Source organism: Pseudophryne corroboree, chromosome 6, assembly GCF_028390025.1.
Source record: "Pseudophryne corroboree isolate aPseCor3 chromosome 6, aPseCor3.hap2, whole genome shotgun sequence".
NCBI lineage: Eukaryota > Metazoa > Chordata > Amphibia > Anura > Myobatrachidae > Pseudophryne > Pseudophryne corroboree.
The window spans coordinates 254729460-254873638 of NC_086449.1; the positions used below are offsets into that span (position 1 = coordinate 254729460).

Below are 144179 nucleotides of genomic sequence, written 5' to 3' on the forward strand. Positions count from 1 at the left end.
CACCAGCTGCAGCGCTGCCCACTGTAGTGTATAGCTGTAGTGTCGCAGGACCCATTTGCACACATGCAGATCGGGTCCTGCGTATGCGAAAAGTACTGACCAATAGTGCTTTGATTTGATGTTATATAAAAATAGTATATCTTAGAAATAAAGTGACTGAAGATCACGGACATAAATCCAGAATATGTGAACATTTTCCAACATAAATGAATTGTATTCTCAGGAAATAAAATAGTATTAATTAGTCACTCACAAACTCCTATATTCGGGAATCGGGATATACATCCATTCCCTTAGGTTTCTGCAGAGATATGTCTTGGCGTGGATTTCCCTCAGGTCTAATGTAAAGGACACTGACCAAAGTGCTGACCAACGGTACTTTGCACATCAGGGCGCAGTAACAACGGTTCTGAATGAGGTCCAATATTCTTGTTATTTTTTCCCATAATACATATGTTCCCGACATTGTATTAAATCACTACATCTCCCAATCTAACATAATGTACATTCAAGGCATGTTTTAGTTTTTACAGTGTAGGACATATGAATGAATATTCATGACTACTCTAAAGGGCCATACACACTAGAAGATATTTTTCAAAGATCTGAAAGATAACGAGGATTGTGAATGATATATCCTTCACATTGTCTAGTGTGTATGGCCCTCCAATCAACGATGCGCACACCCGTGCTCATTGATTGGAGTTTGGCGGTTGGCCGTGCTGCCTGCTCAATGTGAGCAATGTCACTTGTCACATGTGTGTACGGAGCCACGATGAGCGATGTGCACAATGTGACATTGCTCACCTCCCCTCCAGCGGCTACCTCTCTGGCAGCGGCTCCCTCTCCGGCAGTGGCTCCCTCCCCAGCAGCGGCTTCATTCTAGCTGAGCCGCTGAAGGGAGCCGATGCCACCAGTGTATATACATATATATATATATATATATATATATATATATATACACACACACACACACATATATATATATATATATATATATATATATAGTATTGAACCTACTACAATCAATTTTATATTAAGTTGGTGGCACAGTGGGTTTATATAACTTCATTGGTGGGGCAGCAGACGGAGATGCTGAGTGGTCAACGGCTCCCATCAGCTGCTCAGCTGGGTGCAGCACTCCTAGCGGCTTGAATAAAGGGCAACAGCAGGGCATGCGTGTAGACAACGTTTCAATGCCTTTATTGCGGCATAAAAGACCTGATGACAGTGCCGCAATAAAGGCATTGAAACGTTGTCTACACGCATGCCCTGCTGTTGTCCTTTATTCAAGCACCTAGGAGTGCCGCACCTTTGGGCTTGATGTGATTATTATTTGTGGAGGCACAGTAACGCGGTCTTAATGGGAGAGCCGGGCACTCTGGTCTGTATATGTGTATATATATATATATATATATATATATATAAAATTGAACCCATTATAATGAATTTTTTATGAAGTTGGTGGCACAGTGGAAATTGGTGGGGCAGTGGGTGAAAAAAAACTTCACTGGTTCCCCTTCTACAGCCCTGCCCATACACCCAGAAATGCCTCCCCAATATTAAAATATGTAAAAAAAAAAAGGTGCCAATTCCAAAGATATCTTTCATCTTTCAAATTGTATGAAAAATTGGTTAGTGTGTACACTCAATTTCGTTTGTCGGGACTCTGGGAAGTTCAAGGGAAATTGCCCATCATCCACATTGTTCATCTTTCACATTGATCATGTCTTATAGTGTGTAGGGCCCTTAATATTAACTTGTCAATTTATATCACTTCCCAAATGAAGCCCATGTGGGCTGTGATGTTCATGCCATCTACTAAACCCTTTGCTAAGTATTGGGTTGTGTATATGATCCAACTAATTATTAATAATATTTTATACAATTACCTCATTCTTGATAATTATACATTTTTTTAAAAAATAATCACAATCATTGAACTGAATTTCTACAATTTATGGGGCAATTGTATGAAGAGGTGATAACCCTTTTTTCTGTGGTTTTGCCAAAAAGGGGTAATTTGCTTTTCTCAAATGTATGAAGAGGCAGACTGCAGAAAATGTAGATTTCTCCAGGAGTGCCTCCGGCCTCTGCTTGTAATGCCACCGTCAGCGACATTACGATGGCGAAGTGTGATCGCCACTTACTTATTAACTAACACATAGCGCCATCTGAAGATGGTGCTGTGTGTTACTTACTGTACCAAACTCACTGCTGCTCCCAACATCTTTGCACACGTGAGACCCTATACATGCGCAGCATGCCTGCCGGGAGTCATTCCAGACTGCATCAGCACTAGGCATTTTATAAAGATGTACTGCTGATCCAGTATGCATGCTGACATTCCAGCGCCTGCAATCTGGGATCCACATGGATCCTATAACTACATCCCATGTGACAGACATTGGCTTCTTTGCTGTTGGGTACACATTTTAGGAAACATCAGGAAGATGCCTGTTTTCCAACATAGGGACATCCCAAAATGTTCTTCTTCCTACAGCTTCGGTATATAGTAGGTGGTGTAGCAAACTTCTGCAACAATAAATGCCGTGACCTCCATATGTGGGAGAAGAGGTGTCACACAGACGTCCTCTTATTCTCAGGTTGCTATATGCACTAAAATGTTATATATATATATATATATATATATATATATTATTCTTTCAATCTCCAAGGCCACCCTTTTGCTGTAGGCTACAAATTCCACTGAGCAGGATTATATTACCTCTCTAAAAAAAATATATATATATATATATATATATATATACACACACACACACACACACACACACACACACACACACACACACATATAATGATATGTAAGGAAATAGTATCTTACAAAACGAACATTTCCAAATTGATGTGTACTTGTGTATTAAAGAAGCATTAAAACATGACACAATTAGCCTCACATTTAACAGGCGTTTTGATGTTATAAAAAATACAATATCTAAGACATAAAGTGACTGAAGATCACGGACATAAATCCAGATTATGTGAACATTTTCCAACATAAATAAATTGTATTCTCAGTAAATAAAATAGTATTAATTAGTCACAAACTCCTATATTTGGGATATACATTGATCCCCTTAGGTTTCTGCATAGATTTGTCCTGGCCTGGATTTCCCTTAGAGCTAATGTAAAAAAAAACACTGGTCTACACTATAAACTTTGTTTATTATGGATTAAAATGTGATATTGTCATTGATCAGCTACACATGTTACAAAGATGCAGAGCTAATTGTTATAATACGGTTAGCTTTGAGGTGTCTAGCTGGAACTGACAGGGTTAATCTCTGAGTTGGTGGGGAAACATGTTGTAGGAGGGTGTAGGGACCATCCATTCTCACCCCAGCCAGTAATTGTCCAGTTCGCATTAGATTACTCTTTTAACTCTTTCATTGCCCTTTCCATCAGCTTTCAGAGCACATTGCACTCAGCTACACACTTAGAAGTATAACAATAATAACCCATATTTATTCTAATGCATTACAAGACTCTCTAAGAAAATGAAAGCAAATAGTTTTAAAGTATATTTTATTTGTAATGTTTACGAATGGGCATATATTAGTAGGTCAACATAAGAAGTGAATTGTAATATATCAAATAAACCACCAAGTAACTTCCACAGCCTAGAACGGACATAAATAATAACAAACATAAATGACACATATATCAATATATCAGACTAATGGCAAAAATAGTTAAATGTTATCAACTTAGCTTCTTTGGATTCTCTTGTAATGCTTAGGAAAAGCAGATCTCTGATGTACGTATGTGAGCTTGCTTTTACATTGAGAAGGAATGTTTTATATAGGCAAGCAATGAAGATACTGATCTGTTGACCAAAGGTTACTATGTGGTCTAGAAATTGAGGGACTGCAAATGATGCTTGTTCTCTTCATATGCACTTCAACAGGAAAGAGTTGCAGGATGAGCCCCGGGAGCAGTCACACAGCTTGCCAATTCTGGGACCTTGCTTCACTGCACATCTCTGTCCTATGTCACACTGAGAGAGGGATAAAGATACAACATAAAGGCTTCTTAATTATGCTCACAACAGCGATCGCCAAATGTAACCCCATAGATCATGCAAATGTTTTATGCCTACACGCCTTCAGCTATAGCATGTCAGCACCAGCAATGGTAAATGTATAAGCTCTACTCATTTCTGCATCCCTTCCACAAACGCTTAGTTTTCCGAAATCTTATCCTCAAAACCATTATTATATAAAGCACATTTTGACTATGATTTAAATGAGAGACTAAATGATGTGCATATTTAGTTAAAAATGAGTTAACAGATGTATTAAACAATACAGTATTACAATGGCTATAATATAGATTTATAGGTAGACAACTTGTGGCAATGCTGTGAAACTGGACATACAGTACTAACAATGCTCAGGCTTTAACTTGTAGGTCGGCAACAATTGGAGAATCATGGCTGATTAAGCCTGGCGGACTTTGGCAAAAAGTATTTCTTACAACAAACTTCATTATGTACTAGCGTTATACATGTGTTACATTGCAATGTCATTTTTACATGAAATACTAATGCAACAAGTATAACTACATTTATATCAGGTTAAACATAATGTACAGATCACAGCCACCATCAACCAACATTCCTAATTAATTAAATAAATGAATAAATGTTTATGGTTCTCACCAGTGGAATCTGGGCTCTCTTCTCATAGGCGGGGTACCTGTCCTGAAATTTTCCCAGGAGTTCCTCCATTGCCTCCACCTGACGGAACATATAGTACAAAGCAACTATAAGCCTAATTAAATATTTATTAAAACTAAATCGCATTAGGGGCCAAATGATTTCCACTACAGTATGTTAATTATAATAGTTTTCTTCTATAGGAAAAAAATGAAAATAGATTAAGCCTTTCAAGTAAACAGACTATGTGGAGATTATCAATATGGTTACTCAAAAATATCAACAATTTAAAAAAAGACAGACCAATTCCTTCTCAGAGGATGAAGGGGTTTTCTTGACATCGAAATCTTCTGAAGACATTTCCCTGGATGACTGTCCATGACAGAGGCAGGAGATGAGGACACTTGCGCAGAAGAGGCTTAGGAGGAATGAGCTGCTGTTCATGGTGCTAAAAGTCCTGGCAAGAAGCTCTGTCTCTGCTCTTCCTGGAGCTGCTGGGTGATGACTCTAGAGCCCAGGACATGTTGCTTTTAAACTCCCTGCCCCTCCCGCTCTGTGATCTCAGAACAATAGTGTGATTCGTTGTTTAACCACTGCTACAGTACATCCCAGCCCTCCAATGGGGCTCCCAGCAAGCGAGCCATATATATTCCTATGCCTGTACACTAGAGATGCACACACAGCTCCCACACAGCATGATGAGTTATCACAGTCATTCAGTCACAGTAACACATTACAAGTCAATAGCACTCAGGGAATCTTCTACAGAGCTCTCACCATGCAACCTGCTGCAACAGAGACTCTGTATAAAGAGTGCTGTGGGATGTAGCTGACCTTATAAGACACAACCAGCCCCATAAGCAAAAGAAAACATATTATATGGCATACAAATATTATTACATAGCTGCTTGTGGTTAACAAGCAAAACACCGACTTCATTATGCTGCACTGATCCTTCTGCATCTGTATGTATATGTTATAGTTAGCTAGGGGCTTTCCACTTGTTCTTACAATTCCCATCATAACCTACAGTATGTAGCAGAGATAATCAACTCATTGCTCCTGCCTGTGGGTTAATAATAATAATAATTAATAAAAAGATCATTTATATTCCTGATGATAAATAAAAATTCAATAAAAGTTTTCAAGTTATTATTGTTGGGCTCATACTGTCACTGCCAATGACAGCAGCCAGAGGTGTTATGGTCGCCGCCCCCAACGTCACCCGGATTATTCCACCGAGCGCGTGCCATCTCACAGCGGCACCATCTGACAAATAAATACTGTAAAATAAAGCTTGGAGCTCATCTACGCATGGCAGGATGTTGGCAGAGATCTGGAGGATTATCTGTGCTTCTGTCACTTGTATGGCCAGGGGGAGAAATCACAGCATTTTATGTTATCTCTCATTTTACAGCCAAGGCATAAACAAAACACATATATGAAGGGATTAGTTCTATTGATCCTTACTGTAACACAATATAATGCTATTACCAGGGGTGTAGCCAGTATTTTGTGGGCCTCATAGCAACATTTTGAAGGGACCCCCGTCCCAATGCTTCTAGAGAGACACTTCTCTGCAGCAGTTGTTAATGTTATGCTCTATAATAGTGCTCTAGTTTTATTTTCTAAACCATAGTAGAGCCTTATTTAATGTTATGCCCCATAGTAGTGTCCAAGTTTCTTTTATGAATCGCAGTAGTGCTTAGGTTCACCCTATGTTACATTTCAGAGCTGCCAGTACACATTATGCCGCACAGTACCCCCAATTCACATTATGATATACTGTATAGTGCTCCCTGTTCATATTGTGCCACATTACAATGTGCATATTACATAACATTAAAATGCCCTCCAATTCATTTTATACAGCACTACAATGAGCAGGTCCAGGGGCATACCTAGATATATTGCAGGCCCCAAGGAAAAAGTTTGAAAGGACCCCTACGTACCACCCAATGGAGAAAAATGTATATAACACATGTAACTGTGACATGGAAGGTGGTCCCTCTCAGCTCTCGGCCCCATAGCAGTTGCACTGCCTGCACCTATGGTAGCTACGACCTTGGGTATTACTGTATATTTAGCTAGACATATTATTATTATTTTTTTTTAAAGTTACTTTGTAAGTATTTATAGCTATGGTTAATTTTGTGTAGTCAGTGGCATATCTATAATGGGTGCAGGGTGTACAATGCACACCGCATATCCATGACTGCCTTACTTTACTCTCTGGAGTCCTGCGGCAAAAACATTCTTTCACACAGAGAAAGGACCCGGGTGAACCCGGCTTGTCCCAGCAAATTCCTGGGTCAAATTCCCTGTCTGAAAGGGGTTTAAAAATTCTATGTAACAGTGGTTTCCAAACTTTTTCAGTTCCTGGCACCCTTATTTTGTCTGAATATTTTTACGGCACCCCTAGGCCAAGGGGTAGATTCCCAGGGGTCTCTGTACTAAGACTTGGAGAGAGATAAAGACGTCAGGGACTGATCGGGATGGAAAACCAGCCTGAAAAATTTATGGAGCAGCCCTAATGGGGGTGCGGTCTGATGAGGGTGGGGTCTGTTGAGAGGGGCGGGATCCATCCCCAGTGCCTGATTGTACGTAATTGTTTCTTTTGCTGCAGACCAGGGGTGGATTGGGAAATTACAGTGGCCCTGTAAAATTTTGTAGAAGTTGCCCGATATGGGCAGCACAAGAGATATTACATACCGTGTAGCCATGGCAACAGCCCTGGATGGCAGAGTTGCTGCACTGCACAGATGGAATAAGATAATAAATAGGGACAATGCAGTGATATGAGTGCAATGGGCTGTCTTTCTTGTGTGGGGTGGGGCCACATGACAGCACACAAACAAGGCCCCATAGAAATGTCGGCCTGTCATGAATCTTCCTGGTAAGCCTTATGGCCAATCTGCCCCTGGTGGACGGAGCTAAAGTACCAACCAACCAGCTCCTACTTGTAATTTTTCAAACACAGCCTGTGACATGGCAGTAAGGATCGGATTGGCTGGTACTTTATCTCCGACCACTTTATCTCTAGGCAAAGTACGTTAACACCCCCAGTACCAGTAGTAGGCCTACGGGTTGAATTAATGAAACTAGGACCCCTTGCCCAGATGAAAGGGAGATGATGGAGGTACCAGAGGGGTCTGGGCCCATGCTAGAACTGCGTGGTTGTCTAGGCTGTGAGTTGGCTGGCAGACAGGAACACTCAGTTACACATTGTGACAGTCACAGTGTGACTAAACATAGGTTTAGTTCTTGCAGGGGGCCTGGGTCCACACCAAAACAGCATGGTCATTATGATTCATTATAAACCCATCGTCTGCGGGCCCCTTCATTGCGGCGGGTCCTGCTGCTATGCATCGTAGCTAGTTCTGCCCCATCCTGACTACAAAGGTTCTGGAGGAAGCAGCACACAGAAGTAGAGGGGTGGGGGGAGAATGGAATGGTAGGCGGGGCCGGAGCTGCCCTCTCTGTGTAAATGGCCACACACTATAGCTACTGTATGTCTAAAGCACTCTGCGGCCAGCTAAATAACTTGCTGTCCAGCACAAATCAATTTGGGAGTCATTACTGCACTAGGGGGTTGATGTCTTAAGCAGTAAAAAGAGTAGAGTAGTGGATCAGTGGAGAAGTTGCCTATACAACCAATCAGCTTTGAGGAGACATTTATCAACTACACGCTTTAAAATTATAGGTAGATGCTGATTGGTGGGCAACTTCTTCACTGTTCCACTTTGCCACTCTTTTTATTGCTTGATTCATCAACCCCTCCACAACTAGGCTGAGGTTCCCCTGTAAGTGCCCTGAGGCACCTCGTGGTGCTGCGGCACTCAGTTTGGGAATCATTGATTTATAACATAGATTTCCTTGTCTCTAACCCTCTACTGTGCAGGAGTTTACTGTGGAAGGTTACTGTGGAATAGGTCCTTCACACTAAGGATGTCACCACCACTGGGAAAAGTAAATTGCACCCCCTACTTCTGCCCACCAGACTACCCCCATTCATCGGTTAGTTAAACCAGCACTGCAGGATTCCTCTGATGGAAGTCAGTAGAGGTCTCTAGCAGGGTGGAAATGATTATTTTACATTGCACTGAAACTCAAGCTGTTCTGCTGCTAGATGTACATTTATTGTAAGACCCACTAGACCTATGTGTAGGATTACGGTGTTCACTGGGCAGTATTGGAATTCCAATTAATTCATGCTAATTTTATTTATTGTTATGCTTTGACTCTTTTACATTGGGAATTTAAAACTTAGAGTATATACTAAATGCATGAAATCAGTAATGAAATAGAGTTGCTGTTGTCTTGATTTATACTATAGGCATAGTCGTGTTATTTGTAGCGGAAGCCAAAGGAATGGATAATCAATGTTCTGTAGAAAGATCAGTGTTCTAAATCACAACTCCTTTTGCTATGTGATTTCGTAGAGTTCATTTTGAGCCACCTGCCAATGCGTAGTTTATTCATTAGCTATCCTGTGAGTGGTGACACTGGCTTTCTGTGAGTATTTATATATTGATTGTCCTTCAAATGAAGAGCTCTCTCTGGTCCTGTGTCTACCAGTTGAGATGGCTTGACTGCTCAGCACTGGGGTCATACATGCTGCTTCTCAGCATGATTTAAGGGGAAGATCTACTGCTACTGCAAAGCAGCAGGGATTACCCAAATCCCTTGTACATGTTAGGAAGTTGGGGCCAGTTTTAGGCAAATAGGGCTCTGTGTAGAAATCATTATGGAGCCCCAAACAAGAGTAGTGCTACACAGAACAAGGGGTTCACTACAATTTCACTTGAATTATTAAAAGCCATATTTCCCAGCCTATATCCCACTGACATTGCACAAACCACATACTCCCACCATTGCCCCCTTATTTTTAATATATATATTTCCTTTAACAATAATACCATAAAATGTCCCCATTTTGGCATGTGGCCTATCAACAGAAATCCTGACTGGCTTCTAGAATGTCAGTTTAAAAATAAATGCACTGAAAAAGAGACAAATCTAAGGCTACTTTCTCCTCTGCCCCCACCACACCAATGCACTCAGAGTATCATAAATAATAATGTTACAATCCTGTTTTTACTTTTGATGTAATATTACATTCTTTTACTATGTTATAATTTTATTGGAAATTGTAGGAAAAGTTAAACAAAACCACTATACCTGTAAATTTCCCTTAGTGCTACCCAAAGCTTACATTGCTGTAAGTTCACTGAAGCCTATTGCATATGCCAGGGGAGAAAATAATTGGGGAAAAATAAGATGTTTAGGAGTCTCTTTAGCTTGGAGACCCAGACAATTGCCAGTTCGTTCCTCATCAGTGGCGGACCTACTGTACATTTTTGGACTTCGCAACCAGCAACAATAGGGCAACATTCAACAAGGTCCAAAGGGCCTTACTGCCCTTACAAGAACCTCAAGGCCCAAATGATGGAGAATGAGGTGGTGAGGTGTCCTCAAAAATGGGCCATCAAGTAAGCCCCTTCCCACCAGCAATGAGATCTGGGTAACTGCTGTTATCTTCTTCAGTAGGGTTGTTCCATGGCAGATCACCACAATTTCTCATAAGTCCTAGAGGATGCTGGGGTCCACTTCATGACCATGGGGTATAGACGGTTCCGCAGGAGCCATGGGCACTCTTAAGACTTTTCAATGGGTGTGAACTGGCTCCTCCCTCTATGCCACTCCTCCAGACCTCAGTTTTAGAAATGTGCCCAGGCAGACTGGATGCACTCTATGGAGCTCTACTGAGTTTCTCTGAAAAGACATGGTAGGTTTTTTATTTTCAGGGAGAACTGCTGGAAACAGACTACCTGCTTCGTGGGACTGAGGGGGCAGAAGTAGGAACCAACTTCCTGAAGAGTTTCATGGCTCTGCTTCTGGCTGACAGGACACCATTAGCTCCTGAAGGGAACTGAACGCTAGCCGTGCCAAGATGCTTACTCCCAACAGCACGCCGTCACCCCCCTCACAGAGCCAGAAGTCAGAAGACAGGTGAGTAGAAGAAGACAGATCTTCTATCAAGAAAAGTGACGGCTGAGGTACAGCGTGGCTGGCGGGAGCGCAGCGCGCCATTGCTGCCCACACACACAGGCACTGCAGGGTGCAGGGCGCGGGGGGGGGGCGCACTGCGCAGCAAAAACACCTCTATAAACTGGCAAAAAGGGGGCATAAGATGCCCAGGCACAGCCCTACCCCTGCCAGTATAAATATTATAGTAATAGTTTCTGAGGTAAAAAGGGCGGAGCTTCTTCCTCAGGCAGCCAGCACACTGCTCAGTGCCATGTTCTCTCTCCTCAGGCTGCAGAGACATCGCTGGTCCTCCTTCACTTCTGACTAAAAGTATTCAGGGTGCAAAACAGGGGGGGCACAAGCGAATTTGGTGCTTTACAAGTGTGTTTTACTGTGTAAAAAGTGCTGCATGTCAGTGGGCATTCTGTGTTCACAGGCATTAGATACTGGCGCTGGGGTTGTGAACTGGCTGCTCCTAAACTGTGTCCCTCTGACAGATTTTACTGTGGGTCTGTCCCCTATAAGTCCCAGTGTGTCTGTGTGTGTGTGTTGTACACGTGTGTAAGACATGTCAGAGGCAGGGAGTTGCTCCCCGGAGGAAACCATTTTAGGGACACAGAAGTGTAATGTGGTGGTGCTGCCGGCACACCAAGAGCCTGCATGGGTGAAAGAAATACGTGATAATATGCATCATATCAATAGGAGATTAGATAAATCTGAATCCTATGCTGAGTGCTGGAGAAAATCTGTGGAGGATGTGATTTTTCAGGGCTCTGTTCTTCCATCCGCAGGCGACCCCTCTGGGTCACATAAGAGACCATTTGCGAATATTGTGAATACGGATACCGATACGGACACTGATTCTTGTGTCGACGATAGTGACTCCAGAGAAATAGATCATAAAGTGGCAAAAAATATACAATATATGATTGTGGCTATAAGGGAAGTTCTGGAAGTCACGGAAGCCACCCTTGTACCTCAGGAGAAGGCTTATTTCTATAAAGAAAAGAAATCTAAGGTCACTTTCCCTCCTTCCCACGAGCTTAATACACTCTTTGAAGGGATCCGGGGTAACCACGGATGCAAATCTCCGAGGCTGGGGAGCTGTCACTCAGGGAGAAAGCTTCCAGGGAAAATGGTCAAGTCAGGAAGTCTGCCTTCACATAAACGTGTTGGAATTGAGAGCCATTTACAACGGCCTTCAACAAGCGGTACATCTTCTTCAAGATCATCCCGTGCAGATCCAGTCGGACAATGTAACAGCAGTCGTGTACAAAAACAGGTAGGGCGGAATGAAAAGCAGAGCGGCAATGGCAGAGGTGACGAAGATCCTCATCTGGGCAGAAAAACATGTAAAGGCTCTGTCGGCAATTTTCATTCCGGGAGTAGACAACTGGGAAGCAGACTTCCTCAGCAGACACGATCTCCATCCAGGAGAGTGGGGCCTCCACCAAGAAGTCTTCGCAGAGGTGACAAGTCCTCAAGTAGACATGATGGCATCTCGTCTCAACAAGAAGAAATATTGTTCCAGGTCGAGAGACCCTCAAGCAATAGCAGTGGATGCGTTGGTGGCCCAGTGGGTGTTCAGGTCGGTGTATGTATTCCCTCCGCTGATCCCAAAAGTGCTCAGGATCATAAGAAGAACAAGAGTTTGAGCAATCTTCATTGCCCGAGACTGGCCAAGGAGGGCTTGGTACCCAGATCTTCAGGAGTTGCTCATAGAAGATCCTCGGCCTCTTCCTCTTCGCGAGGACCTGCTGCAGCAGGGGCCGTGCGTGTATCAAGACTTACCGTGGCTACGTTTGACAGCATGGCTGTTGAGCGCCGGATCCTAGCCCGAAAGGCTGTTCTCAAGGAAGTCATCCTCACCCTTATTCAGGCCAGGAAAGGAGTAACGTCAAAACATTACCACCGTATTTGGAGAAAATATGTGTCTTGGTGTGAATCCAAGAAGGCTCCTACGGAAGAGTTTCGGTTGGGACATTTTCTCAATTTTCTGCAGGCTGGTGTGGAGGCGGGCCTACAATTGGGATCAATCAAGGTCCAGATTTCGGCCTTGTCAGTGTTTTTCCAAAAACAATTGGCCTCTCTTCCAGAGGTTCAGACATTCATGAAAGGGGTTCTGCACATCCAGCCTCCATTTGTGCCTCCAGTGGCACCATGGGACCTTAATGTGGTGTTACAGTTTCTTCAATCAGATTGGTTTGAGCCTCTACAAGAGATAGAGTTGAAGTTTCTCACTTGGAAAGTGGTGATGCTTTTGGCATTGGCATCGGCGCGGTGGGTGTCTGAATTGGGGGCCTTGTCTCACAAGAGCCCTTACCTGATCTTCCATGAAGATAGGGCAGAGTTGAGGACTCGTCAACATTTTCTTCCGAAGGTGGTTTCATCTTTCCATATAAACCAACCTATTGTGGTGCCAGAAGTTACTGACACGTTCACTGAGTCAAAGTCTCTAGATGTGGTTAGGGCTTTGAAGATTTATGTTGCTAGAACAGCTCGAATATGGAAAACAGAGTCCTGTATGCTCCCAACAAGATTGGGTGTCCTGCTTCCAAGCAGACTATTGCGCGTTGGATCAGAAGTACGATTCAGCACGCTCATACTACGGCTGGATTGCCGTTACCGACGTCAGTGAAGGCCCATTCCACTAGGAAGGTGGGCTCATCCTAAGCGGCTGTCCGGGGGGTCTCGGCATTGCAACTTTGCCGAGCAGCTACTTGGTCAAGGTCAAACACATTTGCTAAATTCTACAAGTTTGACACCTTGGCCGATGAAGACCTCAAGTTCGGTCAATCGGTGCTGCAGGTTCATCCGCACTCTCCCACCCGTACTGGAGCTTTGGTATAAACCCCATGGTCATGAAGTGGACCCCAGCATCCTCTAGGACGTATGAGAAAACAGAATTTTGATACCTCCCGGTAAATCCTTTTCACCTAGTCCGTAGAGCAGGCATGTCCAAACTGCAGCCCTCCAGCTGTTGTGAAACTACACATCCCAGCATGCCCTGACACAGCTTTAGCATTCTCTGACAGCAAAACTGTGTCAGGGAATGCTGGGATATGTAGTTTCACAACACCTGGAGGGCCGCAGTTTGGACATGCCTGCCGTAGAGGATGCTGGGTGCCCGTCCCAGTGCGTACTTTACCTGCAGTTTTGTTATTAAAGTTACACAAGTTGTGTTATATTAGTTTCAGCATGTGGATTCGGCAGTGATGAGGCCGTTACATTGTGGTGCACCTCCTCCCCGTCTGCGGCCATCCTCATCATTCAGCAGCACTGAAGTCTGGTGGGGGGAGGAGCTGAGAGTAGAGAGGAGAGCGGCTCCTCCTCCACTCCACCCAGGCACTTCAATAACTTGCAGGGAGGTGACGCTCGAGAGGAGAGTTGCCCCTCCTTTCGCTCTGGCCGGGATTTACAGACTGGGAGCTGTGGCGACGGCACTGTCTGTTGCCGGCATACAATGAATCAGTGTGACTCATTGTTATGCCGGCGGTTATGGGCCTCTTCACTCCGGCTGGCTGTGGGCCTATTTTCAATGGGGGTCCTGGAGCTGCAGCTCCATCCGCCCATTGGCTGGTGTGTCAGGCAGTGCAAACTCCATGCCCCTTGCTCTCCCACCTATTCCTCCTGCCCATAGATACTGGCCTGGATGCCTGTCCCTCTGCATTGCTAGCCTGTGACCCCCCCTCTTTTCTATCCAGGTAGTTTCCAGTGCTTACTCTGCTACTCAACAGTGCACAAATACTCCAGCAATTGTCACAGATTTATTTGGTGTGCTAATACAGTCTCGGGGTCTTTCCATTCTTGAAGCAGTCTCTCATTTATGTCACACTGGTGCCATCTAGTGACTGGTTGTAATGACTTCACTCTACACGGCACGTCTGCCTTCGTATGATGCCCAGGTAGCAACGTTTTATTCTGGGGGAATGTGCTAACGTTGGCCCTGACTGCATGTTGCTCTAATCATGTAACACACATAGGTGTTTCCTTGGTGGTACCAAATTGCCTCATGGTGAGGGGAAAGAAAGGCTCACAAAGAGTGGGAAGTTCCTCGCAAAAGGGGAACTCTGCACACCTGGTGGGAACCCCATCCTCATCTGATATGAGACAGTTCCTACTCCCTCAGGGTTCTGCCCCCACGATGATACTGCTACACCCTCTTCCCCACGCCTTTCGCCTGTCTCGGATTTACCCGCTTGAGTCGGAGATCAGGTGGTAGACTCAAACATGACACCAGAGATAGCAGGTGTTTCACAGATCCTACACCTACTTCGTTCCATGCCGACAAAGCAAGATTTTGACCGTCTGGCGAGTAGACTCAGAGAAACAGTTAGTCCGGAGATTGCCGCTGTTCACTCTGAGGTATTTCACATTGGATCTCGACTCACTTCATTAGAAGGCTTCTCTTCTGGTTCAGCAGGCGTATGACCTCCAACAACTGCAGGGGCACCTTGACGACTAGAATAATTGCGGAAAGCGTAACAATCTACGGATTAGAGGAGTCTTGGAAGACATCCCACCCCAGGGACTTAACGATTTTCTTACAAGGGCCTTCAATGAGCTCCTGGGTCAGGACCCTTCTTCTGCAATCAAGTTTGACAGAGCTCAATGGGCCTTAAGGCCCAGGGGGGCTTCTTCTGACCTTACACTATTTCTCACACAAAAAGGATATTCTCCGCAAGGTTCGCAGTCTGGATGTCATAGAGATTGACGATCAACGCATCTAGATTTTCCAAGATCTCTCCTGGTTGACTCTTCAAAAGTGCAGGGCTCTGCAACCGCTTACCTCAGAACTCCACAAGACGGGAATTAAGTACAAATGGGGTTTTCCATTTAGTTTGCAAGTCTCGGATAATGGGAAGTTCTTCACACTTAAAGACTTGGCTGATCTGCCCACCTTCTGCCGAGCGCTTGGTATTCTGGAAGTCACCCTCCCGGATTGGCAGGAGCCCCTGGTTCGCTCTATCCCACCGGAACTTTCTCACCCCGACAATGACTGGCACCTTGTCCAGCGCAATCCAAAACCACCTAGGGAACAACGAATCCCTTCCATGCCGCCATCAAAGTGATGGTCTCCTAATGGATTACGAGATTTATTAAAGATGTCTTTGTTGTCCTGAGCTAACTATCATTGGACCGACATTGTTTCTTGCCGTGGTGTGCCTCGCTCTTTGGAGGCATATCCATGACAACTGGACTACTTTGGTTGGATGTTTCTTCGGACTATTTGGAGACGAAGAGTATTGATATCACTGCTTGTTCTTGTGTCCCCTTACTGTTACATGATTCAGCAGTTACTTCATTTCATGTTAAGTTATGCTAATTCAGATATTAGGGTTGGTGTCACCACCGACCCCCAGTTACCCCCTCACTGCTTTAGTTTTCTTGGTCTCCAACATGTCTCAAACATCCGAGCTCCTGAGTGGCGGTAATGTGCTGTACTTGTATTTTGCAGGTTGTTTCATACTTTGCTGAATATGCTAGATTTTTTTTAATGTTCTTATAAAATGTCCTCTCTGTTTCTGTTTTTTTTCCATTTCTTCTCTCTTCTTTTTCCCCTTCTTTGTGTGGTTCCTTGCTTTAGCGGAGTTGATGCCCTCCTCGAAGGCCTCCATATTGCTCCCTACAGAATAGACAATGGCAGTTGACTTCAGGGCTACGGCCATAAAATTTGTTTCCCTCAATGCAAAGGGCTTGAATGTCCCTGAGAAATGTTCTGGAGTGCTCAGAGACCTTTTTGCCTTCAGGGCTGATGTGGCGTTCCTCCAGGAGATGCACTTTAAATCCGGAGCTGCCCCTGCCCTTAAGGACCGCAACTACCCGTTCTCTTTTTACAATGATAATAGCAAATGCAAATCTCTGGGAGTTGCTATCCTATTACCCAAACGATTGCCATTTCAAGATATGACATCAATCGCCTAGGAAGAGGGCAGAACACTCCTAGTTAAATGTAAACTGTTTGATCAGATGTATACTTTTATAAATGTGTATGTTCCCAACCAATCACAACCTCAATTTCTGTTGAAAGTATTGAATCGGATTGCCCCACTGGTTGAGGGCATCCAGATTTTAGGTGGTGACCTAAACCGGTCTCTTCAGCCGGAGGTGGGTATCTCTGCTACACTGGCCAGGCCTTCATTAGCTTTGCATCGCAAAGTCCGCCGCACACTTCATGTACACCAGTTGGTCGACACGTGGTGACTCCAACATACAGGGGATAGGGACTATACGTTTTATTCTCGGCCACATGATATTTACTCCAGGCTAGATTATTTTTTACTACCCCATCGGTTTTTGCATTTAATCCGGGACACTGACATTGGGCTGATCGCCTGGTTTGACCACGCTCCCATTTCCCTGACTCTGGAGACGTCCTAACCATTTTAAACAATGTACTTGGTAATTGAATTAATTAATTTTAATGGACTCACGGTTCAAACCTCAATTGTCTGAGGCCATAGAGGACTATTTTGAACTCAATAAGGGGACGGACGTCTACGGAGTCACGGTGTTGGAGGCTCCAAGTGTGTCATGCGCGGGAAATTATTCAGTTAGGTTCCCTGAGGAAAAAGGAAAAATTGGGGAACAAAACTGCCCTGCTTCAGTGGCTGAAAGACCTGGAGACTGCGCATAAGATAAGGCTGTTCCCCCAAGTCCTAACCAAGTTGAACGAGATGAGGTTAGCCCTTATCGCTTTGCTTTTTGAAGATAACAAGAAGGATTATAGTCTATGCAGAAACCGATTCTTCCAATGGGGTAACAAACAGAGGAAGCTATTGGCTAGAGTGCTGCGTTCACAAAGAGCTACCCTATACATTCAAACGATAGCGGACGCGGAAGGGACTCGCCATACCCTTTCTAGAGATATAGCAGACACATTTCACTCTTACTACACTAAGCTATTAAATCTACAGCACACCAGGTCTCTCGAGACCCTACTGGCCACCAGAGACCTGGTGGATAAAATAGGATTTTAATTACCTACCAGTAAATCCTTTTCTCGTAGTCCGTAGAGGATACTGGGGTCCACATTAGTACCATGGGGTATAGACGGGGCCACTAGGAGCCAAGGGCACTTTAAGAAATCAATAGTGTGGGCTGGCTCCTCCCACTATGCCCCTCCTACCAGACTCAGTCTAGAAACTGTGCCCGAGGAGACGGACATACTTTGAGAGAAGGATTTAACTGAACAGTAGTGAGATTCGAATCAGCACACACAAACAAGAGGAAAGCCATGCTAACCAAACTTGAACAGGAACAGCAACGGCTGAACCAAAAACATTACTTAACCAAGTAACAGTGCAGAAAAATGAAGCACCAGGCAGGCGGGATCCGGTCTGAAGATCGACAGTGTCTAGGTAGACAATGTTTAGGTCAACCACTATAGGTCGACAGTCACTAGGTCGACATGGATGGAAGGTCGACAGGGTTTCTAGGTCGACATGTGCTAGGTCGACAGGTCTAAAGGTCGACATGAGTTTTTCACATTTTTTTTTTTTTTTTTTTTTCATACTTAACGATCCACGTGGACTACGATTGGAACGGTAAAGTGTGCCGAGCGAAGTGGTAGCGGAGCAAAGGCACCATGCCCGAAGCATGGCGAGCGAGGCGAGCCATGCGAGGGGATGCGGTGCACTAATTTGGGATCCCGGTCACTCTACGAAGAAAACGACACACAAAAAAAAAAATCCTCATGTCGACCTTTAGACCTGTCGACCTAGCGCATGTCGACCTAGAAACCCTGTCGACCTTCCATCCATGTCGACCTAGTGACTGTCGACCTATAGTGGTCGACCTAAACATTGTCGACCTAGACACTGTCGATAAAACGAACCACACCCCAGGCGGGCGCCCAGTATCCTCTACGGACTACGGGAAAAGGATTTACTGGTAGGTAATGAAAATCCTATTTTCTCTTTTACGTCCTAGAGGATGCTGGGGTCCACATTAGTACCATGGGGATGTACTAAAGCTCCCAAACCGGGTGGGAGAGTGCTGAGGTTCCTGCAGAACTGATTGACCAAACTGAAGGTCCACAGAGGCCAAAGTATCGAACTTGTAGAACTTAGCAAACGTGTTCGATCCTGATCAAGTAGCTGCACGGCAGAGCTGTAAAGCCAAGACACCCCGAGAAGCCGCCCTGGAAGAACCCACTGACCTAGTAGAGTGGGCCTGTACTTTAGGAACCGGCAATCCTGCCGATGAATAAGCCTGCTGGATAGTAAGCCTGATCCAGTGAGCGACTGCTTTGAAGCAGGACACCCAATTTTCTTGGGATCATAGCGAACAAACAGCGAGTCAGATTTTCTGTGACGAGCTGTCCTCTTCACGTAGATCCTCAAAGCCCACACAACATCCAGGGACTTTGAGGTAGCAGAGGTGTCAGTAAGCACCGGAACCACAATAGGTTGGTTGATATGAAACGCAGACACCACCTTAGGAAGAAATTGCTGACGAGTTCTGAGTACAGCTCTATCCTCGTGAAAAATCAAATAGGGGCTTTTGTGAGACAACGCCCCCAGTTCGGACACACGCCTTGCGGCAGCCAAGGCCAACAGTGTAACAGTCTTCCACGTAAGAAACTTAACGCCAACCTCCTTTAAAGGTTCAAACCAGTCTAACTGCAGAAACTGCAACACCATGTTCAGATCCTAAGGTGCCATGGGAGGCAAGAAGGGCAGTTGGATGTGCAGAACACCCTTCAAGAATGTCTAAAACTCAGGGAGGGAAGCCAATTGTTTCTGGAAGAAAATGGATAAGGCCGAAATCTGGACTTTCAAGGAGCCCAAATGAAGGCCCACATCCACACCTGACTGTAGAAAAAGGAGAAAACGTCCCAGTTGAAATTCCACTGCAGGAAATTTCCTGTTTTCACACCACGAGACATATTTTTCCAAATACGGTGGTAATGTTTAGACGTTACCCCTTTCCTAGCTTGGATCAGGGTTGGAATAGACTTGTCCGGAATGCCTTTCCGGGCTATAATCTGATGTTCAACTTCCATGCCATCAAACGTAGCCACGATAAATCTTGATAGATGAATGGCCCCTGTTGCAGAAGATCCTCTCGCAGAGGTAGAGGCCATGGGTCCTCCAGGAGCAACTCCAGTAGATATGCATACCAGGCCCTTCTTGGCCAATCTGGAGCAATGAGAAGTGCTTGAACTTTTACCTTTTTATTCTCTTGAGAATTCTTGGGATTAGTGGAAGAGGTGGGAACACGTAAACCATCTGGTAAACCCATGGAGTCACCAGAGCGTCCACCGCCACTGCTTGTGGGTCCCTCGACCTTGAACAATAGGGCTTTAGCATCTTGCTGGAATTCCCTACCGACTTGTTAAGGACTTGAGCACCTGCGGGTGAAGGCCCCACTCTCCTGGATGGAGGTAATTTCTGCTGAGGAAGTCCGCCTCCCAGTTGTCTACTCCCGGAATGAAGATTGCCGACAGCGCCACCACGTGTCTTTCTGCCCAGAGGAGAATTTTTGTTACCTCTGACATTGCAGCTCTGCTCTTCATACCACCCTGTTGGTTTATGTATGTTATGGCCGTCACATTGTCCAACTGAACCTGAATGGCTTGATCTTGAAGAAGATGGGATGCCTGTAGAAGGGCATTGTATATGGCCTTTAGTTCCAGAATGTTGATCGGAAGAATGGCTTCCTGACTTGATCATTTTCCTTGGAACTGTTCCCCCTGAGTGACTGCTCCCCAACCTCTGAGGCTTGCATCCATGGTTAGCATAATCCAATTTTGAATCCTGAACCATCGACCCTTGGTCAGGTGAGAAGTCTGGAGCCACCATAGAAGAGAAATCCTGGCTTTTGGCGACAGACATATCCTCTGGTGCATGTAAAGATGTGATCCGGACCATTTGTCCAACAGATCCAGCTGGAATGGCCTGGCATGAAAACTTCCATACTGCAGAGCCTCGTAAGAGGCTACAATTTTCCCCAGAAGGCAAATGCACAGATGCACCGATATCCGGGTTGGTTTTTGGACATCCCGCACCATTGACTGTATTACCAATACCTTTTCCAACAGAAGGAACACCTTTTGTTCCTCTGTATCCAGGATCATTCCTAGGAAAGGAAGCCTCTGTGTAGGTTCCAGGTGGGATTTTGGCAGGTTCAGAATCCACATGTGATCCTGGAGAAGTCTGGTTGAGAGGGCAATGCTGTCCAACAACCTCTCCTTGGAAGTCGCTTTTATCAGCAGGTCGTCCAGGTATTGTATGATGTTCACTCCCTGTTTGTGGAGGAGAAACATCATCTCTGCCATCACCTTGGTGAAAACTCTCGGTGCCGTGGAGAGGCCAAATGGCAGGGCCTGAAACTGGAAGTGACAGTCCTGCAGTGCAAACCTTAGATACGCCTGATGAAGCGGCCAAATCGGAATGTGAAGGTACGCATCCTTGATGCAGAGAGACACCAGGAATTCCCCCTCCTCCAGACCTGAGCTCACCGCTTTCAGAGACTCCATCTTGAACTTGAACACCTGTATATACGGGTTCAGTGACTTGAGGATTAAAATGGGCCTTACCGAACCGTCCATTTTCGGTACCACAAACAGGTTGGAATGAAAACCTTGATTTTGCAGGAGAAGAGGAACTGGAACAATGACCTGAGTCAGTACCAGTTTTTTAATTGCTGCTTGTAAGGTCGAACTGGCTTCTGGAGAAGCTGGAAAGACGGATTTGAAGAATCTGGGAGGTGGGAGTAACTGAAACTCCAGTCTGTATCCCTGTGCTATAAGATCTTTGACCCAGGAATCCCGGCATGACGTTGCCCAAATGTAACTGAATCAACGTAACCGGGCTTCCACCTGCCTGTCTTCCAGGCAGTGTGTTCCACTGTCATGCTGAAGACTTTGAGGAAGCAGACCCTGAGGCCTGTTCCTGAGAACCTGCAGCTGCGGGTTTTCTGGGTTTACGTCTATTACCTTTGAAGGCTGTAGAAGAACCCTTGGATTTGCCCTTGAATATAGCCGTCCGAAAGGACTGCAGCATTGGAGCAGAGTAGGCTTTCCTAGCCAGGGTAGCTGTAGAAGGAAGGTATGTAGACTTACCCACCGTAGCCTTGGATATTAGCTTATCCAGTTCATCCCCGAACAGGACCTCTCCTGTGAAAGGCAGATTTTCCACTCCTTTCCTGGAGTCCACATCCGCAGTCCACTGGCGTAGCCACAATCCCCTGCTGACACTGTCATGGCAGTGGTGTGTGCGTTGAGCACACCAATTTCTTTTATGGTTTCCACCCAGGGCTGTTTCTAGCCAATTTGGCTCCCAGTGTGAGATTTAAAAATGCGACCCCCCATGACATTAAAAAAAATGTGCCCCCCCCCACACCTAGATTTTTTAAAAAACTTGTGCGTGCACCCGGCAAAGGGGTGTGGCCTCATCTAAATGGGTGTGGCCTCATTTAAATGGGCATGGCCTCGTCTGAAAAGACTACCTCACAATCCAGTTTTTGACCCTGCTCCAACAGATCACGACCACAGGAAAAAAAAATTCTACCATATTAAGCCCCACACAGTAATGCCCCCTGCACCATATTATGCCACACACCGCAATGCCCTTGATACATTAAATCCCCACCACTATGGCAGGCAAGAGTCCCCATTTCACACATTACGGCAGGTGTCCCCATTTTACACATTGAGAGAGAGAGAGAGAGAGAGAGAATACTTACAGAGGCGATTACCGCTCTTCGGCCCGACTCACCAGTCGCTCCTCGCGCCGGCCTTTCCCTCTTCCTAACTTGGATCCCCCTCTGTACTCCGCTCGGGGGGGGGGGGGAGTTTCGCGGGGTGACGGGGTTGCGTCGTGACGTAACTACGCAACCGCATCATTCCGTGAAACTCCGCCCCACGAGCGGGTTACTCGGGGAGAACTAGGAGGGGGAAGCAGGGAGCCACAGTTAGTGCTGCGGCGGGCACCCAGTGCGGTTGCACTGCTCGCCTGCCCCAAGAAACGGCCCTGTTTCCACCATAAAGTTATCAGAGTCCTGGATATGCTGTAGGAGTAAAAGAATATCGTCCCTGGTTAAGGAATCTAAACCATCAATTAGGTTACCTGACCATTTAGCGATGGCCCTAGTGATCCATGCACAAGCAATAGTGGGTCTCTGGCCCACCCCTGCCGCCATGTATAAAGATTTGAGAGTGGATTTCTTTTTAGTATTAAAATAAGATTTCTCCTCTACCTCCTCTGTCCTGTGATGAATGTGCAGGACAGTTCTGATAGCCTCAATGAGGGCCTGAATCCCCTGTGACAGGACAGCATCCCCCCACTCGCATCCACTTCACCCCCCTCTGGATCTGATGTATCAGGATCAGTATCATCCTGTACGATTTGGGCCAGAGTACACTTTTGTGGGCAAATGGCGAGGGCTTGAGACGCAGGCATGTGAGCTTAATCTTTATTTATCAGATCATCCATAGACTGCTGTAAGAATTGCGTCTTCTCATTATGAGACAGTTTAGTAGAAATATTAGATATCATCCCTTTTATGGAAGCTAACCATAGGGGTTCAGCCCCACTGGACTGGGAGTGAGCACTATCCTGAGTACAGGGTAGTGAGTCTCCAGGGGATGAGAGACATTCCGCTGTATAAGAAACACAGTCCCTGGACATGATTGTGCAGGGACACCCACACACACAGACACCAGGTGAAAACACAGTATATGTAGGCAGGGTCTTCAGAGAGACACAGAAGTCAGAGCCAGCCACACAGTGCCCCTTTAACAAAAGTGAAACTTAGCTGGGTCGCAAGTTCTAACACCTCAGTAGTGCTTATAATCTTAACACTGCTCCCCCCATTCACTAAGACCCCCTGGTACCGCTGAGGAGATTTGGAGTCCTTGTGGAGGAGCTGCACTTCCCTGTGAATGCTGCCTGCATGAGCTACAGAGGGAAAATGGTGCCGGGGAGCTGTAGGATCCGCTCGGAGTGAAGCCCCGCCCCCTGTAATGGCACGCGGCTTCCCGCATTTATTATACTGGCCTGAGGTAATATAATGTCCAACCAAGGGTTAAAACCCCTGTTAGATAGTTGTGGCCAGTGTGGGTATCAATGGTGGCTCAGCACGCCCCTCACAGCGAGACACACTGCAGTGTGTGCCTTCTGAGCCCCCTGGAGTGCAGCCTGTACTCAGAGCTGCACTCCCACCCTTGTGCCGCCATTCCCGCCGGCGACCCGCTAACCGGGACGCTGGAGCTGTACTCACCACTCTTCTGTCTTCAGGCTCTGCTAGGGGGTGGCGGCGTGCTGCGGGAGGGTACGCTGCGCCGTGGTGTGGTTTGCGAATGCCTCCCTCAGGAGCTCAGTGTCCTGTCAGCAGAGAAACGGGACCATTAACTGTAAGGAAGTTGGGCTGTTCTCCCCCCCTAAGTCCCACGAAGCAGTCAGACTGCTGCCAAAACAGACCTGACTGAAAAAAAAACATTTAAAATAAAAGGTGAAAAACTCTTCAGGCGCTCTCCAAAGCGTGACCGGCTCCTCCGGGGACATTTTATAAACTGAGTCTGGTAGGAGGGGCATAGAGGGAGAAACCAGCCCACACTATTGATTTCTTAAAGTGTCCATGGCTCCTAGTGGACCTGTCTATACCCCATGGTACTAATGTGGACCCCAGTATCCTCTAGGACGCAAGAGAAATACCTCTGCGATTCTTGACTTCCAAGGTAGTTGGACGATGATAGTGCTTGGCTGGATTCCCCGTTCTCCCTTCAAGAATTAGAACAGGCCCTTAAAGAGACGCCTTCTGGGAAGAGTCCAGGCCCCTGACGGTTTTACTATTTCATATTACAAATCCTTTAAAGATTCTCTCTTGCCCAAAATGCTGAATGCTTTCAATGAAATTTCTGATAATTGTGTGTTTTCACCCCACACATTAAAGGCCTTCATTACGGTCATACCTAAGGAGGGTAAAGAACCGACACAATGTGCCAGTTACCGCCTGATATAACTCCTCAACACAGACATCAAACTGTTTGCCAAACGTATAGCAAACAGGTTGAAGTTGTTGCTCCCTAATGTTATTAATTCGGACTAGGTGGGATTTGTTCCTGGGAGGGAAGCTTGGGACAACACAACTAAAATCATTGATTTGATACATCTAGCTTCATTAGGCCGTGACCCAACAGTGGTGCTGTCTACCGATGCAGAGAAGGTGTTTGATAGAATTAGCTGGGTCTTCATGGAAGGGGTTTTGAGACATTTAGGACTAGGTGCCATTAGTCTTAGCCACATTCCAGCACTCTATAGCTCCCCTACAGCGAGGATCCAAATTAATGGGGCCTTATCTGCACCAGTTTTTTTTTTTTTTTTTTCAAAATGTTTTAATTATGATCTCTCACATTACAGAAATGAAAACATATCAATTCGAGACAAAGAATATTGAAATAGTATTGTATAACAGTTTGGATACAGGGTCAACCTGACAAAAAATAATAAGATACAGAATATTCAATCTCGTATTAGAACAAGGAGAGATCAAAACACATTTTCAAAATTTTCCTCAAATAAAACCTTTAAACATTCCAATAAAAAGAACGTATGTGTAACAGGTAATGGCGGAGAATGAAAAGAGTGGCCAAACTGTAAGAAGATAAAGAAAAAAGGTAAATAGAGTAATGGTTCTCCACCGGTATAGATACATCACATCAAAACCTCCAGATATAAACACAATAACTAAAATAAAATAAAATAAAACAGAAAATATGTAATGCCCGCTAGGAGTCACGGGCCGTCTATCCATTCACAGAGCTATCCCCAAATCCAGGGGACCAAATACCCAATCGACCCGGCAGACAACAGAATACAGAAAGAAGTGGAGAGAGAACTAAAAGAAGAAATAGGGAGATATAATATTCAAAGACCCAAGCGGTTTGGATGGTCTATAGTGCGGAGTAGATACCATGAAGTAGACTGGAAGCATTTTTGAATTGCCTGCTTAGTATTCATGGGAAGTGCCAAAATATAGTTATCCCAGCATTGGAACAGAATAGGGGTAAGCTTTTCCTTATGGATTGATGCCTCCAGCCAGTCCATGGTAAATAAAAAATAATAATCTAGAGGTCACCATTGAGAGAGTGGGGGCTGTGTTATGAATCCACTGCTGTAGAATTGTTTTCCTACTAGCCGCTGATAATATCATTAGAAGTTTTTTGTTGGTCCTTGGGATGGCTGTCTGATCTGCCAAATAGCCAAAACAGTGCCCAGGAAATAGTACAACGGAAAGATATGCCTAAGGTCGCAGTTCCATATCGATGTACCTTATGCCAAAACTGTTTTACCGAACCACAAAATCACAAAAACAATGCAGAAGATCCGCCCCATCCATTCAACATTTAGTACATCTCGTCTCTTCCGAAATGCTCATTAAAAATCGGTGTTTAGGTGAAATATAAGCTCTATGGAGCATTTTATAGGCCATTTCTTGGTACGAGCTAGCTGGAATAAGTTTCAGAGTTAACTGGAAATGGTCTAAGAGGGAGTCAGGGGTGACTGCGGAACAGTTCTGGAAGATCCGTGTCTGGATTTATTTCTATGCGGATACGTGCATATATGGTCGAGATAGAGTCGAATTCAGAGTGGAGAAGTGTGTCAAGGGGATTAAGAAAGTCCTAATCTGTCAATTTGGGCAAAACAGTTTTAAGATAGTGGATTGCCTGGAAGTAAGAAAACTCATGTTGGAGATGCAAGCCATATTTATCCCTCACCTGCGCAAAAGATAGTGGGAGGCGAGAGGCATTAAGCAGGCTACGCAAGTTACGGATACCAGAAGAATACCAGGCAGTAAAGGGCCTCAGAGCCCTCCCCTCCTGAAACTCCAGGTTCCCAACTAGAGGTAGCGAAAGTGAATAAAGATATTGAAGTTTAAGAGGTTTCCTCGCCATTCTCCACGCCTGTATAATAGGAAATAACAGCAAGTTATTAGTTATATTCAAGGCCAATTTGGAGGGTCTGGCATGGAGAAGATAGCTGAGGGATAAAGGAGTGCAGAATTGAGAATCCAGAATGGAATCCGTATAATAGTTATTATCGCCAAGCCAATCCATAGCAATGCGGAGAAGACAGGCAAGATTGTATTGTTTGATATTGGGTAGGGTGATTCCACCTCTAAGTACCGTTTGGGATAATTTTTTCATACTTATCCAGGGTCACTTGCCAGACCAGATGAACTTGGAGATAGAGGCATTCAGGGAGGACAAATCCGAATTGGACAATAATAAAGGAGTCATTTGTAAAATATAAAGAAGTTTTGGGAAGCAGGCCATTTTAAATAGGTTGCAGCATCCCAGCAAATTAAGGGGGAGGGACTGCCAAAGATCAAGCTCAGTTTTTATCTTGCGCAAGACCGGGGTAATATTGAGCCTATATAGATGGCAAGGATGAGAGGGGAGTGCGACACCTAGAAAGGTTACATGGGTAGTGGCCCATTTAAAGGGAAAAGTTTCTCCCCATCCCATTCTGACCTGTCCACACATGGCCAATGCCTCCGACTTCCCATAATTAATAGAAAATCCTGCGAAAGAGGAAAAGCGGTCAATCGTAGTAATCAACTGCAGAATCGAATGGTGAGGGTCAGACATAAAAAGGAGAAGATCATCAGCGAATGCCACCACTTTCAATTCTTGCATACCCACGGCAATGCCCCTATAGCCTCTATGTAACAGAATATATCGTATAAGGGGCTCTAACGCTAAATTAAAAAGAAGGGGAGATAAAGGGCACCCTTGTCTGGTGCCTCTTTCCAACATGAAGGAGGGGGACGCCACATTGTTAACTAAAACTTGCGCTACAGGGTTGGTGTATATGGTCTGCATATAACGTTGCCAAAACGTTGGTGGGCAAGTACTCTAGTCAAATGAGGCCAGGCGATCTTATCAAATGCCTTTTCTGCATCCAGATTTATGATAATGTTATTTTTGGCCTGAGAGAAGTGAGTGTAAGATATTGCAGCTAAGGCCGCCCTTATTCCCCGCGTGGATTGTCTACCCTTGACAAAACCCATCTGTGCAGGCGAAATCAGGCGGGGCAAGCAAGTCTGCAGCCTGTTAGCCATTATTTTAGTCAAGATTTTAAAATCCTGGTTGAGAAGTGAAATAGGGCGGTAAGATCCTACCTGGGTGGGATCCTTACCAGGTTTCGCAAGCACAATGAGCCTTGCCTCGTTAAAACGGAGGGGAGTCTCCCCTGTCGTAAGGACATGGTTATATAGCTTCGGAAGAACAGGGAGTATATCAGCGTCCAGCATCTTATAGAATTCGGCACTGAAGCCGTCAGGACCAGGGCTTTTTCCATTAGGGAGAGACCTAATGGTGGCTCGAACCTCATCATCGGTTATAGGAGCATCCAACAAGTCTCTCTCCTCTGATGTGAGCTCTGCCAATTGTGTTACATCTAAAAATGATTGTCCATCTATTTCATTATCAGTGCCTACAGTGTATAAAGACTTATAAATGCACATAAAAGCAGAACATATGTTATTGGGATCAGAAAGAATAGTCCCAGAACTGTGCAATAAATCGACCCATATTTTGTTCCGAGGCCCTCTGACTAGATTAGCCAGAAGTTTCCCTGACTTATCCCCCATCGATGAAACTTATTCCTGCCATAGTCATAGCTTATTTGGGCTTGTTCGGTAAGAATGGTATCATAAATTTGTTTTGCCATGAGGTACTTTTCCTTGTGAGCAGGACTATCGCGTTGTTTGTAAGTACGATAAGCAAGCGTGAGTGCCGCACTCAGTTCCTGCAATTTAGAATTAATCTTCTTACGCTTAGAATTGACATAAGAAATAATGTGCCCTCGAAGGACCGCTTTAGAGGCCCCCCAAAAAAGTGGAGTATTAGATTCTTGTTCCAAATTGTCAGTGACATAATTATACCAGGTGTGTTTAAGGTGTAGTAAGAAATCCTCATAATGTATGAGATACGCTGGGAACCTCCACCATTTGGAGACACATTGAGGTAAAGCTAAATGTAGGGACAAAGTTATGGGAGCATGGTCTGAAATAATTATATCCTTAATTGAAATGTGAGAAACCTTAAAGAAGAGGTGTTTAGATAAGAAAAGATAATCGATGCAAGAGTGAGTGGAGTGTGGATGTGAGTAAAAAGAGTAGTCTCGTTGGAGGGGGTGATGTATACACCAAGGGTCTAGTAAAGTAAGTTGAGAACAAAGAGAGGAGAGAAGATTAGGAGATGGTCCGGGTCTTCTAGTACTCACCCCCGACCTGTCCATGGATGGATCGACGACCGTGTTGAAATCTCCCCATAAAATCAAATTCTGACCACCCCAAGACAAAACTCTCTGGAGAATATCTGCAAAAAAGAGGTTGTTAGATCCGGTAGGTGCGTAAAGGTTCAAAAAGGTATATACCATATTATCAATAGAAACATCTAAGAGGATAAATCTACCCTCAGGGTCAATACATTTTTTAAGGATTGAATATTGGAGATTTCTATGAAAAAGAATAGCAACACCACTGGTTTTGTTGGCATAGGGAGCAGAGACACATTCTCCAATCCAAGGGGCTTTTAGGGAAACAGAGGACTCATGCACCCAATGTGTCTCCTGTAAAAACACAATGTGAGGGGACATACGGCAGGGCCGGATTAAGCCCTTGGGGGGCCCAGGGCACCCAAGACAGGTGGCCCCCCACCAGCAAACACCCCCTGCAGGGGCAAAAGCAGGATTCGGAAGGGGGTTTCCTTTGATGCACGCGTGTGTGTGTGTGTGTGTGTGTGTGTGTGTGTGTGTGTGTGTGTGTGTGTGTGTGTGTGTGTGTGTATATATATATATATATATATACACAATGGTCGTAGTGGAAATTTTTAAGTGGGGGTATGCAAAAGTCAAGGACACAATTATGTGTGCGCCTTCGGCGCGCGGTCACACAAAAGGGGGCATATCCAGTGTAGTAGAACCCCTTATACTATCTAGTACTGGTGCCCCTTTCACCTTATAGCACATGGTACGAGCCAAAATTCACATTATAGCACACGGTACGAGCCGAAATTCACATTATAGCACACAGTACGAGCCGAAATTCACATTATAGCACACGGTACAAGCTGAAATTCACATTATAGCACACGGTACGAGCCAAAATTCACATTGTAGCACAGTGAATGAGCCGAAATTCACATTATAGCACACTGAATGAGCTGAAATTCACATTGTAGCACACTGAATGAGCCGACATTCACATTGTAGCACACTGAATGAGCCAAAATTCACATTGTAGCACACTGAATGAGCCGAAATTCACATTGTAGGACACTGAATGAGCTGAACTTCACATTATAGCACAGGGTACGAGCCGAAATTCAGATTGTAGCACACTGAATGAGCCGAAATTCACATTGTAGCACACTGAATGAGCCGAAATTCACATTGTAGCACACTGAATGAGCCGAAATTCACATTGTAGCACACTGAATGAGCCGAAATTCACATTGTAGCACACTGAATGAGCCGAAATTCACATTGTAGCACACTGAATGAGCTGAAATTGTGACAGCAGGGACAGCCAGAGTGACGACAGGGAGAGAGAGAGTGACGAGAGGGAGAGCGAGAGAGTGACAACAGGGAGAGAGAGTGACAGCCGGGAGAGAGAGTGACAGTAGGGACAGGGATGGTAACGACAGGGAGAGAAGTGACAGCAGGGGAACATTACCTCATTTGCTGCGGGTGAGCGGCGGGTGTCTGGCGGCGGTGAGCGGCTGGTGGCTGGCTGCGGTGAGCGGCGTGCGGCTGTCGGCGGTGGGTGGCGGTGATCTAGTACAGCGCTCTATACAGCCGCCAGCCGCCGCGCAGGGTCGGGGAGCAACCTGAGCAGCAGGATGGCCACTTCCCTTGCCTCCTGCTGCACTTTAATTTCCTCATTTCCGGGTCAGTGGAAGAAGTGGCAGTATACCATACCGCCGTATACCGCCCCACTTCGACCACTGTTTATATATATATATATATATATATATATACTTCAAAAGTATGTCACTCAGCGGGCTTCTTAATCACATATCACAAACGCCAGCTAGTTCAGCAACGTTTTTTACCCTTTGTCAAACAGCACATATACGACGAAAGGGTAAATTAAACCCGAAATGTGATTAAGAAGTCCGCTGAGTGCCATACTTTTGGAGGTTTATATGTGAAGGCAGTGTAAAAAGCACCACGGCTGTAGATTAAGGAGAGGGAGTGCCGGCCAATCGATTTGTATATATATATATATATATATATATGTGAAAAAGTGGAGAATAGCGCCTAGGTGTATTCAGTAAGACCCCTATAAGCAAAGGGATAAAATGACTATATGGTCACACCTAACACACCTCACATATACGTAAGTGGCAGCTTTTAAACAGTATAAAGCTAAATATTAGAAAATGAAGTATAAAAAGCGCCTGGTAGTGTTGGTGACTCACTCCTCGTGAAAAAAATTGTGATAATAAAACAGATAAATTATAGTAAACTTAGCTGCGGGTATTTCTGGTAGATGACTCTTATAGACAGCACATGTAAAGGAGAGATAAAATAGACATAGTGTGTACTGTTTTTAAAAAACCACAGGTGTTTTTCTGTATATATAACATACAATTTATAGGAACTATGCAGGTTCCAATTTTAAAGGAGAAACTATGTTTAGTTAAAAACAATAGTTTAATAGACACACTCCTGCCAGAACATGCAGGTTACACATATAGATAAAATAGTACACAAATGTGTCCTTTGTATACACACATATACACATACACATTACATAGATCTCATACACCCACATACACACAAATACATAACATACACACACATAGAAAATATACACACATACATACTGTATACACTAATAGAACATATACACATACATACAGTATACATAGATAGAGCACAAACTGTGCACACACTTACACTGAAGACTGCCCTGAGGAAAGGGGTGAGGACTGAGGATGCCACAGCCAGGAGATATTGCTGGGAGCCAGGGATAAAGTTCACCATTAGGCCCCGCCTCCACGGCAAAAAATGCCGCGATTCGCGGGTCGGTGGGGAGGGGGCGGAGCCAATATATCCTGATTCTATAACAATTATCTCTTATTAGCTCCGCTCCCGAATCGCGGTATACAGCTACAAGGGGGCGGGGCTCCGAATGCCTGCCATAGGACCAGACAGCGGTCATTGAAAACAAAAAACATTTGGGCCACCTCCCTATTCTCTCCTCTCCCCCCCCCCCCCCCCCCCCCCAAGCCCAGCCCAGCACAAAGCCAGGCAACGGCAACAGGAGAAGTCGGGGTCAAGGCTCTACGCTGCAGCAGGGAGGAGAAGACTCCCGGCTGCTGGGGAGGGAGGATTCCGCTCTGCCAGCGGGTGTGTGATGTCCCGCTCGCGGCTGTTTCGTGTGGCTCCCTCCCCACTCCTCACGGGTCAGCGGCAGATACAGGGCAGAGGGGACAGCAGCACCGGAGCGGTGCAGAGCAGCTTCGGCTGGGGGGCCCCTTATGCCAGGGGGGCCCGGGGTACTGACCCCCTTGGCACCCCCCTTAATCCGGCTCTGACATACGGGAGAGATGACTGAGTACCTTCTTGCATTTGATGGGGCTGTTAAGACCCTCCACGTTCCAGGATATTATATTAAAATCAAAAAGTGGGGCGACTACCGGGCCAGAAGGTTGGAAAGTAGCATGGTCAGTCATACTATCCCACCCCCGTAGATGGAGAGTAGAATATCAAAATTTTATAGGTAAAACGGTCCTGTTTCAGTGAGCAAGGAGGGACCAACCTATGGAGGATCGAGACACAGCATCCCAGCAGGTAAAGAAAAACAAAAAACAAACAAACAAGAACATTAAACTAACAAACATGAAACAAGTAGAGGCATAGCCTCCGGCATACATAGATGGTATGCCAACATCATACCCTTAACACCGTGTGACCCGTAGGCGATAACAATTGAAAAGAAGAGTAAACTTTAAGTAGGATTTAACAGTCAAGTATCAAGATGAGCAAAATGGGCCTTCGCCGCCAATGGATCATCGAAGAAGAGCGGTTTTCCATTAACAAAAACTCGAAGGCGAGCTGGATACAGCAACGAGAACTTGACTTTGTCTTCAAATAACTGTTTGCATAGCAGAGCGAATTCTCTGCGTCTATTAGCGACATAAGCGGAAAAGTCCTGGAATATAAGTAATCTCTCTCCCTTGTAAAGAAGAGCTTCTGACTTCCGGTAGTGGTCTCAGAGCTTGGATTTATCCGCGTAATTGAAGATCCTCATAATAACAGGACGAGGGCGTCCGGCAGAGTCTTTACGTTCAGGTCCTATTCTATGAGCCCTTTCAATGGCTAATGGCGGTCCTTGAAGGCCCATATATAATTTTTCCGGTAACCAGGTAGAAAGAAGGTCTAGCAACGCATGGCCCTTCACCGACTCCGGAATGCCCACCACCCTCAGGTTGTTTCGACGGCTCCGTCATCGAGCTTATCAGTGAGGCAACTAATTTCCTTAGTTTGGGCCTCTATGGTGGTCTGTGCAGACTGTAGGTCGTCCTCCAACTTGGAAACCCTCTGCTCGACTTCATCCAAGCGGCTGAAGAGGCCCCAGCACCGCAGCAATGTCCGGTGGTTTCATTTTAGGCTGTTTAGTAACCATAGTGTTAGTACGTTTCCGTTGGGAATGAGAGCGGGTGGTGGAGCAGTCAGAATCGGAAGAATTTCTGCGGAAGGTGTCCTAACGTGCGCTCGGAGTAGGACCAGAGGAGGACATTGGCGTGGACACCAGGAACTTTTCCATGTGAGGTCATAAGAGACAAATATATATTGCAGGCAACAGTAGTGGGCGCAGAGAGTAGATTAGTAAGGGTCACACCAGTGAAAGGGATAAACTAGAGAGCTACATCACACAATGAGGTGAATAGACATGTCAAAGTTCCGTGTAGCAGAGGCGTGTAGAAGCAATGTGTCCGAGTAATACACGTTACATCTCGATGTAATAGAGCATTATAACAGGAAATGACGACAATGAGCAGGCCATTAAAATATACTGCAATAGACAAAAGCAACGCCTGCAGCGCCATCCGTGTAGCGGCGAACACCAAGCAGAGTGCAATTCAGACGACAAGCATTAGTGTCTCTGTGAACTGTAAGAGAAAGTGGGCGCTCTATAATGTGGATATCTTCAGGCCTCCACAGCGGCGTTGTATATACAGCAATGGGCTCCCAAGACAGAATGGCAGTGGGGCTATGCGACCGTAGCGAGGTGTCCGCGGCCTCAGGCCATAAGAACTAGCAGCAGGGTCATTGAGCAGTGAGGGGGAGGCATCCCACCCTCTTCTCAAGGTGCAGTGTAATGTCCTGGGCTAGCGGCCCACCTCCGGTGTCCAGGCACACACAGTTAAGCTGGCAGAGTGTGACAGAAATGGCCATCAGGCTGAGTAAATATGCAGCAGCTATCAGCTCCCTCTGGCTGACTAACACTATTAAGCTGCCAGTGAGGTATGCAAAGCCTGTCATGTATTGTATCTGACTACACCGAGGGTGCCATACCTGTGTGAGGCCAATGAAATGCGTCCGGAGGTCCAGCGGCTCAGTCATGAAGTCGAGGTCCCGGCTGCAATAGGGGGAGCAGGCCGCAATCCGCGGGAGCCTCCACGGCGCTCCCCGACTCCACAGCCTTACTCCGTCAGGAGAGCGCTCGATGTGTCGCGGGCCGGACGCAAGCAACTTCCGGTCCGGGCTTCGTAACAGCGCAAGGCCCCGGCTTTACTCCCGGCGCAGGCCGCAACCAGAACGGACCCATAAAAGGTCAGCCGGCTCTGCAGTGTGCACCAGAGGAGACCCACAGGTTCGTAGGGGTGGTGATGAGGCCCCAAAACCACCAATCGGGAGCCAAGGAGATCTGAAAAGATAGCGGCGGCCGGGAGCTATTGGAGAAGCACGTCCACCCCGGTTAACAGCTTGGCCACGCCCCCCATCTGCACCAGTTTCGATTAGGAATGGCACTAGACAGGGTTGTCCTCTCTCACCCCTTATTTTCACTCTATGCATGGAGGCTTTATCTGGTTCTATTAGATGCAATCCCGATATTTCTGGTCTTAAAGTGGATGGCAGAGAATATAAGCTTGCACTAGTTGCAGACGATCTGTTGGTTGTCCTATTGAATCCGATTGTCTCAATTCCCAACCTCATGGATGAATTTAGTAATTTTGGTTCCCTGTCTAATTTTAAAATTAATTTTTCTATGTCTATGTCAGTGAATGTGTCGGCTCCTTCTCGATCCCTGGAAGGTCTTAAGAAGTCTTTCCCATTTACCTGGCATCCCAATAGCTTTAAGTATTTGGGAATCACACTAAACACCGATCTCATGTGTCTTTTTGCCGAGAACTTCAAAAAATACTTACCACACTTTGCTCTGAATTTAGTGACTGGGGCAACAGAAGGCTCTCTTGTCTGGGAAGACTTAGTGTAATTAAGATGAATGTGCTGCCTAGGGTCTTGTATCTTCTCCAGACGCTCCCAGTTCATATTCCTAAGACCTGGTTCCGGGAGCTGCACAATGCGAATAGGGACTGGCCGCGTTTCAAACATGCTATACTTTTCCGCCGCAAACATATGGGAGGCCTTCTGTTGCTCCATTTCTCTTTGTACTATGATGCCATTGTCCTTAACAGGGTAATGGAATGGTCTTGAATGACTGACATTAAACAACGGGTGCTTATTGAGAACAACACCATAGCCTCACCAATAGGCCATTTCCCCTGGCGCTCAAGAATACCTGTTGTCTCCCATCCCACTGTTGGCCCTACTCGAACATGTTGGAGCAGATTAAGGGCCTTCCAGTACGTGTCTTCCAAGTTCTCCCCCCTGACCCCACTGTTTAATAATTCTAATTTTCCTCCTGGTGTCTCCGGTTGGGGGTTTGAGGCATTAGAATGTAAGCTCTCACGAGCAGGGCCCTCTTCCCTCATGTGCTTATCCTTTTCTTACTTTAATAATATTCAACTGCACCAAATCCAGCAGTCTTCTGCCACCTGATACTTATTCCAGTGTCATCTGCTGATGTAGCTATGTTTATTTACCCTGTACTTGTCCTATATTGTCATCAACTGTAAGTTGCTGTTTTCCTGCTTGATTATTTGTTTATGTACTCTGTAATTGGGCGCAGCGGAACACTTGTGGCGCCATATAAATAAAGGATAATAATAATAATGGACATTGAAAGGGGTGTCACGTGTCGGCCAGCTGGTGGAAGGTGGGAAGATGCTTCCTTTTTCTACCGTGCAGTTGAAGTGGAGTCTTCCGCCATCTGAGATTTAGAGGTACCTTCAGTTGAAGCACTCCGTAGCGTGGAGCAAAGTTAGCCCTGACAACACTAGACCCATGATAGTATTTGTGACCATGTGCCTGGATTCTGCCCGTCCAGGGCATTTCCTTTCAAAATGTTATAGACTCCTGATTGAAAATATGTTCCCGGCCCTTCCTAAATACACTAGAGATTGGGGACAGGACCTACAGATTGACTTAACAGAGGAGGACTGGACAAATAGTTTTCAGGCCACCTTTGTTAGCTCGACCAGCTACTCAGTGATTGAGACGCAATTTAAAGTTTTATCGTGTTGGTATAGACACCAAAAATGTTTCCTGGTGTACCAGATAAGTGTTGGCGATGCAACACCGAAACGAGCTCCCCAATTCATATCTGGTGGGATTGTCACTTACTTCGCCCCTTTTGTAATAAAGTAATTTTAATTTCTAAGTTATTTGTGGGAACTGAGGTTCCTTCTGAGCCCGCTTTCTGACTTCTTAACTTAGTTGCTGGCTCTCTGACAACACATAAAAAATACCTTTTAAAATTTCTCAATAGTGCAGCTAAAGCTGTGATCCCTGTTCATTGGCGTAGTATTGCCCCTCCCTCAGTTAAGGAGTGGTTTAATAGGATAGACATGTATATGTCAAAGGAGGTGATAATGCTAATTTAGATTACCTTATAACCTTCACTATATGGGTAAGAGACTCAGTACGCAATTGGCGTATGGGGTACCGTAAGGGTACGCGCTTAGCGTAGCATACGCTAAGCCGTGATCGAGACGCACATGCGGCACGCTCGCTCACAGCTTAATGCGTGGTGTCGAGCACGCTATAGGCGGGCGACTACCGTAATGCTACGCTACCAGCGTAGCGGACGCTCGAGACCACGAGGAGATCACGAGCGGCGCAGACGCTCACAAGATGACAATCAGTAAACCTTGAATGTAACACACAGAAAGGATACTCTTATACTGTAAACCTTGTACTGAAACACTGTAGCGATATAACGCTGCTTAACCTTGTTAACACTAAAGCTGTTTGAGCGATCGAGACGCTCCTATTACCCTCTGCAATGTAATGAACACACGATACCGTGCTAAGGTTCCAACACCTTTACTAGCAAGCTTTTAGTTATATCGAAAAGGGGTAAACAGTTTACAAGTCATACACTACATGCTAACATATAATTCTAACAGATTATCTAGACAGAAATATACAATAACGTTACAATCTTATACTAAACAGAGAGAGAGAGAATGAATGGCCAATACAAACAAAGAGCGAGATGATTACAGAGAATTACTTACACACACTGGGAATGATCGCTGCGCCAGTCCTGGTACCAGCTCCGAGTTAGTCAATATGAAAACCGTTTGTGGAGTGAGAGAGACTGAGCTGTCCAGGCTGGCTGATCTTATATACACTGCATACAGTATACTACAAAGGGACCTATAATCTCATTGTTCATTGGACACAGGAATGTCTCCTCGCATTATAACAAAAGGTCATAGGTTAGTTTGAACAGGTGGGCTGTGACTATTTCAAACAGCTCAGGTGGGAGGGAATCTCCGGATTCCCGCCGCATGGATAATGAACTGCAAATATAGGATATGTCCAGAAACTACTAATGGCCATAACTAAACGCAGGAGCGTTTAATCTTTACCTAACCAACACCGGATTGTTGCTATTAAAATACTCTTCGGTTAGGTACCAGACACAACTGTTCTACCTTAATCAGACCCTTTGTATCACGTAAAGAGGGATTCCCAAGTCCGTGAACAAGTCACATTAAACAAACTTACAGTTATCACTAAGGGGAACATTACCTATAAAACCTGCTATATGGATTTATTAAGGAGCGATTGAGTTGCCCGCTAGACGCACACAAACTCTACCGTAAATGCACATACCACGCGCCAATGCGCACGGCCGTAGGAGCTCCATTACGCAGCTGCGAGTATCCGCACGCACGGGAGAGAATGTGCACGTGCAGCAGGCACACGCATGAGGTGAATATATGGCAACGTGTAGCATGATATTTTTCTGACTTTGACAGTCCACCCTTTGGCAGTCATCATTAACTGCCACTTCCTAAAACAGTTCAAAAAGAGAAAAATATATGTCATGTGTAAATACATTTCTATGGTTGGGTAAGGGAGAAGAGGATCAGGTGGGAAAAAGGTATGACCTAGTGAGATAGTAGAAGCATGTGTGTATGAATCCATGTTTGAGGGGTCATGTATCATCGTGCCGTACGTGTTTTAAATCAAGCTTCGAGGTATTGCGAAGTATACATTTGAATTCCTTCTTATCCCGTATTACGGGTCTGTGGATGGGCTGTCAAACTTTACTGAGCTCTTTTCGGCTTTTGGTTGCAACAAAATGGGGGAGCACATTTTAGTTGATGATACATGAATGGGGGGATATGTGAGTGCTGATATCTGTGCCTATATTCCCTATCGACTATGTGTGTCATTACATGAAGGTTGTAGTGGTGAAGATAAGAAGCAATTATGGTAAATGCAGTCATAAACTATGTGAGTTTAATATACATTTGCTGATTGAGGTCTTGTCTGATGTCTTGTCTCGATGTACATGTTGACTGTAGTCTCCCGATGCTTTTGCTATAATTGCTGAGCAAAAAGCTTTCTCAATGTCCATAGACTTACAATCTTTAAAATATTGGGCTATCGTGAAAGTTAAAGTCACTAGGGAAAATGGGGGTCTATGGCATTGTCCATCAATGGTCTGTGTAAAAGGTTGTCAAATTCTTCTTCCAAGCGGATGTCTTTGTACCTTGGAGGAAAACAAAGGAGAAACGGGTGAAAGAAACGGACCGTGGAATCACATTTTCATCACAACATTGTCTCTATCGTTGGGTCATAAATCAATTTAGTCGTTGTTAGTACAGTGTCCTCGCTCCTTAGACTCATCACCCTGGTACTGTTTCTACGCTTCGCTAAAACCCGAACGCATCTAAATATCAGACCGACCAATATGATGACACCCAGAATACACAAAAGAAATTTCCCTACATCCATAATAATACCTTGGGCCCATTCTCCTAAACCAGAGAACCAATTTCGTGGGTTCAACCATGACACCCAACTGGTCAGCTCATTACCCACAGCAGCAAGGGTGAGATTGTGTTTCCTTCGGAACTCCCATTTTAATTGTAAAATGTCATCCATCTTTTGGTCTATGACCTCGACCGGGTCCTCAGTGCTGTTTGTAATATACGTGCAACACTTTATTCCATATTGAGTAGCCAAGGTGACACAATACCCGCCTGTCACTGCTGTGAGATAATTGAGAATCATCCTATGCTGAACCAGTTCTGTTTTGTAGGCTTGTAACTCTCTTCCAGTATACCTGAATGTGTCGTCATACATTTCACTGATATTGTCTAATAAATTAGCAAGCGCAGATATATATCTATAGTTTAACACTCCCCTGGCGGTACGAGTGATATCTAACGCGATTAGGAATTGAATCCCGGTGGATTCATGGATCAGGTCAGAGGCCGGATGCTCTGTTCTTTCTATCAGGTGCCGTTTAACGATGTGCTCGTAATGAGTGTGAGTATAAGGAGCTTGGGCACCACAGTGAATATCTTTAATTTTAGTGTGGGATACAGTCATTACCTCAGGCAGTACTTTTCCAATATAACATAACCCTTCTGAGTTTGGGGCAAGCCACTTATACGCCTTCCTCCCGCATATGAAATATGCATCATCGGGGAGAACATATGGGACAGAGTATGACATTACCATGTTACAAATTCTCCATGTGAACTCTCCTAACCCTAATTCTCCCATCTGTTTAGTACACGTATCAGTTTGTACGATCTGTGCACAGTATCCTGGTGATACTTCTCCAACTCGCATGATCCTACTTCCTAAGGTGTACCTATACCGAAAGAATTTCCTATGGTCGGCTATCTGGCGTATAAGTTCTGTTTCTATAGGCAATCTGTCGGCTCTATGTGAGAATGTCATGGTTTGATTACTCCATGACACTTCCCAATTTCCCGGCTTTCGGGGATTGGAAATGTTAAAGCATACTAAGGATCTATCCACATGATACTGGTGGAGCTTCAAACTAGGAGGACTAGAGATATTAAACCTCCTGTCCACCGGCCTCCCACCGCTTAGCTCAAGTACCTCTCCTACAGTTAAAGGGAATGGTACTAGTCCTGATTTGCTATGGCCTTGAGGTACTTGAGAGCATACCCAACAATCTGTCTGATTTAACACTTTACCCACTAAGGAGTGATAGTCACTCAATGGATGCCGGTCCATATGGATATTAAAACTGGATTGGCATTTCTTGATGCACCCATCCTCGACTATACTGTCACAGTGTTTACAGATGCAGTTCTCTTTAGCTAACAATCCTTCACAATGTCTATAAATAACATGGCTGCTAGATCGTTTTCCGTTACTCGCCTTTGCTCGGTGATTGTGTTTCTATTGGAAATTTACGCCTCCGTCTCTGTCATCAGAAACCCATTCCGGATCCTTTCTCGACCTCACTGGTACTCTCACCAAAACAGACTGCTCTGGTCAACATCATGGTTAACAGGAAAACACGGACTGCAGTCTCTTGGGGCGAGTCCATCTTACAGGAGGAGAAAGAGAAATTTGTAATGGGGGTACAAAAAATACTTTGAGGGGAAAGAAAAATGTTACGATGTCTTTTGTCCTCTAGTCTTGTTGTTCTTCTTGCTCTGCTGTCATCTCAAAGGTGCTGTCTCTCAGTCTTCCAAACGAACACTCCGGTGATACAATATTCCTTCCAAATCAGCGATCTCCCTGTAAGGAGCAAAAATCTTGCATTACCACTTGTCCAACTGATGTGTGACATACCACCTCCAAAACATGGGAAAGAAGAGAAGAGAGAGAAGGAAAAAAAAAAAAACGAGAGAGAGAACAATTCATCACATTTTACATTAAACAACAAACAAAAAAAAACATTGTCAGATCTTCTGTTCACCATCAGGCTGTCACACCTACATGTCCAATGGTATCTTTGCATAGTCTCTCCCACCAGTATTTCCATACTTCACCCTTTGTATCTGGCCAGGATACATCGATGCTGGTAGGTCATACAGGGGTTTGGTAGACTTCTGAAAAGGTCAGGTAGTCAGGTGATGTTGGAGCTGTTGTGGTGAACGTCAGAGATGGGGAAAAAGAAACATTTTACAGATACATTACAATTTTTTTTTACCTGGTCATTCCTGTGTCTTCAAGGAATGACCTCCCCATTTATTAACTGTTACCTCAGGCTTTCTATCAGTCCTAATGATCACCTTTCCTGATTGCAACTTATAGGTGTAACTCAAAATTTTACATATGTGGTACCTGATTACAATTTCATTTTTCATGTCGTAACTCTGCTCGTGTTCTTGTCTAGGGGGTCTGACTTTATGTGGGCTGTTACAGTTGCTGGCATGATGCCCTTCTCTTTTACAAAGATAACAAGCCCTGGGCTTCCTCCAAGTGCCAGTGACTTGAGGTCTTGGTTGATTTGATGCCTCCTCAAACGCTTGGATGCTCATCACCATCAACCGCTTTCCCTGTACTTCCCTGATTCCTTGGATACCATGGTTATGTTGTTGTCTTGGGGGTTGATATACCTTCTGTAAATTTCTTGATCTACAATCTCTTGCATAATGACCTTCCTTCTGGCAATTATAACACCTTATCACCTTGGACTTACCCACAGGGATCTGAGGCTCCTTACGTCTCTGTGTTTCCCTGTGCTTGCTGATGTTTTGCTCATGCCCAACAGCGGACTTTCTTAATGCAGCCACCGAGATATTTCTCCAGTTTGGGTTGGTGGTCTGTACCCTTGTTCTCAACACTTCCTTTAAACCATCCATTAACACAAATACTGCTACTTCTCTGTGCGGTGCACTTGTTTCGATGTTTTCTATACCTGTATACCTAGTCATGTCCTGCAATGCCCGTTGGAAATAATTAAAAGTACTTTCCCCTTCGTTTTGTCTTATGGAGAAGATTTTGTTCCACTCGACAATGGCTGGGAAATATACTTCTAACTGTCGGTTGATCTGCTTAATACATTCCTGATTGTGTTCCTCCGTACAAGGTACCTCCGCGTCTAATTTACAATCAGCAATAAATTTCGCAGGGTCAACACTGGAGGGCAAACCTGCCCTCAGCACTGTCCGCCAATCTTTGTTGGTGGGTTCTGTGGAGTTTCCTAGTTCTTTAATAAACCTTTGACATGCAACTAGATCTTTCCTAGGATCAGGAAATTCAGACATAATTGACCTTAATTCTGTCCGAGACCAGGGACGGCGCATTGCACTGTCCTTGACGGGAATGATTCCCTGAGCGTCAGTCTTCCCATTGGGGACTGTGATCACCCTGACAGGGTTAAATTCAATTACATCATCTTGTGTTGGTTCTACAATATGAGGTACATTTGTTTGTGCGTGATATATAACACCGTACGTACCTGTGGACACGACCTCACCTGACCCTCCGTTAGGGGGTTTGATTATTGCCTTTACCAATTTGGTCGCGTCCACCTGGATGTCTTGTAGGATGGCTGCGGGAAAAGGTGCCGACATCGTGCTGGGCTCACTTTCTTGCTGGTAATCCTGAGGGAAGTTTAACATGGGGTGCAACTTGCATGGGTTAATAGTTGTACATTTAACAGTATTACAATTATCATTGTTACATTTATTACACTTATCCTTATCATCTATAATACAGTTGCTAAGTGCATTTTTATCATTCACCAGTGTGCCATTCTCTGTAACCACCCTCTCTCTCGCTGCCACATTTTTCTTACCAAAGTGAGAGTCAGCTGTGTAAGCTAATTCTCCTTGTATTTCACCTTCCTGTTGCCATAACTGTAAATAATCATTATGTTTGATCCGTCTCTTTGCAGATTTAATGAGACATATCCTTCTTCTTAGATTTTGCAACACGTCTGGGCTAAAACTGCCTACCCGTGGGAACTTTTCCCCGTCATGCACAGTCATTCTTTCCCATTCATTGCACAATACCTTTGTGTGTGATCCATTTCGGACTTCCCGGTCTGTATCACACGTTATCCTTGCCGACTCTATTGGTCGGTTTACTAAGTCAACCCGAACCGAGGTTGATCGCCCCCTACCTGAACAACTGGCCCCCATCTTTGCAGGTGCTGCTTTCACTACCTCTGACCTTCAAATCAGGATTTTCAGCGAACCCTTACAAAAACCAAGATGTCCTGGGTAGGCCGGCGGCGGAAGTTTACCGAGTACTCCACTCACTCGCCCACGTCGACCAATACGCCCACACACTGCCTTAGCGCTGGCGTACTCAACCTAGGGCCCCTGCGACCTGAACCTCTATTTACTGGAACATGTGGGTGTGATCCGAAGAGCACTTAACCCTTTCCAGTAACTATTGGTTGTTGGATAGTTCCCGAGTGACCAGCGAACCTCCCTTAAAATAAAAAAATTACACAAATCACGTTAGAATGTACAAATAGCGTTTGTGACCCCTCTAGCGTACGCAAATGGTACTGGGTCAAGTTACTAACTAATGCACACAATTACGTGCGGTACAATCGTTCTGCACATAAGCAACTAATCTTATGTGCGGAGCGACCAGTGGAATCGAAAATTGTGGCTGCGAATTCCTTCAGCCAGAGCTTAATGGCCTATATGGGTATCGCACCAACCCTTTCTGGTGTTGTGCTCCTTTTATCTATAGCGGACTTCTTAGTCTGCTGTACCTAGACCTCCTGGTCTGTGACCTCCTGGACTGTGCTACAGCAGACCTCCTGGTCTGCTATACTCTAATGCTCTTTTTTTTTTTTTATGTTTAACAAGGGATGCCTCCCAAGCCACCATGCAGTCACTTACACGTATGTACCTCACGAGAACTCGATGATTTCCTGTGGTTCAACCCCAAAAATTTTAGAAACTTATATATATGTATACACACTCTTTCACCTCATATGCTCTTTACTTTTGTTTCTGCGCAGAAATCCCTTTCATTCAGTAACACAGTCTAGTCCAGATGAGTTGTAAATTAGAGAAGGATCTATTAGCTTAAAATTTTGGACACTGAGATCGATTTGCGCTATTATCGCGTTGCCTCCTTTTCGCCTATTTAAAATAATACTATCGTGTGATTTGTATTATGTGGGCGTACCCAGACGCTCCGTTACGTAATATACGCTCCGTGCGTCGGCCCTTGCGTCGCGTACACTAGTCCCGCCCTTTGTTAGAGACACATGTACGCAAGCCAGGTATATCCACAGAAATACAATTAACACGTTTATATCAATGTAAATGATCTTTAACTGTAATCATCTACTGAACACCACACCGAACTTCCTTGTATCTTAGGCAAGCCGTGCGCGTGTTTTACAAATTACTCCTTAACGTATTAATATTACTTTTAACTACCAATAGCAACAAATCTTTCTCAGCACGTTATCAATTGTGAAATGGCAAACAGGAAGGTGATATGTGAAAATACACAAATGAAAAGAGATACAGTTGTGTGCGTGCGTGTGTACGCAAAACAGAAATAAACAGTTTTAAAAAGACAATAGCGTATTGTTCTTACCTCCGGTTCCGGATTCCACCAGCACTCCTACAACGTAGCGAAACAGACGCTTATCTAGCCAGCACTACTGCCTTCCCGCCCTTGCTGGCAGATCACGTCTGCTTTCGTCAGTGTGGATATGTGGAGGACGGACGAGCCGCCAATTGATAATGCTGATTTAGATTACCTTATAACCTTCACTATATGGGTAAGAGACTCAGTACGCAATTGGCGTATGGGGTACCGTAAGGGTACGCGCTTAGCGTAGCATACGCTAAGCCGTGATCGAGACGCACATGCGGCACGCTCGCTCACAGCTTAATGCGTGGTGTCGAGCACGCTATAGGCGGGCGACTACCGTAATGCTACGCTACCAGCGTAGCGGACGCTCGAGACCACGAGGAGATCACAAGCGGCGCAGACGCTCACAAGATGACAATCAGTAAACCTTGAATGTAACACACAGAAAGGATACTCTTATACTGTAAACCTTGTACTGAAACACTGTAGCGATATAACGCTGCTTAACCTTGTTAACACTAAAGCTGTTTGAGCGATCGAGACGCTCCTATTACCCTCTGCAATGTAATGAACACACGATACCGTGCTAAGGTTCCAACACCTTTACTAACAAGCTTTTAGTTATATCGAAAAGGGGTAAACAGTTTACAAGTCATACACTACATGCTAACATATAATTCTAACAGATTATCTAGACAGAAATATACAATAATGTTACAATCTTATACTAAACAGAGAGAGAGAGAATGAATGGCCAATACAAACAAAGAGCGAGATGATTACAGAGAATTACTTACACACACTGGGAATGATCGCTGCGCCGGTCCTGGTACCAGCTCCGAGTTAGTCAATATGAAAACCGTTTGTGGAGTGAGAGAGACTGAGCTGTCCAGGCTGGCTGATCTTATATACACTGCATACAGTATACTACAAAGGGACCTATAATCTCATTGTTCATTGGACACAGGAATGTCTCCTCGCATTATAACAAAAGGTCATAGGTTAGTTTGAACAGGTGGGCTGTGACTATTTCAAACAGCTCAGGTGGGAGGGAATCTCCGGATTCCCGCCGCATGGATAATGAACTGCAAATATAGGATATGTCCAGAAACTACTAATGGCCATAACTAAACGCAGGAGCGTTTAATCTTTACCTAACCAACACCGGATTGTTGCTATTAAAATACTCTTCGGTTAGGTACCAGACACAACTGTTCTACCTTAATCAGACCCTTTGTACCACGTAAAGAGGGATTCCCAAGTCCGTGAACAAGTCACATTAAACAAACTTACAGTTATCACTAAGGGGAACATTACCTATAAAACCTGCTATATGGATTTATTAAGGAGCGATTGAGTCGCCCGCTAGACGCACACAAACTCTACCGTAAATGCACATACCACGCGCCAATGCGCACGGCCGTAGGAGCTCCATTACGCAGCTGCGAGTATCCGCACGCACGGGAGAGAATGTGCACGTGCAGCAGGCACGCGCATGAGGTGAATATATGGCAACGTGTAGCATGATATTTTTCTGACTTTGACAGAGGAAAAATATGTGACACCTGAAGCCAACATGGATTTACAGCTACTTGGTTTCCCTTGCTTGACTTTAAGGGCCTAATTCAGATCTGATCGTAGATGTGGTAAATTTAGCACATCTACGATCAGCTTCCCTGACATGCGGCGGGACGCCCAGCACAGGGCTAGTCTGCCCCGCATGTCTGGCTCTTCCCTGTCGCACAAGTACAAAAGCATCGCACAGTGGCGATGCTTTTGTACTTGACGAGTAGCTCCCTACCAGCGCAGCTCCTGGCAGGGAGCTACTTGTCGCTGTCTGGGTCGCAGCGGCTGCATGTGATGTCACGCAGCCACCGCGGCCTGCAGGCATGCCCAGACCGAGCCTCTAAAATGGCAGCCAAACTCCACCAGCCCGCCCACTCCCGCCCAGCAACCGTCTCTTCCTGTCAATCAGGCAGAGGCGATCGCAAGGCTGAGATGGCTGTCTGGTATGCGCCGGTGCACTGCAGCACCAGCGCATGCGCAGTTCAGACCTGATCGGCTGCTGTGCGAAAACGCACAGCAGCGATCAGGTCTGAATTAGGCCGGAAGTCCTCACAGAAATATTTATTGCACATGAACCGAGACCAAACTTCAAACATTAGGTCATACTTTTCGGATTTATTAGTTTAATGATGTTTTGAGGAAAATCTTCCCCCTGACGGTTTAAACAGCAATATGGAATACCACACAACCCTTTCTTCTTCTACCACCCTCTTGTTCTTCTTTCCTTTTCGTTTTTCTTTTTTGCTCTTCTTTCTTTTCCTTGTGTAAGTTAAATTTAATGTTGTTTAGGCAAGATTTGCTGTGTGATTGACAGACCGACTGTTTAATAACGGACAATGACTCTGGATATTGAACATTAACATATGTTTGATTTATTTTGGTCCAAAATTTGCTGATTCTTTCTTTCGTGAATTGTGTCCCCCTGTCTTGCCTACTTACATGTTTAAAATGTTTATTATGTTAAACTTTAATAAACACTTATTGCAAATAAAAAATAATAATAATGTTAATAAATAGATCCCTGTGTTTTTAAATCAGAGTATGAGAAACTGTGTAAGAATTAAGCACCTAATTCAGACCTGATTGCTGTTCTGCTAATTTTGCTGTCCTGCGATAAAATAGTCACCGTCCAAGGGGAGTGTAAATTCGCCCGTGCAAGTGTGCGATCGCATGTGTACGCTGGGCGAAAATGTCCCTCAGTCAGCGGACATCTGCAAATCCCTTTGCATCTCACTCACCATCTAACAATTTTTCCCCACTGTGTGCAGTGAGTGCGCAGCCCAGGACTAACGCCTACAGTGAAAAAAAGAACAGGCTAACCGGGGCCGGAGCTAGCGACGCACACGCTTGGGAACGCCTGCATTTTCCCTGACACTCCTAGAAACGGTCAGATACCATCCATAAATGCGCTCTTCATGTCAATCAGCTTGGGAATGGCTGTGTGATCAAGATTTTCAAACGAGCTTGTCGCTGTTTGGGGATGCCTGTTGTTGTTTGGCGATGCACGTGCGCATTGCGGTGCATATGCATGTGCAGTCAATCGATAATCACCCACTGTGCGAAAGCGCACAGCAGCGATCAGGTCTGAATCAGGCCCTAAGCTGGTCTTTGTAATGTTGTGAGAAGTTAAAACTTAGGCCCTCATTCCGAGTTGATCGCTAGCTGCTGTTGTTCGCTGCCTAGCGATCAGTTTAAAAAAACTGCGAAACTGCGCATGCATATGCACTGCAATGCACACGCGCGGTGTACAGGTACAAAGAGCATCGTGATTTTGCACAGGTTCTAGCGACGCTTTCAGTCGCACTGGCGGTCGCAAGGAGATTGACAGGAAGTGGGAGTTTCAGGGGGCAACTGACCGTTTTCTGGGAGTGTTTGGGAAAACGCAGGTGTGGCCGGGCGTTTGCTGGGCGGGTATCTGATGTCATTACCGTGTCATTCGTCGCAGCAATCATCGCACAGAATAAGTAACTACAGGGCTGGTCTTGTTCTGCACAAAATGTGTTTGCAGCCGCTCTGCTGCACAGGCGTTCGCACTCCTGCAAAGTGAAAATACAGTGAGGTGATACTTAAAGCATGAGATCTACCTAACACTAAAATATGTGGATCGACACAATTACTTAGCTGAGTAGAGATGTGTGTGTCTGAAGAATAGCCTCTTAGTGTCATGTGCGATGAGTAATCCAGATTGAAGCTGTGAGCAGCTGGACAAACTACTGTAATTGGCCATATTAACCAACATAGGTCAAAGCCTGGCTGGCTAAACTAAGCAACAGAGCAGCGGCACAAACACACGGCAGTTATTTCTGTTTAAAAATGTTTTACAAATTAGTAATGTATTAGCAATAAACCAATCAAACCAACTCACAAGTACTATGAAAAGAAAACAATCCAACACAGAAATTTCCTGAGAATTGTGTGTACAATATCATTGCTCTAAAGTAGTGATGAGCGGATTCGATTTTACTCGGTTTTACTCGGTTCTCAAAACAGAATCTTATTGGCTATCCAAAACACGTGACATCCGTGAGCCAATAAGATGCCGTTTTGAGTACCGAGTAAAACCGAGTAAAACCGAATCCGCTCATCACTACTCTAAAGTAGTTACCAAACAGCAAAGAAAAAAACACCAAAACTATGTGTAAAATAGCAGCAACAGACATTGATGCCCCTTACATAAGTGCACATGCCCTCAGCACATGCCTATTCTCAGTGACCGGTCTGTACCTCCCTCCTGGGGGCCCTGGGTCACTGATGACTGGCATAGTACAGTGCAGAATACATTGGTACACACAGTTAAAAATTGACCAGGTTACAGTGCTCGTCGGATACAGTGCGGGTCAGACACAGTGCGGGTTACAGTGCAGGTTGGATACAAAAAGTGGGTCAAATACAATGCAGTGTAGGTGAAATTCATTGCGGGTTGTATATAATGCAGATCACATACAGTGTGGGTTGGATACAGTGTCGGTCGGATACAGTGCAGGTCAGAGTGTGGGTTGGATACAGTGTAGGCTACGGTGCAGGTTGGATACAGTGCGTGCCGCATACAGTGAGGGTTGGCTACAGTGCAAGGTCAGATACAGTGCGCGTCGGATTCAGACGAGATACAGTGCAGGTCAGATACAGTACGGGTCGAATACACTGTGAGTTGTATATATTGTGGGTCAGATACAGCATGGGCTAGAAAAGTGCAGGTTGCAGTGTGGGTCAAATACAGTGTGGGTTGGATACAGCGCAGGTCGGATACAGTGTGGGTTGGCTACAGTTCGGGTCAAATACAATGCAGGTCAGATACATTGCGGGTTTCAGTGTAGGTCAAATACAATGTGGGTCGGACACAGTGTGGGTTAGATACAGCACAGGTTACAGTGCAGGTCGGATATAGTGCAGGTTAGATACACCAATAGTGCACTTACTGTGACAGAGGGTCCTCAGTGCGGGGTTGTCAGCGGTGTCCTCAGTGTGGTGGTGCCAGCAGGTGTCCTTACAGCGGTAGTGTCAGCAGTGCAGAGGTGTCAGCGGTGTCCTCAGTGTGGTAGTGTCGGCAATGCAGGGGTGCCAATGACATCCTCAGTGGGGTGGTGCCAGCAGTGTCGGCAGTGCAGAGGTACCAGTGGTGTCCTCAGTTTGGTGGTGCCCGCAGCGTCGGCAGTGCAGGGGAGCCAGCAGTGTCCTCAGTGCGGTGGTGCCGGCAGTATCGGCAGTGCAGCGGTGTCAGTGGTGTCCTCCATGTGGTAGAGCCGACATTGTCGCAGTGCAGGGATGGCAGCGGTGTCATCAATGAGGTGGTGCCGGCAGTGTCGGCAGTGCAGGGGTGCGAGCATTGTCTTCAGTGCGGTGGTTCTGAAAGTGTCGGCAGTGGAGGGGTGTCAGCGGTGTCCTCAGTGCGATGGTGCCAGCAGTGTCGGCAGTGCAGTGGTGCCAGCGGTGTCATTAGAGCAGTAGTGCCGGCAGTGCAGAGGTGTCAGCAGTGTCCTCAGTGTGGTAGTGTCAGCAATGCAGGTGTGCCAACGGTGTCCTCAGTGTGGTGGTGCTGGCAGTGTCGGCAGTGCAGGGGAGCCAGTGTTCTCAGTGCGGTGGTGCCGGCAATGTCGGCAGTGCATGGGTGCCAGTGGTGTCCTCAATGCGGTGGTACCGGCAGTGTCGCAGTGCAGGGGTGTCAGCGGTGTCCTTAATGCGGTAGTGCCAGCAGTTTCAGTTGTGCCAGCGGTGTCCCAAGTGCGGTAGTGCTAGCAGTGTTCACAGTGCGGGTGGCACTGTCGGCAGTGTGGGCAGCAGTGCTCTCTCAGTCAATCAGCGGTCTTCCATAGGTTACTATGGAAGGTTACTATGGAGACTGGCGTCCAAGCCAAAACCTCTTGACAGCGAGATCTTGTGGTTTTGCCTCGACTGGGGATCCAACTCAGGCACGTTTAACCAAGCCTAACTCGGATTTGGGCCCGGATCCCCAAGTTCGGGCGGATTCGGCTCATCCCTAGTAAGTATGTTTTTTTTTTTTGGAGGGGGGGGGGTTTGGGGGGGGGGGGGGGGGGTTACTTTATTTTTGTTTTTACCAGCGATCAGCCTGTGTGTCCATCGGACACACATATCTGATCACACTGGCTGGTCCCTGCACATCTTTCTCTGGCAGGGGGCAGAGAAAGCTGGGCAAAAGGCTGCATATCGCAGTGCTGCCCTGTGATTTCGCCAGCCTGATCTGCCGAAATTATCACAGTGCTCATTTTATTTTTTTAAACTTTCACTTTTTTTTTTTTTACATTCGACTCAGATCGCATTTCCCATTCTAAGTATGGGAATTGCGATGTGGGTTACTAAAAAAAAATGAATTAAAGTGTTTGGAGCAGTTTTTCATTAAGTGATACTAAAATAATGGCCCTCATTCCGAGTTGTTCGCTCGCAAGGCGAATGTAGCAGAGTTACACACGCTAAGCCGCCGCCTACTGGGAGTGAATCTTAGCTTCTTAAAATTGCGACCGACGTACGCGCAATATTGCGATTACAAACGAGTTAGCAGTTTCTGAGTAGCTTCAGACTTACTCTGCCTGTGCGATCAGTTCAGTGCTTTTCGTTCCTGGCTGACGTCATAAACACACCCAGCGTTCGCCCAGGCACTCCCACCGTTTCTCCGGCCACTCCTGCGTTTTTTCCGGAAACGGTAGCGTTTCCAGCCACACGCCCCTAAAACGCCGTGCATCCGCCCAGTAACACCCATTTCCTGTCAATCACAATGCGAACGTCGGAGCGATGAAAATGCCGTGAGTAAACTTACTTTCTTCATAGTAAAGTTACTTGGCGCAGTCGCAGTGCGAACATTGCGCATGCGCACTAAGAGAATTCTCACTGCGATGCGATGAAAAACTCCGAGCGAACAACTCGGAATGAGGGCCAATGTTAATAAATAGGCTCCTATGTTTTTAAATCAGAGTATGAGAAACTGTAAGAATTAAGCGCCTAATTCAGACCTGATCGCTCTCCTACTAATTTTGCTGTCCTGCAATAAGATAGTCACCGCCCAAGGGGAGTGTAAATTTGCCCGTGCAAGTGTGCGATCGCATGTGTACACTGGGCGAAAATGTCCCTCAGTCAGCGGACATCTGCAAATCCTTTTGTACATCACTCACCATCTAATAATTTTTCCACTGTGCGCAGTGTGCGCACAGCCTAGGACTCACACCTACAATGCAAAAAGAACAGGCTGATCAGGGGCGCAGTTGACACCCTCCTAGTAAACGCTTGGGAATGCCTGCATTTTCCCTGACACTCCCAGAAACGGTCATTCACCACCCACAAATGCCATCTTCATGTCAATCAGCTTGCGATTGGCTGTGTGATCAAAATTTTCGCACCCGCTTGTCGCTGTTTGCTGATGCCTGTTGTTGTTTGGCGATGCGCATTCACGTTGCGGTGTATACGCATGCACAGTCAATCGATAATCACCCGCTGTGCGAAAAACGAACAGCAGCGATCAGGTCTGAATCAGGCCCTAAGCTGGTCTTTATAGTGTTGTGAGAAGTTACAACTAAGGGGCCGATACAGACCTGACCACTAGGCTGCGTTTTCTCACAGCCTGCGATCAGATATGAACTGCGCATGCGTATGCACCGCAATGCTCATGTGCACCAAATCAGTTTGTGCAGCTCTGCTACACATTTGCACAGCTAAAATACACTCCCCCTGTAGGCTGCGACTATCTGATCGCAGGACAGCAAAAATCGCTGCCTAGCAATTAGGTCTGAATTACCCCCTTAGGTAGGTGATACTTAAAGCATGAGATCTATCTAACACTACTTACTTGGCTGAGTAGAAATATGTGTGTCTGAAGAATGGCCTATTAGTACCATGGGCCTAATTCAGACCTGATCGCTAGCAGGCGATTTTTGCACTGTTGCGAAAAGATAGTCGCCGCCTACAGGGGCAGTGTATTTTAGCCGTGCGAAGAGTAATCCAAGATTTAAGCTGTGAGCAGCTGGACAAACTACTGTAATTGGCCATATTGACTGGCTGGAAAGTTATCACCAGGCCCGCCATCAAGAAGGGACGGTGGGTACTCCAGTCCCGGGCCCGGAAGATGGGGCCCGAGCAACGGCAGGCAGCCACGGAGGGACAGAGCCGTGGTCATATTCTTACTTGACAGAGCCGGCCGTAAGCCAATCGGAACTCACGGACCGGTAGCTAATCAGGAGCTGCCACTTGGCATCTCCTGTTTGGCTTCCGGTCCGTGAGCTCCGATTGGCTCACGGCTGGGACTCTGTAGTAAGAATATGACCGCGGCTCTGTCTCTCCGTGGCTGCCTGCCAATGCTCAGGCGGGCAGCTGACCTGGCCCCCTGATCCTGACTGCAACCACCCGGGCCCCCTGACAAGGTTAAGTGTGAGGAATGAAGTAGGGGTTGAGACAGTGTGTGTGGTGGTGGTGGTGGGGCCCTGCCTTGCGAGGGTCAGTCCCGGGCCCCATCATTATTTCTGATGGCACTCCTGGTTATCACTAGAAGAAAATGAATGCATTTGTTTTTAGGAAATCTTATTTAGGGTGATAGGTGGCCCAAGTGGGAGGTGGCCCTAGCTGTTAGTCAGGAAAGCAAGCAGCACTAGCTGGAAGGGGCTATGCAAATTATAATTATTTTCTATAAGACAGAAATCTCACAGTGTATTGCTTAACGTATTTGTGTTCAGTCTGGGGCTAATTCTAAGGGCCTACTTCACCCCTGATCGTAGCATCAAAATTGTTCTCTAATGGGCAAAACCATAGGGGTGATTCAGACCTGATCGCTGGGCTGCTATCTTTGCTGTCCTGCATTCAGATAGTCCCCACCCCAGGGGGAGTGTAAATTCGCCATGCAAGTGTGTGATCCAATGTGTACGCCGAGCTGCAAAAATCCACTGTGTGCAGTCTGTGCGCAGCCCAGGACTTACTCCTACATTGCCATCAGAAGAGGATGATCGGGGCCAGAGCTGACGTCAGACACCCTCCTTGAAACTGCTTGGACACGCCTGCGTTTTTCCAGACACTCGCAGTAAACAGTCAGTTACCACCCACAAACGGCCTCTTCCTGTCAATCACCTTGTGAACGCCCACGCAAATGGAATTTTCGCACCATCCTGTCACTGAGCGGCGATGTCTGTTGTTGTCCAACGCGAGTGAGCATTGCTGTGCATATGCATGCGCAGTTATGACCTGAACGCCCGCTGTGCGAAAACACACAGCAGCGATCAGGTCCAAGTCAGGCCCCATGTGCAGTGCAGGTGGGGCAAATATAACGTGCAGAGATAGATTTGGGTGGGGTGTGTTTAAGTTGAAATCTAAACTGCAGTGTAACTATAAAGCGGACAGTATTTACCCTGCACAGAAACATAATAATAACCCACCCAAATCTAACTCTCTCTGCACATATATCTGACAAAACCCCCCTTCCCCCACAGTGCACATGGTTTTGCCCATTAGAGAACAATTTTGCTACTGCAATCAGGTCCAAGGGGCCATTCCGAGTTCATCGCTCGCTAGCAGCTTTTAGCAGCCGTGCAAACGCATTGTCGCCGCCCACTGGGGAGTGTATGTTCGCTTTGCAGAAGTGCGAACGCTTGTGCAGCAGAGCGCCTGCAAATTTTTGTTCCCTTTTCCACTGCCGGCTTTCAGGACTGGGGGCCTAATTCCTTTTGTTAGCATGCTGACCTCCGCCCCCCCCCCCTCCCCCCCATCAACAAGCAGAAATTGCGAACGCATCACAATTTTTGCTTGTTAGCAGACATTAAGGATGCGTCCTGCCAGCGCGCCTTAGCTGCGCCCGCAAGAGGCCCGCCGCCATGTTTCCTATCGTGACGGCTGCATGTGACGTCACGCAGCTGCCACGTTCACCCCCCCGCAATGCCCCCATTTGCGCCGCCCCCCCCCCCCCCCAATTTGTCAGCCTCTGCCCCCGCAACACTCCATTTCCTCCCTGGAAACAGAGCATTGCCATGCCCCACTCCCCCAGCCAGCGACCTGATTGATAAGCAGAGGCGATCACATTTTCTGTGGCCCCCCAGAAAATACGGGCGCATGCGCAGAATGGGTGCTGCGCATGCGCCCCGCATCTTTTTCTCATGTTTTGCGGTTGGATCGCACACTGTGATCCAATCTGAATTAGCCCCTGTGTGCGGAAAGACATAGGGTGGGTATTATAATAATCAATCAGTATAGGAGGGGGTAACCATGGAGGTAGGGGACTTGGCAGCATGAGTGGTGGAGAGGGATGGTTGTATAGGTTGGGGGACAGAACTGAGGCCAGGGGGCAGAGAGATGGTGGAACACAGTGATAATTGAAATGACAGGTAGGCTGAATAAAAGTGAGCTCATATAAATGAATAGGCTACTGGGACCCATACATCAGGGGATTATCGGGGCAATTCCCCATTCTCCCGATGCCATGTTGGAAATCCTGGATTCAACTATTCTAACTAGTGATGTGCACCGGACATTTTTTCAGGTTTTGTGTTTTGGTTTTGGATTCGGTTCCGCGGCCGTGTTTTGGATTCGGACGCGTTTTGGCAAAACCTCCCTGAAAATTTTTTGTCGGATTCGGGTGTGTTTTGGATTCGGGTGTTTTTTTACAAAAAACCCTCAAAAACAGCTTAAATCATAGAATTTGGGGGTCATTTTGATCCCATAGTAATATTAACCTCAATAACCATAATTTCCACTCATTTCCAGTCTATTCTGAACACCTCACACCTCACAATATTATTTTTAGTCCTAAAATTTGCACCGAGGTCGCTGAATGACTAAGCTAAGCGACCCAAGTGGCCGACACAAACACCTGGCCCATCTAGGAGTGGCACTGCAGTGTCAGACAGGATGGCACTTCAAAAAATAGTCCCCAAACAGCACATGATGCAAAGAAAAAAAGAGGTGCACCAAGGTCGCTGGATGGCTAAGCTAAGCGACCCAAGTGGCTGACACAAACACCTGGCCCATCTAGGAGTGGCACTGCAGTTTTCTAGCGAGAGGATGAGTGCTTCCATCCTCATGTGAAGCTGAACCACTAGCCATGAACATAGGCCAGGGCCTCAGCCGTTCCTTGCCACTCAGTGTCGTAAATGGCATATTGGCAAGTTTACGCTTCTCCTCAGACGCTTTTAATTTAGATTTTTGGGTCATTTTACTGAACTTTTGTTTTTTGGATTTTACATGCTCTCTACTATGACATTGGGCATCGGCCTTGGCAGACGACGTTGATGGCATTTCATCGTCTCGGCCATGACTAGTGGCAGCAGCTTCAGCACGAGGTGGAAGTGAATCTTGATCTTTCCCTATTTTACCCTCCACATTTTTGTTCTCCATTTTTTAATGTGTGGAATTATATGCCAGTAATATATCAATAGCAATGGCCTACTGTACCGTACTGCTATATATTATATACTGGTGGTCAGCAAAATTATGCACTGTCCTCCTACTACTGCGCACAACAACTAAAATGCACCACAGTTATGTATGGATAGTATACTTGACGACACAGAGGTAGGTAGAGCAGTGGACTACTGTACCGTACTGCTATATATTATACACTGGTGGTCAGCAAAATAATGCACTGTCCTCCTACTACTGCGCACAACAACTAAAATGCACCACAGGTATGGATGGATAGTATACTTGACGACACAGAGGTAGGTAGAGCAGTGGACTACTGTACCGTACTGCTATATATTATATACTGGTGGTCAGCAAAATTATGCACTGTCCTCCTACTACTGCGCACAACAACTAAAATGCACCACAGGTATGGATGGATAGTATACTTGACAACACAGAGGTAGGTAGAGCAGTGGACTACTGTACCGTACTGCTATATATTATATACTGGTGGTCAGCAAAATTATGCACTGTCCTCCTACTACTGCGCCTAACAACTAAAATGCACCACAGGTTTGGATGGATAGTATACTTGACGACACAGAGGTAGGTAGAGCAGTGGACTACTGTACCGTACTGCTATATATTATATACTGGTGGTCAGCAAAATTATGCACTGTCCTCCTACTACTGCGCACAACAACTAAAATGCACCACAGGTATGGATGGATAGTATACTTGACGACACAGAGGTAGGTAGAGCAGTGGACTACTGTACCGTACTGCTATATATTATATACTGGTGGTCAGCAAAATTATGCACTGTCCTCCTACTACTGTGCACAACAACTAAAATGCACCACAGGTATGGATTGATAGTATACTTGACGACACAGAGGTAGGTAGAGCAGTGGACTACTGTACCGTACTGCTATATATTATATACTGTTGGTCAGCAAAATTATGCACTGTCCTCCTACTACTGCGCCTAACAACTAAAATGCACCACAGGTATGGATGGATAGTATACTTGATGACACAGAGGTAAGTAGAGCAGTAGACTACTGTACCGTACTGATATAATACTGGTGGTCGCTGGTCAGCAAAATTCTGCACTGTCCTCCTACTATATACTACAATGCAGCACAGATATGGAGCATTTTTCAGGCAGAGAACGTATAATACTGGTGGTCACTGGTCAGCAAAACTCTGCACTGTCCTCCTACTATATAATACTGGTGGTCCCCAGTCCCCACAATAAAGCACACTGAGCACAGATATTTGCAGCACACTGAGCAAAGATATGAAGCGTTTTTCAGGCAGAGAACGTAGATATTTTCAGCACACTGAGCACAGATATTTGCAGCACACTGAGCAAAGATATGAAGCGTTTTTCAGGCAGAGAACGTAGATATTTTCAGCACACTGAGCACAGATATTTGCAGCACACTGAGCAAAGATATGAAGCGTTTTTCAGGCAGAGAACGTAGATATTTTCAGCACACTGAGCACAGATATTTGCAAGCACACTGAGCACAGATATTTGCAAGCACACTGAGCACAGATATTTGCAGCACACTGAGCACAGATATTTGCAGCACACTGAGCACAGATATTTGCAGCACACTGAACACAACTGAGAGAACGCTGCACACGTCCTCTCCCTATCATCTCCTATGCACGAGTGAAAATGGCGGCGACGCGCGGCTCCTTATATAGAATACGAATCTCGCGAGAATCCGACAGCGGGATGATGACGCTCAGGTTAACCGAGCAAGGCGGGAGGATCCGAGTCTGCCTCGGACCCGTGTAAAATGGGTGAAGTTCGTGGGTGTTCGGATTCCGAGGAACCGAACCCGCTCATCTCTAATTCTAACATGCAGTGTTATCCTGATTTTCTGATGGATTTCCGATTATCGATGCCTGATGATCATCATTTTTGATTGAACGCGTCGGGAAATCACTTATCTGATGTATAGCCCACATTAGCTACAAGCTTATGAAGGGCCTACATATACACATGCGCATCACTTAGGTTTATCATTACAGTTTTACAGTATAGTTACACATTTGTTCATCTACAATAGGTACAAAGGGAAGGGGGCCCTAGTTTGCACACCATAATGAAGTAATGAGATGCTACTCTGCTTGAGACTATGGGCCTAATTCAGATCTGTTCGCTAGCGTTTTTTGCTGCACAGCGAGCAGGTAACTACTGCGCATGCGTATGTACCGCAATGCGCAGGCGCGCCGTGCAGTTACAAAGTGGATCATTGTTGTGCACTGGTTCTAGCGAAGAAACCATTCGCACAGCCGTTCGCAAGGAGATTGACAGGAAGAAGGCGTTTGTGGGTGGCAACTGACCATTTTTTGGGAGTGGTTGGAAAAACACAGGCGTGTCAAAGCGTTTGCAGGGCAGGTGTCTGACGTCAATTCCGGGCTCGAATAGGCTGAAGTGATCGCAGTGGCTGAGTAACATAGTAACATACATAGTAACATAGTAACTAAGGTTGAAAAAAGACAATTGTCCATCGCGTTCAACCTATTTGTGGTCTCCTATGCAGTCTTATTATAGGACTAGTTATTTTTATGTTAGGACTAGTTATATTAACTATAATGCGTGCCTACGCACCATAAAGGTAAGGTCAGAGCTACTCAGAAACTGCACAAGTTGTTTTTGTACAGGGTGCCTGCACACGTGTTAGCACACTTGCAAAGCTAAAATACTCTCCCCTATAGGCGGTGTCTATCTGTTTGTAGCGCTGCAAAAAATAGCTAGCGTGCAAACAGATCTGAATTAGGCCCTTAAGGGTTAATGCAGAGATGATCACAGCAGCAAATGTGTTAGCAGTTGGGCAAAACCATATGCACTGCATGGGGCAGAGCCATAACTAGACTTTTTGGTGCCCTGTGTCAGAGAGAAAATTGGCGCCCCCCCCTTTTTTTTTTTCCAATAGGGACATAAGGCGCATGCCTCATGGGCAAGGGGCATGACATGATTGATCCCAGAGAAAGCCCAAGCTATGGAGAGCTTGTTGTTAATCAATTACAATACCCTTTATTAAATAACGCGTTTTAATATATTGCCATACCCAGGATTCAAACCTATAACCTGTTGAATTCTAATCAAACACCCTACTCATTGAGCTAATGGATCCTGCATAAAACCTATTAGAACTATATGAAGCTACTGGTACTTTGTAAAATAATAATCAACATAATCAAATAATATTAAAATTAAAATAATCAATCAAATTGCAATTGAGCAGATCTATGTAGTGTGCACCCACACATCCAATCTCTTGCAGCCACATACTACATAGATCTGCTCAGCCACAATGTCGATCATTTTTTCACAAAGTACAAGGTAAGCTTCAAATAGTTAGAATTCATAGCTCAATGAATAGATTTTCTGACTGCAATGTCACAGGCAACGGGTTCGAATCCCGGGATATGTCAGCATCTTGAAAAGTAATAATGGACAGTGTGACTGAATAACAAAGAAATCTCAAGTTGAGTTCATGAATGTTGTATAGGTATTAGCGACAGAAGAGGTCAGGGTAGAAGACAGCGTCGGTCAGGAGATGCTGGTCTTCAAAAAGAGCGGAAACTGCAAGTGAAAATAATTAAAATAGATAATTGATAAGTGCCGTCAACAGCGCCCCCTACCATGCAGCGCTATGTGCGGTGCCCCTTCGCACACACCTAGTTACGGCCCTGGCATGGGGGCAGATATAATATGTGCAGAGAGAGTTAGGTTTGGGTGGGGTGTGTTCAAACTGAAATCTAACTTGCAGTGTAAAAATAAAGCAGCCAGTATTTACCCTGCACAGAAACAAAATAAAACACCCAAATCTAACTCTCTCTGCACATGTTATATCTGCCCCACCTGCAGTGCACATGGTTTTGCCCAACTGCTAACAAATTTGCTGCTGCGATCAACTCTGAATTACCCCCTTAATACAGTGTACAAGGGTAAAAAAGGTGCAGGTGCACTATCTCACACTAGCTCAACCTGTAATAATCAGAGGCATTTAGCATAATCCTGGCCAGGGCTATGAGCTTACCAACCGCGCTACAGTAGGTCATGTAGCATTTTATTGTTACATTCATTGCAGACTGACAGGAAAGTTAGGTTGTTGTAACCGAGTATTTTCTACTGTAGTCATTAATAAGTCATTGGAGTGAACTGTGTGAACAATAGCAGCATACATTTCCAGCTCTCATCTCCTGGGGATTGCAGAGCAATGCAGAGACAGGGGTTCCCCTCTCACTATTACATTTACAAGTCATAACAAGCAGAAATATTAATCCTTGACAGCAATTTTAGAATCCTGTTAGTTATTATATTTCCTGCCAAGTTTCATTTGCACGTTTGGATACTATGTCCTGCATTATGTTAAATAGGGAAGACAGAGAAGCACACAGCCAGCCATGCAAATCAAAAGGGAAAATGTTTAATAAATAAAACCACAAATGCATTCACGGAAGAGGAAGTGGTGGAGGCAACATCTGCTTGTTATGCATGCTGTGGCTCTGAGCGGCCATACTCTATTAGGGTCTGGGACTCCAGGTCGACACCAAAAAGGTTGACACACCTTAGGTCACCACCAATTGGTCGACACATCTTAGGTCGACATAGACAAAAGGTCGACATTCTTTTTTTATGTTTTTCTGGTGTTGTTTTCTTCGTAGAGTGAACGGGAATCCCAATTAGTGCACCGCTTCGCTCGCCATGCTTCGGGCAAGGTGCCTCGCTCTGCTACTGCTTTGCTCGGCACAGATTACCGTTCCAATCGTAGTCCACGTGGATCGTTAAGTATGAAAAGGTTAAAAAAAAAGAAAGAAAAATCGTGAAAAACTCATGTCAACCTTTTTCCATGTCGACCTTTTGTCCATGTCGACCTAAGGTGTGTCGACCTTTTTGTTGTCAACCTTGAGTCCGGATACCCTCTATTTACACAGAGCAAGGGATAAAAGCCCAGGGTGTGGATTATTAGATCTACACTAAAAAGGTCTACAGTCAATAGGTCTATCACTAATGGTAGACATGCATCAGGTCGACAGGATCAAAAGGGCGACAGAGAATAGACAGACAGTAGAAAAGGTCGACATGGAATGGTTGACACAAAAAAGGTAGACACTTTTTTTGGGGGGGGGTGTTTTTGTACTTTTCTGCCACAATCAAGCCCCATTAGTGTACCACGTCCCCTCGCATAGCTCGCCATGCTTCAGGAACAGGTTACTATTCCCAATCGTTGTCCTCGTGGATGGTAAGGTATGAAAAAGTTGAAACAAAAACATGAAAAACTTCTGTCGACCATTGTCATGTTGACCTTTTGGCCATGTGGACCTTTTGACCCTGTCGACCTAATGCATGTCTACCATTAGTGGTCAACCTATTGACTGTAGACCTTTTTAGTGTAGATCTATAGACAAGATACCAAAAGACTATATGAGACAGTAGAGATATTGAGAAACAAATCCTCTTCCAAAAGACATAGGTGGAAATTTACTAAGCTCCCGCTTCCATTCTAGTTTTTTTTTTTCTTTCCTAAGTTTGATCTCGGGAGTTTACTAAACACATATCTCGGCAGTGTTGGGGCTATTCGTATTGAGATACACAGACGTTAAAAAAAAAATATGAATCAATAGACCATCGGTCAAACACGGCTGTTATTTTATACAACACGGGAATTTACTAATAATTTATATTCTCAATCATTGCTGACAATAGCCAAACACTGCCGGGAAAGCATGGAATTCGTACAAAAATGTAACTTTCAAATAGACCAGCTTCTGGCTGGTGTGTTTAGTCATGCACGGATCAGTAGTTTAGTAAATTACCGTGTTTTGTCTCAAAAAGTTGCATTCTCACACTGCTGATGTCAGCCGAGATTGATCTTGGCTGAAATCGGCAGAAATGAGAATCTTAGTAAATAAGATTCCATTGAGTGTATATTTCATTTATATTAAATTACATTATTTATTACAGATAATGCTTGTTTTCTACAGTTTCTCATTTTAATCAAAGCATTAAAACTAAATGGATAGTACATTATATAAATAGCCAAACACATTTGCTGTCTCTATTCAATGTGCTGTATATTAAAAAAAATACATCTTACCAGTGAAGGATAAGAACATCTATCTTCCCTGAATAATTTATTCACTCAATTGGTCTATTAGTAGCAGCAGAGCTCAATGTTTGCATTATATGGATATGTTAAGGAAAGGGTTGAAACACAATGGATCACCAGTTATGATTTCTACAGGTGTACATCCTTATGGTGTTGGGCACAGATCTACTGTATACCATATGGTTTCTCATGTGTGCTGTCCAGGAGACCTATGCAAAGTGACATACCTCCCAACATGACCCTCTCCAGGAGGAACACAATGCTCTGCTCCGGGACTTTTCTCTTAATTTGTGATTGCCAGCACCTGTTCTGAACAGGTTAATGGATAAGAAAGGCGTTTCACCATAGGTGATGGCAATCATACATAAAGGGGCCCTACACATTTCCCGATGCGCCGCCGAGGTGCCCGACGGCCGATACGGCCGACGAGCAACCCGGCGGCGGGGGGGCAGTGATGGGGGGAGTGAAGTTTCTTCACTCCCCCCGTCACGCGGCTGCATTGAAGTGCAGGCAAATATGGACGAGATCGTCCATATTGGCCTGCATGCACAGCCGACGGGAGACCAGCGATGAACGAGCGCGGGGACGCGCATCGTTCATCGCTGGAGTCTCCACACTGAAAGATATGAACGAGTTCTCGTTCATTTCAGAAAATCGGCCAGTGTGTGGGGCCTATAAGAGGGAAGTCCAGGAGCAGAGCATTGTGCCCCTCCTGGAGAGGGTCATTTTGGGAGGTATGAAGTGAGTATTGAACTGACAGGGATGGATTAACCATACCTCCCAACATGACCCTCTCCAGGAGGGACAAAATGCTCTGCTTCTGGACTTTTCTCTTAATTTATGATTGCAAGCACCTATGTTGAAGAGGTTAATGGATAAGAAAGTTGTTTCAGCACAGGTGATGGCAATCATAATTTAAGCGGGAAGTCCAGGAATAGAGCATTCTGTCTCTCCTGGAGAGGGTCATGTTGGGAGGTATGGATTAACAATGGGGCGGGTGGAACTGCAACTCCAGGCACCCCATTGAAAATAGGCCCGCCGGAGTGACAGCGTTGACAGGAAAAAATGTTGTCATCATCTTTGCCTCCTCCAGCTCCAGCACTCCTTCACTCAGGGTGCTGAGCCTGTCACTCACAGTCCCAAGCTCCGCCCTCAGACTACTGAACTAGCTGATGTGATGAATATTGCATATTTTTACACTGCACTTGCCCAGAATGAACATATGGATTGTATAGTCAAATGTCATCTGAGCATTCCATATTCATGGATTTGGGAGCAGCAGGGAACATTAGCAGAGTTCCACTAGCTAAGAGACTGGGTTTAAAATGACTTCCTGTCAGGATCCAGAACTTTTCATGCATGTACTGATTGTTTCTTGTACCTTCCCTCCTGTCCTGCAAATCTCCATGCAGACTTCAGCTTCCAAGCTACAGTATGTGTTTGTGTTGCATACTGCAGTCTGTGTTACTCACTCCTTATTAAGCCACCTGTGTAGAAATTCATCTGTGTAGGTAATCAGCAGGATTCTGTGTACAGAATCTGATCTCTCTGTTCATTGTGTCCACATGAAGTTCCCAGCAGCCATGTTGCTTTATTAGCTGACCACAGAGTCTTTCAATGGGATTCCTGGTGTGTCTCAGCTGACTCTCTCCACCAATGACAAGCTACCTGAGGGTATATAAACAGGATTCTGGGAACAGGAAGGAAAAACTTCTTCCTCTAGTGACTGCATGCACCTGTTTGCTGTTTTCAGGCTCTGTACTGTGTCGTCACAAGGATCTTCTGTGCTTTTAAGTATTCTCCAGTGAACGTCAACATTGATTATCATCGATTGTCTTCTAGTGTTCTCCAGTACCGATTGCCATTAGTTATCTCCAGTAAACTTCAACATCGATTACCATCGATTGTCTTCTAGTGTTCTCCAGTGTCTTCTAGTGTTCTCCATTGCCATCGGTTATCTTCAGTGATCTTCAGCATCGATTAAACATCAATTGTCTTCAAGAGCTTTCCAGTACCGTGTGCTACCGGTTGTCTGCGGTGATCTTCAACATTGTTTAACTTCGATTGCCTCCAAATGTTTTCCAGTACCGACTACTATCGATTATCGACATAAGCCCACCTCGTCTGCTGCTGCTGTGTTTCCCAGCCAGTAACTCCTCCTCACAGCTCACCAGCTGAGACAACCAGAGAACCAGGTCATGACAATTCCATTATTGCAACCTGTTTCCCTGTTTGGCATTAATGGAAACAAACTCACAGAAGATGCCATCAATTTCCAGTCTGAACTAGCATAATAAAGAAACTCTCATCTTCTTAGTTTTTCCCAAGGCCATAAATCCCATCATCTTGGTTTTACCCCAGCTTGAACTTCATTCTCCAAATCTTGACTAGAATACTGGCCAGGTGCTATCCTGGGGACCTGCTTGATTTCAAGTTGATAATAATAACTACTGTTTATATTTGCTTAATGGTGCTGGAGACGAATGTTATGTATACCATGGACTGCCCGAAGAAAAAATTCAATCCGTATTAGTTTAAATTAGAGATGAGCGCCTGAAATTTTTCGGGTTTTGTGTTTTGGTTTTGGGTTCGGTTCCGCGGCCGTGTTTTGGGTTCGAACGCGTTTTGGCAAAACCTCACCGAATTATTTTTGTCGGATTCGGGTGTGTTTTGGATTCGGGTGTTTTTTTCCAAAAACACTAAAAAACAGCTTAAATCATAGAATTTGGGGGTCATTTTGATCCCAAAGTATTATTAACCTCAAAAACCATAATTTACACTCATTTTCAGTCTATTCTGAATACCTCACACCTCACAATATTATTTTTAGTCCTAAAATTTGCACCGAGGTCGCTGTGTGAGTAAGATAAGCGACCCTAGTGGCCGACACAAACACCGGGCCCATCTAGGAGTGGCACTGCAGTGTCACGCAGGATGTCCCTTCCAAAAAACCCTCCCCAAACAGCACATGACGCAAAGAAAAAAAGAGGCGCAATGAGGTAGCTGTGTGAGTAAGATTAGCGACCCTAGTGGCCGACACAAACACCGGGCCCATCTAGGAGTGGCACTGCAGTGTCACGCAGGATGGCCCTTCCAAAAAACCCTCCCCAAACAGCACATGACGCAAAGAAAAAAAGAGGCGCAATGAGGTAGCTGACTGTGTGAGTAAGATTAGCGACCCTAGTGGCCGACACAAACACCGGGCACATCTAGGAGTGGCACTGCAGTGTCACGCAGGATGTCCCTTCCAAAAAACCCTCCCCAAACAGCACATGACGCAAAGAAAAAAAGAGGCGCAATGAGGTAGCTGTGTGAGTAAGATTAGCGACCCTAGTGGCCGACACAAACACCGGGCCCATCTAGGAGTGGCACTGCAGTGTCACGCAGGATGTCCCTTCCAAAAAACCCTCCCCAATCAGCACATGATGCAAAGAAAAAGAAAAGAAAAAAGAGGTGCAAGATGGAATTATCCTTGGGCCCTCCCACCCACCCTTATGTTGTATAAACAAAACAGGACATGCACACTTTAACCAACCCATCATTTCAGTGACAGGGTCTGCCACACGACTGTGACTGATATGACGGGTTGGTTTGGACCCCCCCCAAAAAAGAAGCAATTAATCTCTCCTTGCACAAACTGGCTCTACAGAGGCAAGATGTCCACCTCATCTTCACCCTCCGATATATCACCGTGTACATCCCCCTCCTCACAGATTATCAATTCGTCCCCACTGGAATCCACCATCTCAGCTCCCTGTGTACTTTGTGGAGGCAATTGCTGCTGGTCAATGTCTCCGCGGAGGAATTGATTATAATTCATTTTAATGAACATCATCTTCTCCACATTTTCTGGATGTAACCTCGTACGCCGATTGCTGACAAGGTGAGCGGCGGCACTAAACACTCTTTCGGAGTACACACTTGTGGGAGGGCAACTTAGGTAGAATAAAGCCAGTTTGTGCAAGGGCCTCCAAATTGCCTCTTTTTCCTGCCAGTATAAGTACGGACTGTGTGACGTGCCTACTTGGATGCGGTCACTCATATAATCCTCCACCATTCTATCAATGTTGAGAGAATCATATGCAGTGACAGTAGACGACATGTCCGTAATCGTTGTCAGGTCCTTCAGTCCGGACCAGATGTCAGCATCAGCAGTCGCTCCAGACTGCCCTGCATCACCGCCAGCGGGTGGGCTCGGAATTCTGAGCCTTTTCCTCGCACCCCCAGTTGCGGGAGAATGTGAAGGAGGAGATGTTGACAGGTCGCGTTCCGCTTGACTTGACAATTTTGTCACCAGCAGGTCTTTCAACCCCAGCAGACCTGTGTCTGCCGGAAAGAGAGATCCAAGGTAGGCTTTAAATCTAGGATCGAGCACGGTGGCCAAAATGTAGTGCTCTGATTTCAACAGATTGACCACCCGTGAATCCTTGTTAAGCGAATTAAGGGCTGCATCCACAAGTCCCACATGCCTAGCGGAATCGCTCCGTGTTAGCTCCTTCTTCAATGCCTCCAGCTTCTTCTGCAAAAGCCTGATGAGGGGAATGACCTGACTCAGGCTGGCAGTGTCTGAACTGACTTCACGTGTGGCAAGTTCAAAGGGCATCAGAACCTTGCACAACGTTGAAATCATTCTCCACTGCACTTGAGACAGGTGCATTCCATCTCCTATATCGTGCTCAATTGTATAGGCTTGAATGGCCTTTTGCTGCTCCTCCAACCTCTGAAGCATATAGAGGGTTGAATTCCACCTCGTTACCACTTCTTGCTTCAGATGATGGCAGGGCAGGTTCAGTAGTTTTTGGTGGTGCTCCAGTCTTCTGTACGTGGTGCCTGTACGCCGAAAGTGTCCCGCAATTCTTCTGGCCACCGACAGCATCTCTTGCACACCCCTGTCGTTTTTAAAAAAAATCTGCACCACCAAATTCAAGGTATGTGCAAAACATGGGACGTGCTGGAATTTGCCCATATTTAATGCACACACAATATTGCTGGCGTTGTCCGATGCCACAAATCCACAGGAGAGTCCAATTGGGGTAAGCCATTCCGCGATGATCTTCCTCAGTTGCCGTAAGAGGTTTTCAGCTGTGTGCGTATTCTGGAAAGCGGTGATACAAAGCGTAGCCTGCCTAGGAAAGAGTTGGCGTTTGCGAGATGCTGCTACTGGTGCCGCCGCTGCTGTTCTTGCGGCGGGAGTCCATACATCTACCCAGTGGGCTGTCACAGTCATATAGTCCTGACCCTGCCCTGCTCCACTTGTCCACATGTCCGTGGTTAAGTGGACATTGGGTACAACTGCATTTTTTAGGACACTGGTGAGTCTTTTTCTGACGTCCGTGTACATTCTCGGTATCGCCTGCCTAGAGAAGTGGAACCTAGATGGTATTTGGTAACGGGGGCACACTGCCTCAATAAATTGTCTAGTTCCCTGTGAACTAACGGCGGATACCGGACGCACGTCTAACACCAACATAGTTGTCAAGGACTCAGTTATCCGCTTTGCAGTAGGATGACTGCTGTGATATTTCATCTTCCTCGCAAAGGACTGTTGAACAGTCAATTGCTTACTGGAAGTAGTACAAGTGGGCTTACGACTTCCCCTCTGGGATGACCATCGACTCCCAGCGGCAACAACAGCAGCGCCAGCAGCAGTAGGCGTTACACGCAAGGATGCATCGGAGGAATCCCAGGCAGGAGAGGACTCGTCAGACTTGCCAGTGACATGGCCTGCAGGACTATTGGCATTCCTGGGGAAGGAGGAAATTGACACTGAGGGAGTTGGTGGGGTGGTTTGCGTGAGCTTGGTTACAAGAGGAAGGGATTTACTGGTCAGTGGACTGCTTCCGCTGTCACCCAAAGTTTTTGAACTTGTCACTGACTTATTATGAATGCGCTGCAGGTGACGTATAAGGGAGGATGTTCCGAGGTGGTTAACGTCCTTACCCCTACTTATTACAGCTTGACAAAGGGAACACACGGCTTGACACCTGTTGTCCGCATTTCTGGTGAAATACCTCCACACCGAAGAGCTGATTTTTTTGGTATTTTCACCTGGCATGTCAACGGCCATATTCCTCCCACGGACAACAGGTGTCTCCCCGGGTGCCTGACTTAAACAAACCACCTCACCATCAGAATCCTTCTGGTCAATTTCCTCCCCAGCGCCAGCAACACCCATATCCTCCTCATCCTGGTGTACTTCAACACTGACATCTTCAATCTGACTATCAGGAACTGGACTGCGGGTGCTCCTTCCAGCACTTGCAGGGGGCATGCAAATAGTGGAAGGCGCATGCTCTTCACGTCCAGTGTTGGGAAACGACACAATTGGACTCTCCTTGTGGATTTGGGATTTCAAAGAACGCACAGTTCTTTGCGGTGCTTTTGCCAGCTTGAGTCTTTTCAGTTTTCTAGCGAGAGGCTGAGTGCTTCCATCCTCATGTGAAGCTGAACCACTAGCCATGAACATAGGCCAGGGCCTCAGCCGTTCCTTGCCACTCCGTGTGGTAAATGGCATATTGGCAAGTTTACGCTTCTCCGACGACAATTTTATTTTAGGTTTTGGAGTCCTTTTTTTTCTGATATTTGGTGTTTTGGATTTGACATGCTCTGTACTATGAATTTGGGCATCGGCCTTGGCAGACGACGTTGCTGGCATTTCATCGTCTCGGCCATGACTAGTGGCACCAGCTTCAGCACGAGGTGGAAGTGGATCTTGATCTTTCCCTAATTTTGGAACCTCAACTTTTTTGTTCTCCATATTTTATAGGCAGAACTAAAAGGCACCTCAGGTAAACAATGGAGATGGATGGATTGGATACTAGTATACAATTATGGACGGACTGCCACGGTTAGGTGGTATAAAAAAACCACGGTTAGGTGGTATATATTGTAATACAATTATGGATGGACGGACTGCCTGCCGAGTGCCGACACAGAGGTAGCCACAGCCGTGAACTACCGCACTGTACACTGGTTGATAAAGAGATAGTAGTATACTCGTAACAACTAGTATGACTGACTATGACGGTATAAAGAATGAAAAAAAAACCACGGTTAGGTGGTATATATTGTAATACAATTATGGATGGACGGACTGCCTGCCGAGTTCCGACACAGAGGTAGCCACAGCCGTGAACTACCGCACTGTACACTGGTTGATAAAGAGATAGTAGTATACTCGTAACAACTAGTATGACTGACTATGACGGTATAAAGAATGAAAAAAAAACCACGGTTAGGTGGTATATATTGTAATACAATTATGGATGGACGGACTGCCTGCCGAGTTCCGACACAGAGGTAGCCACAGCCGTGAACTACCGCACTGTACACTGGTTGATAAAGAGATAGTAGTATACTCGTAACAACTAGTATGACTGACTATGACGGTATAAAGAATGAAAAAAAAACCACGGTTAGGTGGTATATATTATAATACAATTATGGATGGACGGACTGCCTGCCGACTGCCGACACAGAGGTAGCCACAGCCGTGAACTACCGCACTGTACACTGGTTGATAAAGAGATAGTAGTATACTCGTAACAACTAGTATGACACTATGACGGTATAAAGAATGAAAAAAAAACCACGGTTAGGTGGTATATATTATAATACAATTATGGATGGACGGACTGCCTGCCGACTGCCGACACAGAGGTAGCCACAGCCGTGAACTACCGCACTGTACACTGGTTGATAAAGAGATAGTAGTATACTCGTAACAACTAGTATGACACTATGACGGTATAAAGAATGAAAAAAAAACCACGGTTAGGTGGTATATATTATAATACAATTATGGATGGACGGACTGCCTGCCGAGTGCCGACACAGAGGTAGCCACAGCCGTGAACTACCGCACTGTACACTGGTTGATAAAGAGATAGTAGTATACTCGTAACAACTAGTATGACTGACTATGACGGTATAAAGAATGAAAAAAAAACCACGGTTAGGTGATATATATTATAATACAATTATGGATGGACGGACTGCCTGCCGACTGCCGACACAGAGGTAGCCACAGCCGTGAACTACCGCACTGTACACTGGTTGATAAAGAGATAGTAGTATACTCGTAACAACTAGTATGACACTATGACGGTATAAAGAATGAAAAAAAAACCACGGTTAGGTGGTATATATTATAATACAATTATGGATGGACGGACTGCCTGCCGACTGCCGACACAGAGGTAGCCACAGCCGTGAACTACCGCACTGTACACTGGTTGATAAAGAGATAGTAGTATACTCGTAACAACTAGTATGACACTATGACGGTATAAAGAATGAAAAAAAAAACCACGGTTAGGTGGTATATATTATAATACAATTATGGATGGACGGACTGCCTGCCGACTGCCGACACAGAGGTAGCCACAGCCGTGAACTACCGCACTGTACACTGGTTGATAAAGAGATAGTAGTATACTCGTAACAACTAGTATGACTGACTATGACGGTATAAAGAATGAAAAAAAAACCACGGTTAGGTGGTATATATTATAATACAATTATGGATGGACGGACTGCCTGCCGACTGCCGACACAGAGGTAGCCACAGCCGTGAACTACCGCACTGTACACTGGTTGATAAAGAGATAGTAGTATACTCGTAACAACTAGTATGACTGACTATGACGGTATAAAGAATGAAAAAAAAACCACGGTTAGGTGGTATATATTATAATACAATTATGGATGGACGGATTGCCTGCCGACTGCCGACACAGAGGTAGCCACAGCCGTGAACTACCGCACTGTACACTGGTTGATAAAGAGATAGTAGTATACTCGTAACAACTAGTATGACACTATGACGGTATAAAGAATGAAAAAAAAACCACGGTTAGGTGGTATATATTATAATACAATTATGGATGGACGGACTGCCTGCCGACTGCCGACACAGAGGTAGCCACAGCCGTGAACTACCGCACTGTACACTGGTTGATAAAGAGATAGTAGTATACTCGTAACAACTAGTATGACACTATGACGGTATAAAGAATGAAAAAAAAAACCACGGTTAGGTGGTATATATTATAATAATACAATTATGGATGGACGGACTGCCTGCCGACTGCCGACACAGAGGTAGCCACAGCCGTGAACTACCGCACTGTACACTGGTTGATAAAGAGATAGTAGTATACTCGTAACAACTAGTATGACTATGACGACGGTATAAAGAAAGAAAAAAAAATACCACGGTTAGGTGGTATATAATTATACAATTATGGATGGACGGACTGCCTGCCGAGTGCCGACTGCCGACACAGAGGTAGCCACAGCCGTGAACTACCGCACTGTACTGTGTCTGCTGCTAATATAGACTGGTTGATAAAGAGATAGTATACAACAATATACTACTATACTGGTGGTCAGGCACTGGTCACCACTAGTCACACTGGCAGTGGCACTCCTGCAGCAAAAGTGTGCACTGTTTAATTTTAAATTAATATAATATTATGTACTCCTGGCTCCTGCTATAACAACCTGCAGTGCTCCCCAGTCTCCCCCACAATTATTATAAGCTTTTATACATTGATGTGCAGCACACTGGGCTGAGCTGAGTGCACACAGACTGAGTCACACTGTGTGACTGCTGTGTATCGTTTTTTTCAGGCAGAGAACGGATATAGCAGAGAACGGATATATTAAATAAAAGTTAACTTAACAACAACTGCACTGGTCACTGTGGTAAACTCTGTCTGCACAATCTCTCTCTCTCTCTCTCTCTCTTCTAATCTATTCTAATGGAGAGGACGCCAGCCACGTCCTCTCCCTATCAATCTCAATGCACGTGTGAAAATGGCGGCGACGCGCGGCTCCTTATATAGAATCCGAGTCTCGCGAGAATCCGACAGCGTCATGATGACGTTCGGGCGCGCTCGGGTTAACCGAGCAAGGCGGGAAGATCCGAGTCGCTCGGACCCGTGAAAAAAAAAGTGAAGTTCGTGCGGGTTCGGATTCAAAGAAACCGAACCCGCTCATCTCTAGTTTAAATGAAACCTAAGTTCTCCCTAGAAGCACAAATTACAAGACTTTGCCTTTCCTACTTTGGACACATCAAACGAAAAAGGGAAAGGGCCAGCAGCAGATGGCTTGATACAACAACTATGTATACCACATTACTAATACTGAGCTGCTTGCCTGAAGATCGAAATTTGTTCAGGACAGCTATCCATAGGGTCGCTATAAGTCAGCAGCGATTTGACAGCGAACTACACCAACAACAACACTAACAACAATACTAGCACTTCTTTGCTCAGGGCACATCTATGTGCTCTATTTGTGGTTAATCAAATAGCTCCCACTACAGCAAGCTATGAGACAGACCATGACAGAGGACAGCTCTCTGCCAAGAAGTGGTAAGTATAAAGCAGGGATGGAGCAGTGGATGGTATGGGGTAGATAATATGAGGGAGAGAGGTGGACTGCACCATCAGAATTGGAATAGTTACCCACTATGTTCTGCTCTCTACTATCTGATGATGCTGCTTACCACTTAGTTGCAGCTTGGTAGAATCCTGGAATGTTGGGGCTCTGTTTGGAAAAAAATAAATACAAAAAATCCACATGGCTTTATACTGCACCACAAAGGATCACTCCACCGATCTGCACCTGCATCAGCCAGGACCTTCAGACCACACTGCCGACCGTCAACAATGGACACGGTGCACCGGGACAAAGGGAGTCATTTACTAAGCAGTGATAAAAGCGGAGAAGTGAGCCAGTGGAGAAGTTGCCCCATCAACCAATCAGCAGCTCTGTATAATTTTATAGTATTGAAATTATAGATGTTACTTCAGTGCTGATTGGTCGCCATGGGCACTTCTCCACTGGCTCACTTCTCCACTCTTACCACTGCTTAGTAAATGTCCCCCAAAGTCACAACAGGCACAGGGGTATGTCCAGGGCAGTCTAAGTCCAGTGTTACCAGGCCATGCTGTAAAGCGTTTCATCATCAACTTCATCAGAGGGCTGGTCTGGTAACGCACATAGGGGGTAATTCCAAGTTGATCGCAGCAGGAATTTAGTTAGCAATTGGGCAAAACCATGTGCACTGCAGGTGGGGGGGGGGCAGATATAATATTTGCAGAGAGAGTTAGATTTGGGTGGGTTATTTTATTTCTGTGCAGGGCAAATACTGGCTACTTTATTTTTACACTGCAAATTAGATTGCAGATTGAACACACCACACCCAAATCTAACTCTTACTGCACATGTAATATCTGCCTCCCCTGCAGTGCACATGGTTTTGCCCAACTGCTAACAAAGTTCCTGCTGCGATCAACTTGGAATTACCCCTATAGCCCTCTATAACGGAGCATGGAGCCAATCACTGCTAAGCACCTCAAACACAATTTACATATGTAAACAATAATCACTTCAATACAAAGCAAGATTTATGCAGGTTATGGCAGCTTGCCAGATGACTATATATCCAGCCAGCACTCATAGCTCCGCAATGCTTATACAGGTTGAGTCTCCCTTATCCAAAATGCTTGGGACCAGAGGTATTTTGGATATGGGATTTTTTCCGTATTTTGGAATAATTGCATACCATAATGAGATATCATGGTGATCGGACCTAAATCTAAGCACAGAATGCATTTATGTTTCATATACACCTTATACACACAGCCTGAAGGTAATTTTAGCCAATATTTTTTATAACTTTGTGCATTAAACAAAGTGTGTGTACATTCACACAATTCATTTATGTTTCATATACACCTTATACACACAGCCTGAAGGTCATTTAATACAATATTTTTAATAACTTTGTGTATTAAGCAAAGTTTGTGTACATTGAGCCATCAGAAAACAAAGGTTTCACTATCTCACTCTCACTCAAAAAAGTCCGTATTTCGGAATATTTGGATATGGGACACTCAACCTGTATTAAAATGGAATAAATTAGTTTATACATACTAACAAAGAATTCATTTATATATAATAATCAAAGTTGGTGTATGTGTATTAGGGTATGGGTCGACAGTCAATAGGTCGACCACTATTGGTCGACATGTATTATGTCAACAACGTCACTAGGTCGATGTGGTCATTATGTCGACAGATCAAAAGGTCGACATGAGTTTTTTTACTTTATTTACTTTTTTTGGTGTCGTTTTCTTCGTAAAGTGATGGGAAACCCCAATTAGTGCACCGTGTCCCCTCGCTCGAGGTGCCTCGCTCCGCTACTGCTGCGCTCGGTACAGGTTACCACTCCCAGTTGTTGTCCATGTGGATCGTAAAGTATGAAGAAGTAAAAAAAATGCAAACATTTTTTTAAAAACTCCTGTCGACCTTTTTATCCTGTAGACCTAGTACATGTCAACCTAATGACCAGGGCCGGCTCCAGGCCTACTAGCACCCTGAGCGAAAACATGTAAAAGCGCCCCCCCATGCGCGCTCTCCAGGAAAAGTGGGTGTGGCATCTTGGAAAGTGGGCGTGGCCTCATACCTTCATATTATTAGACTATAAATAAATATGTTTTCACACCCCCTCTACGCACACAATTAGCAGCCTTACACATAACAGCCACAGTAGTGTTCCTTACACACAATGTCTCCAGTATAGTGTCAGATACACAATGTGCAGTGCCAGATAGACATGATATGCCCCCCAGCAGTGCCAGCTACACACAATATGCCCCCAGCAGTGCCAGCTACACGATAGTGTTCACTTTTTAGGGCAGGGAGGGCACATTTTTAAGTTAGGAGGGCAAAATGATGTACATACTGTAATGCTTGTTGCTCATCTACCAACATGGCAAAGCATGGACAGTGCGCGCCAAAGGCGCGCAGCAAAATTTTAGGGGCGTTGCTTCGTGGTGAAGGTGCGTGGCCACATAATAGTGGCAATTCGTATTACACCACACAGTAGTGCAGTTAATACACACTGCACCAGGTAGAACCTCCTAGACACTTTGCGCCAGGCAGAGCACGTTAGACACTTTGCGCCAGGCAGAGCACGTTAGACACTTTGCGCCAGGCAGAGCACGATAGACACTTTGCGCCAGGCAGAGCACGTTAGACACATTGCCTAGCCACAAACGCCTAGCGGGAAAACTAAATGATATGCTCCCCAGCCGTGCCAGCTACACATGACATGCCCCCCCGCAATGCCAGATACATAAATGGTCACACAGTGCCAGATATGTAGATACAGAAAAGCCCCCACAGTGCCAGATAAATGCCCCCACAGTGCCAGATAAATGCCCCCACAGTGCCAGATAAATGCCCCCACAGTGCCAGATACAGAAAAGCCCCCAAAGTGCCAGATAAATGCCCCCACAGTGCCAGATAAATGTCCCCACAGTGCCAGATAAATGCCCCCACAGTGCCAGATAAATGCCCCCACAGTGCCAGATAAATGTCCCCACAGTGCCAGATAAATGCCCCCACAGTGCCAGATAAATGCCCCCACAGTGCCAGATAAATGTCCCCGCAGTGACAGATAAATGCCCACAGTGCCAGATAAATGCCCCAACAGTGCCAGATAAATGCCCCCACAGTGCCAGATAAATGTCCCCACAGTGCCAGATAAATGCCCCCACAGTGTCAGATAAATGCCCCCACAGTGCCAGATAAATGACCCCACAGTGCCAGATAAATGACCCCACAGTGCCAGATAAATGCCCCAACAGTGCCAGATAAATGCCCCCACTGTGCCAGAAATGCCCCCACTGTGCCAGAAATGCCCCCAGTGTGCCAGAAATGCCCCCAGTGTGCCAAATACATAAATGCCCCCACACAGACAGATATGCCCCCACAGAGCCAGATATGCCCCCACAGAGCCAGAAATGTACCAGAAATGCCCCCAGTGTGCCAGATAAATGCCCCCAGTGTGCCAGATAAATGCCCCCAGTGTGCCAGATATGCCCCCACAGTGCCAGATATGCCCCCCACAGTGCCAGATATGCCCCCCACAGTGCCAGATAAATGCCCCCTCAGTGCCAGATAAATGCCCCTAGTATGCCAGATAAATGCCCCCAGTGTGCCATATATGCCCCCACAGTGCCAGATATGCCCTTACAGAGCAAAAAATGCCCCCACAGTGCCAGAAATGCCCCCCACAGTGCCAGATATGCCCCCAGTGTGCCAGATATGCCCCCAGTGTGCCAGATATGCCCCCAGTGTGCCAGATATGCCCGCAGTGTGCCAGAAATGCCCCCAGTGTGCCAAAAATGCCCCCACGGTGCCAGATATGCCCCCACAGTGCCAGATTAATTCCCCCCCCCCCCCAATACCTGCGGCGCTGAGAGGGGGAGGAGTACTGCTGAGCCTGTCCGAGTGCGGGAGTGCGGCCGGGCGAGTACGGGTCCGGGTCCAGGTGCGGGCGGCCGGGCGGCCACTTGTGTGCGCTATGCGTGCTGCGCGGCGCCGGCGTCTGACGTTAGACACCGGCAGCGCGCATAGCGCACACACGGCCGGGCCAATGCTGCACGGGGCCGGCTCCAGCTTCGAATATGGCGGCGCCCATTAAGGGTGGCGCCCTGCGCGGCCGCTCTGTTCGAACATGCCTAGAGCCGGCCCTGCTAATGACCATGTCGACCTAGTGACCCTTTCAACCTAATGCATGTTGACCTATAGTGGTCGACCTAATGACTGTCAACCTAAGTTGTGTCGACCTAATGACCGTAATGTATTAATTAATACATTAAGTTTCAGTTTATACCAATTCAATATCAGTGCACAGTGTTGCTTTTAAAGGGACGAGAATCACATGAGTAATGATGAGAATAGAAAATATAAAACAGTATTGTCAAGAATCTGCATATTGCATCATGTCACTTACCAGTGCTCTGATGTACTGGCCGCCGGAGGTCACATTCCCAGCCTGGCAGCATGTTCCATGATTGCCTGCAATGTGCAGAGACTCTCTCCAGTGTGTACCCCGCTCGCCATACAGTGTGTACCCTGATGTATTCCCACCATCTCCACAGTATGGGTACTGCCATGACACCTGCAGTCAGCTGACTTGGTGCTATCCACTCCTGAGCATTGGAGCGCTCACATGACTTGATTCTCCAAACCCTGCTGATCAGGGGGTATATACTCAGAGTTCCTGCTCAGTATCATTGCCTTGAACAACGCATTACATCCTGTGAACAAGTGTCTCCTGACTCTAGTCTCCTGTCATCAGAGATTCCCCTGTGTATTAGCTCTGTGGAACTACAGGCATCAGCCATCCAGTTTGGTGCAGTTCCATCTGCATTCAGATACAGTCACCAGCTGTCTCCAATGACTTCCTAGCTTCAGTGTCTCTGTGGAACTACTGGCTCCAGCCATCCAGTTTGGTGCAGTTCCATCTGCATTCAGATCCAGTCACCAGATGTCTCCAGTGACTTCCGGGCTTCAGTGTCTCTGTGGAACTAGAGGCTCCAGCCATCCAGATCTGCTACAACTCATTCCACAGTCGGCTTCCACTTCTAGATGCAGTAAGAGACTCTCTCCAGGTGCTGCCTCATCATTCTCACCTGTGTGTTGTTAATCTGCATTCAGCACTGTAGTATTGCATCCAGCACTTAAACAACCAGCTAGTATATTACCAACTGTCTCTTGCTATAACCTTGCTTGGCTCTATGGACTTTGTGCAAATATTCTGACTGTGTGAATCTATTGCTGTTGGTTTCCAGACTGATTACCGGAGTTACTTATTGCCTGTATTTACTACCATCGGTTTTGCATTACCAATCTACTGCATATTGATCCTGTTACCATCTTCTTCCATGCCAGCCATCAATGTTCACCATGGGCTTCCAGGCCGACCATCGCAGTTTACTAATTTACACTGGTTCCCAGACCAGTTCATTACCTGTGACTGTTATTATACCATTTGTATTATTTACCTCCAGAGTACTGATTTCTGTTGCCATGGGCTCCCAGGCCGACACTCATTATTTGCAAGTTGCTAACGGTTTCCAGACTTAATACCAAAAGTTACTTATTGCCTGTGTTGTTCCATCACATTCTCCCTTTGGTTTCCAGGCCGATCCTCTGTGTCATTATTTATCCTCAGGATATAGACTCTGCTTCACATTGGCTCCCAGGCCGACCATCGTTTATTTGCCATCGGCTCCCAGGCCGACCATCATTGATTGCCTTTGGCTCCCAGGCCAGTCATTACTGATCTCTAATTACCGCTGGTTTCCAGATCAGCTCATTCTTCGTGACTGTACTTAAAACCAATGTCAGCTTCCACACTGTGAAACGTCTATATTGTTATTCCTGTTCCAGTAATCATTATATTGCTGGGTGTATTTAATGAACATCATTGCGCACATGCGCAGGAACTTACTACGACCTCCTCGTTTCCTCCATCGTACCATCACTGACCCACTAGTGCCCCCTCCGGGAACAGACAGTTACACAGACCTGACAAGTATTATTTTATACAATCTACATGTGGTCTTATAGAAACAGACAAAATCAGCTGCGCAAAGTATCAGGGAAAGGACAGTACAATTTTAGGAGAACCGATGTATGTATATAAATTGATTTATTAATGAAAAAGCATAAAATAGCAGTAAAAGATGACATTAAATTGTTGGATATAAAAAGGCACACCTTGACTCAGTTTATCCGTTTAAACAGACACCAAATTATAGAAGTCCACAAAAGGAAATAAAGTCCAGCTGTTTGTTGGAAAGCAATAGATGGTAGTAGCCGTAAGGTTAATATTGGAAGTGAATGATCAGTGCAGTAGACATCCCATAATAATAAATTGAGGGAGTGATCCAGTGTTATTTAATGTTCAATTACCTCTCCTTAGGTGGGCTGGTCCAAAGCCGAGCGTCCTCGGCGATGTGTCCTGCAATGCCCACTGTGCGAATGCCGCAGGGGAGAGGGAGCCGTGGATTCACTGTAAAGTATAAGCCGTGTGCTGGTTTATCCGGCTGACGGGGAGCCGTATGTTGATACGGGCGGCTCAAGAATTCAGATCCGCGGCTATTCTGGGATCTCTGTGGAGATGAAGGACGGCTTGCGGGGAGAACAAACCCGCTGATGCTTTCAAATCGGATACCTCGGCAGGTGTGCAGACAGGAGGCGTGGCCTAACTAGTTTCGTCACGTGACCCGTGACTTTCTCAAAGGAATATATTCCTTTGAGAAAGTCACGGGTCACATGACGAAACTAGTTAGGCCACGCCTCCTGTCTGCACACCTGCCGAGGTATCCGATTTGAAAGCATCAGCGGGTTTGTTCTCCCCGCAAGCCGTCCTTCATCTCCACAGAGATCCCAGAATAGCCGCGGATCTGAATTCTTGAGCCGCCCGTATCAACATACGGCTCCCCGTCAGCCGGATAAACCAGCACACGGCTTATACTTTACAGTGAATCCACGGCTCCCTCTCCCCTGCGGCATTCGCACAGTGGGCATTGCAGGACACATCGCCGAGGACGCTCGGCTTTGGACCAGCCCACCTAAGGAGAGGTAATTGAACATTAAATAACACTGGATCACTCCCTCAATTTATTATTATGGGATGTCTACTGCACTGATCATTCACTTCCAATATTAACCTTACGGCTACTACCATCTATTGCTTTCCAACAAACAGCTGGACTTTATTTCCTTTTGTGGACTTCTATATAGAGAACTGACACAATTTGGTGTCTGTTTAAACGGATAAACTGAGTCAAGGTGTGCCTTTTTATATCCAACAATTTAATGTCATCTTTTACTGCTATTTTATGCTTTTTCATTAATAAATCAATTTATATACATACATCGGTTCTCCTAAAATTGTACTGTCCTTTCCCTGATACTTTGCGCAGCTGATTTTGTCTGTTTCTATAGTCTCCAACCAAACACCCACATAGTGTTTTTCAGCCGCGCATGTATCAGGGTAATTTGATTATTAGCCTCCTGCAATTGAGGCGCTGTAGAAGCAGTCTTCGGTTTTTTCTACATGTGGTCTTGTCTGAGACAAATCTCTCATCTTAACAATTAGGTATAATAATGCAGGTTTTTCATAAAGGCCACACTTAATAAAACATACAGAAGCCAATACATTATAGTACAGGACCATTTTAACAAAGCTCCCATATTAAAGCATACTTCCAGATATTTCAAATCTCCTCTCTGGGAGATGCCCGGAGAGGAGAATCAGGTGGGCGGTGATGAGGGACTAGCCAAGCTGATTGCATCAGTAGGCCCCGCCCACCCACCGGGAAAAGTCTGTGATTGGCAAAATTTGTGCAGGAGCAGGGCTAAAATGACGCGATTAGCATATAATCGCGTCATTATGCTCCGCCTATCCGCCGAGTCCGTGCCAGCAGTGTCCTTAGAGTGGTGGTGTCGGTAGTGCAGGGGTGTCTGCAGTGTCTTCAGTGCAGTGATCCCGGTAGTGTCAGCAGTGCAGGGTTCCAGCGGTGTCCTCAATGCTGTAGTGCAGGAGTGTCGGCAGTGTCAGCAGTGCAAGGGTGCCAGTGGTGTCCTCAGTGCAGTGCTGTCTGCAGTGTCATCAGTGCAAGGGTGCCAGCTGTGTCCTCAGTGCGGTGGTGCCGGCAGTCAGGCCCGGCGCTACCCGCTCAGCAAAGGGATGCAGTGCAGGTAGGCGCCGGGCAGGAGAGGCGCCTTCACTGCTCTGCATCCCTGCTGAAGCGCCGTCCTGTCCCCCCTGCTGCTGGCTGCTGCGTCTGCCCTGTCACACTGACAGGCAGCCGTAGCAGCGCCGGCAGCATGACTCCTTCTCCTCTCTCCCCTGTGACAGTGAGAGGAGAGGAGTGTCAGTTTGCGGTCTGACGAAAGGGGGTGGAGCTACACGGACCAAGGGGCGGAGCTACATGGACCAATGGGGCGGAGCTACATGGACCAGGCTAGCAGACTGTGGAAGATCTGGCCAGCAAGATTGTGGTAAGGGGATGCAAAAAGAGTGTGAGAGAGAAAGTGTGTGTGTGTGTGTGTATATGGATGTGTGTGTTTGTTTGTATTTAAAAAGGGGATGCTGTCTGCCGTAATGTGTAAAAAGGGAGACACTGTTTGCCGTAATGTGTAAAAAGTGGGACGCTGTCTGCCGTAATGTGTAAAAAGGGGACTCTGTCGGCCGTAATGTGTAAAAAGGGGCCGCTGGCTGCCGTAATGTGTAAAAAGGGCACGCTTACCGCGCCCCTGTATTTTTTGCACGCGTCTGCGGCGCGCACTGCCCCTATTTTACATGCAGGGGAGGGGGGCGATGCCCTCTCTTGCACACAGCTGTAAAATGTCTAGTTACGGCACTGTCTGTGTGCAGGGCCGTAACTAGCGCTGCACCGAGTGTTTGTGGGCAGAGAGTTCACATCCATAGGCGTGCACGGATCTCCTGCAGCTCTGGGGCCCAAGAGGCCATGTTAACCCCCCGGCCCTGCATGTAAAGTATGGGAGGGCGCAAATTTATATTTTGCAGGAGGGCGCCGAACACCCTAGCACCGGCCCTGCCGGCAGTGTAGGGGTGTCAGCGATGTCCTCAGTGCAGTGGTGCCAGCAGTGTCCTCAATGCTGTGGTGTCGGTAGTGCAGGGCTGCCAGGGGTGTCCTCAGTGCGGTGGTGCCAACAGTGTCAGCAGTGCAGGGGTGCCAACGGTGTCCCCAGTGCGGTGGTTTCAGCAGTGCAAGGGTGCCAGAGGTGTCCTCAGTTCGGTGGTGCCGGCAGTGCAGGGGTGCCCGTGGTGTCCTCAGTGTGTTGGTTCCAGCAGTGTCGGCGGTGCAGGGATGCCTGCAGTGTCGACAATTGCAGGAGTGCCAGAGGTGTCCTCAGTGCAGGAGTGCCGGCAGTGTCCTTGCCCTCGTTGCAGGGGTACGACAGTATCGGCAGTGCCGGAGGCTTCCTTAGTGCAGGGGTGCCAGCAGTGTCGGCAGTGCAGGGGTGCCTGCAGTGGCACCAATTGCAGGAGTGCCAGAGGTGCCAGAGGTGTCCTCAGTGCAGGAATGCTGCAGTGTCCTCAGTGCAGGAATACTGCAGTGTCCTCAGTGCAGGGGTTCGGCAGTGTCGGCAATGCGGGAATGCCGGAGGTTTCCTTAGTGCAGGGGTGCCGGCAGTGTTGACGATGCGGGAGTGTCGGAGGTGTCCTCAGTGCAGGAGTGCCGGCAGTGTCCTCAGTGCAGGGGTGCTGGCAGTGTCGTCAATACGGGAGTGCCAGAGGAGTCCTCAGTGCAGGAGTGCTGGCATTGTCTGCAATATGGGAGTGCTGAGGGTGTCCTCAGTGTACAAGGGCAGGAGTGCCAGAAGTGTCCTCCGTGCAGGGGTGCCGGAAAAGTCCTCCGTGCAGTGGTGCCGGCAGTATAAGCAGTGCGAGGTGCCGACAGTGAGGGAGTGTCGGCAGTGTTGGTGGCAGTGTTGGCAGTGCGGGCGGCGGCGCTATAGTATGACAGACGGCTCTCTCAGCCAATCAGTGATCAGGTTACTATGGAGACCAGCGTCCGAGGCAAAACCTCAGGATCCGACAGCGGGATCCTGATGCTTTGCTTCAATTGGGGATCTGGGACAGGCAGGGAGATCCAAGCAGTGGCTTGGATCCCCCCAGATCCCCTAGGTTCAGGGGGGTTCGGTTAAAGCAACAACCTTTCAGCTCCTAACTGCCATGAAAGAGGTTGTGTTTGAAAAATGACAGGAGTTGATTGGCTAGTACGTTATCTCTCTTAACTTTATCTGTAAGCTTTGATATATATCCCATTTTATCCCTCACACAGCTCTCCCCACTGACACATCTTATCATTCACACAGCTTATTTTTTGTCACACAGCTTTTCCTTCTCCTGTAGCCCTTCCTACTTACACACCTATCTTTCCTACTTCTCTCTTGCACTCCTCACGGCATCCTGCTCAGTGCATAGTGCTCTTCCTCCACCTCTTCTTGGGAGAGCCACGCAAGTGTCACTGGAGCTTGGTGGCAAGGGTGCTGGAAGTTGTTTTATTTAAGTTCAGCCTGGCAGCAGGAAAAGAAAGCACATGCTGGCAATCCTTCTCTGGGTTCTTGGGGGCCCTTGGGAGAGGAGAAGGAGCACATGGACCAGTTACAATGTTCTAAACACAGCTTTAAACGGGATGTAGTTATGTGACCGATGGTCAGGAGACCGCTGACATAATACCTCCACCTACATCCCGACCCCTGAAAATCTCGACAGTCAGCATGCCGACTACAAGGGACTATTCCCACTTGAGCGCAGCGAGCGCGCAAGGGCCTTTGTTCCGCTCACCCCCCTCCCCGTCAGCATACTGTGCCCGGGATCCCAGCTGCTGGTAATGCCTACCCAACCCCTTTAAACTATAATCCTTACATTATTCAGTGAATATAAATAGTGGGGTTGCATTAGGATGGTGCTCCTGCCCACCAGCAAAGTGCCCCTGGAAATTATAGTCAAATGTCAGCAACTATGCAAATGGTCCTATTCTTGATTATGTAACATCATGGAAATGGAACTGGGAATATATTTACACTGTTATTTTGCACCTTGTACAATATAATGGATATGGGTCTGAATCAGAGTAGGATGCAGTTCATTTATCAGCTGCGTCTTTGGATGCAGTTGCTGTGTAATAATATGCTTCTGCAGTAGACTGCACCTAAAATTAGGATGTGTAGCCTCACAGAACATGCTGCGCCTGTCAGCCACATCCCTGTTTCCATTGTGTTGGGAGCATGCCAAGAGTCCCATGAGCTGTTGACCATGCCCCCAGTCTCCCTCTCTATCATCAATATTCACCGATGTGCTGCTAAGTAGAGCAGCTGGTAAAGGAGGCCCCCCAACCAGCACACCCTGCGACCCATGGGTAGGATGGCATAACAATGCCTGAAAAGCGGGACAGCTGAGAATTATAATAAAGGTTTGAAGAGTGCTCACTTAGGGAAATGGGGGATTCTGTTTTATGGGAAAGCTGTTTTCTTCCTGTTAGAAGATATGACATTTTCAATCAAGTCAGAGGTGCCAGAAGACCAATCTCCAGGTACCATGAACCCAGTAAAAGTGATCATTTGTAGGCTGCTTATTGGTGATGTGATTTGCAGCAAATTGCATCATCATAGCCCTGCTGCCCATTGTGTAATGCTGTACTTCAAGGAGAGGAGGCAGCAAACTAGGTAGGTATGATGTATAATATTATTTTGAGATATATATATATATATATATAGGTGTTTTGTACGCCCCCATCCCCCTGCGTCCATAATCACCTATTATAAAAAGAAATTCCCACCCCCAAATGGCAATAGACCCCCCCCGCTGGCCTCAAATACTAATAATGGTACCCCCCGCAGCCCCTTAGTAACAACCCCCCCATGCTTAGTAAATCATCCACACCTGTTAAAAGCCCCTCCCCCACCGCCGCTGGTTATATTTGCCCCTCTCAGGTTACTCCCCACCCCCATGGGCTTATACTACTCCCCCTTTCTCATGCAGAGTGCAGTGTAGCGTGTGCAGAGGAGACTGATGATCAGTCCCCCCTGCAGCAGCTGATCTCTGCACATGCAGAGATCAGCTAAATTGCATAGGGAGAGGAACGAACGTTCCCCTCCCTGCACTGTGCTTCCTGGAGCATGCGCTCTAGAATGCCAGCCGCACAGCACTCTGGCTGTGATTCTGGCAGTGATGTCGGCAGTCAAAGACTGTTGCAACCCTGCTGGTCTGGGGAGCAACAGGGGCAGCAAGGGATCCGTACATCAGGGGGCAACATGTCGCATGTGATGCATCCAAGCCAGGTAACATACATCTGGCTCTGGTCGCATCACGCAACTATGCCAGTCAAGTGGTTAAATAAAAATGCACTTCTGCAGAAAGTCTATTTCTAGACATGCTTCAAATATATAAAAGTTATGCTGTCACACAGCAACCAGTGAAGGGAGATGCACACAGAGAGCTCCACAGTGGCAGAGGTCGCTGCAGGCAGCCAGTCCAGCATTCCGGGGTCTGGATTGTTCCAGCTTTTACCCAGTCCCAAAATAGTGAAGACAAACAAGATGTCCCATAAATCTATGATTAGTTTAATACATAATTAATGCTAAACCAAACAGTACTTTAGAAAAAAATGGAAAGTTTAGTAGGCTGGTGATGTTGCCCTCTTTCCATTATGCAAATGCTTCAATAGAGCCTCAAGCCCACAAACTTCGGTGCAGATCAATATTCAAGGAACCGTTCCAAGAACCGTGAATGAACCCAGCTCTTGAAAAGCTCAGGGCAGACAAGTGGGGGCACTCTGTGAAATGAAGAAGCTTTTTCGCATTTGTTGCAGTTCTGACCCTTACTGACACTGATACACTGTACTATGGGGGTCATTCCCAGTTGATTGCTAGCTGAAAATGTTTGCTGCGCCGCGATGAAGCAAAAAAAAACGGCACTTCTGCGCATGCGTATGCGGCGCAATGGGCACGCGCAACGTACTTTCACAACAGCCGATGCAGTTTAACACAAGGTCTAGCGAAGCTTTTCAGTCGCACTGCTGGTCGCAGTGTGATTGACATGAAGTGGGCGTTTCTGGGTGTCAACTGACCGATTTCGGGGAGTGTTCGAAAAAACGCAGGCGTGCCAGGAAAAATGCAGGCGTGGTTAGAAGGACGCAGGGCGTGTTTGTGATGTCAAATCCAGAACTGAACAGTCTTAAGTGATCACAAGTGCTGAGTAGGTCTGGAGCTACTCTGAAACTGCACAATTTTTTTTTGTAGTCACTCCGCGATCCTTTCGTTTGCACTTCTGCTAAGCTAAAATACACTCCCAGAGGGCGGCGGCTTAGCATTTGCACTACTGCTAAAAACAGCTAGCGAGCGAACAACTCGGAATGACCCCCTATAATCACAAAGGTACACGTTTTCAGAAGCTCATATACACTGTGCATATTATATAATCCTACATATGTGGGTCACCGGGACACTCACATTCCTGTAACAATGGTCTTCGAAGTCTGGGATGATCCTGAAATGTGTCCTGTCCAGTCTTGTCTTGTGCCAGGAAAGAATGTGACACAGCACACGCTGACTCACCCAGCTACAAGGCTTATTCAGTGGCGCGATTAGTGCAAAGTACACAAGATACAGAAATGACAACATTTGGAAATGAGCTGCATTCTAACAGATGGGTAAACATATTAGTGACATATGACCGGACAAATGCTCTATGCCTCAGTGGTGAAGCTGGAAAGACCAGAAAATAGTGGAGCTAACCCTGGGGCACGTGGCAGCAAAATTCAGTACAAGCTGATCTTGGGCATAATTAATGCTCAGAAGGACAAACTTTAGGAATGTATACAAGAGCTCACATCTACAAGACTCAGCCAGTTATTAAACCGCTGTAGGGCTGAAGGTCACAGAAGTCAAACTTTATAATTGCCGTAGTGGAGTAGGCATTTGTTGGTTTAATGTAACTGAAACAGCAAATTGGAATATGATGTAAAAATGATTTTTTAAATTGGTACTTTCTTAAGTCTGTAATAGACTGATCTTTTTTTCCCCAATTAAAACATATTTTAGACATTATATGGATGGACGACAGTTGTTACATTTTGTGATTTTTTTTTTTAAAGATAAAAATTAGAATTAAATAATTCTCTTTACCCATTTAATAAGCCTTTCTTAACTTACTAGTAGTGTATCCCCATAAATGTTCATAACATATTGTTAGTAAGAATTTCCTGTTTTACGTTTAAAGGGATCCAGAGGAAACTCCTGCTGAACTGTTCCTGAAAAATATAGATATAAATGTAATTTTCCTTTCTTGTATTCAGTATATGTGAAGTATGCTAAAAATAATAAGAATTTACTTACCGATAATTCTATTTCTCATAGTCCGTAGTGGATGCTGGGACTCCGTAAGGACCATGGGGAATAGCGGCTCCGCAGGAGACTGGGCACAAAAGTAAAAGCTTGAACTAGCTGGTGTGCACTGGCTCCTCCCCCTATGACCCTCCTCCAAGCCTCAGTTAGGATACTGTGCCCGGACGAGCGTACATAATAAGGAAGGATCTTGAATCCCGGGTAAGACTCATACCAGCCACACCAATCACACCGTACAACCTGTGATCTGAACCCAGTTAACAGTATGATAAACGAAGGAGCCTCTGAAAAGATGGCTCACAACAATAATAACCCGAATTTTGTAACAATAACTATATACAAGTATTGCAGACAATCCGCACTTGGGATGGGCGCCCAGCATCCACTACGGACTATGAGAAATAGAATTATCGGTAAGTAAATTCTTATTTTCTCTAACGTCCTAAGTGGATGCTGGGACTCCGTAAGGACCATGGGGATTATACCAAAGCTCCCAAACGGGCGGGAGAGTGCGGATGACTCTGCAGCACCGAATGAGAGAACTCCAGGTCCTCCTCAGCCAGGGTATCAAATTTGTAGAATTTAGCAAACGTGTTTGCCCCTGACCAAGTAGCTGCTCGGCAAAGTTGTAAAGCCGAGACCCCTCGGGCAGCCGCCCAAGATGAGCCCACCTTCCTTGTGGAATGGGCTTTTACAGATTTTGGCTGTGGCAGGCCTGCCACAGAATGTGCAAGCTGAATTGTACTACAAATCCAACGAGCAATCGTCTGCTTAGAAGCAGGAGCACCCAGCTTGTTGGGTGCATACAGGATAAACAGCGAGTCAGATTTCCTGACTCCAGCCGTCCTGGAAATATATATTTTCAGGGCCCTGACTACGTCCAGTAACTTGGAGTCCTCCAAGTCCCTAGTAGCCGCAGGCACCACAATAGGCTGGTTCACGTGAAACGCTGAAACCACCTTTGGGAGAAATTGAGGACGAGTCCTCAATTCTGCCCTATCCGTGTGAAAAATCAGGTAAGGGCTTTTATAAGATAAAGCCGCCAATTCTGAGACACGCCTGGCTGAAGCCAGGGCTAACAGCATTACCACCTTCCATGTGAGATATTTTAATTCCACAGTGGTGAGTGGTTCAAACCAATGTGATTTTAGGAACCCCAAAACCACATTGAGATCCCAAGGTGCCACCGGGGGCACAAAAGGAGGCTGTATATGCAGTACCCCTTTGACAAACGTCTGGACTTCAGGCACTGAAGCCAGTTCTTTTTGGAAGAAAATCGACAGGGCCGAAATTTGAACCTTAATGGACCCTAATTTTAGGCCCATAGACAGTCCTGTTTGCAGGAAATGTAGGAAGTGACCCAGTTGAAATTCCTCTGTAGGGGCCTCTTTGGCCTCACACCACGCAACATATTTTCGCCAAATGCGGTGATAATGTTTTGCGGTTACATCCTTCCTGGCCTTTATCAGGGTAGGGATGACTTCTTCTGGAATGCCTTTTTCCTTCAGGATCCGGCGTTCAACCGCCATGCCGTCAAACGCAGCCGCGGTAAGTCTTGGAACAGACAAGGCCCCTGCTGGAGCAGGTCCTTTCTTAGAGGTAGAGGCCACGGTTCCTCCGTGAGCATCTCTTGAAGTTCCGGGTACCAAGTCCTTCTTGGCCAATCCGGAACCACGAGTATAGTTCTTACTCCTCTCCTTTTTATGATTCTCAGTACTTTTGGTATGAGAGGCAGAGGAGGGAACACATACACTGACTGGTACACCCATGGTGTTACCAGAGCGTCCACCGCTATTGCCTGAGGGTCCCTTGACCTGGCGCAATATCTGTCTAGTTTTTTGTTGAGACGGGACGCCATCATGTCCACCTTTGGTTTTTCCCAATGGTTTACCATCTCTTGGAAGACTTCTGGATGAAGTCCCCACTCCCCCGGGTGAAGGTCGTGTCTGCTGAGGAAGTCCGCTTCCCAGTTGTCCACTCCCGGAATGAACACTGCTGACAGTGCTATCACATGATTCTCCGCCCAGCGAAGAATCCTTGCAGCTTCTGCCATCGCCCTCCTGCTTCTCGTGCCGCCCTGTCTGTTTACGTGGGCGACTGACGTGATGTTGTCCGATTGGATCAATACCGCCTGACCCTGAAGCAGGGGTTTTGCTTGACTTAGGGCATTGTAAATGGCCCTTAGTTCCAGAATGTTTATATGAAGAGATGTTTCCATGCTTGACCACAAGCCCTGGAAATTTCGTCCCTGTGTGACTGCTCCCCAGCCTCTCAGGCTGGCATCCGTGGTCACCAGGATCCAATCCTGAATGCGGAATCTGCGGCCCTCTAGTAGATGAGCACTCTGCAGCCACCACAGAAGAGACACCCTTGTCCTTGGCGACAGGGTTATCCGCTGATGCATCTGAAGATGCGATCCGGACCATTTGTCCAGAAGATCCCACTGAAAAGTTCTTGCATGGAATCTTCCGAATGGAATCGCTTCGTAAGAAGCCACCATTTTTCCCAGGACCCTCGTGCACTGATGCACTGACACCTGGCCTGGTTTTAGGAGATTCCTGACTAGCTCGGATAACTCCCTGGCCTTCTCCTCTGGGAGAAACACCTTTTTCTGGACTGTGTCCAGAATCATTCCTAGGAACAGGAGACGTGTTGCTGGAATCAGCTGCGATTTTGGAATATTTAGAATCCACCCGTGCTGACGTAAAACTAACTGAGATAGTGCTACTCCGACTTCTAACTGTTCCCTGGACCTTGCCCTTATCAGGAGATCGTCCAAGTAAGGGATAATTAAAACGCCTTTTCTTCGAAGAAGAATCATCATTTCGGCCATTACCTTGGTAAAGACCCGAGGTGCCGTGGACAACCCAAACGACAGCGTCTGAAACTGATAATGACAGTTTTGTACTACAAACCTGAGGTACCCTTGGTGAGAAGGGTAGATTGGGACGTGGAGATAAGCATCTTTGATGTCCAGAGACACCATATAGTCCCCTTCTTCCAGGTTTGCTATCACTGCTCTGAGTGACTCCATCTTGAATTTGAACCTCTTTATGTAAGTGTTCAAGGATTTTAGATTTAAAATTGGTCTCACCGAGCCGTCCGGCTTCGGTACCACAAACAGCGTGGAATAATACCCCTTTCCCTGTTGTAGGAGAGGTACCTTGATTATCACCTGCTGGGAATACAGCTTGTGAATGGCTTCCAAAACTGCCTCCCTGTCGGAGGGAGACTTTGGTAGAGCAGACTTCAGGAACCGGCGAGGGGGAGACGTCTCGAATTCCAGTTTGTACCCCTGTGATACTACCTGCAGAATCCAGGGGTCCACTTGCGAGTGAGCCCACTGCGCGTTGAAATTTTTGAGACGGGCCCCCACCGTGTCCGAGTCCGCTTGTAAAGCCCCAGCGTCATGCTGAAGACTTGGCAGAAGCAGAGGAGGGCTTCTGCTCCTGGGAAGAGGCTGCCTGGTGCAGTCTTTTTCCTCTTCCTCTGCCCCGGGGCAGAAATGAGTGGCCTTTTGCCCGCTTGTACTTATGGGAACGAAAGGACTGAGTTTGAAAAGACGGTGTCTTTTTCTGCTGAGAGGTGACCTGGGGTAAAAAGGTGGACTTTCCGGCCGTTGCCGTGGCCACCAGGTCCGATAGACCGGCCCCAAATAACTCCTCCCCTTTATACGGCAATACTTCCATATGTCGTTTGGAATCCGCATCCCCTGACCACTGTCGCGTCCATAACGCTCTTCTGGCAGAAATGGACATAGCACTCACTCTTGATGCCAGGGTGCAAATATCCCTCTGTGCATCACGCATATATAGTAATGCATCCTTCAAATGCTCTATAGTTAGTAATATACTGTCCCTATCCAGGGTATCAATATTTTCAGTCAGGGAATCCGACCACGCCACTCCAGCACTGCACATCCAGGCTGAGGCGATTGCTGGTCGCAGTATAACACCAGTATGTGTGTATATACCCTTCAGGATATTTTCCAGCCTTCTATCCGCTGGTTCTTTGAGGGCGGCCGTATCAGGAGACGGTAACGCTACTTGTTTAGATAAACGTGTGAGCGCTTTATCTACTCTAGGGGGTGTTTCCCAACGCGCCCTAACCTCTGGCGGGAAAGGGTATAGTGCCAATAATTTATTAGAAATTAGCACTTTTTTATCGGGGGAAACCCACGCTTTATCACACACCTCATTTAATTCATCTGACTCAGGAAAAGCTACTGGTAGTTTTTTTACTCCCCACATAATACCCTTCTTTGTGGTACTTGTAGTGTCAGAAATGTTCAATGCCTCCTTCATTGCCGTGATCATGTAACGTGTGGCCCTACTGGACATTACGTTTGTCTCCTCACCGTCGACACTGGACTCAGTATCTGTGTCTGTGTCGACCCACTGAGGTAACGGGCGTTTTATCGCCCCTGACGGTGTCTGAGACGCCTGGACAGGCACTAATTGATTTGTCGGCTGTCTCATGTCGTCAACAGTTTTTTGTAAAGTGCTGACATTGTCACGTAGTTCTTTAAATACAACCATCCAGTCAGGTGTCGACTCCCTAGGGGGTGACATCACTAACACAGGCAATTGCTCTGCTTCCACATCATTTTCCTCCTCATACATGTCGACACAATCGTACCGACACCCAGCACACACACAGGGAATGCTCTGATAGAGGACAGGACCCCACTAGCTCTTTGGGGAGACAGAGGGAGAGTTTGCCAGCACACACCAGAGCGCTATATATATATATATATATATATATAGGGATAACCTTATATAAGTGTTACTCCCTTTTATAGCTGCTGTTTATAATTTAGCTGCCAATAGTGCCCCCCCTCTCTCGTTTTTACCCTGATTCTGTAGGGACTGCAGGGGAGAGTCAGGGAGCCATCCTTCCAGCGGAACTGTGAGGGAAAATGGCGCTTGTGTGCTGAGGAGATAGGCTCCGCCCCTTCACGACGGCCTTATCTCCCGCTTTTTTCTGGAAAACTGGCAGGGGTTAAATACATCCATATAGCCCAGGAGCTATATGTGATGTATTTCTTTTGCCATCCTAAGGTATTTCAGTTTTTATTGCGTCTCAGGGCGCTCCCCCCCAGCGCCCTGCACCCTCAGTGACCGGAGTGTGAAGTGTGCTGAGAGCAATGGCGCACAGCTGCAGTGCTGTGCGCTACCTTAGTTGAAGACAGGAACGTCTTCTGCCGCCGATTTCACCGGACCTCTTCGTTCTTCTGGCTCTGTAAGGGGGCCGGCGGCGCGGCTCCGGGACCCATCCAGGCTGAACCTGTGATCGTCCCTCTGGAGCTAATGTCCAGTAGCCTAAGAAGCCCAATCCACTCTGCACGCAGGTGAGGTCGCTTCTTCTCCCCTTAGTCCCACGATGCAGTGAGCCTGTTGCCAGCAGGACTCACTGAAAATAAAAAACCTAAAATAAACTTTTACTCTAAGCAGCTCAGGAGAGCCACCTAGCATGCACCCTTCTCGTTCGGGCACAAGAATCTAACTGAGGCTTGGAGGAGGGTCATAGGGGGAGGAGCCAGTGCACACCAGCTAGTTCAAGCTTTTACTTTTGTGCCCAGTCTCCTGCGGAGCCGCTATTCCCCATGGTCCTTACGGAGTCCCAGCATCCACTTAGGACGTTAGAGAAAATAACATTTGGTTAAGAGGTGATTCCAAAGCATAACAGCAGTTGACATATATGAGGCTTGCCTACTAGGGAAATAGGGGCGTAACACTAAACGGGTGTGGTCAGCATACCAATGCTGAGATCCCGGCAGCGGAAGGGGGGGCTAGTGCAGCAAGCCCCTTGCGTGCTCGCTACGCTCACCACGGGTTCTATTCCCTGGTCTACTGACCGCCAGTTACATGACTACATCCCCTCTAAACAACATGGATTAGTCCTAGGGAAGTTGCACAGTGCCCACCCGTATACTCAGTGGATACAAATAGGGGAACTTGCCACTCTGGCATTAGTGGGCACAAGTGAAGAAAGATAGAATATGAGGGAAAGATAAAGGAAATCAGATACTCCTTACTCTATATTCCCACACACCGAACCTACTAATATATCAACATAAATAGGGGACCAGGCTGCCACAACATTACTGCTATCTACATGAATTCCTCTGAGAGATACCGAGCTGTGGAATTAAGGGGCAGATTTATCAAATCTTGGAGAGAGATAAAGTGAAGCTGCCCATACCAATCATGGTATGCAAAAAACTGAAAGTGACAAATAGACAAATGCGCAAAACAGGCGGCCCAACAAAACAAATACCGTAAAAAAGTGTCCCTCCAGTACACTTTAGACAAATCTAAAACAAACAGGTGGTAAAAGCTTCATAGATCCATTCTTCCCGGGTAAGTAGCCTGGGACAGGCTCCTGGTAACAGTCTTAGCTTTCACAACTCCACAGTGCTTCTGGGATTTCCTTGTCCAAACTGGCCAGACTACTTACAGGGAAGAACGGATCTTGTGATCTTGTTAAAGAACTTTTAATGAGAACTGTTTTTCCACCAGTTCTCCATTATTTCTGAGGACGGTAGAACTGTGAGAATCATCTACACCAGAGGTTCTCAAACTCGGTCCTCGGGGGCACACACAGTGCATGTTTTGCAGGTAACCCCGCAGGTGCACAGGTGTATTAATTACTCACTGACACATTTTAAAAGGTCCACAGGTGGAGCTAATTATTTCACTTGCGATTCTGTGAGGAGACCTGCAAAACATGAACTGTGTGTGCCCCCGAGGACAGAGTTTGAGAACCTCTGATCTACACCAATAGAAGGGATGTATTCTTAAGTTATCTGTCTTTATCAATATTTACATATTCACATTGCCGGTATATGTGACGCCCTGTGAAGCTTTTACCACCTGCTTGTTTTAGCCCATACCAATTAGTCAGCTTCTAATTGTCATTTCACAGGCTGTGCTAGAAACATGACAGTTACTGTAGTAGCTGATTTGTTGCTAATGAGCAACTTCTTTATTTTATTTCTCCTAGATTTGATAAATCTCTCCATAAGTCTTAATAACATAAATAATATACAATTGTACTTAATAATAGAAACTCTCACCTTGACCATCTTTATATGAAAGACCATAATCTTTTTTGATTACCATGTGAATTAATTAGTAAATAAGTGGATCCAGCGTCTGCTTGGACACCCTTATCATCAGGGTAGCATCTAGTTTACCTTCGTGGAGCTGACCTTTCCCATAACCCCCTGGGTCCATGTCACAATCTATTTGGAATAGTAAAGTGTGGCGAGCGAAGCGGAGCGAGGGTCCAATGCTGCATATAACATTTTTTTTTACCCCAAACGAACGGAGAACGAAGAAAACATTTAGGTGCTGTAAGGGCGGAAGTTCTCTCCTGCCCTCTCATTTTGTCACTTCCAGGTCCTGAGCACGAAGGTAACATAGACACAACCTTATCATCAGTCCTCTTCATCCCCATTGCTGCGGCACGCGCAGTGGGTTCCGGGGCATGTGACATGCCAATTAAGTGTGGCATGCAGCAGTTGCCCAAGCCGTGATTGAGCCATCATGCAAACGAACGTGATGACCTAATTTATATCGGGCTCTAATTTCAAAATAATAGATTGTTTGCTGAATTTTTGTGGATCCGTTATTGGAATATAAGAATACAGTATATGAACCAACTGCAGTACCGTATTTAAGGTTTATGTAAACTGTACATTATATAGATGTAAATAAGCAATACATTTCACATATTTATTTACCATAGGTGAGGTAACTTTGTGTATATTAATATAATTTGTTTTCTTTTATGCTTTTTTTGTGTATATTACATATTAGTATAGTTTCTTTCACACTCTGTTTTGTACCCAACAGGTACTTTACCATTTTTATTGATACTAAAAATTATATAAGTAGATAATTTGACCGCATTTCTGTTGATAACATTCTTTTAATTAGGTTTCCTCTGTAGTAATTGTTAAGAGATTACTGACGCATCTCTTATTAGAAGCTGTATTTGTATATAGTATATGTAGTTCATTTTACTCAGTTTATGATGTTTCTAGTTCATTTGTTGTTGTTGTTTTTTTAATTATTATCGTTGTTGTTGTTGTTGTTATTATTATTATTATTATTATTATTATTATTATTATTATATCATGAGACATTTCTGACTTTATTTATACTACTTTGGGGAAAGCCAGGTCTCCCTGTATAAAATACTGTACTGCATGTTATATTGACAAGCACACACAAAGACTAGAGAAGGAATAAGTCTACTTCCATCGTATTGTCTGAAATCTTGTACTAATAGTAAAGATATTTTCTATTTGTACTGAAATTAACTTGGTGAATAATTATGACTCCTGCCAATGACATAAAACGCAAAGGCCCTCCTTTAGGGACTGGCTGTCACATTTCCCACTGGGGCAAACCCATGAAACATATGAACAATTGTTATATCTAAGAGCTATAATAAAGTACAATACCTACAAGCAACATTTTACTTAATTATAATGCTGTGACTATTCTACTGGCTCCATACAATCATGGGAGCATTGTCTATACAGTACAGAAAACCTTCAAGTGACCTATAGACAAATCCGGTTACATCTATAGGGGTATCGGACTCAGGGTCGACAGTGTCTTGGTCGACACACATTAGGTCGACACCTATTGGTTGACAGTGACTAGGTCGACACCAATAAATTGGTCAACACTGCCATTAGGTCGACATGAACAAGGTCGACATGAAAAAAGGTTTTTTAGGTGTTGTTTTCTTTGTAAAGTGACGGGGAACCCCAATTAGTGCATCGTGCCCCCTCGCATGGCTTGCTTCGCTCACCATGCTTCGGGCAAGGTACCTCACTCTCCTACCGCTGCGCTCGGCACAGGTTACTATTCCCAATTGTAGTCCACGTGGATTGTAAAGTGTAAAAAAATGAAAAAGAAAGTGAAAAACTCATGTCGACCTTTTTCCATGTCGACCTAATGGTTGTTTCGACCTATTTCATGTGTCGACATACTCAATGTCGACCTTGACAGTGTCGACCTAGAGTCCGGATATCCATCTATAGAGTACAGTGTACTTTCTAGTAACAACTACAGAACAAGGATCAGTGGGCATAATTAAGACCTGATCGCCAGAATGGTGCGAAAATTTAGATCGCTAGGCGTACGCAAGATGATTGACAAGAAGAAGACTTTTGTGGGTGGTAACTGGCCAATTTCTGGGAGTGTCAAGGAAATGCAGGCATTCCTTCCCAAGCGTTTTCAGAGCAGGTGTGTGACGTCAGCTCCGGCCCCGATCAGCATGTTTGTATCGGCTGTAGGAGTAATGCCCCCTAGACATGCGGCGATATGCCGTTGAGCTGTCTGACAGCGGATACGGCCGACGGGCGACCCGCCGACTGTGGGGAGTGAAGTTTCTTCACTCCCCTCGTCACCCGGCTCCATAGCAGTGCATGCTAACATGGACAATCTCGTCCATATTGGCCTGCATGCATAAGCGGCGGGGCAGCAATGATGAACGAGCGCGGGACAGCGCATCGTTCATCGTTGGTGCCTACACACTGAACAATATAAACGAGTTCTCGTTCATTAATGAACGAGAACGTTCATATCGTTTAGTAAAATGTGTTAGTGTGTAGGGCCCTTTAGTCCCGAGCTACGCACAGACTGCACAGAATGGAAAAATCATTAGATGTAGATGGTGAGTGAGTTGCGAACGGATTTGCAGATGTCCACTGTCTGGTGAAGCTTTCGCACGGTGTACGCATGCATTCGCACACTTCCACGGGGCACCTTTTCACTCTCTATGGGTGGCGGCTATCTGATCGCAGACCTCTGCAAAAACATATATGTCTGAATATATTTTTTTTTTTTCTTTTTTCCTGTGGTTTCACATATAGTATGTGGCAACATTAAAGATATTGCAGCCTGCCATCTGGCCAGTAGGTGGCGACAGACAGAGTTTTCATTTCAATATCCTCTATGTCATGCTAATGTATGGTTCCTTCCTTTACCTGTTTACTGGTGTATACCTCCTACCTGGTAGCTCAAGCATACCCTTAGCTTCAAATCATCACTCTTTCTTGTGCTACTGAATTGTAGTGCATTTCAACTCAGTAGCTATATTTCTCTTACATCCTAGGGGATACTGGGAATCCATTTAGTACCATGGGGTATAGATGGGTCCACTAGGAGCCATGGGCACTTTAAGAAATTTATATTGTGCGCTGGCTCCTTCCTCTATGCTCCTCCTACCAGACTCAGTTTAGAAAATGTGCCCATAGGAGACAGTCACGTCTCTGGAAGCTCCTGAAGAGTTTTCTACATATATTTTCTGTGTTTGTTGTTTTCAGGCAGGATTGGATGGCACCAGCCTGCCTGCTTTGTGGGACTTAGGGGGCAGAACGGCCCAACCTCTTGAAGGGTTAATGGTCCTGTTCCCCGCTGACAGGACACTAGCTCCTGAGGGAACTATTCGCAAGCCCCACCATGGCGAGCGTACATTCCCGCAGCACGCCGCCACCCCTAACAGAGCCAGAAGAAAGAAGAGTGGTGAGTACTAAGCCGGCGTCCCGGTTAGTGGGTCACCGGCCATTATGGAGGCATGAGGGTACAAAGACGGGGTGGACTGCATCTCCCGCTATGTAAGGACACAGACGCTGAACAGTGGACACAGTACCCAGACTGGCAACAAAGCCATAAAAGGAGTCTGTCTCCATTTTATGCACTTAGACACATACAGCCAGTATAAAAAGAGCAAGAAGACCACGTGCCATTGAAAGGAAGGGGCTTCACTATGAGCGGATCCAGCAGCTCACCAGCGCCATTTTCCCTCTGCAGCTGACACAGACGCTGACTGACAGGGATGCGCAGCTCCTCCAGAGAGACTCCAGATTACCTCAGAGGTACCAGGGGGTCATAGCAGGGGTGAGCGCTTATTAGTGTACTAAGTATCTAATCTAGGTACTTAGTCTGTGACCCGGCTCAGCTTGGCATTAGCATTAAAGGCGCCGTGTGCTGGTTCCATACTCCCTTTGTCTCTCCATGGAAGGGCTCTTTGTGGGTTAATTGTGCATTTACCGTGTGTGTGTGTGTGTGTGTGTGTGTGTGTGTGTGCACTGTCACTATACAGTATGTCAGGCAAAGAGTGTGTTTCATGTAAGGCACAGTGTTCCTCTTCCCCAGGGGGTTCACTAGTGTGTACTCAGTGTAGTGTCCTTTCGCAGGCTAGTGGGGCAGAACCAGCATGGCTGGACTCCATTAGGGAAATGATTTCCACAATCTCTACTAAGTTATCTCGAACCGAGAAAGAGACGCAATACTTAAGATAATCTATGACTGTGTTTATGAAAAGAGACTCAGTACCCAATCCAGCATCTCAGTCCCCTGCCATTTGTCCGCAAAAACGCACTTTGGCCCATATCCTGCGCTCTGACTCGGATAATGAGGGGTCAGAAATGGAGGAGGGTGAGATGGACTCAGAGGTGGGGGAGGGTACCCTGTTTCAGGTAATAGAGGCTCTCATAGAAGCTATCAGAGAAGTTCCAAATATCCCTGATAAGGTGACAGAGAAGAGTGAGGAATCTTATTTTAATATAAAAAAGAAATCCTCAGCCACTTTTCCTGCGTTAAAGGAACTTGGTACCCTGTTTGAAGAACCATGTTAGTCCTGATAGGAAGTTTCCAATCCCTAAACTCTTGTTATCATCCTTTCCTTTTCTTCCTGAGGATAGGAAAAAATGGGACATTCCACCGATAGTGGATGCATCAGTAGCCAGGCTTTCAAGAAAAATTGTACTGCTTGTCCCGGGGGGCAGCCTCCCTTAAAGATGCGGCTGATCGTAAAATTGAGACTACGCTCAAATCCTTGTATACAGCTGCTGGGGTGGCCCAGAGACCCCCTACAGCATGTGGGTGGATTACTACAGCCATTGCCAAATGGTTGGGTAATCTGATTGAAGGGTTAGATACCTTGCCTCAGGAGGAGGTTATCTTGTTCCTATAGCAAATACAGGACTCTGGGAATTTTATGGTGGAAGCCATAAAAGAAATAAGCTTGCTTAATACACGCACTACAGATATGGCAATGTCTGCACACAGGGGTCTATGGCTATGCCAGTGGACTGCGGATGCGGACTCCAGTAAAGGGGTGGAGGGCCTACCTTTCACAGGTGAGGCCTTATTTGAGATGAACTAGACAAATGGATCTCCAAAGCTACTGCGGGTAAGTCCACATACCTTCCTTCTGCAGCTCCCCCAGCTAGGAAGGCCTACTCCGGTCCAAATTAATAGTCCTTTTAGACTGCCAAGTTTAGGGGAAAACCCAGAGGTTCTTCTACAGCCACCAGAGGCGATAGAGGTAAACCACGCAAACCAGCAACTGCCGGTTCACAGGAACAGGGCACAAGCTCTGCTTCTGCAAAACCTTCTGGACTGCGATACCTGGAAGACTGGCAGGTGGGTGCCTGGCTAAAAATTCTTCAGTCACATCTGTAAAGGTTCGTGCCAGGATCCCTGGGTCATAGATCTTATTTCCCAGGGCTACAGACTGGAGATCCAGGAGCTCCCAGCTCGCAGATTCTTCAAATCAGGCTTACCAGTTTCACAAGAGGCAAGTATAACTTTTCAGGACGCCATTCAAAAACTGGTACAGACTCAGGTCATTGTTCCAGTTCCACCTCATCTGCAAAATAAAGGGTATTATTCTAACTTGTTTGTAGTACCGAAACCAGACAGTTCGGTAAACCCGTACTTATGAGTGTTCAAATTCAAGATGGAGTCTCTGAGAGCAGTGATCTCAGGCCTGGAGGTGGGGGAATTTCTAGTGTCTCTGTATATCAAAGATACGTGCCTTCACATTCTGACCTGGCTGCCTCATCAGGCGTATCTACAGTTTGCACTGCAGGACTGTCACTACCGGTTCCTGGCCCTGCCACTTGGTCTCTCCATGGCACCGAGGGTGTTCACCAAAGTGATGGCAGAGATGATGTTTGTACTTCGCAAACAGGAAGTGAACATAATTCCGTACTTGGACGATCTTCTGATAAAGGCACCGTCCAGGGAGCGATTGTTGGACAGCATTGGCTTCTCAACCAGACTACTCCTAGATCATGGGTGGATTCTGAATCTACCATTCCTGGGAATGATACTGGACACAGAGTCTCAGAAAGTGTTTCTTCCCTTGGAAAAGGCAATGGTAATCCAGTCGATGGTTCAGGCTGTCCTGAAGCCAACCCGGATCTCGATGCATCTGTGCATTTGCCTTGTGGGGAAAATGGTGGCTTCTTACGAGGCGATTCAGTACAGAAGGTTTCATGCAAAGCCCTTCCAGCTGGATCTGTTGGACAAATGGTTGGGATCGCATCTTCACATGCACCAGAGGATCCGTCTGTCACCAAAAGCCAGGATCTCCCTCCTGTGGTGGCTACAGACTTCTCATCTAGTCGAGGGTTGGAGGTTCAGGATTCAGAATTGGATTCTGCTAACCACAGACGCAAGCCTCAGAGGTTGGGGCGCAGTCACCCAAGGGGGGCAGTTTCAGGGAAGATGTTCAAGTCAGGAATTCGTCCTTCCGTTAAACATCTTGGAACTCAGGGCTTTATACAATACCCTTTGGCAGGCCTCATCTCTTCTTCAGAATCAGGCCATTCAGGTCCAGTTGGACAATGTGACGGCAGTAACATACATAAACCGACAGAGCCGCAATGTCAAAGGTGTCAAGAATTCTCCTTTGGGCGGAAATACACACTGTGACGTTGTCAGCGGCTTTCATTCTGGGAGTAGACAACTGGGAAGTGGACTTCCTCAGCAGACACGCCCTGCATCCAGGGGAGTGGGGTCTTCACCTGGAGGTGTTTTCCGGTGGTTGACAAGTCAGTGGGGATATCCACAAACTGACATGATGGCCTCTTGAATCAACAAGAAGCTTAAGCGGTATTGTTCCAGGTCGAGGAACCCACAAGTAGTGGCAGTAGACGCTCTGACATCTCTGTGGGTCTACCAGCTGGTGTACGTTTCCTCCACTTCCGCTGATCCCAAGAATTCTAAAAAGAATAAAAAGGGAAAAGGTTCAAGCAATCCTCATTGCCCTGGACTGGCCACGAAGGGCCTGGTATGCGGATTTTCTCGAGATGCTGCTCGAAGATCTGTGGTCTCTACCTCTTCGCGAGGATCTTCTGCAACAGGGCCCATTTGTCTATCAAAACTTACCGCTGCTACGTTTAACGGCATGGAAGTTGAACGGCTGATTCTAGCTAGGAGAGGGATTCCTGACAAGGTCATCCCGACTATGATACAAGCCAGGAAGGGGGTAACGTCTAAACATTACGACTGTATTTGGAAGAAATGTGTCTCTTGGTGTGAGAGCAGACTATATTCTGCGGTGGAATTTCATCTGGGACGGTTCCTGCTTTTTCTGCAGTCGGAATGGATGTGGGCCTATGTCTAGGTTCCATAAAAGTACGGATTTCGGCCTCGTCTATTTTCTTTCAGAAACAATTGTCTTCTCTCCCTGAGGTCCAGACATTCTTGAAAGGTGTTCTGCACATCCAACTTCCCTTTGTGCCTCCCACGGCACCTTGGGTTCTCAAGTTGGTGCTGCAGTTCCTCCAATCAAACTGGTTTGAACCATTACAGGAGGTTGACGTAAAGTATCTTACGTGGAAGACCATCACACTGTTGGCCTTGGCTTCAGCAAGACGTGTGTCGGAGCTAGGGGAGTTGTCTCACAGGATCCCATACCTAATTTTCCATGAGGACAGAGCTGAACTCAGAACTCGTCAGCAATTTCTTTCTAAGGTGGTGTCTGCGTTTCACATCAACCAACCTTATTGTGGTTACGATTGTTACGGACACCTCTGCTACTTCAAAGTGTTTAGCTGTTAGGAGGGCTTTGAAGGTGTATGTAAAGAGAACAGCTTGTCACAGGAAATCGCACTCGTTGTTCGTTCCCTATGATCCCAATAAAATTGGGTGTCCTGCTTCAAAGCAGTCAATTGCACACTGGATCAGGCTTACTATCCAGCATGCTTATTCCATGGTAGACTTGCTGGTTCCAAAATCTGATCAGGCTCACTCTACTAGGTCGGTGGGTTTCTTCTTGGGCAGCTGCCTGGGGTGTCTCGGCTTTACAGCTCTGCTGGGCAGCTACTTGGTCAGGTTTGAACATGTTTGCTATGTTTTACAAGTTTGATACTTTGGCCTCTGAGGACCTTCAGTTTGGTCAATCAGTTCTGCAGGAACCTCAGCACACTCCCACCCGGTTTGGGAGCTTTGGTACTTCCCCATGGTACTAAATGGATTCCCAGTATTCTCTAGGACGTAAGAGAAAATAGGATTTTAAATTCCTACCGGTAACTCCTTTTCTCTAAATCTGTAGGGGATACTGGGCGCCCACCCGGTGCTTCGTTCTTCCTGCACTGTTACTTGGTTAAGTATTCTGGTTTGTTCAGCTGTTGCTGTTCCTGTTTCAAGTTTGATTACATGACTTTCCTTTTGTTTGTGTGTGCTGGTTCGTAATCTCACCACTTTCCTTATCTATCCTTCTCTCAAAGTATGTCCGTCCCCTTGGGCACAGTTTCCTAGACTGAGTCTGTCTCTCTCTTCATGTCTCTCTCTTTTTATCAATAAATCTCCACATCTGTCTGTCTCTCTACCTTTCTCCCTTTTTCTGTCTCCATTTTTACTGTCTCTCGCACAAACATATCTCTCTCTCTCTCTCTCTCTCTCTCTCACACACAAACATATCTTTCACATATACATATCTTTCACACACACACACATCTCCCTCACACACACACACACACACACACGCGTATGTATCTCTCTCTATAGCTAATGTCTAATCTCTCTCCATGTCTCTCTCCCTTTTTCTCTCTGTCTCTCAAACACACATACCCAGTCCCAGTGAACCCTTTAAATCCAATTTACCTCCTACAAAGACCTCACATACCCTCGGCCTCTCCCTGTCAACCTCTGCCTGTTACCCACTCCTTCCCACAGTCACCCACTGCCTTTTCTTTTCACCCACTCTGTCATCCTGTGCCTCTCCCTGTCACACTCTGATTCCCATGTCACTCTCTAACTCTCCCTGTCACTTTCTGCCTTTTCCTTGTCATCCACTGCCTTTCCCTGTAACCATCTACTTCTTCCTGTCACCTTCACCTTATTACCAACTGCCTGTGGTCATGTGACCAGCGCTGGAATCCCGACACCACTCAGAATCATTGTGTCGGAACACTGACTGTTGAAATATCGAAGACAAGTATCAGGGTCACTATTAAGTTAAGACCCTAGGGCCCGGGGGTGTGTGCTAAGGATAGGCACTGGAGAAGGGAGGGGGGGTAGCCATAGCCACCATCCCCCGAGTCTTAGCCCTTGCCATCACCCCTGAAGTCTTAGCACTATTCGCCACCCCCAGAGTCACCCCCACCCCAGGTAGGTTAGGGTAGGGGACAGGAGAGGTGTAAAATAATTACCCCATTCCCTCTCTGCATTCTCAATGTTGGGATTCCAGTGTCAGTCATGTGACTGTTGGCATCCCAACAGCCGGGATCCCATACCGAACCCCTAGGATACCAGTACTTAATCACTATAAGGACTACAAGGGGATGTATCAAATCTTTTATCATTTGCAAAAGTTGCCCATACTAACTATACAGCTTCTACATATCATTTTGTAGAATGTACACTACTTGATAAATGTTACCTACAATATAAGCTGATTGGTCGGTATAGGCAACTTCCCCGCCAGTCCACTACTCCATTCTTTAGATGTCTTGATACATGTCACCCCAAAACCTTAGATGTTAGGTAGGATACCAATGCTTATTTACCATAAGGATTATATCTATGCTATATTACTGTTTATTTTAAACAAATACTAAGTTATTGGTGGGCCATTTCTGTGCATAATGGCCCTCATTCCGAGTTGTTCGCTCGTTCTTTTTCATCGCATCGCAGTGAAAATCCGCTTAGTACGCATGCGCAAAGTTCGCACTGCGACTGCGCCAAGTAACTTTACTATGAAGAAAGTATTTTTACTCACGGCTTTTTCTTCGCTCCGGCGATCGTAATGTGATTGACAGGAAATGGGTGTTACTGGGCGGAAACACGGCGTTTCAGGGGCGTGTGGCTGAAAACGCTACCGTTTCCGGAAAAAACGCAGGAGTGGCCGGAGAAACGGTGGGAGTGCCTGGGCGAACGCTGGGTGTGTTTGTGACGTCAACCAGGAACGACAAGCACTGAACTGATCGCACAGGCAGAGTAAGTCTGGAGCTACTCTGAAACTGCTAAGTAGTTAGTAATCGCAATATTGCGAATACATCGGTCGCAATTTTAAGAAGCTAAGATTCACTCCCAGTAGGCGGCGGCTTAGCGTGTGTAACTCTGCTAAATTCGCCTTGCGACCGATCAACTCGGAATGAGGGCCCATATCACATTTCACATTGCATTGTCTATGTTGTTGCACAAATTCACCTTTGTATATACTGTATGTATATATGAATGTTAAGGTTACATGCAGTATATACCAGTAAATGGACAGACTTTCACATATAATGTGGAGAATGTCGCCTTTTTGACATATTTCGATATATATTGGATGTCCTATTGTCATTTATTTAGTGATGCTCAATTTTACAATTACACATTAATAGTGAAGTTATATTATTAGCTATAAAGAGCTGGGCCGGATTAAGGTTGGTGGGGGCCCAGCGGCATCAAAGTTGGGGGGGGGGGGCACTAGTAAAAGTGATGGCTAGCCCTGAGAGCCCCTTGACACTGCAGCATGGGCAGGGACAGAGCGCCGTAGCAGACGCAGCCGGTTCAGAGTCAGTGTCTCATTGGATTCTACTTCACTATTCCATAAAACTGACTGTAGACTGAGGAACTCTACAGCTGAGCCGCCGGAGGGGGGCTACACCACTTGACACGGCAGTGTGTGTGGGGGCCCTAATGTGTGGGGGGACTGGGAGAACTATCCCTGTAGCCCCTCCCTTAATCCAGCCCTGATAAAGAGTACCCCTAATACAGAGTTTCTTCTTTTCCCCTGAATTTACTATATCATGTACATACAATAATAAGGTGGGAATGGTAACAAGTGCTTAAGGATGCTTGCTGTCATCAATGGTCATGATTATACTTCATAGCAGCATCTTGAGGAATTTTGGTCTGCAGCTGCCTCTAAACATATATGTAAATACCACCTCTCAGTGGGGCTGTTAATAGGGTCAGGTTTCCACATCCCCCACACTCCTCAAACTAATTGGGAAGCTAATTAATCCTAATTCTCTGCATAGCACATCTATATGGGAAAGTCATTAATAAAAGATATCCAGCTATATTATTCAATTCTGCTTTGCTTGTTTAAAAATTCTATTTAATTTGTTAGTCCAATCTTCCAGAAGCTGCACAAAAAGGATATTGACAAAACAGCACAGTATTGTCATTCAAGTCACAATAACAGAACAATTGTTACTGATTGAAGAAGGAACATTTTCCAGAAGCCATGCACATTAAAGGAAATATGTCATAAATATATAGCTAATGTTACCTTGGATGCAAAGTACAATTATTAATAGGAATGGGGGGTGTAGTATGTCTGACCGCCGGTCAGCATACCAACGCCGGGATCCCGGCAGCATACCAACGCCGGGATCCCGGCAGGGAGGGGTGAGTGCAGCAAGCCCCTTGTGGGCTCTGTGGCAACGGTCGCCACTGGTTCTATTCCCACTCTGTGGGTGTCGTGAACACCCACGAGTGGAAATAGTCCCTGTTGGTCGGCATGCCGACCATTGGGATAGTGAGGGGGCAGGATGTCGGTGGAGGTCATGTGACCGTCAGTCTCCCGACCGCCGGTCACATGAATACCACCCGGAATGGGAGCTCTCATAAGGCATGATGCTGGGTTGAGTGTATACCCAATTTTACATAGTATAGAATATATACATTTTTACAAAAAAAAATGCCAACACCTTTATGTATAGACACAGACAGGTGGTGGGAAGGGCGAGCAAGCATAAAAACAGTATAGCAAAGGTGTTTTTATCTGGGTGCGTTAAACCCTGACACTGCCACATATATCACCTAAAAGTATATATTGTCATTTTTACTGGTAGTTGTAAGCCCTAGCAGCCAAAACTGTTTGGGTATGTTGGCGCTTACATTCACCTTCTACAGTGATTAGGCATATATTTAATATTAACTGTGACCCCTTTATTAGGTACGTCTGTAAATCTGCTCTTAATGCAAATATCTAATGTGTGAAAGGGCCACAATCAGATAAGGAAGGGAATATGGTGAGGAAGTAGATATGTGGGGCACAGACTGGTGATGAGCAGATGTAGAAGGGCATGTGAAGCAAACAGGTGAAGAGGGTAGCGTAAGCCTTACTAACTGGTGAGGACGGAATAATGTGGTGCACAGGCTGGTAAGAGTGCAGGATGTGGGGCACAGACTGGTGAGATTGTGGGAATGGACGGCATAGGCTGGTTTGATAAGGTACATACAGGACTATAGATTGGTAGCATAAATACTGCAGAGTAGTAAAGAAAACTTAAAAGAAAAAATTCTCATTTTGAGCACTTCATACAATATACTGAAGTAAATAGCTTTGTTCCTCACATACCACACTGGTGATATAATATTAACAACCTTCCCTTCATTTGATCTCACAAATGAAGATGAAGTTTTAAACATTTTTCTCATCCTCCTACTCAGTGAAGCTCTGTCTCCTGTGCTCATCCCAACCTTAACTAAAATCTGTAATCTCTCTCTCTCTCTCCCCTGGTATCTTTCCATCACTGTTCAAGCATGCAGTAATTGCTCCCATTCTAAAAAAATTAAAATTAAAAAAATCTGACCATAACTTTTTCTCAGACTATCGTCCCATCTATCAGCTCCCATGCCCCCCCCCCCCCAACCCAAACTACTTGAGAGACTTGCCTAAGCTTACCACAAACACTTTCTTAACTCGCACAAATTATTGTACCCACTTCAGTCAGGCTTTCGTTCCCAACACTCCACAGACACAGCACTGACTAAAGTAGTGAATGATATGTTCACCGCTAAATTGTAAGGCATTACTCACTTCTTATTCTTCTAGATCTCTTTGTTGCTTTTGACACTGTTGATCACTCTCTTTTCATACAAACACTTCAATTCCTGGGTCTACAGGGCACAGCCCTTTCTTGGTTCTCAACCTACCTATCTAATCACTCTTTCAGTGTTTGTTTCTCTGAATTCGCCTCCTCTTCACTACCTCTGTCAGTACCGCAAGGTCTCAGTCTTAGGTTCTCTGTTTTTCTCACTCTATACCCCATCTCTTGGCAAACTAATCAGCTACTTTGGATTTCAGTATAATCTGTACGCTGATGATACTCAAATCTACCTCTCCTCCCCAGATTTGTCACTGTCTGTACAAGTCTGCATCGCTGAATGTTTTACTGCTGTTTTATCTTGGATGCCATTTCACCACCTCAAAATTTATATTTCCAAAACAGAATTAATTATGTTTCCACTGGCCAATAATAGTTACCAACCCGATATTTCTATCACTGTTGAGAACTCAACAATCAACCCTACCTCACAAGCTCACTGCCTATGTGTCATCCTTGGCTCTGAACTGTCCTTTGTTCCCCCTCATTCAATCTGTTTCAAAATCATGTTACAATTAGAGATGTGCACTTGAAATTTTTCGGGTTTTGTGTTTTGGTTTTGGGTTCGGTTCCGCGGCCGTGTTTTGGGTTCGACAGCGTTTTGGCAAAACCTCACCGAATTTTTTTTGTCGGATTCGGGTGTGTTTTTGATTCGGGTGTTTTTTTCAAAAAACACTAAAAAACAGCTTAAATCATAGAATTTGGGGGTCATTTTGATCCCAAAGTATTATTAACCTCAAAAACCATAATTTCCACTCATTTTCAGTCTATTCTGAATACCTCACACCTCACAATATTATTTTTAGTCCTAAAATTTGCACCGAGGTCGCTGGATGACTAAGCTAAGCGACCCTAGTGGCCGACACAAACACCTGGCCCATCTAGGAGTGGCACTGCAGTGTCACGCAGGATGGCCCTTCCAAAAAACACTCCCCAAACAGCACATGACGCAAAGAAAAAAAGAGGCGCAATGAGGTAGCTGTGTGAGTAAGATAAGCGACCCTAGTGGCCGACACAAACACCTGGCCCATCTAGGATTGGCACTGCAGTGTCACGCAGGATGGCCCTTCCAAAAAACACTCCCCAAACAGCACATGACGCAAAGAAAAAAAGAGGCGCAATGAGGTAGCTGTGTGAGTAAGATAAGCGACCCTAGTGGCCGACACAAACACCTGGCCCATCTAGGAGTGGCACTGCAGTGTCACGCAGGATGGCCCTTCCAAAAAACACTCCCCAAACAGCACATGACGCAAAGAAAAAAAGAGGCGCAATGAGGTAGCTGTGTGAGTAAGATAAGCGACCCTAGTGGCCGACACAAACACCTGGCCCATCTAGGAGTGGCACTGCAGTGTCACGCAGGATGGCCCTTCCAAAAAACACTCCCCAAACAGCACATGACGCAAAGAAAAAAAGAGGCGCAATGAGGTAGCTGTGTGAGTAAGATAAGCGACCCTAGTGGCCGACACAAACACCTGGCCCATCTAGGAGTGGTACTGCAGTGTCACGCAGGATGGCCCTTCCAAAAAACACTCCCCAAACAGCACATGACGCAAAGAAAAAAAGAGGCGCAATGAGGTAGCTGTGTGAGTAAGCTAAGCGACCCTAGTGGCCGACACAAACACCTGGCCCATCTAGGAGTGGCACTGCAGTGTCACGCAGGATGGCCCTTCCAAAAAACACTCCCCAAACAGCACATGACGCAAAGAAAAAAAGAGGCGCAATGAGGTAGCTGTGTGAGTAAGCTAAGCGACCCTAGTGGCCGACACAAACACCTGACCCATCTAGGAGTGGCACTGCAGTGTCACGCAGGATGGCCCTTCCAAAAAACACTCCCCAAACAGCACATGACGCAAAGAAAAAAAGAGGCGCAATGAGGTAGCTGTGTGAGTAAGATAAGCGACCCTAGTGGCCGACACAAACACCTGGCCCATCTAGGAGTGGCACTGCAGTGTCACGCAGGATGGCCCTTCCAAAAAACACTCCCCAAACAGCACATGACGCAAAGAAAAAAAGGGGGGGAATGAGGTAGCTGTGTGAGTAAGCTAAGCGACCCTAGTGGCCGACACAAACACCTGGCCCATCTAGGAGTGGCACTGCAGTGTCACGCAGGATGGCCCTTCCAAAAACACTCCCCAAACAGCACATGACGCAAAGAAAAAAAGAGGCGCAATGAGGTAGCTGTGTGAGTAAGCTAAGCGACCCTAGTGGCCGACACAAACACCTGGCCCATCTAGGAGTGGCACTGCAGTGTCACGCAGGATGGCCCTTCCAAAAAACACTCCCCAAACAGCACATGACGCAAATAAAAATGAAAGAAAAAAGAGGTGCAAGATGGAATTGTCCTTGGGCCCTCCCACCCACCCTTATGTTGTATAAACAGGACATGCACACTTTAACCAACCCATCATTTCAGTGACAGGGTCTGCCACACGACTGTGACTGAAATGACGGGTTGGTTTGGACCCCCACCGAAAAAGAAGCAATTAATCTCTCCTTGCACAAACTGGCTCTACAGAGGCAAGATGTCCACCTCATCATCATCCTCCGATATATCACCGTGTACATCCCGCTCCTCACAGATTATCAATTCGTCCCCACTGGAATCCACCATCTCAGCTCCCTGTGTACTTTGTGGAGGCAATTGCTGCTGGTCAATGTCTCCACGGAGGAATTGATTATAATTCATTTTAATGAACATCATCTTCTCCACATTTTCTGGAAGTAACCTCGTACGCCGATTGCTGACAAGGTGAGCGGCGGCACTAAACACTCTTTCGGAGTACACACTTGTGGGAGGGCAACTTAGGTAGAATAAAGCCAGTTTGTGCAAGGGCCTCCAAATTGCCTCTTTTTCCTGCCAGTATAAGTACGGACTGTCTGACGTGCCTACTTGGATGCGGTCACTCATATAATCCTCCACCATTCTTTCAATGGTGACAGAATCATATGCAGTGACAGTAGACGACATGTGCGTAATCGTTGTCAGGTCCTTCAGTCCGGACCAGATGTCAGCATCAGCAGTCGCTCCAGACTGCCCTGCATCACCGCCAGCGGGTGGGCTCGGAATTCTGAGCCTTTTCCTCGCACCCCCAGTTGCGGGAGAATGTGAAGGAGGAGATGTTGACAGGTCGCGTTCCGCTTGACTTGACAATTTTGTCACCAGCAGGTCTTTGAACCCCAGCAGACTTGTGTCTGCCGGAAAGAGAGATCCAAGGTAGGTTTTAAATCTAGGATCGAGCACGGTGGCCAAAATGTAGTGCTCTGATTTCAACAGATTGACCACCCGTGAATCCTTGTTAAGCGAATTAAGGGCTCCATCCACAAGTCCCACATGCCTAGCGGAATCGCTCCCTTTTAGCTCCTCCTTCAATGCCTCCAGCTTCTTCTGCAAAAGCCTGATGAGGGGAATGACCTGACTCAGGCTGGCAGTGTCTGAACTGACTTCACGTGTGGCAAGTTCAAAAGGTTGCAGAACCTTGCACAACGTTGAAATCATTCTCCACTGCGCTTGAGACAGGTACATTCCACCTCCTATATCGTGCTCAATTGTATAGGCTTGAATGGCCTTTTGCTGCTCCTCCAACCTCTGAAGCATATAGAGGGTTGAATTCCACCTCGTTACCACTTCTTGCTTCAGATGATGGCAGGGCAGGTTCAGGCATTTTTGGTGGTGCTCCAGTCTTCTGTATGTGGTGCCTGTACGCCGAAAGTGTCCCGCAATTCTTCTGGCCACCGACAGCATCTCTTGCACGCCCCTGTCGTTTTTTTAAAAATTCTGCACCACCAAATTCAAGGTATGTGCAAAACATGGGACGTGCTGGAATTTGCCCATATTTAATGCACACACAATATTGCTGGCGTTGTCCGATGCCACAAATCCACAGGAGAGTCCAATTGGGGTAAGCCATTCCGCGATGATCTTCCTCAGTTGCCGTAAGAGGTTTTCAGCTGTGTGCGTATTCTGGAAACCGGTGATACAAAGCGTAGCCTGCCTAGGAAAGAGTTGGCGTTTGCGAGATGCTGCTAAGGTGCCGCCGCTGCTGTTCTTGCGGCGGGAGTCCATACATCTACCCAGTGGGCTGTCACAGTCATATAGTCCTGACCCTGCCCTGCTCCACTTGTCCACATGTCCGTGGTTAAGTGGACATTGGGTACAACTGCATTTTTTAGGACACTGGTGAGTCTTTTTCTGACGTCCGTGTACATTCTCGGTATCGCCTGCCTAGAGAAGTGGAACCTAGATGGTATTTGGTAACTGGGGCACACTACCTCAAGAAATTGTCTAGTTCCCTGTGAACTAACGGCGGATACCGGACGCACGTCTAACACCAACATAGTTGTCAAGGCCTCAGTTATCCGCTTTGCAACAGGATGACTGCTGTGATATTTCATCTTCCTCGCAAAGGACTGTTGGACAGTCAATTGCTTGGTGGAAGTAGTAAAAGTGGGCTTACGACTTCCCCTCTGGGATGACCATCGACTCCCAGCAGCAACAACAGCAGTGCCAGCAGCAGTAGGCGTTACACGCAAGGATGCATCGGAGGAATCCCAGGCAGGAGAGGACTCGTCAGAATTGCCAGTGACATGGCCTGCAGGACTATTGGCATTCCTGGGGAAGGAGGAAATTGACACTGAGGGAGTTGGTGGGGTGGTTTGCGTGAGCTTGGTTACAAGAGGAAGGGATTTACTGGTCAGTGGACTGCTTCCGCTGTCGCCCAAAGTTTTTGAACTTGTCACTGACTTATTATGAATGCGCTGCAGGTGACGTATAAGGGAGGATGTTCCGAGGTGGTTAACGTCCTTACCCCTACTTATTACAGCTTGACAAAGGCAACACACGGCTTGACGAATGTTGTCCGCATTTCTGTTGAAATACTTCCACACCGAAGAGCTGATTTTTTTGGTATTTTCACCAGGCATGTCAACGGCCCTATTCCTCCCACGGACAACAGGTGTCTCCCCGGGTGCCTGACTTAAACAAACCACCTCACCATCAGAATCCTCCTTGTCAATTTCCTCCCCAGCGCCAGCAACACCCATATCCTCCTCATCCTGGTGTACTTCAACACTGACATCTTCAATCTGACTATCAGGAACTGGACTGCGGGTGCTCCTTCCAGCACTTGCAGGGGGCGTGCAAATGGTGGAAGGCGCATGCTCTTCACGTCCAGTGTTGGGAAGGTCAGGCATTGCAACCGACACAATTGGACTCTCCTTGTGGATTTGGGATTTGGAAGAACGCACAGTTCTTTGCGGTGCTTTTGCCAGCTTGAGTCTTTTCATTTTTCTAGCGAGAGGCTGAGTGCTTCCATCCTCATATGAAGCTGAACCACTAGCCATGAACATAGGCCAGGGCCTCAGCCGTTCCTTGCCACTCCGTGTGGTAAATGGCATATTGGCAAGTTTACGCTTCTCCTCCGACAATTTTATTTTAGATTTTGGAGTCCTTTTTTTACTGATATTTGGTGTTTTGGATTTTACATGCTCTGTACTATGACATTGGGCATCGGCCTTGGCAGACGACGTTGCTGGCATTTCATCGTCTCGGCCATGACTAGTGGCAGCAGCTTCAGCACGAGGTGGAAGTGGATCTTGATCTTTCCCTAATTTTGGAACCTCAACATTTTTGTTCTCCATATTTTAATAGGCACAACTAAAAGGCACCTCAGGTAAACAATGGAGATGGATGGATACAAGTATACTTATGGATGGACGAGCGACTGCCGACACAGAGGTAGCTACAGCCGTGGACTACCATACTGTGTCTGCTGCTAATATAGACTGGATGATAATGAGATGAAATTTATATATATATATATATATAATATCACTAGTACTGCAGCCGGACAGGTATATATATTTATTATGTAATGACTGATGACGGACCTGCTGGACACTGTCAGCTCAGCAGCACCGCAGACTGCTACAGTAAGCTACTATAGTAGTATGTATCAAGAAGAAAGAAAAAAAAAAAAAACACGGGTAGGTGGTATACAATTATATATATATTATATATATATATATATATATATATATATATATTAAACTGGTGGTGATTAATTAAACTGGTGGTCAGGTCACTGGTCACACTATCAGCAACTTGCAAGTAGTACTCCTAAGCAGACAATCACAATATATACTGGTGGTCAGTGTGGTCACAATGGCAGTGTGGCACTCTGGCAGCAAAAGTGTGCACTGTACGTTAAAATATGTACTCCTGCTCTCAGACTCTAACTGCTCCCCACTGTCTCCCCCACAAGTCAGATATACAGTCACACTATCACTTCAGCAAGTAGTAGTACTCCTCCTAATGCTCCCCAAAATTACTAAAGTAAATACTGTGTCTCTCTCTACTCTAGTCTCACTCTCTTCTCTATAAACGGAGAGGACGCCAGCCACGTCCTCTCCCTATCAATCTCAATGCACGTGTGAAAATGGCGGCGACGCGCGGCTCCTTATATAGAATCCGAGTCTCGCGATAGAATCCGAGCCTCGCGAGAATCCGACAGCGGGATGATGATGACGTTCGGGCGCGCTCGGGTTAACCGAGCAAGGCGGGAAGATCCGAGTCGCTCGGACCCGTGTAAAAAAACCTGAAGTTCGGGCGGGTTCGGATTCCGAGGAACCGAACCCGCTCATCTCTAGTTACAATATCTTGCACAAAACACTGCAACAACTGTAATCCATGCTCTCATTATCTCCTGCACTGACTATTGCAATTTTCTTCTTACTGGTCTTCCCAAAAACAGACTCTCACCACTACAATCCACTTTGAATGCCACTGTGAGACTAATCGTCCTTGCTAAACTTTCTTCGTCTGCTGATCCACGCTGTCAGTCTCTATTACTTACACAAGGCCATTAACCAAACTGCACCAACATACATATTCGATTGTCTCAAAATATTTCCCAAGCCGACCTCCCCGCTCTGCACAAAGGGGGTCATTCCGAGTTGATCGCTAGCTGCCGTTGTTCACAGCGCAGCGATCAGGCTAAAAATTGGCATTTCTGCGCATGCGTATGCACCGCAATGCGCACGCGTGACGTATGGGTACAAAGTCCTTTGTGGTTTTGCACAGGTTCTAGCGAAGCTTTCAGTCGCACAGCAAACCGCAGGAAGATTGACATGAAGTGGGCGTTTCTGGGTGGCAACCGACTGTTTTTAGGGAGTGCTTAGAAAAATGCAGGCGTGTCGGGGAAAACGCAGGCGTGTCTGGGCGAACGCTGGGCGGGTGTGTGACATCAAAAGCTGTCCCTCCATCATTAGAATCAACGCACACGAAGAGTAACTACAGGGCTGGTCTTGTTCTGCACAAAATGTGTTTGCAGCCGCTCTGCTGCACAAGCGTTTGCACTTCTACAAAGCGAAAATACACTCCCCGGTGGGCGGCGACAATGCATTTGCACAGATGCTAAAAGTAGCTAGCGAGCAATCAACTTGGAATAACCCCCAATATCTGTGACTCTCCTACACACTCATTACTCGCTCCCACTCATCATTATGATTACAGGACTTTTTTCCGGCTACACACACTCTGTGGAATGCCCTCCCACATACAATAAGACTCTCCGCTATTCTTCAAACCTTCAAGCGCTCCCTGAAAACTCACCTCTTGCGAGCAGGGCCTTCCTACCTCTATGTCTGTCTGTTATTTATTACCCAATTTGCTCTATCACTGTTGTTCCAATTGTAAAGCGCAATGGAATATGCTGCACTATATAAGAAACTGATAAATAAAGAAATAAATATCATCCTCTCCTAACTGTACTGAAACTTGTCACTGCACCTACCTCACATAACTAACATATCCACCTAACACTGTAGTTGCAGAAGAGTTCTGTCAGGGAAGAAGCGAAACAGTTTGATTCCTGCTATTACTTGTGCAAGGATTTTCACATTTGGATCTATGCACTTGCTTTCAGTCCTGTGCAGAAATGCATGCATAAGCACAAAAGCAGAAATGGACAATATGCCTGGGTGCACTGGAAAACCAGCAATTGCTCCATTCCTAGGTACGCAGGGAGAGAAGCAGCTATCATAGGTGAAGAGCATAAGTCACGGGCTCCCCCGTTATTTTTGTGCAGTTTCAGTTGGGACCATCGGGGGATAGACCAGGTGGTATCTTTAATTATTATTTTTGTTTAAAATAAATGGCTGATCTTCCCTATCATAGCTTGCACCTGAAGTACAATTCCACCTGCTCAATGCATGCTAGGCCCCTGCCTTTAATACCAATTGACCATTGTTTAAATGCCACAGCCTGAGTATTGTTGCTGACCGTAAGTGTCTCTCTAGTGCCATGGTATACCCATACTCTTAAAACAGGGATTCTCAACTCCAGTCCTCAAGTACCCCTAACAGGTCATGTTTTCCGGATTTTTATAATTATGCATAGATGAGTTAATCCATTTTGCTGGGTCAGTAATTATCCTACCTGCTTCCACAGACAGAAATCCTCAAAACATAACCTGTTGGGAAAACCTGAAGGTTGACATTGAGAACCATTGCTCTCCAGGCTACTTACAGCAGGATAATGTGCCATTTCACAGAGCATGTTATCTCAAGCTGGTTCCACAAACAGAACAATGAGTTCAGTGTACTCCATTGACCTCCAGAGTCACCAGATCCAAGAAGACACCAATAAAACAGGAGATATGTAGCAAGAATGTGCAGCTGAGAAATCTGCAGCAACTGTGCGATGCTATCCTGTCAACATGGATCATATAGCCTAAGGAATGTTTACAGCACCTTGTTAAATTCATGCCAGTACCCAATAAACTGGCCACTGAGTGTATTATATACTTCAGATATGTCATTTACATACAGTAATTATACAGAATTGCTTTCCTGAAAACATTATAGAATGCTTTAAACTGAAACTTTTATGCACATCTGACCCATTCAGTTCCAAATAACGCTGCAAAGACATAACTTTATATATGGCGGGAATGTTAACACTCACAAAGGATTTACAAGAAATAGATCATATTGGTGATTCGATCTGTCAATCAACATGATTGTCACATGTAAAAATGGAATTGGTGGGACTTGGCGTGCTTCAGAGAGAGGACGCGTCTTAGAAAAGCTCCCGGACAGCGGCGCTGATAATGGACTTCCTAAGTCCTCCTCTGACCGTTGCTTCCCCACCATCACTGCCCTATACCTGGGATAAGCACCGGCAAGTGTCCTGTTATAAGACTGGCTCCCGGGCACCTCCTCACCCAGGGCCTGATCAACCAATAGGCTTATGAGGATGCAGCCTGAAGTTCTGGATCCTGGGGGGGCACGGCAGGTGCAAACATCATGTGTGTCATGCTGTCATGTACCTGCCCACGCTCCCAGAGCCGAAACACAGACAGCCAATGCTGCTGCACCGTTCCCGTATGCACTCCCAGAGCGGCCCATCCACCGCCCGCTGCAGCCTGTAGCCATTGGGCGTTGGCTTCCCAGGAGAGGATCGGCCGTGCGGGACTCCCCAACCACCAGCCTTCCCACTGACCAGGATGCATCACAGGTTATATAGCTATGTAAGCTGTGTGTCGGGCTCTCAGTCTCCCTATACTTCTGCCATGGAGAGTCTCCTTTCTCCTACCTATGGCTCTATTCCTATAACACACATCCCAGCAACCTGATCTCAGAGTTTGTGTACTGATAACTGGTTGGCAGGTCTGGCATGTTTAAAGATAGTATATAAAAGATAGGTTTTATTTTCACTTAATGTGTCTATAACTTTCCTCTTGCTAAGTCATGTCAGTAGATATAGGATAGTATATGATAGCTATTGCAGTCATATCATTTGTTCCTAGGCTAGGACCAAATGATATGACTGCTATAGCTATCATTCATTATCCTTTTTCTACTGACATGTCTGAGCAAGAAGAAAGTTAAAGACACATTAAATAAAAATAAATGCTAGGAATCCTAGCACATGGGCCCTCATTCCGAGTTGATCGCTCACAGACGTTTTTCGCAGCGCAGTGATCAAGTGAAAAAGTGGCAAATCTGCGCATGCACATGGTACGCAGCGCGCATGCGCTAAGTACTTTCACACAAAAGTTTGCAGTTTTACAGAAGCTCGAGTGTTCGTAGTATGATTGACAGGAAGTGGGTGTTTCTGGGCGGCAACTCGCCGTTTTCAGGGAGTGTGCTAAAAAACACAGGCGTGCCAGGTAAAAACGCAGGAGTGGCTGGAGAAACGGGGGAGTGGCTGGCCGAACGCAGGGCGTGTTTGTGACGTCAAACTAGGAACTAAACAGACTGCAGTCATCGCAAGATAGGAGTAGGTCTGGAGCTACTCAGAAACGGCATGAAATTTTTCCTGTGCAGTTCTGTTAATCTTTCGTTCGCACTTCTGCTAAGCTAAGATACACTCCCAGAGGGCGGCGGCCTAGCGTTTGCACTGCTGGTAAAAGCAGCTAGCGAGCGATCAACTCGGAATGAGGGCCATTGGTAGGCTGCAAAACATTCTATGGAGTGGTCCATAGTCATGAAACCGTAGTCACTAGTAACCGGAGGCATTCAGTACAGTGGGGCAGTCACCTGACTACAGGTCAGCCTTGCAATGCAATAAAATAATATAAGTGCAAAATACAGACTGTAGCCCATTAAAAAAAAATTTTTTAAATAAAGCAAAAACAGGTTCATTTCCTGGCACCACAACTTTATTTAATGACGTAATTGTAACATGCATTTACTGTAGCCAGCAAATGAAAATACAGCCTGCAATAATGACACTTGTCATTAGTCTATGTTTCTATAGTTTTTAGAAAAATGTAATTTGTATCATCAAACAATAATTGAATCTGTGGTAAATGTTGACACATAATTACAGATTTGCATCTGTAAATGAGAGCAAAAAAATGTAAGCCCAAAAAATTGGTGGGGGGCACCCACTTCTGTATTAGCTTAGGGCGGCTACCACCCTGAATCAGGCCCTGTCCTCACCACCGGAATCCAGATCCAGATCGAGCTGCAGCTGCCATTTTGTTGCACGCTGCTCCGCTTTCCTCTCCACTCTGCAGCCCTCCTGCTGCAGGGAAGAAGCCATGTCTTCTGTGGCAGACCCCGCAGGTCCCTGACTGCTACATTTCTTCCAGCATCACCCGCCGGACTGCAGGAACGCACATCAGTGCTCTGGGACACAGTTCGACGGCCATCTTGGGAACTGCGTCCGCCGGCTCCGTCCCCGCTAGTACTGCGATGGTCGCTGTCTGTTTAGAAGGAGTGCCATTGGGGTAAGAGGACTTGTCATCTCCCTCCTCTGTTCTACGTGACTGCTGTGGTCCTCATAGCTGGTGAGACATGCTGTCTCTGATTCTGGACTACTGCCCCTGCAATCTGCAGCACTACTGATTACCCCTTCTCATCCTTTGTGAAGATTCCTGATTCCTACATCCCCTGTATCAAACTCACCTCCCTGATACTGCTCGTTATCATGGAGAAGTATGTGGCAAAGGCTCCTAAGGGCTCTAAGGGCACACAGGCTAAGAATAAAGCAGGAGACAAAGATAAATTTGTGCACTCTGATCAATCATCTGCCCCTGCATGATCTGCATCGCAAAGAAGGACTGATACTGTGGATATACTGGTTGAAGCTGAAAAATATAGCTCCCTCTCTGTTCAGAGGGCTAAAGAGATCTTGGATATAATTTCACCCCTCTTGGATTCCAAATACCAAATTAATAGCCCCACAAAAGGAGGCTATTGATTCTGCTGCGGTACAAATCTCGCAACACGCCAAACGTCTTACGGAAGCGGAAGATCACATTTCCACACTGGAGGATGACCTACATGAGGTTAAATCACAACTGCAGGCTCAAGATTCTAATCTAGCAGCTCTAAACAACAAAATTGAACATTTAGAAAAATGCAATAGGAGGAACAATGTGCGCCTCATTGGCCTCCCGGAATCGTTTCGCCCTAAAGATCTTCTGATCCTGGTCTCCAAATAGCTTCCTGAGTCATTGGGTGTCTCTTCGTTACCCTCCTCGCGCATGGTGGACTGGGAACACCGTATTGGTCCTGAGCAGTGTCGGACTGGGGCATGAAGGGCCCACCGGGGGAATGCAGTGGTAGGTGCCCATGTTTAGGGGTGTGGCCAGCCACCACATTAGTGTGCCTAACTATTAGAGAGTGCATGGACTGGTCCCCTTGATAAATATAGTAAATACTAATCTGGTACAGTATCATGCATGCACTAGCAGTAACAGCAATGTACTGTAGAAAATACACCATTGTCCTGTGCAGTATAATGTAAAACATGTATACGTATATAAGTGCACAGTCCGGAACCTGATCCCTAGAGGAAGAGGGGAAGGGGCAGGCAGTGGGGCCCACCGGCGGTTTCCCCTGTACCCCTGTGGACCAGTCCAACCCTGGTCCTGAGGCGCAGTCCTCGCAACAACAACCCAGACTGGTAATCTTCAAATTGCTGAACTATATTGATACAGTGAAGATCCTGGAGGCCTATCGCAAAAACGGCAACCTTTGCTTCGAAGGATCAAAATGACTCCTTTTTCAAGAGTTCTCCTTATAAGTCTCATCTCGCGAATTCTCTCCAGTCTGCAAGGAACTTTTTTCAAGGGACATCCGCTTCACTCTTTTATACCCTGCAAAACTGAGAGTCATCCATGACAGCAAACCATGCTACTTTGATACTCCTGGTGCAGTCCGGAACTTTCTTGATTCTTTATCCACGACTTCTCCACGCTCGCATATGAACAATACTGACTGACCCTCACATGGATTGGTAAGTATCGATTTGCCATGCATCTTTCTTCACTGTATTTATGCTTGCAACGTTAATGTTACTCAATATTGTTCTGTTAACATTTATACTGTTGTTAAACTGGGGCGCCTTTAATGTGCCTTGGACGGCAGGGTGGAGTGGGAACACTGGCTCCTTTTTTTTTTTATTTCTTTTTGTTTACTTTTTTTTCTATTCTTTTCCATATCTTATTCTTATTGCGACAGTTTGCTGGACTGTCAGTTTGGGTTCGAAAAATGTCAAAAAATGTTGACAGGTTGCACTTGCTATTTCACTTTGCAATTATTCCACGTCCTGAGACACTATCCTTTTTTGTTTTATGTTTAACACATTCTGGTCTGATAACTCTTTGTACTCCTTCCCCTGCTTGTTGGGACAGGTGGCCATCTTAGTCTCAATAGACTGGTTATTGGTTGATGACTGCGACGTCTACTGACAATGTCTCCGCCACTACAACCAAAAGCTCTCTTAAACTAGTCTCTTGGAATGTGGAAGGGTTGAGATCCCCTGTTAAGCGGAAAAAGGTTTTAAAACACTTAAAGAGATTTCGTCCTGATGTGGTGTTTTTGCAGGAAACACACTGAAAATTCACTGTCCCCAATACCAGAGCCGACCTTAGGCATAGGCAAACTAGACAAATGCCTAGGGCATTTGGTATGTCTAGGGGCACAAGCAGCTTCTGCTGATTAAAATGATATGTGGTATGCCTATATTCTGTGTGTGACTGTGGCTGTACGTGCATATGAAATGCTACATTACAGTATATTGCTAGAAATCACTGTAACGTAGCATTTTGTATGCAGATACAGTCACAGTCGCACACAGAATATAGGCATGCCACATATCATTTTAATCAGCAGAAGCTGCTTGTGCATCCTAGCCACATAGTAATGCAAAGAAGACGCATTTTCATTAAAAAAGGCACCTGGCATTAGCAGAGCTGCCAACTGACTCATGCAGGCATCTCCTGCTGCATGGCGTATTGAGGCAAGATGTATGAGGACAAATCTCTATCCAAGCAGAGGCAGAAGTCACAGTGTGTTAGCAGCCATGTGAGTGCTGTGTGCGGGTGGGTTGGTTGTGCAGTAGTGTTTGGCATATGTGTAAAGGGCATTATGTGTGTCATGTATAAATGCAGTAAAATGTGCGGCAAATGTGTAAGTGGCACTATGTGTGTCATTATGTGTATAAGTGCACTAATAATGTGCAGCATATGTGAAAGGGACATTATGTGTGTCATTGTGTGTATAAGGGCATTACTAATGTGTGGCATATGTGTAAAGGACATTATTTGTATAAGGGCTTTAATAAAGGTTGACATAATGTGTAAGGGGCGATACTGTGTGGTATTATGTGTATAAATGCATTACTGTGTGGCATTATGTGTATAAGGTGCTCTACTGTGTGGCATAACGTATAGAAAGGGCAATACTGTGTGGTCTACTGTGAATAAAGAGCAAATTAGTGTGATGTAATGTGAATAAGGGGCACTACTGTGAGGAGTAACATTTATAAGGTAAAGTGGTACTACTGTGTGATGTAAGGTGAATTAGGGACACTATCACATGATAAAATGTGAATAAAGTTACACTACTGTGTGGCGTAACTTGAATTGAGGGTACTATTGTGTGGCCATGCCACTTCCCAGCAAGAACACACCTCTTTTTGAGCTGTGTGCCGAATTTGCACACTGTTCCTATTTAAAATACAGGGGGTAGGAGCACCAAAATGAGGACTGCAATGGGTGAGGGGTGATGGTGCTGGGAAAAGGGTGCTGGGTCAGAGGCTGAACTAGCGGTGGTGCTAGGGGGCACCAGCCAAGATCTTGCCTAGGACATCATATTGGTTAGGGCCGGCTCTACACAATACAGTAAGGGATACCTGGGTTTGTGATTATAGATGTGCCTCTTTTACCACTGAAATTCATGGGGTGTTGCTCTTCATAAAACCTTGCCCTATGAGATTAAAGATGAATCGATAGACCTTGAGGGGAGATTTTTGTGTCTAAAAATTAATATTGAACTGTTTACTTTACCCTGCATCTACTCCCCTACGGCTCAGAATGCACTGTTTTTCTTGGACCTTTTTGCTAATTTACAGGGTTGGATGGAAGGCTCCTCGGTTTTAGGGCGAGACTTAAATGTAGTTCTTGATTCCTCCTTAGATGTTTCAGGTGGACCCAGGCAGGCGGGTTTAGGAGGACTGGCCCTCCCTCTTTATCACTGCTAATTGACTCCCTACAATTGTTAGACCCTTGGCACCTTTTCTCGGGAATATTCCTTCTTTTCACATCCCCATAAATTATTTTCCCGCCTGGATTATTGGTTGTTGTCAAACTCACTGTTACACAGGGTCAAGAACTCGACCATAGCTGATATTCTTCTCTAGGATCATGCCCCCACCCTACCCAAGGTCTTGAATTTCTGACCCAAGCAGGCCTCACTCCTCTTACTGCAGAAAATAGAAAAGCCTTAATCTCTCCCATCACTGACGTGGAAATTGAGGCGGTTACTGGGAAGACCCCTGGACCTGATGGTCTCTCTGCCGCATATTATAAACTCCTCTCCCCTGAATTACAGCCACACCTTTCCAAACTATATAATTCCATTCTCACTGGTAATCCTGCACCTCCAGATTTTAACATTGCCTGGGTAATTGTCCTACCCAAACCTAATAAAGACCAAACTTTAGTCTCTTCATATAGACCAATTTCTCTTTTGAATTAAGACTTTAAGATTTTTACAAAAATTATTGCTTCCCGTCTCCAGTTAATTTTGCCTAAATTATTACACCCAGCTCAGACGGGTTTTATTCGTAATAGACACTCAATCCTCAATGTCCGTTTACTATTGGCAGCAATGATTAAAACACATAATTCTCTGGAGAAGGAGAACATAGTTCTTAGCTGTTATGCTGATAAGGCATTCAATAGGGTTTCTTGGGCCCATTTAACCAGAATTCTTCAACTTCAGGAATTTGGGCCTGAATTTCTGCATGTTTTTCGTGAATTATACCGGCAACCACTGATTTATCTAACCATTAATATGCACAATACTCGCTATTTTACTTTGTTTCGTGGTACAAGACAGGGCTGTTCTTTATCCCCACTTTTGTTTAATCTGGCATTAGATCCCCTTTTTAGACATTTTCTAAAGGAATACAGATGGAGCGGAATTAGGTTAACCCATTCAGAACTCAAATTTTTGGCATTTGCAGACAATATTTTGCTTTACTTTAATAACCCTCACACAGCAGTCCTGCATTTACTTTGCATTCTAGACTCATTTGAAAAGGTATCTGGGTTCAAAATTAATCATTGCAAAACTGAAGCCTTGGCTTTTTTTTCTTCAGCTTAATCTGGATGGGGTATCTCCTTTCCATTTCACTGGGCTACTAGAGACTATTAACTATCTAAATATAAAAATTCCAAATAATCCCTCCAAATTATATGCCTCAAATTATCCTCCACTCCTCGCTAGAAATTATATTGACTTCGCTAAATGGGCCCAACTTCCTCTAACATACATCAGCCTACGCCATTTATACAAAATGGTTTGCTTTCCACGATTTCTGTATGTATTGCTCCCTATAATCCCACCCAAATGTGTGTTTACGCAACTGAACAAAGCTTTGTCCAAATTTATTTGGGCAGGCAAGTGCCCAAGGGTTTGCTTATTCAAATTGCAGCAAATTTGGGAGGGTTGAATATACCCTGTCTTAGATCCTTAACTCTAGCAGCAAATTACAGAATAGCTTTAGATTGGCTAGAAGGCTGTAATACTTATGTGAATCGTGACTTAGAACAATCCTTTGTACCACAATGGAATTAGATGTCTCTCCTTTACACAGCGCCACACTTAATGCCCCAATTATTAAAGACAATGATGTAATATCATCTACTTGCATGGCATGGCGAGCGGTACATAATATCACGGTTTACCTCTTTATTTTTACTTTTATGGGGCAACCCTAACTTCACACTTCGCACTACAACTCCAATATTTCATAGATGGCATGAAGGGGGACTACGCTATGTTTATCAATTTTTACAAGCAGAAACCTTGGTTCTTCTCACACATTCACAAATACAAGAGAAATTTCCGTCACTGGTAATTCCCCTATTCCCTTTCCTATAAGCATGTAGCTATATACAAAAGATTTTATCTTCTGTAACTAATACGGATAAAGATTGTGTATTAGATAATGCTTTCAGAGGGTGATCCAAGGGTCCAATCACTGCTTAACTTAGAGTCAGGAAATGTGGGATTGATACGATGGAAGGCGGAATTCCCTGAACTCACCCTGAAATCTATCTTAGATGGCAATATAAAGTTGGATAAACAACTGGCCTCGGCCTCTTACACTGAGATGCACTAAAAAATCCTACATAGGTCTTATTTCACACCCAAATTGAAGTTTCTTATTGGGGACGCCCCTAACTCAGGTTGTTACAAATGTGCATTCCCAGATGCAGATATGGGGGTCATTCCGAGTTGATCATAGCTGTGCTAAATTTAGCAAAGCTACGATCGTAAACTCCAACATGCGGGGGGACGCCCAGCACAGGGCTAGTCTGCCCCGCATGTCAGTGCCGGCCCCCCCGCACAAATACAAAAGCATCGCACAGAGGCGATGCCTTTGTATCTGTAGAGTAACTCCCGGCCAGTGCAGCTCCTGCGGCTGGCCGGGAGTTGTGTCTCGCTGCCGCTGGCCGCAGCGGCTGCGTGATACGTCATGCAGCCGCCACGCCCCCCCCAACGGTTCAGGCCACGCCTGCATTGGCTGGACTGCGCCTACTAAACGGCGGCTTAACGCCGCCGTTCAGCCCCCTCCCGCCCAGCGAATGCCTCTGTCTCAGAGGCGATCGCTGGGCACCGACGACTGCCATGCGCCGGCGCACTGCGGCGCCGGTGCATGCACAGTTCTGACCCGATCGCTGCGCTGCGACAAACTGCAGCGAACGAACGGGTCGGAATGACCCCCTAAGTCCATTACCTATGGTCCTGCCCAAAAGTACAAACCTTATGGCAAATACTTCAAAAGTATATTGTTACTGACCTGCACATTCAATTCACTGTTGATAAATCTTGGGCTTTTTGGGGAATTTACCTCAAATCTTCTTCCAATATATCTAAAGGGAATTGCATCCTAAATAATAAATTGGCCACAGATATAAAAAAAAAACCCTGTTCTTTGCCAATGGGTATTCCCTGATCATGTCCCTATCTCATTGCTGTACCCTTGTATTTCATACCTGTTCTCTATAGTGATGAGCGGGTTCGGATCCTCGGAATCCGACCCGCCCGAACTTCACCTTTTTTTTACACGGGTCCGAGCGACTCGGATCCTCCCGCCTTGCTCGGTTAACCCGAGCGCGCCCGAACGTCATCATCCTGCTGACGGATTCTCGCGAGACTCGGATTCTATATAAGGAGCCGCGCGTCGCCGCCATTTTCACACGTGCATTGAGATTGATAGGGAGAGGACGTGGCTGGCGTCCTCTCCGAGTCCGTTGTATTATATTAGAACTTAGTTAGTTTTAATTGTGGGGAGGATTGGGGACGGGGAGCAGCTGTTAGGGAGTACAGTGCAGGGTTTTGAGTTTAATCCGTTGTTTCTCTGCCTGAAAAAAAAAACGCTCCACCATATCTGTGCTCACTCAGTGTGCTGCACTGCTGCATGATATATCTGTGCTGAGTGCACTGCTCACACTGCCTAATTGTGGGGACTGGGGAGCAGTTATAGCAGGAGTACAGTGCACAGTTTTGCTGACAGTGACCACCAGTCCAGTATACGTTTGTCTGCCTGAAAAACACTGTGGTGTTTTTTTTTTTCTTTCTTCATGCTAGTTTGTTTAGCAGTCTGCTGACACTGCAGTGTCCACCAGGTCCGTTATACAGTATATTATATATATAATTAAGCACTAAGCAGCAGTACGGTAGGCCACGGCTGTACCTACCTCTGTGTCGACTCGTCACTCGTCGTCCATAAGTATAAGTAATACTATCCATCCATCTACATTGTATACCTGTGGTGTTTTTTTTTCTTTCTTCATACTAGTTTAGCAGTCTGCTGCTGACACTGTCCACCAGGTCCGTTATACAGTATATTATATTTATATATAAGCACTAAGCAGCAGTACGGTAGGCCACGGCTGTACCTACCTCTGTGTCGTCACTCGTCGTCCATAAGTATAAGTAATACTATACTATCCATCCATCTACATTGTATACCTGTGGTGTTTTTTTTTCTTTCTTCATACTAGTTTAGCAGTCTGCTGCTGACACTGTCCACCAGGTCCGTTATACAGTATATTATATTTATATATAAGCACTAAGCAGCAGTACGGTAGGCAACGGCTGTACCTACCTCTGTGTCGTCACTCGTCGTCCATAAGTATAAGTAATACTATACTATCCATCCATCTACATTGTATACCTGTGGTGGCTTTTAGTTGTGCGCAAAATATGGAGAACAAAAATGTGGAGGTTAAAAAAATAGGGAAAGATCAAGATCCACTTCCACCTCGTGCTGAAGCTGCTGCCACTAGTCATGGCCGAGACGATGAAATGCCATCAACGTCGTCTGCCAAGGCCGATGCCCAATGTCATAGTACAGAGCATGTAAAATCCAAAACACAAAAGATCAGTAAAAAAATGACCCAAAAATCAAAATTAAAAGCGTCTGAGGAGAAGCGTAAACTTGCCAATATGCCATTTACGACACGGAGTGGCAAGGAACGGCTGAGGCCCTGGCCTATGTTCATGGCTAGTGGTTCAGCTTCACATGAGGATGGAAGCACTCATCCTCTCGCTAGAAAAAAGAAAAGACTTGCGGCAAAAGCACAGCAAAGAACTGTGCGTTCTTCGAAATCACAAATCCCAAAGGAGAGTCCAATTGTGTCGGTTGCGATGCCTGACCATCCCAACACTGGACGGGAAGAGCTTGGGCCTTCCACCATTTGCACGCCCCCTGCAAGTGTTGAAAGGAGCACCCGCAGTCCAGTTCCTGATAGTGAAATTGAAGATGTCAGTGTTGAAGTACACCAGGATGAGGATATGGGTGTTGCTGGCGCTGGGGAGGAAATTGACAAGGAGGATTCTGATGGTGAGGTGGTTTGTTTAAGTCAGGCACCCGGGGAGACACCTGTTGTCCGTGGGAGGAATATGGCCATTGACATGCCTGGTGAAAATACCAAAAAAATCAGCTCTTCAGTGTGGAAGTATTTCAACAGAAATGCGGACAACAGGTGTCAAGCCGTGTGTTGCCTTTGTCAAGCTGTAATAAGTAGGGGTAAGGACGTTAACCACCTCGGAACATCCTCCCTTATACGTCACCTGCAGCGCATTCATAATAAGTCAGTGACAAGTTCAAAAACTTTGGGCGACAGCGGAAGCAGTCCACTGACCAGTAAATCCCTTCCTCTTGTAACCAAGCTCGCGCGGACCACACCACCAACTCCCTCAGTGTCAATTTCCTCCTTACCCAGGAAAGCCAATAGTCCTGCAGGCCATGTCACTGGCAAGTCTGACGAGTCCTCTCCTGCCTGGGATTCCTCCGATGCATCCTTGAGTGTAACGCCTACTGCTGCTGGCGCTGCTGTTGTTGCTGCTGGGAGTCGATCGTCATCCCAGAGGGGAAGTCGGAAGACCACTTGTACTACTTCCAGTAAGCAATTGACTGTCCAACAGTCCTTTGCGAGGAAGATGAAATATCACAGCAGTCATCCTGTTGCAAAGCGGATAACTGAGGCCTTGACAACTATGTTGGTGTTAAACGTGCGTCCGGTATCCGCCGTTAGTTCACAGGGAACTAGACAATTTCTTGAGGTAGTGTGCCCCCGTTACCAAATACCATCTAGGTTCCACTTCTCTAGGCAGGCGATACCGAGAATGTACACGGACGTCAGAAAAAGACTCACCAGTGTCCTAAAAAATGCAGTTGTACCCAATGTCCACTTAACCACGGACATGTGGACAAGTGGAGCAGGGCAGACTCAGGACTACATGACTGTGACAGCCCACTGGGTAGATGTATTGCCTCCCGCTGCAAGAACAGCAGCGGCGGCACCAGTAGCAGCATCTCGCAAACGCCAACTCGTTCCTAGGCAGGCTACGCTTTGTATCACCGCTTTCCAGAATAGGCACACAGCTGAAAACCTCTTACGGCAACTGAGGAAGATCATCGCGGAATGGCTTACCCCAATTGGACTCTCCTGGGGATTTGTGACATCAGACAATGCCAGCAATATTGTGAGTGCATTACATCTGGGCAAATTCCAGCACGTCCCATGTTTTGCACATACCTTGAATTTGGTGGTGCAGAATTATTTAAAAAACGACAGGGGCGTGCAAGAGATGCTGTCGGTGGCCAGAAGAATTGCGGGCCACTTTCGGCGTACAGGCACCGCGTACAGAAGACTGGAGCACCACCAAAAACACCTGAACCTGCCCTGCCATCATCTGAAGCAAGAGGTGGTAACGAGGTGGAATTCAACCCTCAATATGCTTCAGAGGATGGAGGAGCAGCAAAAGGCCATTCAAGCCTATACATCTGGCCATGATATAGGCAAAGGAGGTGGAATGCACCTGTCTCAAGCGCAGTGGAGAATGATTTCAACGTTGTGCAAGGTTCTGCAACCTTTTGAACTTGCCACATGTGAAGTCAGTTCAGACACTGCCAGCCTGAGTCAGGTCATTCCCCTCATCAGGCTTTTGCAGAGGAAGCTGGAGGCATTGAAGGAGGAGCTAAAACATAGCGATTCCGCTAGGCATGTGGGACTTGTGGATGGAGCCCTTCATTCGCTTAACCAGGATTCACGTGTGGTCAATCTGTTGAAATCAGAGCACTACATTTTGGCCACCGTGCTCGATCCTAGATTTAAAACCTACCTTGGATCTCTCTTTACGGCAGACACAAGTCTGCAGAGGTTCAAAGACCTGCTGGTGACAAAATTGTCAAGTCAAGCGGAACGCGACCCGTCAACATCTCCTCCTTCACATTCTCCCGCAACTGGGGGTGCAAGGAAAAGGCTACGAATTCCGAGCCCACCCGCTGGCGGTGATGCAGGGCAGTCTGGAGCGACTGCTGATGCTGACATCTGGTCCGGACTGAAGGACCTGCCAACGATTACTGACAAGTCGTCTACTGTCACTGCATATGATTCTCTCACCATTGAAAGAATGGTGGAGGATTATATGAGTGACCGCATCCAAGTAGGCACGTCAGACAGTCCGTACGTATACTGGCAGGAAAAAGAGGCAATTTGGAGGCCCTTGCACAAACTGGCTTTATTCTACCTAAGTTGCCCTCCCTCCAGTGTGTACTCCGAAAGAGTGTTTAGTGCCGCCGCTCACCTTGTCAGCAATCGGCATACGAGGTTACTTCCAGAAAATGTGGAGAAGATGATGTTCATTAAAATGAATTATAATCAATTCCTCCATGGAGACATTCACCAGCAGCAATTGCCTCCAGAAAGTACACGAGGACCTGAGATGGTGGATTCCAGTGGGGACGAATTAATAATCTGTGAGGAGGGGGATGTACACAGTGAAAGGGGTGATGAATCGGACGATGATGATGAGGTGGACATCTTGCCTCCGTAGAGCCAGTTTGTGCAAGGAGAGATTGATTGCTTCTTTTTTGGTGGGGGCCCAAACCAACCAGTCATTTCAGTCACAGTCGTGTGGCAGACCCTGTCGCTGAAATGATGGGTTCGTTAAAGTGTGCATGTCCTGTTTATACAACATAAGGGTGGGTGGGAGGGCCCAAGGACAATTCCATCTTGCACCTCTTTTTTCTTTCATTTTTCTTTGCGTCATGTGCTGTATTTTTTTGAAGGGCCATCCTGCGTGACACTGCAGTGCCACTCCTAGATGGGCCAGGTGTTTGTGTCGGCCACTAGGGTCGCTTAGCTTAGTCACACAGTTACCTCATTGCGCCTCTTTTTTTCTTTGCGTCATGTGCTGTTTGGGGAGTATTTTTTTGAAGGGCCATCCTGCGTGACACTGCAGTGCCACTCCTAGATGGGCCAGGTGTTTGTGTCGGCCACTAGGGTCGCTTAACTTAGCCATCCAGCGACCTCGGTGCAAATTTTAGGACTAAAAATAATATTGTGAGGTGTGAGGTGTTCAGAATAGACTGAAAATTAGTGGAAATTATGGTTATTGAGGTTAATAATACTATGGGATCAAAATAACCCCCAAATTCTATGATTTAAGCTGTTTTTTAGGGTCTTTTGAAAAAAACACCCGAATCCAAAACACACCCGAATCCGACAAAAAAAATTCGGTGAGGTTTTGCCAAAACGCGTCAGAACCCAAAACACGGCCACGGAACCGAACCCAAAACCAAAACACAAAACCCGAAAAATTTCAGGTGCACATCACTAGTTCTCTATGGACTGGACGAATACCACACTCCAGAAGGATAAATTAACAGGGCAATATTTAGATATTTGGCTTCCTTATGTATGTATGTATATTGCCACCCTTACGGAAATGTTTTCAATTTACAACCTGGTACAATAGGGAAGTGCTTGATTCAGGTGCTCCATTTTGAACCTGGCCGGGATGTGTTCTTTCTCTACACAAAATGTGCACTCTATTTGTGTTCCTATGTATTTGCTACTACTGCATCTTATATTAGGTATTTGCCATTGCAAATGTATGTCTGGTCTTGTTTGAAAATGTGTTCTGTTATTCATTTTGTCTCTATATGTATTGTGTCTTGGACATGTACTTTTGATTTACTGCTGAAACCTTTCAATAAAAACTTTTGGGGGGAAATGGAATTGGTATATATCTCACACAGAAGATTGGCTCTATTACCCTTTCCAGACAGAAATGTCTGAAAATCACAGCTTTTACCCAGCATTTGAGTGCCGGGTAGTTTTGCCGATCCCTGCCTGATCTCCCTTTCACACAGGGAAGAAATTTACCGGGTGAAGCATGTCCGTTCTGAAGCAGTTCTGAAGCAGTTCTGCCCGGTATTTTGCAGATCAACCCGGGTGATTGAAATTCCCGGGTTTCTGACCCTGGTAAATTCCTGGATCGAAGTCACGGGGATTTCAATCCAGGTTGACCCTTTCACACAGAAAAAGGACCGGAGTTTATCGGTAAATTTGACTTTCTGTGTGAAAGGGGCATAAGTGAGAATTACAATGCGTGAGAGGATAGGTGATTGGACTAAAATATGGGGCAGCCTATAACTTGAAACATAAAGCCTATAACTTGAAATGTCCCTAAGGATATGGTAATGCCCACATCGTGACCTGCTAGTCATGGCTATGCCATCATCATGATGTAGACACAAATCGGAAATGCTGGGAGATGCAGTGAATAGATTGAGTATAATAGATAATGGAAACTGGTAAATATAGAATAGCACTGTAATACCCCTTTCACACAGAGGATTCTACCCAGTAATTTGGCGGGTCAACCCGGGTCGTTTTCTGTGTGAAAAGGTCAACCCGGGTTTGAATTTCCCAGGACTTTGACCTAGGAATTTACCAGGGTCGGAGACCCGGGAATTTCAACCTGGGTTGAACCTTTCACATAGAAGAATTACCCATGTTGATCAACAAATTACCAGATAGAACTGCTTCCCCTGGGAATTTAGTTTCCCATGTGAAAGGGGGTCAGGCTGTGTCCGGTGAAGCGACCCGGCACTGAAATACCAGGTAAAAGCCGTGAATTTCAGATGTTTCTGTCTAAAAAGGATTGTAAGCAATAAAACTTCAGAATAGGTGATACATAGAGCAGCAAAATGTAGACAACCTCAGCTAAGATACAGAGGCATACAATAATAGAGATAACACTTAAATAACCTCAGGACTGTAATGAGAAAGAGGGGTTGCGAAATATAGAAGCTAAGTCCAGCAACAAGACCCCCCTCCCCCCCTGCATTTTCCAATAGGGACATAAGGTGCATGCTTTGCGGGGAAGCAGTATGACAAAATTGATCCCAGAGAAAGCGCATGCTGTGATGCCCCTTCCCATACACACACACACACACACACACACACACACACACACACACACACACACACACCTATCCTATCTATCTATCTATCTATCTATCTATCTATCTATCTATCTATCTATCTATCTATCTATCTATCTATCTATCTATCATTTCAATATACTGCCACACCCAGGACTCAAACCCACAACCTGCTGCATCCCAGAAAAACACCCCTCTCACAGAGCCACTTGATCTAGCATAATAACAATGAGATTTATAACTATATGAAACTACCTGTACCCCATAAAAAATAAATAACACCATAATCGAGCAGATCCATGCAGCGGTGGCTCAGAGTTCGGCACCAGCTCTGCAGAAATTACTGCACATACACAGTACAGAAATCACAGTGCCAGAGTCTACCTTGCAAGCATTCCAGTGAGAGCGGGGGAGTGTCGTATGGAAACTGCATAGGGCCCCATGATGGTAGACACCGTGGCTGAACCCAGGTAATGGGGGGCATGTCCTAATGTAAGGGGGTGTGACCATACCTCCTTACAAAAAAATTAAAAATAGTATTTATGGCGCCATGCACGCTATTGGGGGGCGCCATACTTTGTGGGGTAAGAAATCACCTGCATACAAACCAGCCAACCAAACTCCTGATCAACTTCCAGGACTTTTCCTGTGTCTCCAGTGGTGAAAGTATGGCAACAGCCACACCTCCCACTCTCCTGCTGCCCATTATCGCTGCTTCTGGCTCTCCCTACATGCTGCGGTCACTGTAACCGCCATTCAGCGCCGGCTGCTATATGCCCACTGCAACCTTGTGCCAAAGCTCCCCCTCTATGGCAGTCCGGCAGCGCAGCAGCATGAGCACCCCGCTCAACCCGATCCACATCTCCCGCCCTGCAGAGGCTCAATGACCGGGTGCGGAGTAGGGTTGCCACCTCATCCCTTTAATCCTGGAGACCTATGAATATTACAGGTTCTGTGGCTGATTAAATTCAAGCCTGCATTTCACCTGGTTTTAATCAGCCACAAAACCTGTGTAAATCACAGGTCTCCAGGATTAAAGGGATGAGGTGAAAACCCTAGTGCGGAGCCTGCAGCCGAACAGGAGGAGGTGCGCAGCCTGGAGGTCAGCGGCCTGAAGTAGCTCTACAGGACTGAGCTGACGAACGCACGGCAGATCCTGGAGGGCACCACCTGGGAGAGAGCCAAGCTCTCTCACCCCCTCCCCTGGACAGATGATATGGGTGAGGCATTTGGGTAGGATAAGAAGCACCAGCCTGGGACAGATGATATGGGGGCATTTGGGTAGGGTAAGAGCAGTCCAAGGAAAGATTTCCGTCTTCTCTCTCCCAGCTGCTCTTAGTGAAGTCTCATACAGCTGCTAGTAACTTGGTATGAGGAGAAAAGGCCCCAAACCTTTGTGTTACCCTCTTCCCTAGTAGTCTGTCACCATCTCTGGGGGGTACTCTCCCGCTTTGTGACACTCATCAGCGTATTTATGTAGGTATCCCTGATCTGTGAGACATGAGACTGATCGAGAGAGAGCCAAGCTGGGGGCAGTTGCTGGCGCAACTCAGCTACTGGGTCCCTAGTGTGATCCTCCCAGCTCCTCCAGGGCTGCCACAGGGGATTTGTCTGTGGCGATAGTGCTGCTGCTGCACCCCCTGGTGCACGGCCAGTGTTGCAGGTGAGTGCCTGTTCCACTTCACATAGTGTTCCTCCTGTGTGGTCCACGCTGTCTCCTACTCCCCCCCACTCTACCTCCTGTGTCCACTACTCTCCCCCCTGTGTCCCCTACCCTCCTCCCTGTGGCCCCACTCTTCCCACTGTGTCCCCCACTCTCCCCACTGTGTCAACTAATCTCCCCTCTGTGTGCCCTACTCTCCTCCCTGTGTGCCCTACTCTCCCCACGGTGGCCCCACTCTCCCCCCTGTGTCCCCACTCTAATCCCTTTGGATTTTCTTAAGATATGTACACAGGGGGGCAAAAAAGTATTTGGACAGCCACCGATTGTGCACGTTGACCCACTTAAAAAGATGAAAGAGGTCTGTAATTTTCATCATAGGTACACTTCAACTGTGAGAGACAGAATCTAAAAAGAAAACTAGGAAATCACATTGTATTATTTTTAAAAAAAAAATTGTATATTCTTGCGGAAAATAAATATTTGGACAATCAAAAAGTTTAACTCAATACTTTGTAATATAACCTCAGTTGGCAATTACAGAGGTCAAACGTTTCCTGTAGTTCTTGACCAGGTTTGCACACAATGTAGCAGATATTTTGGCCCATTCTTCCATGCAGATCTTCTCTAGATCTGTCATGTTTTGGGGCTGTCGCTGGGCAACACGGACTTTCAACTCCCTCCACAGATTTTCTATTGGGTTGAGGTCTGGAGACTGTCTAGGCCACTCCAGAACCTTGAAATGCTTCTTACGGAGCCACTCCTTAGTTTCCCGGGTGGTGTGTTTGGGGTCATTGTCATGCTGGAAGACCCAGCCACGTTCCATTTTCAATGCTCTTACTGAGGGAAGGAGGTTTTTGCCCAAAATCTCACGATACATGGCCCCATTCATCCTCTCCTTAGTACGGAATAGTCGTCCTGTCCTCTTTGCAGAAAAGCAGCCCCAAAGCATGATGTTTACACCCCCATGCTTCACAGTGGGATTGGTGTTCTTGGGATGCCATTCATCATTCTTCTCCCTCCAAACATGGCGAGTGGAGTTTATACCAAAAAGTTTGATTTTGCGCTCATCTGACCACATTACATTCTCCCAATCCTCCTCTGGATCACCCAGATGGTCACTGGCAAACATTAGACGGGCCTGGACATGTGCTGGTTTAAGCAGGGGGACCTTTCAGGTGCTGCAGGATTTCAATCCATGATGACGTAGTGTGTTACTAATGGTAACCTTTGTGACTGTGGTCCCAGCTCTCTTGAGGTCATTGACCAGGTCCCCCCGTGTAGTTCTGGGCTGATTCCTCACCGTTCTCAAGATCATTGCTACCCCACGAGGTGAGATCTTGCATGGATTCCCAGGTCGAGGGAGATTGTCAGTGATCTTGTATTTCTTCCATTTTTTAATAATTGCGCCAACAGTTGATCTCTTCTCACCAAGCTGCTTGCCTATTGTTGAGTAGCTCATCCCAGCCTTGTGCAGCTCTACAATTTTGTCCCTGTTGTCCTTAGACAGCTCTCTGGTCTTGGCCATAGTGGAGAGGTAGCAGTCTGACTGTTTGAGGGTGTGGACAGGTGTCTTTTATACAGATAACCAATTCAAACAGGTGCCATTAATACAGGTAACGAGTGGAGGATTGAAGAGCTTCTTAAAGAAGAAGTAACAGGTCTGTGAGAGCCAGTAAATTGTTTAAAAATCATACAATGTGATTTCCTGTTTTTTTTTTTCAGATTCTGTCTCTCACAGTTGAAGTGTACCTATGATGGGAATTACAGACCTCTCTCATCTTTTTAAGTGGGTCAACTTGCACAATCGGTGGCTGTCCAAATACTTTTTTGCCCCACTGTATAAGAGGCTCTGTTGTCTGGCGTAACGTGTATTAGGGTCTCTGTTGTCTGGCATAATGTGTATAAGGGTCTCTGTCATCTGGCATAACGTGTATAATGTCTCTGTTGTCTGGCGTAACGTGTATAAGGGTCTCTGTTGTCTGGCATAACGCATATAAGGGTCTCTGTCGTCTGGTGTAACATGTAAAAGGGGCTTTGTTTGGCATGACGTGTATATGAGGCTATGCTTTCTGGCGTTACGCGTATAAGGGGTTCTGCAGTCTGGTGTAACATGTATAAGGGGCTCTGTTGGGTGGCATAGCAAGTATAATGGCCTCTGATGTGTGGTGTAATGTGAATAACCGGCACTACTGTAGATGTGCTATATGGAATGTAAAAGGAATGTTCCCAGACTGACGAGAAATGGATGGTGTGCCATGTTGACACCCCTCACTTTACATGGTCACGGAAGATTTTTTTTCTACTTGCACCACTGTGTATCTCACACCTGAGGACTGTGGTCTAGTAAGAACAGGTAATAAAGGAAAATGAAAATTATTTTATCAAAACTGTTATTATTGCTAGCAGATTCTTTGAAAAGGTTTTTTGAGCTATGGACAGCCCAAATGAAAGGCAACTGAACATAAAGGCTTGCAGAGGCTAAATGAAAGTATTACCGTATTTTTCGGACCATAAGACGCACCTGACCATAAGACGCACCTAGTTTTTAGAGGAGGAAAACAGGAAAAAAAATATTCTGAACCAAATAGTGTAATATAATATTTAATAAACTGAGGGGGGGAAATCACTTTATTATGGCAAATATTTAAGAGTAAACCTTGGCATTTGCTGAAATTGCGGTAGATCTTTACACACACACACACACACACTCTCACTGTAAACACAGGTTCCCCGCGTCCAGCCTGCGTTAACCACTCTGAGAAAGGAAGAGGTGAGGGGGGGGGAGCGGGAGGACTCACTTTATTGCCTGTCACAGCCTGTCAGTTTACGCTGCCCAAAGCACACTACTATGAGGAAGGAATCGGAGGAGGTGAGGGGAGGGAGCGGGGGAGTCACGTGATGCCGGCGCTCTGCTGCCGCGCTCTCAGATGACGGGCTCTGAGATGACGGCAAAGCAGCAGCAGCAGCAGACAGGACCCACCGCTACCCGCACCCGATAACTGCTGCCTCTCCCACCCAGTGCGCTCCCACCCAGCGCATTGAGAGCGCTCCATAAGGTTTTTATGGCTCTGCATATGTACTATTCGGACCATAAGACGCATGTACTTTTCCCCCCACATTTTTGGGGAGAAAAAGTGCGTCTTATGGTCCGAAAAATACGGTAGTTTACAAAAATGAAACACTGCCACATATAATTGTACATCATGGGGGTTATTCAGAGATGGTCGCAGATTTTGACTACTCACATGATGGGGGCTGCCCAGCATGTGTGGAGCTGCCCCGCGATGTGATCGCAATTCAATTGTGATCGCATTGAATAGAAGTTAACCCCTGCCTACACAGCATGGTTGCGTAGGCAGGGGTCCCACTGCTATGTTTCCTATTGCTGGAAATGCAGTTGACGTCATTGGCCGCCCCCGAAAATGGCCATGACACTCCTGTGTTTCCTTCCCTCCTCCCCCCAATGCCCCCTGACACCCGTCGCCTGTGAATCATCCACGGCCTTCAGAACAATCGCAATCATTGCAATCAGCTCTGAATAAGGCTCCATATACTGTATATCTATTAAGGGGCAGATGTACAATGTACAAGATAAATGATAACGAATCTAATTGGCTGCTGTGGACAATACCTCCATTTTTGAATACCTGCATTTTAATTAAACTCAATCTTGAAACTCTGAAGAACAGGAAGTATATTTACCAAAGCTTCTAAAAATAAAAAGTGGTGGTATTGCCCATAGCAACCAATTAGATTCTTTAATTTCCAGGATGCAATAATCTAATTAGTTGCTGTAGGTAACCACAGCCCTTTCTTGGTTCATATCCTACCTATCTAATCTAATCTACTTCTCTGACGCCACCTCCTCATCGCTACCTTTTTTAGTTAGAGTACCGCAATGCTCAGTCTTAAGCTAGGTACACACTGGAATGAATACACGTCAACCCAGATTGCCCGTACACACTGCAGTGATATTAATGAAGTTCGGAGCGATCATGTTCCGCCCTTCATTAGCATAAACAAGGACACTAGCGATATTCCTGGGTTTGATGTGCAGCACATCAAACCTAGCAACTTATGCAAGTGTTCGTGGAAGTGTGCAATCCCGTGTACACACTGAGTGATGTAAGTGATATGTCATTCCAAAATGGCATTTTGGAACAACATCGCTCCAATGCGTACCCAGCTTTAGGTCTTCTGCTCTTGTCAATCTATACCACATCTCTTGACAAACTAATCAGCTTTTTTAGATATAAGATCTGCCTATCTTCCCCAGATTTGTCTCCATCTGTATTAGTCCGTGTCACTGAATGCTTTTCTTACTTTTCATCTTGGATGTCATCTTGCCACATCAAACTTAATATTTTAGTTATATTTCCACCGGCCAATAATAGTTACCATCCTGATATCTCTATCACTTTTGAGAACTCGACATTCAATCCTACCCCACAAGCTCGCAGCCTAGGTGTAATCCTTGACCCTGAACTGTCCTTTGTTCACCACATTTAATCTGTATTCTACCGTATTCAATATAAAATACTTTTACTCACACACAAGGCCATCTCTTTGCTTATCTCAAAATCTCTCAAACCCACCTCTTTTCTCTACTAGATCTACGTCTCTCATCCACAGTCATTATTCGCTCCCATTCACTATAGCAGGACTTTCTTCGGGCTGCACCCACTCTGTGGAATGCCCTAACACGCACAATAAGACTCTCCTCTAGTTTAAACATAGAAACATAAAATTTGACAGCAGATAAGAACCACTCGGCCCATCTAGTCTGCCCCTCCCCCTTTTTTTATACCATATTTTTTATCTCAAACCTTATTTGATCCTCATTTCTTTGTAAGGATATCCTTATGTCTATCCCATGCATGCTTAAATTGCTCTACTGTCTTAGACTCTACCACCTCTGATGAGAGGCTATTCCACTTGTCCACTACCCTTTCTGTGAAGTAATTTTTCCTCAAATTTCCCCTGAACCTCCCCCCCTTCAGTCTCAGTGAATGTCCTTGTGTCCTATTGCTTCTCTTCATTTGGCGAATGTACCCCTCCTGAACTTTGTTAAACCCCTTGATATGTTTGAAAATGTCTATCATGTCCCCGCTTTCCCATCTCTGCTCCTAACTATACATATTGAGATTTCTTAGTCTTTCTGGGTATGTTTTGTGATGTAGGCCATGCACCATTTTAGTTGCTCTTCTTTGTACAGTCTCTAATGTATTAATATCCTTTTGAAAATATGGGCTCCAGAATTGAACACAGTATTCTAGATGAGGCCATACCAAAGATCTATACAGTGGCATTATTACTTCTTTCTTTCTGCTGCTGATTCCTCTCCAGTGCAGCCAAGCATCTGACTAGACTTCCTCATTGTTTTGTTACATTGCTTACCTGCCTTTAAGTCACCTGAAATAGTGACGTCTAGATCCCTTTCCTCCTCAGTAGTTTCCAGTATAGTGCCATTAATAATTAATTTACCCTTTGGATTTTTGAGACCCAAGTGCATGATTTTAAATTTTTTGACATTAAACTGTAATTTTCACACTCTTGACCATCCCTCTAGTCTACCTAGATCCTCACTCATTTGTTTTACCCCACCTGGTGTGTCTACCCTGTTGCATACCATTGTGTCATCTGCAAAAAGGCATACTTTACCTTTAATGCCATTTGCAATGTCACCAAAAAAGATATTAAAAAGCACTGGTCTAAGTACAGATCCCTGGGGTACTCCACTGGTAACATTTCCCTCCTGTGAATGCACTCCATTTACCACAACTCTGTTTTCTATCCTGCAACCAAGATCTTATCCATTTAATAATCCTAGTATCCAATCCCAAGCTTTCAAGTTTATTTAGTAGTCTGCGATGTGGTACAGGGTCAAAAGCCTTACTAAAGTCTAGATAAGCTATATCCACGGCTTTATCCACCTTTATCCATCACTTTAGTCACACAGTCAAAAAAGTCAATAAGATTTGTTTGACATGATCTCCCCCCAAAGAATCCATGCTGTTTAAGATCCTGTAAATTGCTGGATTTGAGATAGTCTGCAATTCTTTCTTTTAAGAGTGTTTCCATCAATTTCCCTACTACTGATCTAAGACTCACTGGTCGGTAGTTGTTTGCCTCTTCCATGCTTCCACTTTTGTGCAGTGGGACTTCGTTCGCTCTTTTCCAGTCCTCTGTAATTACTCCTGTAGCTAATAACTGGTTGAATAATTCTGTCAATGGTGCTACCAGCACCTTTTTAAGTTCTTTTAGTATCTTTGGATGTATCCCATCTAGCCCCATAGATTTGTCCACTTTCAGCTTTGAGAGTTTTGTTAGGACCTTCTCCTCTGTAAATGTACATGTTTCATTTTCCTGAATATCCCTGCAACTTAACTGTAGCCCCTTCCCTTCTCTTTCAGTAGTGAATACTGAGCAAAAATGATTATTAAGAGGATCTACTATTACATTGTCTCCCTCAACAAGACTCCCAGTCTCTGTCTTTAGTTTTATTATTCAGCCTTTTGTTTTTCTCCTTTCACTTATATACCTAAAAAAAACGTTTTGCCTCCTTTACCCACCGACTGGTCCATTTTCTCCTCAGCTTGTGCCTTTGCACATCTGATTACCTTCTTAGTCTCCTTCTGTCTAATAAGATATCTCTCTTTGTCTTCATTATTTTGTGTCTGCTTATATTTCCTAAAAGCCATCCCTTTTGCTTTCACAATATTTGCTACTTCTTTTGCAAACCACACTTGCTTTCTTTTCCTTGTGTTTTTCCTAACACTTTTGAAACAAAGGTCTGTTGCCTTTAATATTGCACTTTTCCCACCTCTCCTGCACTGTTTCCACGTTCCTCCACTCTGCCAAAGAATCGCTTTCACATTTTCCCATCCCTACAAAATCAGCCTTCCTAAAATCCAACACCTTTGTTTTTGTATGGGGTGAGTCAGGCTCTGTTTTTATGCTGAACCATACTGCTTGATGATCAGTGGATCCCAGGTTTTCACCCACTTTTACGTTCGATATTCTGTCTACATTTGTAAGTATTAGGTCTAATATTGCGTCTTTCCGTGTGAGCTCCCTCACCAATTGGTGGAAGGATGCAACCTGAAGGGAATTTAAAATGTCCATACTTTTAGTGGAACTGGCAACAGACACCTCCCAGTTTACATCAGGTAGATTAAAGTCTCCCATGATTATTACCTCTCCTTATAATGCCATTTTAGTTATGTCCTGCAATAGGTACTTGTCTAGTTCCTCTTCCTGCCCTGGTGGCCTGTATATCATGCCAATATGAATAATAGACTTCTCCCCTGTTTCTATGGTCACTCAAGGGCCTCAGTTTTTCTTCAATACTTTGTATTAAGGTAGTATTTATGCTTTTTTACATACATTGCTACCCCTCCTCCAATTTTTCCAATTCTGTCATTCCTAAATAAAGTATATCCCGGTATAGGTTATCGAAGTCATGATTTTCATTGCACCATAGCTCTGTAATTGCCACAATATCTAGATCATCTCTTGTTATTATTGCAATTAGTTCTGGGATTTTATTTCCTACGCTCCTAGCATTTGCACACATAGGTTTTAGAGTTTGGTTTGTACTTTTTCTGTTCCTAGCTATGTTCTTCTCTCTGCCTATGTTTATTGGTTTTTGATCTGAAGCATTGCTGTGGATATGCTTCCTATTCCCTTTGCCTGCAGAAACAATACCTCAGTGTTGGGGGGAGCAGATTGTTTTATCCCTATTTGGTTCACTGCCCCCCTCTGTTAGTTTAAATAGTTCTTGATGAAGCATCCAAATTGTTTAGTTAGTATTCTCATTCCCCTTGAAGACTGGTGCAGGCCGTCACTTTTTTATAAGCTCCTATCTTGCCAGATGGTGTGACTATGGCCTATAAATCTAAATTGATTAAAGGGTTAGAAACACTGGAGTACGAGGAAATGCATACTAGGTTAAATATGTATACACTAGAAAAGAGGCGACTGAGAGGAGACATTATTACAAATATGTAAAGAGTAATTACAAAGAGCTAGCAGTGGATTTGTTTATTAAAAGTACACTGTATAGGATGTGTGGGCACTCGCTGAGGCTAGAGGAGAGAAAATTCCGTACACAACGTAGGAAAGGGTTCTTCACAGTAAGGGCAATTAAGATTTGGAACTCCCTGCCGTAGAAGGTAATAATGGCGGACTCTGTAAATGCATTTAAAAACGGATTGAACAAATTTCTAACTGGAAAATGTATCCAGGGCTATAGCATTGAACATATTGACATTAAGTTATCTGGGAGTGGTAAGATTCATAGGTGTCAATTGGTACTAGACCATTACTCCAGCAGGCGCATTATAATATAAACAGATTAACACAGAATACAGGTTGAACCTGATGGGCATTTTTTCACTGACTATGTAACTATGTAAATCCAAATCTCTCCTCATTGCACCATGTCCTTAGTCAAACATTGAAGTTTCTGATGCAATGAGTTCTGTCTTCCCCTCTGTGTACTGGCAATACTTCTGAAAAAGATACAGTGGTTGCTACCTGGTTCAGAGTAGTCCCTAACTTCCTAAGTTCATCTTTTACGGCCATGAGTTCAGCATTTGCCAGGTCATTTGTCCCTAGGTGGACAATGACATCCACCTCCCCATCTTTTCTTGCTGCCTTCACAATTCTTAGCATGCGCTCTTTTTCCCTTGGAGCTGTGGCTCCAGGTAAGCACCTTACTTGTTTCTCTACCTCATTTTCATTTCCCAGATGTATTCCTCTAATAATGGAATCTGCCAAGAGAAGTGCAGTCCTTTTTGGAGATGCAATTTTTCTGGTGCCTTTCCTGTTCCTATAGTTCGTAGAAGTCCCCATATCGTCCTGTTCTGTAGTGCCTCTATTAGTTATATCTTCCAGCCCTGCAAGAGTAGCATATGAGTTTTGCAGTGTCACAGCTTGTGGGAGGTGTCTGTGTCCCTCTGGGGCTTGGAGATCATGCAATAGATAGTCTCCAGGGATCAGTATGAAATACCACCGCCCGGGATGCCGAACATCAGTATCCCGACATTGGCATCCTGAGCGGTAGAATGCCGGCATGGGGCGAGCACAGCGAAGCCCCTTGCAGGCTCGCTATGCTCACCACGCTGTGGGCTCAGTGGTGAGACAGGTTCTATTCTCCCTCTATGGGTGTCGTGTACACCCATAGAGGGGGAATCACCTGCCTCAGCGGTATACCGGCGGTGGTATGGTGCCCCTGTCAGGATCCCGGTGTCAGTATTGTGACAGCCAGGATCCAGATGAGCTAACCACAAACCAGTCTCCAAACCTTCAACTGATCCCTGAAAACTCACCTCTTCAGGCAAGCTTATAAAATTCCAGAACCACTCACATAACCTTCATAAGATTTCCTAATCAATTATGGCCCTCATTCCAAGTTGATCGCACCAAGCAACTTTTTGCTGCTGGTGCGAACAACTAATCTCTGCATATGGGGGAGTGTATTTTAGCATAGCAGGGCTGCAAATGCTTGTGCAGCCCTGCTATGCTAATAAAGTTTCCTGCAAAACAGGACCAGCCCTGGACATACTTACCCTGTGCGACGGATCCAGCGATACAGGTCCCTGCTTTGACATCAGACATCCGCCCTCCGTTCGCCTGGACACACCGCGTTTTTCTTACCACTCCCCGAAAACGGCTGGAAATGGTGAGTATCCACCCCGGAACGCCTCCCGCCTGTCCATCTTCTTGCGATTGGCGCTGCTTCACATTTGTCGCTGTCTGCGTCGTTGCCAGGCAACGACATGCGTATTTAATGCATACGCCGTGCATGCGCATTTCCGACCCGTTCGCACCGGAGCGAAGACCCGCGGCGTGCGAACGGGTCGGAATGACCCCCTGTATCTCCACTGTACAGTCCACACATTTCCTCACATATTTTCTCTTTCTTCACTTTCCTTTCCTCCTGACCCCAGGTTCATCATTACTGTGTGGCCATATCATGCAGCCCACCAAGAACTTTTGCAATCTGGTGGACAATTATGCAAAAGATAACATCTATCCTGTGTATCAATGCCTATTTCCCTATAGATTGTAAGCTTGCGAGCAGGGCCTTCCTACCTCTATGACTGTTTGTTTTTACTCAGTTTTGTTTTATCATTGTTGTTTCCAATTGTAAAGCGCAACGGAATATGCTGAGCTATATAATACCCCGTTTACACCGCCAGCATATAAGACAGGTTATTGCACCTGAACGTGCATAACCCGTATTGCTGGTTGGTGTAAAAAGGCCGAGTTGGAATAATCCGGGTCTAGTGACCCGGTATTCCAACTTGGGTAGTTTGCAGGGTTGAACACGGGTTCAACCCGGCAGACTGTGCATTGTAAACGGTTTCTGGGTCGTATCGACCCGGGCTTCCCATTTACAGTAAATGTACGGGCGGTGATTGGAGATCACGTGATCTCCAAGTGCCGCCCCCGCAGCATCATTGGCGACGGCACAAACCTGGCAATATACCGGGTTGGTGACTGCAGTGGGAAAGGGGCCTGACGCGAGTCACAGCCAGGTAGCACCCGTGTCAGGATCCCGGCTGCGACCCGCGGTATTCAGTGTAAAAGAGGTATTAGTAACTGTTAATAATAAAATTATTTTTGGTTTAAAAGTTGAAGCTTCAGTAAATATCCTCCCAGGTTTGAGCTCTCCTAAACTTTTATTTCCCCCAA

The 144179-nt window shown here is 45.9% G+C and overlaps 1 protein-coding gene across 3 annotated transcripts; it reads right to left on the bottom strand.

Annotated features, from left to right (window-relative positions):
* Nucleotides 1-3529: 3529 nt before the first annotated feature.
* Nucleotides 3530-94036, bottom strand: LOC134935167 (cocaine- and amphetamine-regulated transcript protein-like). 3 transcript variants are annotated; one of them, XM_063930401.1, is made up of 4 exons: nt 93976-94036; nt 28945-29039; nt 4682-4759; nt 3530-4018 (listed from the first exon to the last, which is right to left on the bottom strand). In XM_063930401.1, the coding sequence occupies exons 1-4, from the start codon at nt 94019-94021 to the stop codon at nt 3911-3913; spliced, it is 327 nt and encodes a 108-aa protein (XP_063786471.1). In that variant the 5' UTR covers nt 94022-94036; the 3' UTR covers nt 3530-3910. The 3 variants fall into 3 exon arrangements, with proteins under 3 accessions (XP_063786471.1, XP_063786469.1, XP_063786470.1); XM_063930399.1 differs by lacking the exon at nt 93976-94036 and adding an exon at nt 76957-77572; XM_063930400.1 differs by lacking the exons at nt 28945-29039; nt 93976-94036 and adding an exon at nt 4982-5315.
* Between the last annotated feature and the right edge of the window lie 50143 nt (nt 94037-144179).

Coding starts and splice junctions, on each gene's coding strand:
- LOC134935167 (XM_063930399.1), bottom strand. CDS start 77,119: ATGGCAGTACCCATACTGTGGAGATGGTGGGAATACATCAGGGTACAC. Junction 29,040..76,956: donor GCCAGTACATCAGAGCACTG/GTAAGTGACATG, acceptor TCTTTTTTGCAG/ATATTCTCCAGAGAGTTTTG. Junction 4,760..28,944: donor CATCCATGGACAGGTCGGGG/GTGAGTACTAGA, acceptor ATGTTCCGTCAG/GTGGAGGCAATGGAGGAACT.